At 50.9% G+C, this 136,000-nt stretch overlaps 10 protein-coding genes across 22 annotated transcripts; 5 read left to right on the top strand and 5 right to left on the bottom strand.

Moving 5' to 3' along the window:
• The first annotated feature begins 11,667 nt into the window (after window positions 1-11,667).
• SDHAF1 (succinate dehydrogenase complex assembly factor 1) lies at window positions 11,668-12,773 on the top strand. Its single transcript, XM_080828475.1, has 2 exons — window positions 11,668-12,209; window positions 12,358-12,773. The coding sequence occupies exon 1, from the start codon at window positions 11,767-11,769 to the stop codon at window positions 12,121-12,123; it is 357 nt and encodes a 118-aa protein (XP_080684601.1). The 5' UTR covers window positions 11,668-11,766; the 3' UTR covers window positions 12,124-12,209; window positions 12,358-12,773.
• A 3,738-nt stretch (window positions 12,774-16,511) lies between these two features.
• SYNE4 (spectrin repeat containing nuclear envelope family member 4) lies at window positions 16,512-20,878 on the bottom strand. 3 transcript variants are annotated; one of them, XM_080828768.1, is made up of 9 exons: window positions 20,573-20,878; window positions 20,346-20,480; window positions 19,999-20,149; window positions 19,409-19,552; window positions 19,007-19,090; window positions 18,686-18,934; window positions 17,689-17,802; window positions 16,914-16,969; window positions 16,512-16,820 (listed from the first exon to the last, which is right to left on the bottom strand). In XM_080828768.1, exons 2-9 carry the CDS (start codon window positions 20,468-20,470, stop codon window positions 16,643-16,645), a joined length of 1,101 nt encoding a protein of 366 aa, XP_080684894.1. In that variant the 5' UTR covers window positions 20,471-20,480; window positions 20,573-20,878; the 3' UTR covers window positions 16,512-16,642. The 3 variants fall into 3 exon arrangements, with proteins under 3 accessions (XP_080684894.1, XP_080684892.1, XP_080684893.1); XM_080828766.1 differs by having other exon boundaries at window positions 19,007-19,201; window positions 20,573-20,697; XM_080828767.1 differs by having other exon boundaries at window positions 18,686-19,090; window positions 20,573-20,697.
• A 28-nt stretch (window positions 20,879-20,906) lies between these two features.
• On the bottom strand, window positions 20,907-26,098 carry ALKBH6 (alkB homolog 6). Of its 5 annotated transcripts, none has more exons than XM_080828835.1 (7): window positions 26,033-26,098; window positions 25,162-25,240; window positions 24,778-24,846; window positions 23,218-23,278; window positions 22,724-22,875; window positions 22,400-22,516; window positions 20,907-21,358 (listed from the first exon to the last, which is right to left on the bottom strand). In XM_080828835.1, the coding sequence occupies exons 2-7, from the start codon at window positions 25,228-25,230 to the stop codon at window positions 21,095-21,097; spliced, it is 732 nt and encodes a 243-aa protein (XP_080684961.1). In that variant the 5' UTR covers window positions 25,231-25,240; window positions 26,033-26,098; the 3' UTR covers window positions 20,907-21,094. The 5 variants fall into 5 exon arrangements, with proteins under 5 accessions (XP_080684961.1, XP_080684960.1, XP_080684958.1 ...); XM_080828834.1 differs by having other exon boundaries at window positions 20,907-21,370; window positions 26,033-26,093; XM_080828832.1 differs by having other exon boundaries at window positions 26,008-26,082.
• A 413-nt stretch (window positions 26,099-26,511) lies between these two features.
• CLIP3 (CAP-Gly domain containing linker protein 3) lies at window positions 26,512-38,177 on the bottom strand. Its single transcript, XM_080829051.1, has 13 exons — window positions 38,000-38,177; window positions 34,836-34,975; window positions 34,658-34,751; window positions 34,285-34,446; window positions 33,744-33,862; window positions 33,012-33,248; window positions 30,466-30,601; window positions 30,190-30,318; window positions 29,394-29,537; window positions 29,197-29,320; window positions 28,929-28,993; window positions 28,461-28,533; window positions 26,512-28,059 (listed from the first exon to the last, which is right to left on the bottom strand). Exons 1-13 carry the CDS (start codon window positions 38,160-38,162, stop codon window positions 28,005-28,007), a joined length of 1,641 nt encoding a protein of 546 aa, XP_080685177.1. The 5' UTR covers window positions 38,163-38,177; the 3' UTR covers window positions 26,512-28,004.
• Window positions 38,178-42,216: 4,039 nt separating this feature from the next.
• Window positions 42,217-52,347, bottom strand: THAP8 (THAP domain containing 8). The gene is made up of 3 exons (XM_080829089.1): window positions 52,163-52,347; window positions 43,840-44,032; window positions 42,217-43,614 (listed from the first exon to the last, which is right to left on the bottom strand). The coding sequence occupies exons 1-3, from the start codon at window positions 52,243-52,245 to the stop codon at window positions 43,213-43,215; spliced, it is 678 nt and encodes a 225-aa protein (XP_080685215.1). The 5' UTR covers window positions 52,246-52,347; the 3' UTR covers window positions 42,217-43,212.
• A 639-nt stretch (window positions 52,348-52,986) lies between these two features.
• WDR62 (WD repeat domain 62) lies at window positions 52,987-99,241 on the top strand (the record flags this gene model as incomplete). Of its 5 annotated transcripts, none has more annotated exons than XM_080827911.1 (32): window positions 52,987-53,163; window positions 56,405-56,496; window positions 57,388-57,450; window positions 60,255-60,312; window positions 60,540-60,710; window positions 61,443-61,580; window positions 62,022-62,204; window positions 63,564-63,724; window positions 64,983-65,172; window positions 77,173-77,310; window positions 79,137-79,315; window positions 80,417-80,508; window positions 82,096-82,221; window positions 84,765-84,832; window positions 84,914-85,035; window positions 85,883-85,958; window positions 86,582-86,693; window positions 86,789-86,852; window positions 87,511-87,636; window positions 88,682-88,815; window positions 91,134-91,186; window positions 92,993-93,211; window positions 94,203-94,330; window positions 94,615-94,718; window positions 95,060-95,170; window positions 95,472-95,634; window positions 95,905-95,994; window positions 96,109-96,250; window positions 96,332-96,392; window positions 96,558-97,211; window positions 97,766-97,923; window positions 98,018-99,241. In XM_080827911.1, 32 exons carry the CDS (start codon window positions 52,987-52,989, stop codon window positions 98,276-98,278), a joined length of 4,614 nt encoding a protein of 1,537 aa, XP_080684037.1. In that variant the 3' UTR covers window positions 98,279-99,241. The 5 variants fall into 5 exon arrangements, with proteins under 5 accessions (XP_080684037.1, XP_080684036.1, XP_080684038.1 ...); XM_080827910.1 differs by having other exon boundaries at window positions 95,472-95,606; window positions 95,883-95,994; XM_080827912.1 differs by having other exon boundaries at window positions 64,998-65,172; window positions 95,472-95,606; window positions 95,883-95,994.
• Window positions 99,242-99,283: 42 nt separating this feature from the next.
• OVOL3 (ovo like zinc finger 3) lies at window positions 99,284-102,930 on the top strand. The gene is made up of 6 exons (XM_080827917.1): window positions 99,284-99,570; window positions 100,935-101,057; window positions 101,208-101,378; window positions 101,453-101,517; window positions 102,239-102,440; window positions 102,666-102,930. The coding sequence occupies exons 3-6, from the start codon at window positions 101,285-101,287 to the stop codon at window positions 102,872-102,874; spliced, it is 570 nt and encodes a 189-aa protein (XP_080684043.1). The 5' UTR covers window positions 99,284-99,570; window positions 100,935-101,057; window positions 101,208-101,284; the 3' UTR covers window positions 102,875-102,930.
• On the bottom strand, window positions 102,922-104,217 carry POLR2I (RNA polymerase II subunit I). The gene is made up of 6 exons (XM_080827922.1): window positions 104,052-104,217; window positions 103,919-103,973; window positions 103,538-103,611; window positions 103,376-103,450; window positions 103,227-103,278; window positions 102,922-103,029 (listed from the first exon to the last, which is right to left on the bottom strand). Exons 1-6 carry the CDS (start codon window positions 104,108-104,110, stop codon window positions 102,967-102,969), a joined length of 378 nt encoding a protein of 125 aa, XP_080684048.1. The 5' UTR covers window positions 104,111-104,217; the 3' UTR covers window positions 102,922-102,966.
• TBCB (tubulin folding cofactor B) lies at window positions 104,204-114,713 on the top strand. Of its 2 annotated transcripts, none has more exons than XM_080827915.1 (6): window positions 104,204-104,891; window positions 105,407-105,550; window positions 109,804-109,900; window positions 110,546-110,737; window positions 114,211-114,283; window positions 114,444-114,713. In XM_080827915.1, exons 1-6 carry the CDS (start codon window positions 104,778-104,780, stop codon window positions 114,556-114,558), a joined length of 735 nt encoding a protein of 244 aa, XP_080684041.1. In that variant the 5' UTR covers window positions 104,204-104,777; the 3' UTR covers window positions 114,559-114,713. The 2 variants fall into 2 exon arrangements, with proteins under 2 accessions (XP_080684041.1, XP_080684042.1); XM_080827916.1 differs by lacking the exon at window positions 104,204-104,891 and adding an exon at window positions 104,936-105,128.
• Window positions 114,714-126,638: 11,925 nt separating this feature from the next.
• Window positions 126,639-135,909, top strand: CAPNS1 (calpain small subunit 1). 2 transcript variants are annotated; one of them, XM_080827982.1, is made up of 11 exons: window positions 126,639-126,878; window positions 127,758-127,975; window positions 128,942-128,975; window positions 129,238-129,327; window positions 129,482-129,539; window positions 129,637-129,701; window positions 132,527-132,595; window positions 132,689-132,767; window positions 132,921-133,037; window positions 135,115-135,173; window positions 135,355-135,909. In XM_080827982.1, exons 2-11 carry the CDS (start codon window positions 127,776-127,778, stop codon window positions 135,379-135,381), a joined length of 798 nt encoding a protein of 265 aa, XP_080684108.1. In that variant the 5' UTR covers window positions 126,639-126,878; window positions 127,758-127,775; the 3' UTR covers window positions 135,382-135,909. The 2 variants fall into 2 exon arrangements, with proteins under 2 accessions (XP_080684108.1, XP_080684109.1); XM_080827983.1 differs by having other exon boundaries at window positions 126,639-126,866.
• The last annotated feature ends 91 nt before the right edge of the window (window positions 135,910-136,000 follow it).

A 136,000-nucleotide genomic window follows, 5' to 3' on the forward strand; every position in this document is an offset into this window, starting at 1 on the left:
CACACATTTGGAGGAACCCACTATGAATTCCCTGGCTCTTGTGTCTACCGCCTGGCGGGTCTCTGTGGCACAGCCCATGCCAACCTTGAGCCCTTCAGTCTGGATTTGACCCCATTGCTGCGGCCACGTGGCTGGACCAAGGCCCTGACCCTCTCAGCCTGTGGCCTGAGGCTGGACATGAGTCCAAAAGATCTCAACCACATCCGGGTGAGTTTTCAAAGGCTCCAGATCAACCTACTATCCCTCACCATTCTTACTACCCACAGGTAACCCGTAGTGACCCCTCTTCATTGACTTTCATGGGTCCCCAAAGATGTCCTCCAATTTCCTCGTGGTCCATTGACTTGCCTGTTGACCCCTTCCCACAGACCCTCTATTTGAGATTCCTATTACCCTTGAGTCTCTTATTACCTTCCCATTAACCCTCCACTGAGTCCTCAGTTGACTCCCCTTTAACCAAAGACAGCCTTGATCTCCCATTGACCTTCCTTTTCTCCCCCGTTTAATATCCCACAAACCCTTCACTACCCCTCCCGAAATGATCCTACTACTGTTACATTGACTTGTGTATTAACCCTGTCCTCTTAACCTCACCCCACACCCCACAGGTATGTACTCCTGTCTTCGTGGGTTTTTTTAAGATTTTACTTATTTTATATGACAGAGCTCACAAGTAGGCAGAGAGCAAGAGGGGAAAGCAGGCTCCCTGCTGAGCAGAGAGCCTGATGGGGGGCTCGATCCCAGGACCCCCTGATCATGACCAGAGCCGAAGGCAGAGGCTTAACCACTGAGCCACCCCGGCACCCCCTCCCATTGTGCCTGTCTTTGATTCTTAGTCTCACCGTTTGAGTCTTCCTTAGACTGTCCCATTAAAATTCATTGGCTCCACACCCTTTTACCCACTGAGTCTCCCCATTGCCACCCAAAGCCACATAAGCATTCTCTTGATCCTCAGTACCCTTTGTATTTGTCTATCCACTTTCTTCATTATCCCTCTTCTTATCCTCCCGTTGATCCCTTACTGACTCCTCCCTACTGACTTTCTAATTATTCTTTTTACCCTTTGTTGATATCCCACGGATCCCTCATTAACTTTTAATTAATCATTCCACCATTGACCCCCACCACCACACACATACACACATGGAATCCTTTACTGACCCTGCATTTAGCCTTCACGGATGGTCCATTGAATCTCCCTATGATTCCTAATGACTATCCCTGTTAACCAATGTTTCCCCCTGATCCTTCTCTGATCCTTTATTGACATTCCCAAGAATTTCTGCTGACAGCCACTATATCCCTCCCCCGCTGTTCTTGCCACCTGCATGTCCTCCCTGTAGGTGGATGGAATTCTGGAATCACTGCCCTTCTTTCACGGCCACTGCCTCCGTGCCTACTACCAAGGCCACCAGCTCTGCGTAGACACGGACTTTGGCCTCTCCCTGACTTATGATTGGGACAGCCTGGCACGTGTAACGCTGCCGAGGCTCTATGGACCCTACCTGTGTGGGCTGTGTGGCCAACACAGTCCGCGCAGCCCCACCGTGCAGGTGCCTGACACCTGGAAGGTGGCAGAAGTGCCTGGTTGTGGCCCATTCTGCGGGCCCCTCTGTCCTGGCCCCTGCCCAGAAGCCAAGCGCACTGGATTCGCTGGAGACGCCTACTGTGGGCTGCTGACGGCGGCCGAGGGTCCCTTCGGGTCATGCTACGCTGCAGTGGACCCGCTCCCGTTCATGGACAACTGCCTGGACGACGTGTGTCGCCACTACGGTGCTCGTCACATCGTCTGCCGAGCCCTGACAGCCTACACTGTCGCCTGTCAGGCACTGGGCGTGCGCCTGCGGCCCTGGAGGACGCCTGACTTCTGTCGTGAGTGCGCAGAGCTTGGCAGAGATAGTGGGTGAATCTCGGAGGAGCTAGCCTTTGGGACACCAGGGGAAGAACGCAGGAGGACCAATGGAGAAGTTCAAGTCTGGGTGGGTGGAGCCAGGTGCAGAAGGGTGGGACTTGGAGAGGAGTTAGACCTGGAGGGACAGCAGTTTATTAACGAGCTCTTTCTTCCTGTTTTGTTTTGTTTTGTTTTGTTTTGTTTTGGTGCCTGTCTCATTCTCACCGTCTCTCTGTCTCCTCGGTGCTTCTCTGTGCTCCCTGTCTCTACCTCGCCTTCCCATTCTCTGTTCTTCGTTCTCTCACCCCACCGTGTTGCTCTCCACGCTCCCCCCGCCGCCCTGGCCCCCCACCCTCCGTCTCCGTCTTCCCGTCTGTTCCTCCCTCCTGCCTTACCCGTTTCTCCCACCCTCGCTATTTCTTCCCCGCGTCTCTCCATCTCTTTCCCCTCGCTCGGCCCCCACAACCACCCCCCGCCGCGGCCCTCCCCAGCCTTGCGGTGTCCGCCGCACTCGCACTACGAGCTGTGCGGCCCGTGCTGCCCCGCCACGTGCGCGGGCCCAGAGAGCTGCTCGGGCCGCGCTGCCAGCGGCAGCCGCTGCTGTGAGGGCTGCGTGTGCGACGCGGGCTTCGTGCTGAGCGGCGCCGCCTGCGTGCCTGCGGCCAAGTGCGGCTGCCTCCGCGCCGGCCGCTACCGAGCTCCGGGCGCCGCGTGGTACCCCGGGCCCGGCTGCGCACGTCGCTGCCATTGCGGCCCGGGGGGCGCGGTGACGTGCGGGCCGCGGCCGTGCCGGCGTGGGCGAGTGTGCGGCCTGCGCGGAGGCGAGCGCCGGTGCTTGCCCGAAGGACAAGGCAGCTGCGCCCTCGCCGGGCCCGCGCACGTGCTCGCCTTCGATGGCCGCGTGCTCACGCTGCCCCCGCCCACGCCCTTCCCTTCTGGGCCCTGCTTCCACCTGCTGGCCCGCAGCGGAGGCCAGGGGCCCTGTCGCTTCAGCCTAGACGCGGCCCGCGATGGGGCCGGGCTGCTCAGCCTGCACCTCAACATCTCCGGGCACCACCTGCAGCTACACCGCTCCCTTGTCGGCGTCATCACGGTATGTGCCCGCTCGACTGCGCCCACGCCCCGCCCTCTCCCTCCTGGAAGTGCCTCAGTTTCCCCCACCATATGTAAAATGGCCGTGTCTGTCCCTCAAGGCTTACGAGATGGTGCGAGTATGTGACAAGGTAGGAGCATTGCCTGGAATGCAGTAATGGCTCAGGAAAGCATAGCTGTTATATATGCATTGTCATCTCTTACCCAGGACTGGAGAAAATCAGTCCTTGAGGATTATTTCAGTAAACTGGAGAGTCTCTCTGTGGTCCAGGAATGCCCTGAAGGATTTGATGGGCAGCAAGTCCTGGGAGAGCTCACATCCTCTAGGGAAATACATATAAGTAAATAAATAAGTAAAATAAGTAGTACATCCGATCATGGGTATAAGAACTACAAAGATAAATAAAACAAGGGAGAGAAAGAGTACAAGAACAGAGTAAAGAGGTTTAACATTTAAATAAGGTGATGGGGAAGACCCCACTGAGAAAGTAACATTTGAGTCAAGATCTGAAGGAAGGGAGCGGAGGGGGTCCATGTGGACATCTGGGAAGCAGCAAATCAGGCAGAGGGAATGCAAAGTGCAAAGGTCAGGGAAGTGGCATGGGAGCAGGCTCAGACTTCACAGCCCGGATCCTGACCCCTTTCCTCCACAGGTGGATGGTGAGCACTGCCGGCTGCCCTGGGTATTGGCAGAGGGCAGGGCCTGGGCCACTTTGGAGGGCCGCCATGTAGTGGTGTACACGGCCTGTGGGCTACATCTCATGTATGACTGGGACAGCCAGATGCGCCTGACTGTACCTTCCACCTTCCATGGCCAGCTGGTGGGGATCTGTGGGGCCTTTGGTGGCAAAGTTGGCCCCCTTGACCTACCTCTAGACAAAAGGTCCTGGCCCAAGGGCCTGGTCACTAACCCCTGCCCGCTGCCCCAGCCCAATCTTGACTTCAGCATCAGCTGCCCCACGCAACGTGCCCAGATCGTCAATGCTCCTGAACTATGTAGACTTCTACAGGCACCTGATGGTCCCTTTGGCCGCTGCCTGGACCATATCAGCCCCAAGCCTTTCCTCAGGATTTGTCTCCAAGACATATGTCATACCCAAGGCCAGCACCTTGGTCTCTGTGATGCCCTCACAGCCTATACCGCAGCCTGTCAGGAAGCTGGCATCCCTGTGACACTCTGGAGGGGCCCCGAGCTTTGCCGTGAGTGCTCTGGGTGGGTCTGGAATGCATCTGGGGCAGGTTGCAGGCAGCAGGAGGAACTCCTTCTGATGGGGATCAGAGAAGCCAGGACATAGATGGAATAAGTAGAGTGTGGTGGGAAGGGCACCTGAGGGAAAGAGAACTGAAATTGCAAAGGTGTGAAGGTTAGAAAATATCAGTGGGAAGCTAGCAACAGGAAGAGGCAACAGGATTGGAAAGGGAAACTTGAATCCTAAGCATGGGCCTTTGCCATCTGCCTGCAGCCATGGCTTGTCCACCCAGAAGCCACTACAGCATCTGCGCACGGACCTGTGATGGGGGCTGTGTCGAGCCTACCAGCCCTGCGCACTGTTCTACCCAATGTTACGAGGGCTGCGAGTGTGACCCTGGACTCATTTTTGATGGCACAGACTGTGTGTCTCAGGACCACTGCGGCTGTTTTCACAGTGGACGCTACATCCCTGTAAGAGAGGTCCCCAGGCATGGGTGGGTGGATGCAGAGTTTCCCATACCTCATCATAAAATGTTCCTTGGACCACGCTATATCAGTCAGCATTTGCAGTTGTAATTGCTAGAAAATGACACCAAATATCTTAAATACAAGGATATATCTACCTTTAATTGTTTAAATTTGAGGCCTTCAGGCATGGCTGGATTCAGGGGCTCAAATGATGTCACTAGGACTCAAGTTTCTTTCTGTCTTCCATCCCTGCCTTTTCTTTTTTCCATATTGGCTTCCATATGAAGTAGGCTCTAGGTCCAAATGCTATAACAGAGGCTCAAAATTGCAGTGGCTTAAACTCAGTAGAAGCTTATTTCTCTCTCATGTATAGTCCAAGAATAACCAGTTTGGTTCCTCCGAGTCAGAAACACAGGCTCCTTCTATCATGTGGTTCTGCCTATTCTGTAGTATTGCAATCATTTGCTCCCAACCGCATCTACAGTCATGCAAGTTGGCCAAGAAAAAAGAGGGTCAGGCCTCCTCTCATTAAGGGCATAACCCAGAAGTAGGACATACCACTTCTGTTCACATCCCATTGGCCAGAACTTCACAGAAGGGCCCCATCTGGCTGCAGAGGAGGCTGGAAGATGTCTTTCGCTGGTGGCCCTTAGTCCAGCTATAAATATTAATTCTGGGGAAGAAATGGAGAATGGATATTTGAGGACATGCATAGCCTCATTCTCCAACCACTTCTGAATGTAGGGTATGGTGGTCTCCTCCTGCTCCAAGTTTATGATGTACATTTAGCCATCTCAGTGGAAAGACAGGCTTCTCTCTCAGTAGTTACAGGAGAAGTCCCAGTGCTGACTCCTGTTGTCCCAGTGTAGGTCATTTGCCTATTCCTAAGCCGATCACAGAAGCAGAGAGATGGGGTACTCTGATCTGTCTCTGACTGGCCAGGCCTGGGACATGTGCCCAGAGCTGAAGCCAGAGCATAGGTATATCATCTAGGAAAACCCCCAGACTGAAAGTGGGGCTAGTTCCCCAAAGAAAGTGGAAGGCTGTTACCAGAAGACCTTGGATGGACCCCCAGCAAGCAAAGCATTCCCTTCAAGGTTTTGCAGCTCTTAAGAGTCCATTCAGAAGAAAGGACCCCCAGGATGGCTGAGATAGTTGTCTGGAGATTAGGGGTTACTGGATAGGAAAAAACATGAAGGTTTAAACCCCAGACCACCCTGGAAATGAAGAGATGCCCACACCGAGAGGAACAAGGCAACAAGGCATAAAGGCTGATAGATCTGCCATTGTGTTTCCACTCCACACTGGCACTGACACCAGCCACACATCAGCATTTGCAGGGAGCTCTTAAGGCTTTTCACACACCAATGAAAAGCGGAGGTGGGGGGTCGTCCTAGATTAAAAGAGACTTAAAAACCACCATGGTCAAATGCAGTACACAATTATGATTAGATCCTAATTCAAAAAATGTCATTAATAGATATTTAGAGAGACAGTTTGCAGAAATTCATCAAACTTTTTTTTATTTTTGCCCATCTCGTAGAGAAAAAATCTCAATGGATTTTTTAGTTTGTATTTGTCTTATTAGGAGGTTGAGCATCTTTTCAAATGCCTAGGAAACATTTGTATTTCCTTTTCTGAAGGAAAAGACTTTCTGAATAGCCTCTGCCCATGTTTTTAGACTGACTTACTGTTTTTTTTTATTTCTAGGAACTCTTTATATATGAGAGAACTTAGTCCTTCATGATGTATGTTTTACACATATGCTTTATTTGTTGATATCCCTAATGGTTTTTTGAATCCGACTTTGAGTCTGTCTGTGTCTGCAGGTTGGGGAAGCTCTGGTCCTACCTGGCTGCCAGGAACGCTGTACGTGCTTGCGTGGTCAAGGCCTCCAGTGCCAGCCCTTTTCCTGCCCACAGGGCACAGGCTGCATCCTGGATGGGGGTGTGCGGTCCTGTGAAACTGGGGAGGGTGCTACATGCCACCTCGGGCCGGGGGGCCACTTCACCACCTTTGATGGCTTTAGTGGGCTCACACCTATGCCTGTTACATCCTGTGCCTATGAGCTAGCCACAGTGGTGGGTTCCAGAACTGAGGATCCTGACTGGTTCCATGTCATTGCTGACTTCCTGCCCTGTCCTGGCTGCACTACTCGCAAACCACGAGTGATCATCAGCTTCAGGGATGGCTGTGCAGCTGTGGGAACCAATCAAGAAATATGGGTAAGAGACTTCCTCAATTCTAGCCAAGACTCTTTTGTAACCTGGCACTGATCCCTGGGGCCTTTTGATCCTTCAGTGGCCTTCCGTAGCCTTTTGACATAGAACTGTCCCATCACCCTGATCTCACATTGACCTCCATTGGCTAAATGTCTTTGTCCTGATCTCCCATGACCCTCTAGACCCCACATAAACTTCACCTTGGACTTCTCAGGACCCACTGACTCCCCCTTGACCCTCTAGATCCCACATAAACATCACCTTGGACTTCTCAGGATCCACTGGCACCCCCTTAACTCAAGTCCTGCTGAACTCCTGGCAACCACTGACTGAGAGATCAGAGCTCTAATGGGGGAAGCCCAGGCAGAATGATCAGGGCTGGAATGGGAAAACCACAGGGAAACAGTAGAATCCCAGAGGAGGCACCCTCAGTTTAGGAGACCAGTGGAGGAAAGTGACAAATGAGCTGAGACCTGATGTTAGGCTGGGGAAGAGAGCAGAAAGGCGTATTACAGAACAAGGCCAGGGAAAAGGAGGGACCATATTTGGGGAGTAGTGGTAAAAATCAACTATTGAGTTTAAAATAGCCCACTAAATGTCCATGGACTTGGGACCAAGGAGGTCGTTAGCGACTTAAGAAGTCGTGGCAGAGGGATGTCTGGATGACTCAGGTCATGATCCCGGGGTCCTGGGATCCCACATCGGGATCCCTGCTCTGCAGGGAGGCTGCTTCTCCCTCTGCCTCTGCATCTACCTCTCATGAATAAATAAAATCTTAAAAAAGAAATCACAGCAGGGGGGTAGCTCCTGGTTTGCAGGTTTGAGGAATAGCAGGCACAGACACCTCTCTTGACAAGTTGCAAACTCCCCTTGTCAAACAGATGAGAATAGAGCTAAGCCAGGAAGAGGCAGAGGGCAAGGGTACCTTAGAACTGATTTACTGCTAGGATTTTGTGATGGGAGAAACTCAGGGATGTTTAAATGCTGATGGGAAGAAGCCAGACAAGGAGAGGTTGGAAATCCAGCAGAGAGAGATGCCAGGGAGGAGGACACCTGGCTCTCCTAAGGAACACGGAAGCAAGGGAGCAGTAGAATTGGAACTGGGCAGGCAAAATGGATAGTACTTATAAGAGGAAAAGGAACCTGAAACCCCATGCTGAGAAGCAGAACACAGCTGTGCAGTGGAGGCTAATTGTAAATGGGAAGAGGGTCCAGCAAGAGAACAGCTGGGGTATCTGCCACAAGCTGGCGAGTAAGCTAAGCCAGAGCCTTTGGTTAAAGGATCGAGACTCTGACTGTGTGTCTCCTGACCTTCTAATGTAACCATGGGTGAGTGAGTGACTCAACATCTCGATACCTCAGTTTGCTCAACCACAAAAAAACAGTACTCATCACATAGCGTAGCCGTGAGGATTCCTGCAAAGTACGTGGCATATACTAAGGGCTCAGTAAGTAGAAGCTGTAACTGCTCTTTGGGGCACCTGGCTGGCTCAGTCTGAAGAGCTTGAAACTCTTGATCTTGGGGTCATGAGTTCGAGCCCCACGTTGGGTGTAGACATTACTTAAAAGTAAACAAACTTAGGGGCACCTGGGTGACTCAGTTGGTTAAGCAGCTGCCTTTGGCTCAGGTCATGATCTCAGGGACCTGGGATCGAGCCCCAGGTCAGGCTCCCTGCTTTTCCTTCTCCATCTACCCCTCCCCCTGCTTGTGCTTGCACTCTCTCTCTCTCAAATAAATCAAATCTTTTAAAAAAAACAAATAAACTTAAAAAAACTTTTTTTAAAGCTATAATTGCTCTTGCAACCACTTTTATATTATTTTTTTTAAAGATTTTATTTATTTATTTGACAGAGGTCACAAGTAGGCAGAGAGGCAGACAGAGAAGAGGAAGCAGGCTCCCTGCTGAGCAGAGAGCCCGATTCGGGGCTCGATCCCAGGACCCTGGGATCATGACCTGAGCCGAAGGCAGAGGCTTTAACCCACTGAGCCACCCAGGCGCCCCCTTTTTTTTTTTTAAAGATTTTATTTATTTATTTATTTTTTTAAGATTTTATTTATTTATTTGACAGACAGAGATCACAAGTAGGCAGCGAGGCAGGCAGAGAGAGGAGGAAGCAGGCTCCCTGCTGAGCAGAGAGCCCGACGCGGGGCTCGATCCCAGGAACCTGAGATCATGACCTGAGCCGAAAGCAGAGGCTTTAACCCACTGAGCCACCCAGGCGCCCCTTTATTTATTTATTTGACAGACAGAGATCACAGGTAGGCAGAGAGGCAGGCAGAGAGAGAGGGGAAGGGAAGCAGGCCCCCTGCTGAGCAGAGAGCCAGCTGCAGGCTGGATCCCAGGACGCGGGGATCATGACCTGAGCCGAAGGCAGAGAGGCAGACAGAGAACCACTTTTATATTATTAATGGAGAGACGGTACATATAGCTGGATGGTTAAGAACACAGGTTATGAGGGGCGCCTGGGTGGCTCAGTTGGGAAGCCTGCCTCTCCCTCTCCCACTCCCCATGCTTGTGTTCCCGCTCTCGCTGTGTCTCTCAGTCAAATAAATAAATTCTTTTTTTTTTTTTAAGATTTTATTTATTTATTTGACAGACAGAGATCACAGGTAGGCAGAGAGGCAGGCAGAGAGAGAGGGGAAGGGAAGCAGGCCCCCTGCTGAGCAGAGAGCCAGCTGCAGGCTAGATCCCAGGACGCGGGGATCATGACCTGAGCCGAAGGCAGAAGCTTTAACCCACTGAGCCACCCAGGCACCCCTCAAATAAATAAATTCTTTAAAAAAAAAAGAACACAGGTCATGAAATCAGACCCCTTTGGTTCAAAACTGTTCTGCCACTTACCAGCTATGTGAGCCTGGGCAAGCTGTGTTAATTCTCTGGGCCTCAGGTTTCTGATCAGTAAAAGACAAGAGGCATATAGGCATACAGTAGTGATCTACCTTGTCAGAGTGTTAGTGAGGATTTAATATCAGTTAAATGCTTTAATATTGGGTGCCTGGGTGGCTCCTTGGGTTGGGTGTCTGTGATCAGCTCAGGTCATGATCCCGGGACTCCCCTATCTGGCTCCCTGCTGTGTGGGGGGGGGTCTGCTTCTCCCTCTGACACTCCCCTGTCTCTAGGGCTTTCTCTCTCCCAAATAAATAAAATCCTTCAAAAAATACTTTAGGGATGCCTGGGTGGCTCCGTCAGTTAAGCGGGTGCCTTCGGCTTAGGTCATGATCCCGGGGTCCTGGGATCGAGTCCCACGGCTCCTTGCTCAGCGGGGAGCCTGTTTCTCCCTCTTCCCCTCCCCTGGCTCACGTGCGGCTCTCTTCCTCTCTCTCTCTGTCAAGTAAATAAATAAAATCTTTTAAAAATGAATAAACAAATAAATACTTTGATATCATTAGTTACATAAAATATAAATTAGGTGGCAATATATTTAAATATCAATTGTATCATATAGTGCAATATACTGTCTTACATTATCTTACAAAATAAATATTAGAGCACTTAGAATAATGCCTGGCACAGAGTATGCGTAAACAGTTATTAGATTATGAAAACACAGGTGAGAGAGATCCGACAGCTTCCAAAGGCTTCTTGTTCTCTAAAACTCCGTTTTAGGAAAGAGTTTATTATGGAAAATTTCAAGCATCACAGGAGAAGAGAGAGTGGTGTTAGAAAACCCTGTTACAGTTACAAATATTTTGCCATTCTTGCTTTCATCTTTTCCTCCCACTCTTTTTGCTTTGTTCGTGCTGGAGGATTTTTAAAGGAAATCCCAGACCTTATTCCTCTAGCGAAGACCTGGATATGCATTTCTGATAGAGACACGCGGCAGGATTCATCGTGGTTTCTGAGCCGCACCTTGGGATTCAAATCCTAATCCCCGCCCCTGACCCGCCTCCCCAATCTACAGGTGAACGGACAACCTGCGCGGCTCCCAGCCCAAGTGTGCAGGGGCGTGGTCGCACGCTGGGCTGAGGGCTCCCAGGTTGTCATCGAGAGGTCCCCCACGCTGCGGGTGCTGGTGGGGCCGGAAGGGGCCGTGGCCCTACGAGCCTCCCCCGCGCTCCAAGGACGCCTCCGAGCAGCCTGCGGGGACTACAACGGAATTGCAGCCGACGACCTGATACTCCCAGGAGGACTCCGGGGGGCCAGCCTAACCGACGTGTTCCAGGCTTGCCGGGCTTGGGGCTTCAACAACTGGTGAGGACTTGCCCTTCTCCTCCCCTGGTACTTGACTCACATCGGCAGAGGGCGCGATCAGCGCAACTCCCTGCGCCCTGGGCAGCCTTTGGGCACTTGGAGCTCACACCTGTTTCTGTCATCCCACAGCACGGAGAAGCTTGTTACTCCAGCCGTGGCACAACACTTCGCCTGACGCCGTCCCTCTGTGTGTCCCCATGGCTGGGACCTCCTGACACACACCTGCCCTTGGGATGGGAACCCACAGACCTCCCCGAGATTGTTTTAATAAATAACTTGACCAAATCTGCTTGTGCCTATATCTTCTTCCCAGTGCCCCCGCGCCCTGGGGGACACAAAGATTCCAACCTCTAGTTTCCCAGTTTCCCAGGACCCCAAGAGTAAGGTCGGGATCCTGTCTCCTCCCGACTCAAAATCTGAGTTGGAGCCCCTGACAACCCCCACCTTCGTGTTCCCAAACCCGCAATCCTCTCAAGGGCACAGATTCCTTGCAGGGCAGGCCTATGAACCAGCAACTCCGCCCCTGAGCCGCAACATTATGACGTAACTGCATCGACAGCCAATGGGAGAGCAAAGCAGGAGGCGGAAGTTTTTGGAGTGCGCGGATCGGAAGTTTCCGTTGCCCGGTACAGCCGCTTTTCCGAAAGGTACCGCTGCGCGGCTGTTTGTGGTGCGTTGCCTGCGTGCGCCCTCATTCCATCTGCTGCCATGAGCCGCCCCAGCCGGCTGCAGAGGCAAGTTTTGAGCTTGTACCGCGAGCTGCTGCGCGCCGGGCGCGGGAAGCCGGGCGTCGAGGCGCGAGTGCGGGCCGAGTTCCGGCAGCACGCCTGCTTGCCGCGCTCCGACGTGCTGCGTATCGAGTATCTGTACCGCCGCGGGCGGCGCCAGCTGCAGCTGCTACGCTCCGGCCACGCCACGGCCATGGGTGCCTTCGTGCGCCTGCGGGGTCCAACCGAGGAGTCCAGCGGCGCGGGGGCCCCAGGGACCCAGCCTGACAATGCTGGTGGTCCGAGGACTCCCCTCAACAGCACGGGGTCACCAGAGAACCCTCTCAATGGGCGGTGACAGGCCGAGCAGCTCACCCGGTAGCACAGGGGAACCGAGGACCCGCCTGACTGCGTGGGGGAACCGGGGAACCCGTCTGACGGAGGGTGAGATGTCTTGAGAAGACCAGCTGGGTGGATTGGGGGTGTCGGAGAGCCCTCCTAGCGACGTGGGCTCCTAGAAACCCCCATGATGGATGCTGAGAGATTCCCGACCTTGCCCGATCCATGATAACGGGTCGAACTTCCCCATTAGGGTTTGGGGCGGCTTGGTTGCCGGCTGTCTGAATTGTGACAAGCTGAGAGCTACTTACCTGAACGCTTGGGGAGCCAGGACGCCCGACGTCAGACATAAAGAAGAGACACCCTTCTCTTGACCCCGGGTTCCCCTCTCTTGTATGTAACTCTGAGAAGAGCAGACTTTTTGCTGAGAAGTTTGGGAAGATACCCTGATGGATGGTGAGAAGCCCCGAATCCCCGTTTGGAAAACTTTCTTCCCATTAATTGCAGCAGACTAGGACCTGGGAGGAAGGGGCTGGAGTATCTTACCCCCATCTGATCAACTAAAGACCCCTCAAGACCTATACTTGATGATTCTAAAGGCGAGCCCTGACTCCTGCGCCCTTCTGTCAGGACTGTTGAACCAAAACAATAAAATCGGGGTTGTGATTACTTTCCTGTTGGTGGTCTTAAAGATTTCACATGTTTGGAGATTTTTGAAAGGGCCCTCACCAAGAAGTGACCCTCTGGGAGGAATAGGTGTGGAGAGCTGTCTCTTCCTCTCTGGAGCCCTCTAGACTAGCAGATTGGTTGAAAGCAGCCTAGTTCTAGCACCTGGGCAGCTCCTTGAGACCCACCCTAATTTGACCCCAAAGAAACCCCAGTTGACTCCTTCATAGAAGGTAAGGAGGTAGGAGAGAAAATGGTGGCACTGGGGAGGCCTGGCTGGTAGCCCCTGAGGCAGTACTGGGAACCTCAAACGTGGCTAAAGAGTCCAGCCTCAGCTACAAGCGAGGATCTTTGTCAGTAAGTCCCCACGTGGGGGGGCAGGGTAGATGGACCCATAGACCCCAGGCAAACCTCCTCCATATCCCTGCATTAATCTTCCCTAGACATTCTCTGGGATACTGCATTTTGCGGCACTGAACTCTGTTTACACCCATGTCAGTTACATAAGTGGAAAGAGTGGAAAGCAGATGAATTCTTAGCAAATGCCGTTGGGAAGAGGAGGAGACCCTTAGGAAGGGAACCCACACTTCCGACTAAAGAGAGGATAGACAGAGGAGAAACATGACTCTGCTCTAATCCCCCTGAGGGTCACAGGGTGCGCAAAGAGTTATAAAGTGGAGTTGAAATTTGAAGAGTTATGAGGAGTTTCCCAGATGGTAGGGTTGGGCTTCTAAGTGGGAGGACCAGTGTGGGCAAAGTTCTGGAGGGGACAAAGGGCAGAAATGCAGGATTCCAGCTGGAGCTTGGAGTGCCCCAGAGCACAGGCTGTGTGGTTTGCACACATGGCTTCTGCTTCAGCGATCTCAGCCTGCTCATCTCTCTCCAGCCTCAGTTTTCTGTTTTTGTTTTTCAATCTGCGTGTTCTCGTTAATCCTGGCCTGACTCCATCTCAGTAAAAGCCCAATCCTTGAAAGTGGCTAATGGAGTCCTACTTATCCAGCCCCATAGCACTCCCTTCTCCCTCTTGCTTCCTCCTGACTCCAAGGATTTGAGTCCTAAGAAGCTCCAGGATGGGAGTTTCTGGCAGGCTGTATGCGGTGAACAAGTCCCCACTGGGGCTGGGTGACCTGGGTCAGGAGGAGAGACATTCTACCCAGGTGCTATAGATGAATAGAGTTTGTGTGGTAGAGAGAATGAGGGAGGGGAGTGCCTGATTGGAGGCAGGAGGTTGTAGGTCACTGGTGATTAAGAGCAGGGACCCTGGCACTGCAATGCCTGGGTTTGGATCCCAATCCCAGCATTCACTGATTTTACGATCCTGGGCCTGTGATTTAACTAACCTCTTTGTTGCTCAGTATTCTTATCTGTGAAAATGGGCATCATAATAGGGCCTCCCTCCTGTGGCTGTTAGGATACAGTGGATTAAACATGTGGTTGGCAGCAGGTGATATCCCAGCTTCGTGACCTCTTGCCTACTTGGGTCCACTTCGGGCTGAAGAAGTGGGTTCCCATGAGACGGCCAGCTTCCTGCCCTGAGCAGCTGTCCCAAGGGGCCAAGCCGGTGACCACATACGTACATGAGGTGAGCCAGTGGAGCCTTGGGGACATCTGGGAAAAGCACAGTACCTGAGGAGGAGCCACTAGCCACACCAGCAAGTTACACCACTCTTTTTTTTTTTTTTTAAGATTTTATTTTAAGTAATCTCTACACCCAGCGTGAGGCTCAAACTTACAACCCCAAGATCAAGAGTCACATGTTCTACTGAGCCAGCCAGGCACTCGATGTTACCAGCACTCTGGCTCAGCTCCCTCCCTCAGACAGCACTGGACCATCCTGGGTATGAATGATGTGGGGGAATGACTAGGATTTTCTTGACAGCATAAAAGTATTGTGATTTGATTTCGAAACAATCCTGATCTGGAGATGTTCCATGAATTCCTCACGAGTAAAAGGATATGAGGTCTAGGATTGGCTTCAAAGTAATCTAGGGAGAGGGGTGTGGGTGCCTGGGAGAATTAAAGAGGATTAGCTCTGAGTTGATAATGACTGGAGCTCTGCAATGAGTCCACGAAGACTTGTAATGCTGTCCCTTCTTCTTTGGTAGTTCAGAAAGTATCCGAATTGAAGCTGGGAAAACAAAACAAACTCTGTTGGTCCCCAGCCTAACTCAGATCAGAAGTCCTCACTGTGGTCCATAAGGCCTCACCTGTTCTGGCCCCATCACCTCTCACCTCACCTCCTTCCATGCTCCCCCTCTACCACTCATGCTCCAGCCACACTGTCCTTCTCCCTTGGCACATTTCTACCTCAGGGCCTTTGCACTTTCTCCCTCTACCTGGAACACTCTTCTGCCAGATCTGCACTGTCCAGTATAACAGAGAGCGACCTGAGATTTGAGTATTTGAAATGTAATTAAGGGCCGCCTGGCTAGCTCAGCTAAAAGAGCAGGTGACTCTGGATCTTGGGGTCCTGAGTTCAAGTCCCATGTTGGGTGTAGAGATAACTTAAATAAATAATCTTTAAAAATGTGATTAGGGGCTAAGGAATTGTGAAAAATTTTATAAGTGTTTTTTGACTGCCTCTCTCCCCCCTGAGAGCCTCAGTTTCCCATTCCGTTAAGTGGGGACACACCATTGGGTGGTCTTGAGCATTATAGAAGGAAGGTACATTTAGTGCACATCCAGGAGCCTGGCACAGGGTTCCTGTCTCTGTTCTTGAGTCTAGTCCTGTTCCTCTTGTCCTGACTGCATAAACTCGGAGGAGAGGATGAGCTTAGACACCTGAGGCTGAGGACTGGACTCCAGGACTGAGCCCTGGCAATTCAGCTTGGTGTTGTCAAGACCCCGGAGAAGGGAATTGTTACGGTCCTACACCAGGGAGGGCCCAGCCTGGGAGCCTGCCATGTAGCAGAGTACCTGTATGGATGCCAGACAGGGGCTGTAGCAGGTGTCGGCAGCTGGCCCACATCACCTGCATCCTTCCCGTACACACCTTGAGCTTCCAGGGGCAGGCACCTGTGCCTCTTTGCCTGGGGAGCCTTGACAGGCAGGAGAGGTGGGATGTGCTGGGGAGTTCGCATCTCCAGAACAGTCCCTAGCCAATGAGACACGGAAGCTGGTACATAAATGCCACAACTTCTTCACCCTTTGGGTGGAACTGCTCTGAGTGTGTTCCAGACTCTCCCAGGGGCCCCTAGTGGGACGGAGCCCAAGATGCCCAGCAACCAGCTCATTAACTGCCTTTCGTGGCTCCCTCCCCACTCCCCTATCAATCTGCCTATGGGGGTCACCCCTCCAATAAACTACTTATACTTGAATCTTTGTCTCAGGGGCTGGGGGATCCCCATTAAGATGGGGTGATTCATTCTGTGTTGTACACTCAAAGCGAAGGAATCTGCTGAGGGGGCCGTCCAGACATCAGAGCTGTATCCCAAATTCTGAACTCAAACACTCAATATCCTTGCACGTTCTGCTATGGTCTGAATGACTGTGTCCCCTCAAAATTCGTATGCTGAGATCCTAACCCCCAATGTGATAGTATTAGGAGGTGAGGCCTTCAGGAAGGGATTAGGTCATGATGGTGGAGCCCTCATGGAAGGGTCTTTTAGAGCCTTTAGGAAAGAGAGCTCCCTGCCCCTTCTGCCATGTGAGGAGACAGCGAGAAGGTAACCATCTGTAAAGCAAGTAGCAGCCCTCAGCAGATACCTAATCTGCTGGCACCTTGATCTCGGACTTCTCAGCCTCCAGAATGGTGAGAAACAAGCTTCTATTGTTTATAAGCCATCCAGCCTGTGATTTTGTTACAGCAGACCACGCGGACTAAGACACATCTTTGACAGTGACTGTTTATTACACGTATCTGGGCTATGTACTCAGATTGGAGGAGGACCATTGACATAGCTGAGCACCAGGTAAGGTGTCCCGGCCAGTCGGGCAGAAGAGCAGCAGGACCCCCCTGATGGTGGCAGGAGCAATGTGGCACCCACCAGGAGAAGGAAGAGGAGGAGGAGGAGGAAGGTCATCGAGTGCCCGGAGGCAGGAGGAGGGGCTCTGTGAAGGGAAATGCAATGTTAAGTGCATGGTGCGCTGCCACCATGAGCCCTGTGCCCCCACACCCCCAGAACCATCTCCCAGGCATCTCACCCAGGGTCTACCTCCAACATCATGCCCTGGAGATTGGGAGATGCTCGCTTCTTGTCCTAAGAGGGGAGAGCAGCCAGCAGCAGAATGGATGGAAGTAACACTTAGTCTGGACTCTTCCTTCCTACTACAGAGCTACAGAGCTGAGCTTTTTTTCCCTCCTGGCACCCCCTGAACCCTCAGGACCCAACCCTCATGGGCTTGGAATATCTCCAAGTGGGGTTGTTATCTGTGCCTGCCCTCCATCCAATCTTCCTTTTCCTGATAATGGTGGCTCAATGTACAGGGGATGGAGGACATCCTGTCTCCCCACCCTCAGGCCTTCAGGGTCTGGAGTAGCTGACTCCACACAACTCCCACTTCCATGACTGGGCATGTGAGCCCGATCTGGCCAATGAGAGCACTCCATTGGCTTGGCCACTGTGATTGCTTCCGGGTACAGGTCATGACCCAAGCTGGCCAAGTGGGATTCAGCCCTGGGACTTTGCTGCCAGTAGGTCAGTGGCAGTCTGCTTCTCCTTGGGTGGGTGAACCAGTGGGACGTGAGTGTTTAGCTGCTGGGGCCGCCATAAGCTGAGAAGACAAGCACCTTGGAGAAGAGCCCAAGAGAGGGAAGGACTGAGCCCTAATAGCATTCAGATCTTTTCAGCAGCACGTGGACTTTTCACTTACATGAAAAAATAGCATCCCTTTCTCTTGTGTAATTCAATTTGGGTTAGGTTTCTGTCACTTGCCATCAAGATACCCGACAGATAGCCCTGGCTGAGGACCCACTCACCTGAGACTTCCGGAGCAGGGAATGTTTTCGTTGACCTGTCAAGTGTTTCCAGTGGCTGAAGCCTGACATGCGCATGTCTTGTGGGGAAACTGAGGTGTGGGGTCCTTGGGAGAACTAGGGACAGACACAAAGTTGTGCAAGAGCCAAGATAGGCTTGTCACAGATGAGATTCTGGGGGATGAAAAAGATCTTGAGAAGCAAGGAAGAGAGGAGCAGAGCCGAAGAAATCAAGAGAAAAGAGACATTACTTATTCATTCATTCAACAAATATTTAATGAGTATCTATTACATGCCAGGCACTGTTCTAGAATCTGTACACAGGCAAAGTCCTAGCGTCCATGGAGCTTATTCCAGCAGAGAGAGACGACACATTAAGAAATAAATGTACAATGTCAAGATGTGGTAACTGCTGTTAGGAAATAAAGAGGTTAAGCACTGATCATGTATGGAAGTCAGGGCAGGCCTCTCTGAAGAGGTGACATTTGGGAGGGGTGCCTAGCTGGCTCTGTTGGTAGATCACGTGACTCTTGATCTCAGGGTTGCGAGTTCGAGACCCACGTTGGGCATAAAGCTCAGTTAAAAAAAATTTTTGTTTTAAATAAAAAAAGGTGACATTTGGGGAGTGACTGGAATGAAATGAGGAGATGAGGGGGGCATGAGTCCGGGGGCTTTTGAGATAGGAGTGAATTTGGAATGTTTGAAGAACCAGGAGACTAACGTGGCTGCAGAGGGGAGAGTGAGGGAGAGCGGAGGAAATGAAGAAGTGCAGATAGAGACCACAAGAGGAAACACAGGTAAAGAAGACACAGAGACAAAGAGAGGCAGGGGAGGGAGGGAGGGAGGACAACATTGAAACAGCAACAGAGAGACACTGAGAACGACTGAGGGAGAGACAGAGCCACAAAGACCCCCTTGAAAGGGAAGTACCCTAATAAGAGACACACAGAGGTGTCCCAAAGGTGCCTGTGGGGGAGGGGTATCCCCCACCTGCTCTCACCTCAAGGCCTTGTCCCCTGCCCTGGGGGCCTCTGTGACCACACAGCTCACAGGGAGCTCCTGGTGTCCAGGCTGTCTTTTGCCACAAGGGCCTGAGGCCTCCAACATCCCCTGCCGGGTCCCACTCCAACTCTGCGGGAGTGGGGTAGCTACTGGGTGCCCAGGGCCCCCAGACCCCACCAGGTCCTGGCCCGTCCAAGTCCCCCTCGACTTCCAAGTCCTGATCCAGTGGACTGGACTCCTCAAATACCTGGTCAGAAGAGAGAGTTATGGGGGGTGTGGAATCGGTACCTGGGGCGGGGGCTGCCAGGGCGGGCCATACCAGGCTAGAGCTGACCAGCTGGGCCTGCAGCCACCACAGTCGCCGAAAGATGCTGCCTCGGTGGGCTCTGAGGGCTCTCAGGACCTGCTCCAGGGATGCCCGGGCCTGAGGTTCACTCCGCTGTGCCAGCCCCTCACCAAATGCCAGGAGGGCATCTATGCGCTCAGCTGCCCCACACAAGTCTGCCTGGAGGGCCTGGGGACACAAGGTTAGACACCACCCCCCACCCGTATCCCCACACACCAGGAGCACCAGAGATCTGGGACCTGGAGTTACGTCCCTTCTCGCCTTTCCTACCCAGGCATCTGGAATGCGGAATAAACCCATTTCCCACCCCAGGAAGTTGGCACCCGTTCCTGAGGCCCTGCCCACCCTCCCACATCTTGGCCTCCCACTGCCCACCTGCAGCTGGCCCATCCTGCTCTGGGCTGATGCCCAGGGCCCCAGGCCTCGCTCTAGGTCCCGCAGCCGGAGGCCCAGCCCCAACAGGCATAGGGCTAGGCTGTCCTGCTCAGCCTCCAATACCTCCTGGCCAGAGCTGAGGTGCTGGGGAATACAGGAGACTGGGTTAGGGCCAGGGGCTAACCAAGACCTTGCCCCTGCTCCCAACGCCACCCCTCTGCCGTCATCCCATCCAGTGTCCATCTCTGGGTCTGCACCAGAGCAGCTCCCTCCCTGGTGGAACCAGGCCTGAAGACCTCTAAGTTCAAAGCCTCCAGGTTTCCAAGGCTCCTAAAACTGTGGACATTTGGGGCCTGGGGGCCTGGACAGGGAGGGGTGATGGTGCTGGATATCCCCACAAGGAATGGGACTGCTCCTGGGTCAATGATGAAACCATTCTCTCCCAGTTGGTAAAATCATGAAAATCATTTTCTAGAGCATCCCTCCCCCCTCACAGATGCCCAATGTGTTTCCAGAATCATCTCAACCCCAGATTCTGGGGGAGAGGAAATGGGGGGCTGGCACAAGGGGCCTGGATCACCTCAGCTTACCTCACAGTGTTTGCCCCCCACTGCGTCCTCACTGGAAGTGGGTGTTGGCAATCTGAGGGGACCAGCAGCAGGCTCAGTGCCCCCCAACCCACCCTGGAGGTGTTGGGGAGGGTCCAAGGAGTCTTGCCCCAGTTTCTGGGCCTGGTCTGGTCTGGGAGGTATGAAACATTGACAGGCCTCTGGGTGAGTCTAGGTGCCCGTTATCCACCCCACCCTAACCCCGGGCCGCAGCTCCCTCTGCCACATCCCTAGGTGATCGTAGCCACAGTACCTCGTAGCCTCAGAATGCTTCTGCTTTTCTGCCCCCACCCTTTTGGGACCCCAGTTGCAAAAACCCCAGCCCCTACCTGAGTCTCTCCTCAGAAGCGGGGCAGAGGGTGAATCCAGCAATGTCCAGTTCCCTGGGGGCTCCAGGGGGGTGGCTGAGGGGCTCTGAGGGGGGTCTAGGGCCCAGAGGTGGAGGCAGGGCCATAGCTGGGAGCCTGGGGATAGAGTCAGTGAGGATCCCCAGTGAAAGCCCTTTTCCTGGCCAGGGGTCTCCCCCCTACCCCCAGGCCTCCTCAGTAGGACTTACCAGGTCTGAGACAGCCAGAGGCTCAGGGGCAGGCTCACCTCCACCTCCTAACCAGCAGAACCTGAACGGGCTGGTAATCTGAGGCGTAGCTCAGGTGACAGCAGCAACGTTTAACTCCTTCCTCCCCAGCCGCCAGTTAGCTGAACCTCCCAGGCTTGCCCCATTCAACGCACCCAAGGGGTTTCCAGATAGAACCCTGACCCCTCCAGAGCCGTGGATTCTGCCCCACTCAGGGACCATATATCTGACCCCAGGACCCACACCATCCAAGGCTCCCGACACAGTGTCCCTCAGGAACCCACGCATCTGTCCCCCGCCCCAATCCAAAGCCAGAGAGATTTTTGTTGGTTTATTTGAAATAGGACCTCTTCCTGTAGTTCCCACAAAGTTACTGGGGGGGGGGGGGGAGATAACTCCGGGGGAGGGGTGGAAGCCGCCTCTGCCCCAGGGTTCCAAGGTCACAGGGTGGACGCTGTCAGGCCCAGGCGGAGAGCCCGGGAATGCAAGCGGGACGGGCGCCTGTCACTTGCTCAGTAGAAGGCCGGTGCGCAGCACGCGGGGCACGCGGCGGATGGTCAGCGAGACGCGCGTGCCGCGGACCAGGCTGGCTCCCGGCTGCGCGGACGGGCAGGCGGCGGCGTTGGGCGGCAGAGAGGCGGCGTCCAGCGCGTCTACGCGGGCAGCTGCGATGCCGTGGAGGAGGCGCGTATAGGCGGTGCCACGGAGCACCAGCAGGCTGCGCGGTTCCAGCAGCAGCGAGGTGGCTGGCCGGGGCGGGGACCGGGGCTGCGGGGCGGGCTGCGGGTCAGCGCGTCCCCGGAAGTCAGGGGGCTAGCGTGGTTAGCGGACTTGCAAGGTTGGGCGGGGGGCAGTCAGTGAGTTCCCACGGACCAAGGCTGAGGGGCGATTAGTGGGTTCCCAGGGAGAAGCTCTGGAGTGGAAATCCTATGGGACTCGGTTAGTGGGCTCGAATGAGTGGCAAGGACCAGCAAGCAGTCCCTGGGAAGGGGGCAGGAAATTGGCTGCAGCTTGGACCCAGGGATCAGCAGGCCTAGGACTCGGATGGAACTGGACTAAGGGCTTGCCTGAAGGCAGGAAGGTGGGGTTTGGGATGGGGTAACAGTGAGGCGGGGAGGAGCCAAGGTGCAGTCTGGGCCTGTCTGCAGACATCAGGATGTTTGAGGACACCCACACAGTAGAAAGGGGGTGTCAGCCTACCCAGGAGCACCTAGGGGTACAAAGGAACAGCTGGGCTCGGGGTGCCCAGGGGAGTTTCTGTGAACCCTGAGGTATGGGAAATGCATTACTCAGAGAAAGGTCAGGAAGCTGCTGTCACCCGCAGCCCTCACAGAAGGGGGTCAGTATATCTGGGGGGCCTTGAGCAGCGAGTCATGGGTTGAGGCCCCAGGGGGAATCTGAAGGTGTCCTACGAGGCAGATCTACACTATTGGAGTGGCTGAGAGGTCTGTGTTGGGGTATCTGAGGGTATCAGTGTGTGCTGGAGTACTCGGGAGGCCTGCATAGGGTATATGGACCCTGGGCTATTGGGAGCACTCTGAATGTGTGGGGCCAGGGGATCTGTAGGGCACTGGGGCATCCATTTAGCAGGTAAGGGTACTGGGTTGTCTTCGGATATCATTTATAGGGCACCCTGCAAATGGATGGGGCCGGAGTCTGGGAGGATGAGGGTGCATTCCATGAAGGGACAGAAAAAGGTGTCTGGGAGGATATCAGGGGTACCCTGCAGGCAGGAGAGACTGGGGCCTACTGGAGGATGTAGGGTGTCGGAATGCCCACGAGTGGCTGGGGCAGTGTCTCAGGGCCCACCTGCTCTGCAAGATCGTCATCCTTTGGCTGCCGCGGCTCGTAGAGGTCCAGCATGGTGTGGGAGCCCAGGCTGATGGTGCTGACGGTCGGGTAGTAGAGTGGCCCGTCCTCGTGGGGCTAGGGAGTGGGCACCAGGGCTGGACAGGGCAGGAGTCCACACCCCCCACCCTCTGGGGCTCAAGGAGGGCGCCCCTGCTTGGGATGGGGGGGACTGAATGCCTGGTTGGGGTATGTGGCTTCTTAATGAGTAGAGGTGGGTCACCATGACGCCCTGCCCCATGGTGGATCAGAGGTCTGGGGGTCGGGGTGAAGGCGTGTGGTTACCATGATGCCCTCCCCAGGCAGATACTGGTTCACAAGGACGTGGTTGGCTGGGAGACCCCCAAAAAGGCTGAGGTCAGATACTTTGTCCACGTAGCGCTGGAGCCACAGAGGCAGCCGCTCAGGAACCATCCCCCGGGGATGGGGGAGCCCACCTGGGAGAGGGCAATGGGGTCCTGAGGACACCCAACCGAGGAGCCCTGGCACCTGGAGTCCCCATTAGGAATATCCCAGGGGTTGGGAGCACTCTGACTCTGGGGAACCTCTGACTCTAGAGATCACTACCCACTGCTAACTTCAAACCCCTGGACACTTGGAGATACCCCCGACTCATCAGGAAATCCCTAGTCTATCAGAACCTCCGCTCACCCCCTCAGAATCCTCCTGGCCCTTGGAACCCCCTGAACCCTCAAGGATCCACCCAGTGTCACCAACCTGAGCCACCTGCCCGAGCCTGCATCCCCAAACTGCCCATGCCCCCAGGCAGGGACACTTACCCCAGTTCTGTAACTTCCTCCCAGAGAGCTGGGTCCACTTTGGTTTTGGGGCATTGAAGACCTAGGAGGTGGGGAGGGGTCAGTCCTTTTTCAGGACCACTCTGATTCTCCCACCCAGAACAACATAGGGCCCTCTACCTGGGCTGGGTGGGGGGGATGGGACATCTCAAAAGTCTGTGGGATTCTTCTCTGAGACAGTGTTCCCAGGATTGTGTTGTTTGCTCTTGACCCTATGTCTACTAGGATCAAGGAAAAGAAACCAGAGCTACACAATTGTGGTCTGAATCTACTCAGAGATCTGGGCTGGATGGGGGCTCTTTTAACCCAGCAAATAGTGTGCATGTCGTAATTTCCTGAATCCCAGGCTATCTCAGCACAGCCTGACTTCTGGAACCTCTTCGTTCCTATCCTCTGGGGGAGGAAATGTGCTAGGCTGGGCTATCTCAGTGTAGCAAAGAGAGTACTCGAAAATTCTCCACTGCCAAGATCCCAAGGGTCTAGAATGGGCAATCTCCAAGATAATGTACTTGATAACCTTGTCATTCCTTTCACAGTTATGGCGCTGGAATGGGCTACTGCAGCACAAGAGTCTGTGTTCTGTGGGGCGCCTGGGTGGCTCAGTCGGTTAAGCATCTGACTCCTGATTTGGGCTCAGATCATGATCTCAGGGTCCTGAGTCAGGTTCCACGCTCAGCAGGGAGTCTGCTTGAGATTGTCTCTCTCCCTCTCTCCCTCCTGCCCTGCATGTGTGTGCACACATTCACTCTCAAATAAATAAATAATTTTAAAAAAAAAGTGTCTGTGTTCTTGTAGCTAACTTATTCCTGGGACTCACACTAGACAAGACTACTTGGGATAGCACAAGGAAGACCTGTGCTCTAACTCAGGCTTTGAGGCTGCAAAAGCTCTGAGCTTTGTAAATTCTTTTTTCCCCAAACCTTAAGAATAGATGCAGAATACTGGGCCATCTCAGCACAAGTGATCTGTGCTTGGTGACCTTGTTCCCAAGACTCTGGGTCTACGCTGAGCTATCTAAGCAGAGCGAAGAGTTTACTCTGTAACATTCTGATGCCTGGGTTATGTCAGCACAGAAATCTGAAACTGCAAATTCTTAATTCCCCCAACCTCAATGGCCCAAACTGGGCAGTCACAACCTATGTTTATAACCCCCTTTTCTCCATGATAGCAGGGTTGGGCTATCTCAGCAAAGAGGGCATGAGGTTTTTAACTTCCTTGTTTCTAGCATAAGCAATCTGTTTCTAGCCATTTCCTCTGGTTTGGAGGCTGGACTGGGCTACTCCAGCACAGGGAGTCTGAGCTGCATAACTACCTTGCTAAGAATCAGTTTGGTTTCCCCTAAATCTTCTGGGAAAGGTTCTTTCTGATAGGCCCCAGCAGGTCCTGCAAGAGGAATAGGGAAGCAGAGGGATGAGTGCTGGGTGGCACTCTCCATCCTGCCAGGATCATCACTGTAGCCTTAGGGGCTCTCACACAGAACCTGGAGATTGGGGAAGGACCTGGGAGGGAGGGAAAAACAAACCAGAAGGGTGTTGTGATTACCTGTCGAAGCAAATACTCTTCCTCTTCCTTGGAGATGAAGTCAGGGACATAGTAGATTACAGGTGGTGCCTAGGATAGAGAGCCCCCTGAAGGTGCAGCCCTGAGACCCACACAGGAGCCCTAATATCACTGAGCAGTCCTTCCCTCTGAAGAGTGGGTCAAGACACTCCCAGACAGGCCAGGGCCTGACCTCAAAGGACTAATGCCCATTTTGGGGGGTGGGAAGTGGGGGTAAGGGTAGAGATATATCCTGAGGGTAAGAATCAATGTGGAGGGAGGGAGCAGTCCCAGCCCACAAACCCAGGACTCAGCCTACCTCTCCCCACTCTTATCTTCCACCCGCTAGTCCCCACCTTCACCCTCTGCACCCCCAGTCCTGACAACCTGCTCCACCCTGAATGGTTCCAGGGCTGGGACCCTGGCGTCCTCATCCTCCATCGACACCAACTCCATGCACCCAGTCCTGTGGGGGAGGGGAGGACACTCTGAAGTCACCAAGCCTCCCACCCTCAGGCTATGATCCCATTTTCTGCTTTACCAAGGGCGGGGGCCTCCCCTCAGCCCTACAGGGAAACTCACTTGGTTTCTAAAACCCGAATTCTCAGCATCTCAAAAGCCACCCGGACACAGTAAGCGCTCAGAAGGCTGCCCCGCTGCCCCAAACTCCATCCACAACGGCCTCTCAAACTACACACATTTTTGCCTTCTTAAGCTTCTCACAGAGAACATCCTCTGACCTCACTGGGAGCCATTCTCAAAAGCTCCACGACTTCCAGGGCCGCACCCCCAAAATCCCTTCAAACAGTTTGAAACCCCATCCTAACAACTTCAGACTTGAAACCATGAGTCTGGCTCTCTAACAATATTCAAAGTCACAATGCACCCACCCTCCTCCCACCTCAAACCCTTTCAGGTGCCCCACTCTCAACACCCACGTGCCCTCGTCTCCTAAGAAAGGTCCATCCTCAGTCTCCTCGGATCTCCCCATTCTGGACCCCTTCACACTTCTCCTCCCGAGCGCCCCTTCCCTGCAGCAACCTTGGGCCTTTAGTCCGGAGCCTAACTCCTCTCCAACCTTCTTCCCTACCCGAACCCCTTAGACTCCCCACCCCGAGTCTTCCAGAATTCCATACTCTGAGCTTCCCTGGACTCCCATCTGGGCTTCCCCAGGTCCCCGTTCTCAGCCCTCTCACACCCCCATCTCCGTCCCCAGCCACCCCCAAAACTGACCGTCCACCACTGTCCCCTCCAATACCCGAATTAAACACCCCCATTCCCTTCCCAGCCACTTCCGCCCCACGTTCCTGACGCAGGTTTCCTCAGACCAACGGGAACTCTCAAAGGTCCTAAGGGTCCGCCTCCCACCCAATCGGCGCTCTCACCCAACTTGCCCCGCCCCCTCACCCTCAGTGATAGGCTGCACCTCCTGGCCCCTGAGCCACTGGGGATCCTTCGGGGACGGGTCTTCTGGCACCGACCAATCAGGCTCCAGGAGCCTACCAGTTGCGCTGCGGAGTGGCCGCAGATGGGAGCGGTAGCCTTGGAAGGGGCAAGATCGGTAGGGAAGCCGCACGAAGGAGGCAGGACTGTTAGAACGACTTCCCGCAGGGTAAATCATTCCGTTCCCATTCCGCAGGGAGGATTGATTGAGGGAAGGACTTCCTCTCTCGTCCTACCCCAGCAAGGGTCCAAGGGCAGGCCTACAACTCCCCAAATACTGACCTGACGCAGACAAGCCATAGAAACATTTTTATTGAAGGGAATAGGGGTCATGCTGAGTTCGGGGACATGCAGTGAAGGGGCAGTCGTGAGCTGTCCTTGGTGGTCAGGGCCCCAGGTCCACCCTAGACCCCCTGGGCCTTTAGGTTCTCCCTCAGGCTGTTGGTCTGACCCGGGTGCTGTGAGGTCCTTTGGGGCCAGTGACTCAGATTCGGTGTTTTGGACCTGTGACCAGAACGTAGATTGAAATAGGGGTTCCAGGATTTGGGATCCCCTCAAGGCCTTGGGGCCCTTCATATATTAGAGATGGAGGCTTTAGGATTTGGGGTTCCCTGGGGGTGGGGCTCTTTACATTGGGTGTCTTGAGATCCATCGACTCAGGGCATTGAAGTGCTCCGGTTTCCAGGGATGAGAATTCCTGTTTGGGGTCTCCTGGTGCCTATGAACAGGGCTTGAGGTGCTCTGGGAGCCCGGGATGCATATCCTGACTGCAGTCTCCTCCATCCCAGGCACAAGGACCTCCGTGATTGGGGTTTCCTAGGGGCTTGGGATTGAATTTTAAAATTTGGGATTCCCTGGGGATTTGGGGATTCCATGATTTGGGAGTTAGGGCCTTGAGGTCCTTTAGGAGCTATAGGACTTGGGGGCACAGGGGAATTTGGGACATGTACTCTGGGGTCTGGGATCCCCAGAGTCCCAGAATGGGGCCTCCAAATTTTGGGGTCCCCCAAAGGGGGAAATCGTTACTTAAAAAATAGAGAATTTTCTGGGAGCCTGGCCAGCACAGGGGCTGTGGGCCGTGTGGGGTGGGCTTCATACAAGGCACTGGGGGCTTCTTCAGGGCGCAGAGGGTAGGAAGACTTAGGGGTCCTGTAATTAGCACTTCCAGGACTGTTTTGGTGTCTGTAAATTGGGGGTGAGAGTGGGTTGGTTAATGTGGGTCTCTTCTTGAGGGGTAAGAGCGAGGATTTGTTAATGTAGGGTGTCTCTGATTGCAGTGTAAGTTTTTGGGGTGACCATGGTGGTCACAACATCTTGAGGGAACTGATGTTAAATGTAGTTGTTACTCTGTTGCTCTGGAGGTATGACCTGTGTTTATTTCAAAGGGACTTGATGGAGGGGGGTGTCTTTGTTAATGGGGGAGGGTTCTGATCCAGTGATGAATGACTCAGGAATGTTCTGCTCTGGAGCCATTATGTAGAGGTCACCATCCTTTGAGGTGATGTGGAAACATGTTATTGGGGGGTCTGCTCTGAGGGGTTGGGGACAGGGACTAGCCTGAAGGTGCTACACTCAGGGAATCTCTTTCTGGGTACCATGGGGTCTGTATTTGGGGGTTATCATGAGGGAATCTGTTAATAATGGGGCCTCAGTGATCGAGGGCTGGCTAATGGGGTCTCTATTCTGGATGTGTTACTGGGAATCTCTATCTCAGGGTGACTCAGGGGCTCCTTGTGTCAGGAGATGCTAGAGGGGACTCTTTGACTCTCTGTCAGGTATCCAGGCCTCTAAGACTGCATCTCCGCCCTCAGCATCCAGGGAAACCAGCAGCAGAAGAGCAACCTGGAATGGAGAATCACGTCCATCCGTCATACCTTGATGCAGAATACAAGAACATCTGGATTCATCACCACCCTCCTCCCCCGACCCCTACCCTTCCCCAAGTGACTAGGGTTTGGCCTTTCTGGATTCTGCCTCTACCTGTCTGGCAATGCCTTCTCAGGCTCTTGTGAAGTGGAAGGTGTTCTGCCTCCTCTACCTGCCCCTTAAGAGTGGAAGCCACCAGAATTCAATGTGGGACCTCACCCCCTAAAAAACATTTCTGGGTCAGCTGACTAGTCACAAGTTTTGCTAACCTCTATTTACAGCCCCAACCAGAAGTCTGGATCCCTGTGTCCAATGGCCATTTGTGCAACCCCTCCCTGAACATCCCCCTGGAGATGGGCCAAGGGTGGGCTACCCACCTGGAGATGGAGTTCTCTGATGCGATGTCCTTTGGGGTCCGGACTGTCGTGAAAGTGCGCTTGGGTTGTGTCACTGAAGGGAAGGGCAAGGTCTCAGGTAAGGGGATGAGAGACCCTCAATACCCAACCAGACTCCTTGTCATTGATACTTATCCATGTCCCCAATACCCACCTGGACCCCACATTCCAATACCCATCTGGATCTCTTGTTAGTAACATTCCTTGTATCCCCCATACCTACCAATGTCCCCAGTGCCTGCCCAGAGCCTTGTTGTTAACATTCCCAATACCCTACCCCATAGCACTTATCCTCTTTGGGATCCTGTCTCATCATTTTCCTGGGCCCTGTATCCCCCTGTTAAGTCCTGGAAATTCTGTCACCAGCATATACTTGAGAACCCAAGACCCTTCCTCCCATCCCCAAACCCTCACCCCTCCTCTACCTCCTATATCCCAATCCCAACTCACTTGTCACTTGATGCACTTTTTTAGCTCCGATACTGTCCCCAGGGGGGTCAGTGGATCCACCAATCCTGGGGAGACATAAGAAGAGTGGGAGGAGTCAGAATCACAAGAAGCCAGGAAAGAAGCTGAACCCACAGGGTTCAGGAAGAGCTAGGGTATGGAGGGGGGTATCCACACTGCCCTGCTGGTCTGAGAGGAAGATATGCCTGAGAAGCATGGGGAATCAGGGTTCTGGGAGGTGCCCTGGGTTGGGGTTGGCGTTTGGGCTCACCTCTGAATTCGGGATGCTGGCGCAAAGACTCCATGACGTGGGGGGCAGGTGAAGTACCGGACACCGAAGACAGAGCCATCATGCTTGCCAGTGGGCTGGTCTAGCTCAATGCCATACCAGTAACCTGCAGCAGTGGGGTGTCAGGATGCCTCAAGGTCTTACCTGCCCAACCCCGAACCCCAGATCACTGTCCTCACCAGGGGCAAAGTCTGTCTTCCCATAGAAGCGCACAGTCCCTTGCTTCTGACCCGCGACAAGGACTTGGTCTCCAACCTCAGCCTTGGCTCCTTCCCGCTGCTGCAGGCTGCCCAGAGACGGGGATGATGGGGGCTTCTTCTTGCCTGGGGTAAAGGGTACAGTGGGAAGGAGTGGGGTCCCCAGATGCCAGCCCTGGGGACTCCATGCCACCCAGAAAGACCCAAGGTAGAAACTCTGTCCTGACTCCAGTCAGAAACTCTAGAGCCTTCTCCAGAAACAGGGTTTGGGACTTGAAAGGAAACAATCTCAACTGCCAGAAAATTGGGCAGGGGGTGGGGGGATGGGGGCTAGGCCTGAGGGGAAACTGAGTCAAGAACCTGGAGAACCCCAAAATCCTTTCTCAAAACTGAGATTATCTGGGCCCAAAGGAAAAACTGAGTCACAGAAGTCAGAAGCCCAGAAGTTATCCTTTTAAAATGAAGGAAGGAGTTGGGTATAAAGATAAATAAAGTCATTAAAGGCAGGAACCCCATAGATTCTTCCCTAAAACTGGGGGAAAACCCTTGCCCTGAGGAGAAACTAAGTAACAGAAGGCAGAGAACCCACAGATCCTTTGAAGAACTGGGTGGGGGACCAGTACTATGTCAAAGGAGAAACAGAGTCATAAAAGTGAATTCAGAGATTGTCCTCTAACACAGGAGTTTGGGCCTGAGGAGAAACTGAGTCACCAAAGCCGGGCTCCCCATAGAATATCCTCAGATTGGCTCTCCTCACCCAGAAGGCTCCCCCTCTGACCTTTGTGTTCCCTGCGGCCTTTGCCAGTGACACGGGAAAAGTCCATCCGAGGAGTCCGAGGTGTGGAGGTGACCGATGAAGGCGGTGCGTCCACTACCTTGGAGATCTTGGACACAGAGGCAAAGAGACCTGGCAAGGACAGAGCCTGTGCTGGGAGTGGTCCAAGCCTCTGCCCTCTGCCCGGCCATCATCTCCCCACCCCATCACCAGTCAGCAGCATGAGAACTACTGAGTGGACCCCACTGCCACCCTTTTTGAGCCCCAGGTGGGACTGACCCTGCTTCGGAGGGCAGATGAAGTAACGGACACCCCCAACACTGCCATCATTCTTGCCCTCGGGTTCATCCAGCTCCACGCCCACCCACTGGCCACTGGCGAACTCCGTGGTCCCGCAGAACCGAAGTGTGCCCGTCTGAGGAAACAAGGGAGGATAAGGTTTTGGAGGGGGTCCTTGAGAGGCCATGATAGATCACGGGCACACAGGCAGCATGGAGAGTGGATGAGGGAACCCTGAGCTCCAATCTGGACACCCCCATTTACTGTCTGTATGACTGAACAGCACTGAGCCTCTCTGTCCTCATCTATGATATGGGAACAGAAATCACACCCACCTTATAGCATGGTTATAGAACTGCCCGGTTCAGTGCAGTAAACAGCCATAAGCCACAGATAACAATTTAAGTGAACTGAAATTAAATATAAATTTAATTGCCCTGGTTGCACTCACCACATTTCAAGTGTTCAATTGCCACATGTGGCTTATGGTTATTATTATCTTTTTATTTATTTATTTGACAGACAGAGATCACAAGTAGGCAGAGAGGCAGACAGAGAGAGAGGGGGAAGCAGGCTCCCTGCTGAGCAGAGAGCCCCATGTGGGGCTCGATCCCAGGACCCCGGGATCATGACCTGAGCCGAAGGCAGAGGCTTTAACCCACTGAGCCACCCAGGTGCCCCGGCCAATGGCTATTTTATTGGGTAATACAGACACAGAATATTTCCATCCTCACAGATGGAAAGGTCCATTAGACAGAGCTGGCACGGCCTCAGAACAGGGCCTGGTGCTGAGTGAGGGATCAGTGAATGTTGACTATTATTATCTTGCAACTTTGGTCAAATGACCTCTGAGGCCTCAGTTTCCCCTGTAAAATGGAGATAGCAAAGCACTTCATAGGCTAGCTGGCTAGTTGAAACACTTGCAATATATGCAAATTCAGTTAGTTGCCGTGAGCCTTCAGTGGGTATGGCTATGATCACCATGTGAGGCCGCTTCATTCTCTAAGCTCCAGTTCCTCGTCTATAAAATGGGTGAATTGATAGTGCCTACTCTGGAGAATTGGTGTGGGGATCAGAAGACTGCCTGGCATACAGAGAACGCTTGGGATGCACCAAACCCTATTCTAAGGGCTTTCCGGATTTTAATTAATTTAAGCCTCATACAACCACCTAAGGTAGGTACTATTATTAGTTCCATTTTAGAGATGAAGAAACTGATATCTGGAGAGGGGAATCAGCGGCCCCAAGCCCCACAGCTGGAAAGCAGCAAAACTGAGATTTGCCTGAGTGCGTAACCACTGTGCTATGCTGTTTCTCTAAGAGGCAGACTATTATTATTGTTCTTATCTTCAAACAAAGGCTTCAGCTCTCTGAGCCTCTTACAGTCTTCTGGGTTGTAAAATGGGGAGAGTCAAACCATTTTGCTTTCAGAATTGTCACATGGATTTGATTAGCTCAGGTACAGAAGGTGTTACAGATGGGGCTGATGCATGCAAAACCCTTGATAGGGAAACACAATGTGACTTTCAAAATTCCTCACTGTACAAGCAACGAAATTCAAATTCCTTCCAGTGGCCTGCAGGTCTGGTGTGATCCAGCCGCTGCTGGTCTTTCCATGTCTCCCTCCAGTCCCACTACCCCTTCCCTCCTCTTGGCCTCTGGACCTGCTGATTCCTCTGCCTCAGGCATCAGCTCCTCATAGAAGCCTTTGGAGCATCCCAGCTAAAACTGACTACATATGCCCTCAGCCAGGGGCAATTTACTAAATCCAAACTTTTTTTTAACCTAAAAAAAATTTTTTTAAAGAAATCTCAACATCCAACTCAAATTCATGACCTTGAGATCAAGACTTACATGCTCTACTGACTGAGCCAGCCAGGCAACCCTAAATCCAAGCATTTAATGGTTTTCAAAACCCTTGATGCTACCAGAAATTATCTTAAACTATGGGTTTCCTTGATTGGACATTTCTCCTTCATTAGAAAAAAATTTCCATGAGAGTGGATCTGGGCTCATATAGCCCTTAATTCCCAAGGACCAGCTGGGTCCAGCATGGAGACACCAGAAAAAGAAATCAAAGCTGGAGGAATCAAGATTCTCTCTGCCTTCTGGGCATTTGTACCTGCTCCCCCTAAGTGGGACCCCCCTTTTCCTTTTCTTCTCCTGGCTCATCCCTCTCTATCAAGGAGGTGCATCCGTCCCATCACACCCCTGATTGTTCTGACCTGTCCTTTTTCTCCCTAAGTACTGACCACTCTGGGAGCAGAGGTGGGCCCTGCCTAGGGCCTACAAGGCCCAGGGGAACTCACAGGTGCAGAGCTGCACTGATCACTCTGCTTCCTCTTGACACCCACGACTGTTCTGGGCTGACGCTGTCAGGTGATAGATCTGTCTTCCCTCCCTGCACTGAGAGCTCAGCCCAGGGTGGGGCACAAAGGAAGCACTCACAGAACAACTGTGGGAATGAAGAGAGGGACTACACTCTGTCCAAGGACCCAGCTCTGAGTCATGAGGGCCGCCCTCCCCACCCTTCCCCAGTCTCTGACCTTCTGGCCATCCAGCAGCACGCGGTCTCCCAGGCGCAGGCCCAGTGCACTGAGCATGAGATTGCCCGGGACGTTGTCATAGTTGGGTAGTGTGACCTTGGGGAGGGCACAGGAGAGCGGCACGGCCTCCTCCAGCAGTGTTCGCAGCTCCTTGGCCACCAGTGCCGCCTCTGCCTTGTCCAGGGACATGTCCATGGGGTCTGGGACCACCTCCGCTGGTACCTGTCCCTTTCGGTTCTGGGGACCAGTGGGAAGAAAGGAAGTGAGGAGTCAGGGGCACAGGATGTAACTCCACTGAGCTCATGCTCCTAGAGAACCCCAGTCTAGGTAAAGTCAAGGTAGAGCTAGGTCATACCCTAGGCCAACATGGGAATACAAAGGGGTGAGGCACTGAGGTACAGACCACCTCCCGGGGAAGTCCACCCCCAACCTCAGGCTGGGGATTTCAAGTAATTGAGGGTGGAACTAGGGGTGAAGCCAAGGGAATGAAGGTCACACTTCAGTCTCTGGGGCATGATCTAAGGGAAGCCATGCCCCGGGAGAGCCCAAGCCTGGAATGGGACCATGTGATGGTAAATACCAGCTACCACCTCATCTGTTGAATGTACAAATGATTTTTCTAAGGAGCTTCCAGAAATGCAAGTGGTCCTGGCCCCCTTCCCCCTCTGCTGGCCGGGCAAGGGTGGGGAAGGAAGAAGGAAGCTACTGGGGGCTGGGCCAGGGGTGCAGTACCCGTAGCGCTGGGTTGGCACCATGCTCCAGCAAACATTTGGCCGCACCCAGGCACAGGTTGGAGGCAGCGATGTGCAGGGCTGAGCCATGGTTGAAGTCACTGCACGTGGAGTTCACCACTGGGTTGTGGGCGAGAGGAGGGTTCCAGGTGGGTGGTCTTGGCACCCTGCCCTGTCCCCCAACACCACCTTACAGCCTCCCCATGCCCATCTCTTAAGCCACACGCCTCAGTGCAGCTTTTCGCATGCAGAGCCCCTCCCCACCCCCCACCCCCCTACCCAGGTCCTCCTCAGGCCCTGCCCCTCCAACCAGTTCCTCCCCCCCAACCAGTTCCAGCTCAGCCTTGGCCATAGGTCACGGATGTCTGGGCCCCATCTCCCGCATCTCTTGCCTCCAACCTACTCCTATCTCCTCAGATCCCGGTCCCCTCGACCCTCAGCTGCCCCCTCCCCCAAACACATCCGGGCCACCCTCCCCCGGCTTCCAGCCTCCTTCTTAGGCCTGGGTCCCATCTCATTCCAGCCGGGTCCCTCCTGCTCACCTCTTGGCCTTGCGCCCTTCAGCAGCACGCGCACCAGGTCGGGAACATCGAAGTAGGCAGCGTAGTGAAGCGCGTTCATGTTGGTCCAGCGGCTGCGCAGTGTTACATCAGCGCCCAATGCCAGCAGCTGCTGCGAAAGGCGCACAGCCGCAGCGGGGTCCCCTGCGCAACAGCCCAGGTCAACTTGCATCCCCTCCTCCAAAGCCTGGGTCCAAGGCACTGGGAAGGCCCTGAGCCTCAGGGACCGTGCTTTAGCATGTTGGGCTGAGGATTCAGGGTGGGGGTCTGAGGGGCAGGATTCTGAGTGGTTCTGAAGGTGTCTGGTCTGGGGTCCTACGGGTTGGGGCTCAAGCTTTGGGGGTTTGGACCTTACCAACTCCATGGGCCCCAGCTTTGCACGCATAGTGGAGCAGTGTCATGTCGGTCAGCCCATCACGATCATTCACGTGACAGCCTCGACGCAGAATCTGGGAGAACCACGGGACCAGGGAGGTTTACCCAAACATGTGAGGGACCCTGTCCTCTCACTTCCTGGCTTCCCAAGTATTTACCTCATTGCCGATGACGTCGATCTTGTGTTGGACTTGGGGCACCCACTGGCGCACAATGGCAAACAGTTCAGGGATGGTGGTCTGGGGGTCAAAGAGAATCTCCTGGCATGCCGGGTCATTGGGATCGAAGAATGTGAAGGCTAGGGCAGTAAGAGGTCCAAAGTCACCCCAGGCAAGCTGACTCCCTCTTTCCATCCTGAAGCAGGACAGCTCTAGGCTTTTGCCTTTAAGATCTTCTAATGCGCGGTCTCAAACCATATTGCACACGGGCCGCAGACATTTTCTGTGTGGCCAGCATGCGGCTTCAAGATCAGAAAATTTCACACCGAACTCTGGACACCCCTGTGTGTCTTGCCAAGTTGGAAAAATCTAGCAATCCTACAGAGCAGCAAACTCCACTCCTTGAAACTAAAGAGTGTGGAAGGAGTGCGGTACCTTGAGTCTGCATGTGTCCCCCCAGGGTTGGGGGGTGGTTAGGGGATGAGGGGGGGCGGCTATTGCTCTAGCACACTGCTGCCCTGGCAGAGAATGGGCACAATTTGGCTAAATCTCAAGTTAAGACAAAACAAAACCCAGAAAACCAGGTTTTTAAGAAAAAAAATCTCAATTTTTCAAATACTGTGCAGTAACATTAAAAGGTACCCAGGTGCAGGAGGTAGCTGCGGCCAGCCAGGGTGAGGGCCTAGAGGAACCTGCATTTCCCCCCCAGGCTCTGATGGCTGGTGCTCCCTGTAGCATTATCAACACTCAGCACAGGACCTGGAGCACGTTAGGAGCCCCGCGCGTACTGAATGAATGAGGAAATGAACACCCGGATGTCACACAGCCCAGGAAAGCGCCACAGACACAGCGTCTCCAGGAATCAGCCTGTGGGCTCCTTTTAAAACCCCAGTCACGTCACAACCCTCCTTGGCTCAGAACCTGGCCCAGGCTCCCCCCGACACTCGAATTACTGACCACCGTCCTCCCCGCAGCCCACAAGTCCTGCACAAACTGGCCTCATCTGTTCTTTGCCCTCTCTCCCTCACTCATCTGACCCAGCCACACTGGCTCCCTCTGTCCTCCCAACACGCCTGGCACATTCCTGTCTTAGTGGCTTGGCACTTGCTGTTTTGCTTGCCTGGGACAGTGTCTCCACACCCCCACCCCCACCCCGAAGCCTTCTCAGGGCTTGGCAGGCTTTACCCAAATGTCGCTTCTTCAGGGAGGCCTCCCCAGACCACCCCATGTAAATCAGCACCTGTGCCCTTCTCCATCCCGGGCCCTTTTTTTCCTTCTTTAATCACAGCCTATCCCACTACTTAACATTAACTTGTTTACTCCTTCTTCCTTCCCTTTCTCCCTCCTTCTTTTCCTTTGTTTTTCTTCTTTCCTCACTTTTCCTCTTTTCCTCTCTCACGTGTCTCCCTCACTAGGATGTAAGCACTACATTTCAGTGCTCTCTGTTCGCTCCCTTTTCCCTAAGGCCCAGAACCGCAGCTGGCATGCAGTGGGTGCTCAATCAATGTCCTGCTAAATTAACTGCACACAATTTCATTCACGAATACACAAGTTCTTCACCGAATCCACCTCGGCCCCCACCCTCTCTCCTAGACCCCATTTCCAGATTCCTTCATGTTCTATGACCAAAACCCTCCTTGTTCTACGAGCAAGAGTCTGAGGGAGGCAGGGGTGGGGCACAGGGAACAGCCTACGCCCTCTGGCCTCCCACCAGGCCACAGGCCCCAGCCATGTCTAGCTACATTTCCAAACGAGGTTTTCCATTTTCCTGGCGTGGGTTCCTTGCACTGGACACCCAGATAATGTTCTCATTTTTCTATCAGACTGAGCTCAACTTGGAGCCTCTGTGACCTGCCTCTAGCAGGTGACACGGTCACAGATGCCATCCCTAGCGACCCCTACTCTTTGAACCTGGTGTCTAGTTTCTGAACTTACAGCTGCCGGGAACTTCCAGCCAACATCTTCTAAAAGCCCCCTCCACCTTCTGTATCCAGTAGCCAGAAGGAACTTTTAAAAATATAAATCAGATCCACCACTCCTGCTGGTTTTAAATATCTCCCCACCAAGTGCCCTCCCTTAATCACACTCATTCAAAGTCCTCACAGTAGCCCCTAAGGCCCTCCCAGATGTAATCATTACCAAACGCTCACCTTGATTCCCATCACTCCCTAACTACAGCTTCAGGACGGTCTTCTGTTCCTGCCCAGGGATTTTGCACTAGCTCCTCGCAACCGGGAACTATTTTTCTCCAGCTCTCCTATGGCTGATTCCTCCTCATGCTCTGGGCTTTAGTCTAAATCCCACCTCAATCAGAAAGACCCACTCTGACCACTCCGTCTCAAGGTGTTGCCCCCAGGCCCCCCTATTATATGTCCCTTCTTTATTTCTTCCATAGCATTCACTCCATCTGACTTGCCTGGTTTAACTATTACTTGCTCCCTCCTGAGAACAGGGATCATGCTTGGATCGCTCAACATTAAATCTCTATCACCCAGAATAAAGCTTGTCACAGAGTAGTAGCAATGGCTAAACATGCTTGGTAAATGATTAGACACCTTCAGCTTCTCCAAAAAGGCCACCCTCTCTGCTCCACAACTTCTGAACTCAGAGCCTTTACTCCTGTAATAATCTCTCTGGGTACTCCCTTCCCCTGGCCCTTTCTCTTGTTAAACCCCACTCATCCTTGGGTCTTCCTCAAATGCTACCTCCTCATGGAAACCATGTCTTAAAAAGCTCCTGCAGCATCCAGTTCTTGGCAAACACAATTCTCATCATGTCTTGTAATTATACCTTTATATTATATTACATTGTTATCAGTGTAGGTTGTCACTGAGGCCCATAAGTTCTCTCAGGGCGAAGACTGGGTCTGTGTGGCTCCATGCTTTGCGCCAAGCTCCTAGCATAGAGCCAGGTCCATGACAGGCTTTCAGTAAATGTTTGTTGAATGACTAAATGATTGAATGATGTGTCATAAAACAAAGATTAGGATTATTCCAATTCTGTTCTCCAACGGGTGAATGAATTAATTAATGAAGGGGGGAGTCCAAGGGCCAAGACTCCCCTGGGCCACTTTCAAATCCCCCAGAATCACCAGCAGAGCTCAGCCCAACCTCCCTGGCCACCCATGGCTCCAGACCAAATTGCAGGGTGGGGAAGGTGGTTACCATAGTCCTTGGGGAGGGGGGCAGGTGCCGAGGGGTGCACAACAGGCTTCTGCCGGCGCTCCTGGGTGGGGCTGGGGGCCTCGGGGACCAGCTCATCCTCCTCCTCTTCTTCTTCCTCCCCCCGGAGTGGAGGGGCCATCGGAGCGGGATCTGTCTTAGTCATGGTCTTCAGTGACCCTCCGGGGGGCGCGTGTAGAGTTGGGGGTGGCTTTCAGGCAAATCCTGGAGACGGCGGTCAGTTATAGAGAGCGCCCCACAGGGTCCAGTGTGTGAGCCCCCAGAAGCTCCCCGAAGCTCCAAGGCCCTCAGTGGCTCCCACGCCCCCAGCTCTGGATTTTGGGCAATCATAGCGACGACCATTACCCCTCAGAGGACCGTGGTATGCGGGCCCAGCGCCCAGTACTTCCCCCAGGTCCAGCCCCCCATTCTCCTCCCACGTCAGGCCCCTCGGTTTAGGCCGCCCCCTCCCCTGGTTTGTTTATCTCGGGATGCAGGATGCTTCGCCCCTCCCCTTCTCCGCGGGCCTCCCCTCTACCCATCTTACCTTGGGCGGATGGGTCTGGAGACCAAAGCTGAGACTGAGGAGACTGGAGTAATGGGGTGTCAGTGTCGGGGGAAGTGATGGGGGAGGAGAGGGAGACAGAAGGGGACGAGGCCCAGACGCCGACAGGGGATGGGGGTGGAGAGGGAGGGGCGCTGACAGCGCATGCGCAATGTTACCCCCCCACCAGGCGCGGGGGCGGAGATACTGGGAGGCTCCTCGCTTTGATGAAAAGACTTGAGGCAGCGTTGAGAAAAGGATAGGCGCGGAGGATGGAGAAAGAAGAGATGGCCACGAAAAAAAGATGTGAGACATCAAAACAGAGAGAGAGGAAGCAGAGACAAGGGCAAAAGGAGAGGGATGGGAAAGCGGGCACAGTTCTTTTTTGGGCATACGCCAGGGATATAGCCTTCCCGCTGGCCTGCAAACCAGGCCAGTTAGGGCAGGGGTCTTAGTGTAGTGGTGATTATGAATATTTTCTCTCTCTCTGAGGTCTCAGACCTAACTCCTCTATGCTTGCCGCATATAAAGGGTGTCTTAGAGGGATGATTTTGTAGACCCCTTTCATCCTCTTCCATCATCAGTCATGTCGATATCATCACAGAGTGCTCAAGAGCACTTACCAGACTCCGAAAGGTTAAGCCACTAGCCCAAGGGCACACGGCAAATAGGTGATGGAGCTGACTTGAAACCAGACAGGCTGGCTGGAGAGTCTGGGCTTTTAATCACCATGCTACACGGCTGTAGCAGTGTGTAGGGTACAAAGCTGCCAATGAACCCCTCCAACCCTCTCCAAACCTGTATGTCTCCCAAGAAGACCTGGAGCCAGCCCAGGGTCCAGGCCTTACTGGTTCCATCATCCTGGTTTGTCTGTCATGCCTGCATGGCTGTGGGCTGCACTGCCCACAACCCCAGCCCAAAGATGACTGGGTGACTTTGCCTTCCACCCTTCATCCTTCTAATGGTCAGGGCCGGCAATTCCATTTCCAAAATATTCCCAGATTTTGACCCCTCACCTCCTTTCCCCCCATCCAGGCCCTCTCCCGGGTCCTTCCTTTATCCTCTCACACCTGGACTATGGCTGCAGCCTCTTCCCTGTTTTCCCTCCTCCTCCCTTACCCCACAACTTGCTCCCTATAATGCAGCCACGGGACATAACACATCCCACATCAGGACCCTCCTCGACTCAGAGACATCTGCTTGCTGTACCTCATTCTAGATAAAAAAACCCCCAATGTTCTCAACCGCAGCCCACAAGGCCCTGGGTGAACTTTCCCCCATCACCTCTCCAGCCTCTCCTCTCACTCTCCCCTGGATCCACTGCCCTACACTGGCTTCCTTGCTCCTCCTCAGTGCAGGACCTTTGCACTGGCTCTTCCTTCTGCCCAGAACACTCCTCCCCCAGATACTCAGTTCCCTCTCTCCCTTGTTTAGGATTTTACTTACTGGTGCCTTTTCAGAGAGACCTTCTCTGCTTTATCTAAAATGGCACCCCTACACACACACACACACACACACACACACACTACTTTCCCTTTTTTTTTTTTTTTAAGATTATTTATTTGACAGAAAGAGACAAAACACAAGCAGGGGGAGTGGGAGAGGGAGAAGCAAGCTTCCTGCTAAGCAGGGAGCCTGATGTGGGACTTGATCCCAGGACCCTGGGATCATGACCTGAGCTGAAGGCAGACATTTAATGACTGAGCCACCCAGGGGCCCCACCCTGCTTGTTTTTGCCATAGCAACACTGCCTTTCTCCAGCTGACACCCTGGATGTTGGGCATTTCTAGGGGCTGTTCTCCCTGGAGCATCCAGCCCATATGCCTTCCATACCAGGTGCTCTCATCCAAGTGTTCAAACACTGTGTCCTTAGAGAGCCCTCTTCATCCATCCATCTGCCACCCCCACCCCATTACATTTTCATTTGGTCTTTACAGCACTTATCATCTGAAATTACCTTGTTTATTAGTTTACTAGTTTGTCTTCCACTCAAGCAGAACAGAAGCACCATGCGGGCAGGATTTTATTGGCTGTGTTCACTGCTGTATACCCAGCTCAGCACCATACTTGGCAAAGGGTATGAGGGGCTCTTTAGAACTCGATACAATTCTCCCCAAATAAACAATCCTTGTTCTGCTCTGGACTGTTTTACCGGCTGCAAAGGTTCAAGCTGGGGGCAGCAGGGACCTGGCACCAAGGAAAATAAGGATTGATGGGGCTTGGGCCCAAGTCAGCCCCAAGGTTCCAGAGGTCCATAGGAGGTGCTTGGAGCCAGGCTCTTGAGGGAGGTGCTACAATGGCCCAGTTGTGGGTGGTGGGGCGAGAAAGGCCCATGTATGTGGAGTATCTCTTCCTGTTTTCTGTCATCTGTCCCACAACATCATCTGTCCTGGAGCTGTGGCTTGGCATCCAGTGTGGGAGATGCAGGACTCTGGGCAATGACCACAGCTTTGTCGGCCACTCCACAGATGATGGGATTCCTCGGGTCCAGTGAGCTGGGCAGTCCCAGACAAAGAAGTAATAGAGATGAAGAACACAGGGCAAAGAGGGGTGGGAAGGAGAGAGGGAAGAGAGGAGGGGGGAAGAAATGGTGAGGAATAGGGAGGCCAAGGTGGGAGGGGGATGTCAAGGAACAGAGAGAGATGTGGGCAGAGACGCTTGTGGGGAGATAAGGGAAGAGATGTGAGGCCAGAGAGACATTCATTGGGGAAATAAAGAAGTATGGGTAGGGGCGCCCAGGTGGCTCAGTCGTTAAGCGACTGCCCTCGGCTCAGGTCATGATCCCAGGGTCCTGGGATCGAGCCCCACACCGGGCTCCCTGCTCAGCAGAGAGCCTGCTTTTCCCTCTCCCTCTGCTGCTCCCCTGCTTATTCACGCTCGCTCTTTGTCTCTGTCAAATAAATAAATAAATAACTCCTTAAAAAAAAAAGGTATGGGGAAACAGGAAAATGTGGGGGACGTGGAGAGAAAAATATGGAGATAGGCCAGACACAGATAGGGACAGTGATATGAGGGACACAGAAAGATGGAGGTGAAGAGAGATGTGGAGGAAACGGGGAGACAGACAGGAGGGCAGAGAGATGGGGCAGAGAAACAAAAAGATAAATGTGGGAAGAGAGGAGAACATGGGAAAACAGGGATTGAATGAGGGCAGCAGAGGCAGAGAGAGAGAGAGACACTGTCAGCCCTGGGGCCCTGGCAGGCTTCATGAAGAGTACCAGGCCCAAGTTGGAGCTCTGTCCCTGCTCTTCTGTGTGTCCCCCTTGTGCCCCAGCATGGTCTGGTCACAGTCGGCCGGGGCAGCCACACTGCAGTTCCAGCTGACTGCTACTGGCTGTCAATACGAACCCAGTGCTGCTACACCTGTTGAGCCTTCAGGAAAGACCAAAAATTATTTTAAAACACTGTTGTTGAGGAAATTTTTACTTATTTTTTTTAAATATTTATGTGTGAGAGAGAGAGAGACAGAGTGAGAGAGAGCATGAGAGGGGAGGTCAGAGGGAGAAGCAGATTCCCCTTGGAGCTGGGAGCCTGATGTGGGACTCAATCCCAGGACTCCAGGATCCTGATCTGAGCCGAAGGCAATTGTTTAACCAACTGAGCCACCCAGGCACCCCTCCTTTTTTATAAAGACTCTTTTCTTTTTTTTTTTTTTTAGATTTTTATTTATTTATTTGATAGAGAGATCACAAGTAGGCAGAGAGGCAGGCAGAGAGAGAGGAGGAAGCAGACTCCCTGCTGAGCAGAGAACCCGATGTGGGGCTCGATCCCAGGACCCTGGGATCATGACCTGAGCTGAAGGCAGAGGCTTTAACCCACTGAGCCACCCAGGCGCCCTAAGACTCTTTTCTTTTTTAAGATTTTATTTATTTGAGAGAGAGGCAGAGAGAGAGAGAGAGAACATGAGTGGGGTGAGGGGCAAAGGGAGAAGCAGGGTCTCTGCTGAGCAGGGAGCCCAGTGAGGGGCTCAATCCTGGGACTCCAGGATCATGACCTGAGCCGAAGGCAGATGCTTAACCCACTGAGCCACCCAGGCGCCCCGGGGCGGGGGTTCCTTTCTGAAACCCCTTCTCGTTTCTCTTGTCCAGCCAGGGCTGAGAGCCCTGGAACCTCCAACTTGGCCCTGGGTTTTTAGCAGGGAAAAGGCCTGGTCAAACTGATTCTTCAAAGAGAGGATACCCTCCTCCAATACTCAGTAGTAAAAGCAGGAACATAAAGGCCTTTAGATGGGGCCGGGGCGACTCTGGTAGAAAGGCTGCAAACTCAAACTCAAGCTCTGTTAGGGGCCCAGCAGGGAGCTCTCCAATACGAGGGCACTGGCCTGCTGTGGAGTCAGACCCCTGGCTTGAATCCTGGTTGTGCATCTTCGTGGCTGCCTGACTTCAGGCAAGTTACTGTAGCGTCCTGGTACCTGTTTTTCCATCTGAAAAATGGGGACCACAGCCGCATGAAGGTCATAGTGAGTTTTCAGTAAGTTACTAACAATGTCTGGCAGACAGAAAGGGCTCTTTAAATATTATTAAGAAACAGAGCAGTCATTACCCTGCTCTGACCAACAGTTGGTAGGCGTTACCAGATTGACTTTTCTCAAGAAAAGCCAGACACCTGGAAACATGAGTGAAATGTTCTGACTTTTAAATACCGGACTCTGGTTTAAAAGAAAAGACACAGGCTACGGGGGCCGGGTGGCCACACTCACGGGGCTCGGGGGGCCCTCCTGGCACAGCTGCTGCGCCAGCTGTTCTAGGGCCCGCAGCCGCAGCTCGTGCTGCTCCTGGCGCCTCTGCAGGCTCCGCACCCGCCGCCGCAGCGCTCCCAGGACAGCGTCCAGCCTGGCCAGCGGGTGCTGGGCCCGGACTCCAGGCTGCGGCCCCACAGGAGCAGGAGGAGGGGGCAGGGGGGTCAGGAACACGGTGGTTGCGGCCTCAGGGCCTCCGGATGCTGACCCCAGTACCACAAGGGGAACAGGGCTTGGGGCCGAGACAGAGACAGCAGGACAAGGGGACAGGGGCGTGCCGTCTGGTCGGGAGGGAGGCACGACTGGCTTCTCAGTGTTGCAGGAACTCTGTTGCCTCTGGAAGACAAGGCATGGGATGGGGGGCATCAGGGCCAGACTCCAAGGGGTACTGCCCTTGGGTGAGGCCAGACCCCAAGTAGGAACTTCCCTCGGGGCTGAGGATCAGGCGGCAGGGCGGAGTCAAGAGGCTCAGGAGAGGAGGGCTGGGACCAGACTCCACGGATTAGTTCCAGGTGGGGAAGATGTGCTCAGACCCCAGCAGTGGGACCTCCTTTCACTCACCTTAGCAGGAGGTGCCGGGGAGAAAATGGATGGCACTGCATCGGGCCGCAGGTAGCGCACTCCCCAGCGCCACTGGAAGCAGGAAGGCGTGAAATGCTCACTGCACAGGTGCTGGTGGCAGCTGGGCTCCCAGTCTTCATGGCCCATGTGCCGCAGCCAGGCCTGCAGCCGGGGGCCATCCTTCAGTGGGAACCTGCCAAGGACCATGGGGTCAGAGGGTCAGCTGTATCAGGTGCAGTCCCAGCCCTCTCTGAGGACATGCACACCCAGAGACCCCTGGGCTCCACACCTCGGTCTCCCTAGGCTGGCAGCTGGCCCTGCCTCCTACCCAGGCTTGCTCTACCACCCACCCGCATCCCCTTCTTCAACTCCACCTTTGCAACACTCAACATCAGCCCACCTCTCCCACCTCTGCTGCCCCTCCCTTCCAGCCTCCATCCTCTCCTGGCTGGAGTTTTGCAGCGGCCTCCTTCCTGATCTCCCCATCTGTAGCCACAATCTGTTCCTCTACATAAGCCTGAGAGAGCAGTTTCCGAAACTGGACAAATCTAGAATGTGTCTATATTCATGCGGGTGGGGTGGGGTGAGAGATGAAGAGAGATTTAAGAAACATCCATTTGCAGGCTGTGGACCTCATTTGCAACAAATCATTCCATAAAAAGACATTTTAACACAGTTGGGGAAAATTGAGCATGAATTGGGTATTTGATAGTGCTAAGAAATTAATTTTGCTAGGTATGATAATTGCATTGGTTTATGCTTCTAAAATGGTCCTCTGTTGGAAAAACATTCTGAAATACTTATAGGTAAAAGAACTAACATCTGGGACTTATTTTAAAATCATGCATTAAAGGTTTAAATGGGTGAGGGTAGATGGAAAAGATTAGCAAAATGTTGACAACTGGTAAATCTGAGTGACAGATGCATGAGAATCCGTCATATAACTCTATTTTTTGTGTATGCTTGAAAACACCTGTTAAAAGGTTTTTAAACAACCCAACAACAAAAATTAACCCTTTAAAAATGGGCAAAGGACTTGAACAGATAGCTCTCCAAAGAAAATATACAGATGGCCAACAAGCATATGAAAAGATGCTCAATATCACTAATCATTAGGGAAATACAAATCAAAACCATCAGATGGCACCTCATAACCATTAGAACGGCTATTACAAAATGCAAAACAGGGGTGCCTTGGTGGCTCAGTCAGTTAAGCATCTTCAGCTCGGATTATGATCTCGAGGTCCTGAGCTCAAGCCTGGCATCAGGCTCCATACTCAGTGGGGAGTCTGCTTGTCCCTCTAACTCTCTCGTGCTTACATCCTTGTGCACGCGTGCTCTCTCTCTCTCTAATAAATAAATAAATACATAAATAAAACCTTTAAAAAAATAAAAATTGAGGGGCCGCTGAGTGGCGTAGTGGATTAAGTGTCTGACTCTAGGTCTCTGCTCAGGTCATGATCTCAGGGTCTTGAGGTCAAGCCCCATGTCAGGCTCTGAGCTCAGCGAGGAGTCAGCTGAAAGCTCTCTCCCTCTCCCTCTGTCCCTCCCTGCACCTGTGCATGTGTGCGCATGCTCGCTCTAAAATAAATAAATAAATCTTTAAAGAGTTTAAAAAATGAAAATTAAAACAAAACAAGTGTTGGTGAGGATGTGCAGAAACTGGAACCTTGTGCGCTGCTGGTGGGAAATATAACATGGAGCAGCCATTGCGGAAAACAGTACGGCACCTCCTCGAGAACATCAAAAATAGAATTACCGTATGAGCCAGCAATTCTCTTTCTAGGTACAGACCTAAAAGAATCGTTAAGTGGGGTCTCAAAGAGATATCTGCACACTCATGTTCATAACAGCATTATTCACAATAGCCAAAAGCTAGAAGAAACCCAATATCCATCCGTGGATGAATGGATAAAGAAAACGCAATATATGCATACAACAGAGTATTACTGAGTCTCAAAAGGAAATTCTAACACATGCTATAGTATGGTGAACCTTGAGGACATAATGGTAAGTGAAATAAGCCAGTCAAACACAAAAAATACATGCGGTAGCTAGAGTAGTCCAGTTCACTGGTTTCCAGGGGCTGGGGCGGGGCGCAGGAAATCGAGACTTGTCTCTGAATGGGTATGGAGTTTCAGTTTTGCAAGATGACAAAGTTCTGAAGACTGGTTGCACAATAATGTGAACATCCTTTTTTTTTTTTTTAAGATTTTATTTATTTGACAGAGAGAGACAGTAAGAGATGGAACACAAGCAAGCAGAGTGTGAGAGGGAGAAGCAGGCTTTCTGCTCAGCAGGGAGCCTCATGTGGGGCTCGATCCCAGGACCCCAGGATCATGCACTGAGCCAAAGGCAGACGCTTAACGACTGAGCCACCCAGGCGCCCCAATAATGTGAATATCCTTAATATTATTGAACTGTATATTCAAAAATGGTTAAGATGGTAGATTTTATACGTATTTTATAATTTTTTAAAAAATTTAAAAATTAAAGTATTTAAAAAATGAGCTAAAGAAAAGCTTTCCCTGTGAGAATAGATGGGGACTGTCTGAGACTCAAGACTGTCCACAATGAAGATCTCATTTTTCAGCTTCATCTGCAGCCAGGAGTGGCCACATAACTGAGTTCTGGCAGTTGTCAGAACCTGTGACACATTAAATGTTTATTTTAAGCAGTTAAATTTTGAGACAGTTTGTTAAGTGGCATTAGATAACTAATATAGTTGGTCATCCACATTCCATCTGCACTATACCTTCTACATCTGTCACATCATTTACTTAATACTTTTCTTAAAATTGACCAACTTTAAAAATGAAACAAAGACGGGGCGCGCCTGGGTGGTTCAGTGGGTTATAAAGCCTCTGCCTTCGGCTCAGGTCGTGATCCCGGGGTCCTGGGATGGAGCCCCACATCAGGCTCTCTGCTCCGTGGAAAGCCTGCTTTCTCCTCTCTCTCTGCCTGCCTCCCTGCCTACTTGTGATCTCTGTCTGTCAAATAAATAAATAAAATCTTTAAAAAGAAAAAAAAGATGAAACAAAGACACCTCAAAGAGAAACTATACCACAACTGAAATTGGAAGAACAAGTATCAATTCCATGAACAGAAGCTGACCAGTAAGACAGCTGGATACCGTCATCTGCCTGGACACCACACAGCCCTAAAACAGAGTGTGGAGGTATTCTATGCCCTGACATGCTAGGCAGCCATAGACATTTCAGGAAAAAACCGAAGTTCCAAACAGAGTATATCCACTTTTAGTAATTGTGGGAGGCTCAGTAACAGCCCTCAAAAGATATGCATGTCCTAATCCCTGGAACCTGTGACTACTAGGTTGCAGGACAAAACACGTGATTCAGTAAAGGATTCTGAAATGAGGAAGTCATCCTAGATCGTTCCCTGGGCCCTACATGCAATCGCAAGGATCCTTTTAAGGGGGTGGGTGGTGAGCGGATGTTAACAACAGGTGAAAGAGGAGAAGGTGATGTGACCACAAAGGCAGAGGTTGGAGTGACGTGACCAGAAATCAGAAGAGGCAAGAAATGGACTCTCCCCTACAGCCGGCATCTCTGAAAGTGCCACCCTGCAAACACCTTGATTGTGGCCCAGTAAAACTAACTTGCACTTCTGATCTCCAGAAGTGTGAGAGGATAATTTCTGCTGTTTTAAGCCATCAAGTTTGTTTCAGTATCCACAGGAAACAATACAGTAATAAGGGGGAAATTAGAACATGTATTCATGTTGCTTGTATTTGCGTAAGGAAACTGGAAAAGACACACGAGAAAGGAGGTGGGCAGGATAACAGAGATGGGCCTGGGAGCAAGACTTCCCAGCCAAAAGGCCAAGGGACAGGGCGGGTGGGGGTGGGGTACAGCTGGTCAAAGAGGACAGAAGGGCTGACTCAGAATCTGAGCTATGGCACCCAAAGAGTAGACCCCAGGGCACCCAGCCAGGAACTCTGGCTGCCGCAGTCCCTTTTGCCTCTGTTTGAGATCCAAATCCTCCCATCAACCCCATTCTGCCTGAACACACACAAGAAATCTCTTGCAGCAGCATTCCCCACCCCCTCCTCTTTGGCAGAGACTGACAAGTGACTACTCCACACCTCCTTTTCTTCTTCCTTACTAACAAAAAACTCCAACTTTAGTTGAGGTCAGCTTGTGCTGTACAGAAAGACTACGTTTCCCAGATTCCTTTGTGTAGGTGGGGCCATGTAACCAAGTTCTGGCTAGTGAATGCTTTCGTGTTGTGTGAGAAATCTGTGATGGTACCTTAAATGTGAAGGGGTTCTCAAATGGATCAGGGCAGCTCAAAGGGCAAAGGAGGAGAGTATCATGAAAACCCTCTTCCTCACTTGGTCTTTTTCTTATTCTCCTTTGTTCCTCTGGATGGCAACACTTTTATAATGGGTTCTCTAAAAATCTCCTTTAGGGGCACCTGGGTGGCTTAGTCAGTTAAGCGTCTGCCTTCAGCTCAGGGCATGATCCCAGAGTCCTGGGATTGAGCCCCTCATCGGGCTCCCTGCTCAGTGGGGAATCTGCTTCTCCCTCTCCCTTTGCTGCTCCCCCTGCCTGTGCTCTCTTGCTCTGTCAAATAAATAAATAAAATCTTTTTAAAAAATAAAAATTAGGGGCACCTGGGTGGCTCAGTGGGTTAAAGCCTCTGCCTTCGGCTCAGGTCATGATCCCAGGGTCCTGGGATCGAGCCCTGCATCAGGCTCTCTGCTCGGCAGGGAGCCTGCCTCCCCCTCTCTCTGCCTACCTCTCTGCCTACTTGTGATTTCTGTCAAATAAATAAATAAAATCTTTTAAAAAAAAGTATTTGCTGCCCTTCCCCACACGAAGATTATGTATCTCTACCGCACTGACCTGAGGCTTGCCATAGACTTGCTTTGGCCAAGGACTGAAAGTGACATGGGCCACTTCTAAATACAGCATTTATGAGGAGCCATTGGATGAGTCTTCCTACTTTCTCTTTCCCTCCTCCTACAAGACCAGCAATATTCCATGTAGGGGAGGTTCCTTTGGCCTGAGTCCCAGGTTAGGATATTATACAGTAGGTCCACACATGGTCTGCAAAGGACAGAGTATGAATGAGAAATAAAGCTCTGTTGTAGTAAGAAATTTTGTGTCTGTTATTGTGTCTGTATAACTTAACCATGCTGTATCCTATAACCTCCGTAATTTTTTTAAGCCAATACTATTTCAGGACTTTCTTACTGTCACCCAAATGCAATTCCTAACTCACAGGTTTCCCACTAGATAGGGCTCTCATATGTCCCAAAAGGGCTGAAGACAGAACTAACGAATGGTTCCTCTGGCCACCTGCCAGGTTCCTATGTTATTCTCTGGCAGCCACTTTCCTCGATAGGTTTCACCTTGTTCCTTCCTGCCATCCACGGCTTCTCCTGAATTTCCTTTGGTAGCAGCTCATCAATCTCTTATTGACCATGTGGCTTCTGCAAGACTAATTCGGGGGTGAGCCTTGAGGCGGAAATGGGTTAGCCTGTGTGAGGGACAGCCTGGCAGCCACAGGTGGGATTTAAACACAGACATGAACTGATTTTTATAAAGTCATCTGGCTGCTCTGTACAACTGTCATTGTTCTCCTCGTTACTGTATGTGAAGCACTTATAACAGTGCCTGGCATACAATAGGTGATCTCTAAGTAAGCTGTTATTGGTGTCCTTGTAAGGGATGCAGAAGTGTAGCCAAGGAGGCAAGAAGCAGCTATCAACACCATGTCTCATTAACAGAGGACGGTGCCTTGAACAATATTGTGAGAGCAGAGGTAATGAGAAGGGGTCAGGCTGGAAATGCAGGGGTTTTCTGTTATTTCCTAACAGTTTACTTAGGATTTTCCCATTTGCATTTATAACTGTGTTGACACAGCGTGAGGGGTTTTGCTGTGATTGTTGCAGGGGATGTGTTTGGAGGGTAAAGTCCAAGGATGGGTTGATGGACTGGATGGGGACAACATGCTGAAGAAAGGATCAGGAGTGACTCCCAGGTTGTGTGTCCAGTTCTTTAATGTTCCTTCACTTATCCACGAGCTCTGCCCAGACAGAAACAAGATCTGTCAGGGTCCTCTGGGTCCTCTGGGTCCAGCAGGGGCTTCCTTACTCCAGGAGATACTCAGAGTTGCTGAATTAATAAAGAGTGCCAGAGGTGACCTATGTAAAAAAGCAAATCTGGACACACTGATCTGAGTTTAAAGACTCCTCTGCATCACTCCTACTCTGCATCAAGGTCCCTCAAGGGACATGGGTTGCTGGGGTTCCTGGGAGGGGCCATCTGGAAGGCATTAATGAAATTCATCCAACAAATATTTACTGAGCACCCACTATGTGCCAGGCCCTGTTTGAGGGCTGGGGAAATAACAGAGAACAAGACGGAAAAAAATCTCTGCCTTCATGGAGCTGACATTCTAGTGGGGGGGGGGTGGAGAATAAATGAATACATCAAATATGTGATATGCCAGATAATGATAAGCATTAAAAAGAAAAATAAAGTGGGAAAGGGTTATCATTTTACACAGAGTGGTGACCATAAAGGTAAGACCGTTTCACGTAGAGGGAAAAGCACAATGTCCCTGAGGCAACAATGTGTCTGGCATGTTAGGGGTACATGGAGTTGCCAGTGACACTAGAGCATAGGGGTAAGGTGTAGGAGGAAGGAAATGAGGTCATACAGATATTGGGGATCCAGCTCCTGTAGGGCTTTGTAGGGCTTTCTGTCTGCTTCAGTCTCATCTTTTTGTCTCTTATAGAGTGAAGTGGGACCCAGGGGAGGATCTGTTGGGTTTTTTGTTTGTTTGTTTTTTAATTTACTTGACAGAGAGAGAGAGATCACAAGTAAGCACAGAGGCAGGCAGAGGGGGGAGGGAAGCAGGCTCCCTGCTGAGCAGAGAGCCTGATGTGGGGCTAGATCCCAGGACCCTGAGACCATGTCCTGAGACAAAGGCAGAGGCTTAAACCACTGAGCCACCCAGGCACCCCATCCAGGGGAGGATGTGAACAGAGGGGGACTCTGATTTGACTCAGGGATACACAGGTTCCCTGTGACTGCATGTGGGGATGAGAGTGTGGGAGTGGGTTGACCAATGAGGAGGCTACTAAAATAGTGCAGTCAGGGGTAGTGGTAAGGGCCAGAACCAGAATGCAGGCAGAGAAGAGGGTCAAAAGTGGTCAATTCCTGATGTATTTTAAAGGGAGAGCCAGCAGGATCTGCTGATGGTCTGGATGAGGAATGGGTTCTGGCACATTTAGACTAAGGCCACAGGGACAAACCTGTAGTCCAACAGAGTCAGGTTTATTTACCATGATGAGGGAAACTGCACACCAGAAGTACAAGAAGTCTCACTCAACAAAGGAAAAGACAGGGTTATTATTTGGATTTGAGAGAAAGGTGAATTTTAGGTGAAATGTAAATGAAACTGGATAGGCTTAAAGCAAAGGAGAACTGTGTGGATAGATACTTGGTCGGGATTGTGAAGTGAGTCCAGAGTCCTGCCTCCTTGAGAGCAATAAAGTTTAGGTAGATGTGGAAAACTGTGTCCAGAAATGCCTTTCCTGAAGCTCTGCACCTGGATGGAAGCAACTGACGTTGCTTCTCAGTGTCAAAGTGACAACTCCTCCAGGCATTGAGATGTTTCATTTTTACTGATCTAATCCCAAATGGCGAAGTTTAAGGCAGCCTATGATTTTAGAGAACAAATTTTCCTACTAAAAAAGCAGCAGTCACTCAAAGAAGGGGAATTTTTTTCACTTACATCCGCATGTCCCTGAGAAAAATACAGAAATGTTTTTCCTATTCAGCCGGATTTTCCCGTGTTTTTTTATTCTAGCCAGGGAATAAGAAATGGGAAGACAGATTTTTTTTTCTTTTTTTACAGTTCAAGCTAATTTTTACTTTCTCGAGTGTGAGGAAAGAAAGGAGGTAGGGATGATTCTAAGGTTGCCAGCCTGAACAACAGGAAAGATGGAGTAAGCTCTTAACTAAGAAAGGTTGTGGAAGGTTTGGGAGGGAGACAAGATCAGGAGCTCAGTTTCAGATGTTTTGCGTTGGAGATACCTCAAATTCGCGGAGATTACGAGCGGGAAGTTTTAGGCTCCCTCCACAGTCCTACTTCTCACGCTCGCACCTGTAATTAATAGTTTATCCCTGCGCTTTAATACATCCGCACCCTTGTATGTGCTCTGTTTAGTGCTGAGAATACCGACTCTTCACTTTGCTACTAGCCCATCTTCTAGACACCTGCAAGATGGACCAGCACCCTGCACAGCCGCAGTTACCCTCGGGCCCCGCCCCGCGCTTGCGCTCACTTGTAGAAGCTCACAGGACGGTTGTCAGCGCCCAGTCGGCCCGCAGTGTTGGAGCAGTTCGGAGCCCGGCAGTACTTGGGCATGGCTACTCGACCCGGTTAAGTCCTGCCCAGGCTGCAGTCGTGCTTTGGTCCTCTCCGGGTGCCGCCGAACCCCGCCCAGCCCGCTCTCCGCCTGCCTCACGTGACGGCCCCAGGTGCCACGTCACGTGCAGAGGATGGACTAGAGCGCCTGCGCGCTACGCGCCCAGCCCTGTTACCACAGTTACGCTCTGGTCACGTGGCAGCTGGGGGCGAGGCGAGGCCTTCAGCGCAAAGCCAGCTCTTAAGCACCAGGCCGTTACCACATGTTGAGGGAGAGGTGGAGTCACGGCTTTTTTGAGCCTGCGCCAAGGGGTCGGTTTCTTTCAGCTCCACCCCTACGCCTACATCCGGGCGACTGCCCCTGTATGGGTAGTTGCTTGGGGATGGGGAGTGTAGCAAAAAGCAAACTGGAGGCGTTGGTTTTAGCTACGTAAAAGTTAAAACCTAAATGTTTGTTAATGATGAAAACACCGCATAAAAAACGCCACTGCTCTTGATCAGGCATCCTGTAAACTAGCTATGGTTCCACCCGGCCATATACTTTGCTCCACCTCTCAGCCCTCATTGGTCAAAACCGCCGCCCGGCCGCCCTGACATTGGCCAGACCCGGGCCTGCCGCGTCCAATGGGCGGCGGCGCCGGCTTTCCCGCGGCCGTTTGCTCTTCGAGTGGGTCGTGGAGGCGGCGGCAGCGGCGGTTGAGGGGTTGAAGAGCGTAACCGTCGCCCGGCTCCGTTAAAACGATGGCGGCCTTGGGGCCCGGAGGCTACGCGCGGAATGATGCAGTCGAGAAGCTGCCATCCGTGGCGGTCGGAGTTCCGGCGAGGAGGGGCCAGTGCTCTCCACCACCCGCTCCGCCGCTCTGTCTCCGGCGGCGGACACGACTCTCGGCGGCGCCGGAGGACACGGTGCAGAGTCGGGTGAGGAGCTATTTGTCCTGCCCACCCCAGTTCCAGGGTCCAGGGGCCTCCCCTGATCCCGCCCTTAGATCGTTGGCCCCGCCCTATCAGCCCTCGGCTCGTCCCCTCGGGCTCCTCTCCTGCCTGCTTCATCTCCTAGGTCCCGCCCCGTTAGCCAGGGCTCCTCCCACTCTCCGGTCTCCTCCTCTCCCCGGTACTGCCCACCCACCCTAGCCCATTTCTCCCTTCCTCCGGAGTGTATTTTAGTTCTAATCACCATCTACTCCCTCCTCCCTGCGTATCCCTTCAGTCACCTTTAGATGTCTCTCTGGGCCCTTCCATTTTTGTTGACCTCGCCCTTCGCTGGATCTCTAGTGTCCCTACCATTGTTTAGTCCAGATACCTACCTACCTCGTCTGTCACTCAGCTGACTCCACCTGCTCTCCCCACCTGCCTTCTCTTTCCTTTTCCTTTTCCAGTGTGGAATTTTTATTACACATTGCCACCCCAAATTATGGAGACCCATGTGAGTAATTGCAAAATCTCACCAGCGGCTCCCTGTTGCGGTGGGGGGGGGGTGGTGGTGGCGTACAGAACAGTTCCCTAAGTCCTTAGAGAAACAAAGATTTTAGAGTAGGTAGAAGGAATGCCATTAGCACAGCAGGGATTTAAAAAATTGTTCTCCAACTTTCTGAGCTACAAAGTCTGTTTTTATAAAATTGAAGTAACAGTAACCATACCATGGAGTTGCAGGGAGCAGCAATGAAATTGCGACTATGACCTGCTTGGCAGAGTCCAGGTAGAGGATGGAAACATGGTAGATGCTGGTGGGTCTTGTTCCTGCCACAAGGATTTTTGCTGCACTGTGGTTATATCACCCAATACTGGCTGCAAGGCCTGGGCACGTGGCCCCTGCCCACCTCTCTGGCCATACCTCCACTGTCCTCCCTTTTATCAACATTCGGTCACCCTAGCCTGCTTTCTGTTTTCCTAAGGCTCCAAGCTCTTTACCACCTCCGAAGCATTTGCTGAGTCCTCTGGGTTTTTTGCAGCAGTCCACCTGGCTGGCTCCTCATCCCTCAAGTCTCAGCCTGAATATCCCTACCCTGAGAGACCTTCTTGAACCCCAGCCTAAGATAGACACCTACTTTAGTCTTTTACCTAGCATCCTGTATTTCATAACCCTTATCTCGTATGTTCCTGAACGTGCCTCGTGAGCTCTAAACTGTGTACAAAATAGAGGAATAGCAATAGCAGTTTCAGAGAGGCGGTAAGTGATGTGGTTAAGCAGCCTCTGGACCCAGACTGCCTGGGCTTGAACCTTAATTATATTCTTTTTTATTTTCTTAAGATTTTATTTGTTTATTTTGAGAGAGAGAGAGCGCGAGCATGAGTGGGGGGCAGAGGGGTTCTGGGATCAAGCCCTGTCTGCTTGAAGTGAAGCCTGCTTCTCCCTCTCCCTCTGCCTGCCACTCTGCCTACTTATGATCCCTCTCTCTTTCTCTGTCAAATAAATATATAAAATTTTCTTTAAAAATGACCATTATAGGGGCGCCTTGGTGGCTCAGTTGATTAAGTGGCTGCCTTTGGCTCAGGTCATGATCCCACGGTCCTAGGATTGAGCCCCTCGTTGGGCTCCTTCCTCACTGGGGAAACTGCTTCTCCCTCTCCCTCTGTCTGCTGCTCTGCCTGCTTGTGCTCTCTCTCTACCTCTGTCAAATAAATAAATAAATGAAATAAAAATAAATTTAAAAATTTAAAATGACCATTATATTTTATTACTATCCAGTAATGCTGATTGACAGATATAAAAACGATGTGAGTGTCATTGCCTGATTGCTTGGGTTAGAGTCCTGGTGCTGCTCCTTCCTGGATGGGTTACCTCTCTGAGCCCCTTTGTATCCTCATCTGTAAGATGGAGATGATGATAACGACCACATCACAGGGTTATAAGTCAGTACAGCTGTAGGTATTTAAACAGTTCCTGGTTCCTGGTAAATGCTCAAGAAGCGTGAGCTCTTATTATCCTCTGTTTGCCTCATTATTTTTTTTTTTTTAAGATTTTACTTATTTGACAGAGACAAAGCGAGAGAGGAAACACAAGCAGGGGGAGTGGGAGAGGGAGAAGCAGGCTTCCTGCTGAGCAGGGAGCCCCATACAGGGCTCGATTCCAGGACCCTGGGATCATGACCTGAGCCGAAGGTAGATGCTTAACAACTGAGCCACCCAGGTGCCCAGTTTGCCTCTCATTTCTGAGGCCAAGGACTTAGTTGAGAATGTTTTACTTTGTAAAAATTGGAAGCTAGTGTATTCAGGATATGAAAATACCATAATTCTAATAGTCCGTATATAAATAGTTCTAATCAACCATGTTGGAGACTCGCCCATTTAAATTACTTTGCTTAGAGAATTTTTAAATTTTAAATGTGACTCTTCACTTGTTTCTTTACTTATTGAACCTGTATACTGTGAATTTGTTGAGGGAACAGATGGTGTCCACTCTTTTTTTTTTTTTTAAAGGCTATTTTTTTGTTTGACAGAGAGGCAGAGAGCACAAGTAGGCAGAGCAGCAGGCAGAGGGAGAGGGAGGAGCAGTCTCCACTGAGCAGGGAGCCCGATGCGGGACTTGATCCCAGGACCCTGGGATCATGACCTGAGCCGAAGGTAGATGCTTAACTGACTAAGCCACCCAGGCGCCAATGGCGTCCACTCTTGTTCACTGCTGTCTCTCCTGCAGGGCCCAGGATACTGACTTTGTAGCCAGAGACTAGCTGGGTTTGTAGTCCAACCTTGCCACTCCACAGGTGTGGGATTTGGAGTCTCAGTGACCTCATCTGTGGAAATTGTGCCTTCTTCCTTGGGTTGTTGTGGGGTTTCAAATCTTTCATCCATATAAAATACTGAGAAACTTATTCAGAGGTCATCTTTTCAGTGAGGTCTTCTCTCCTTCCCTGCTTTATTTTTCTCTTTGCTCCTATCATCACCTGACATCTATTTTACATATTTGTTCTGTTTTTTTATGTCCTCCATCCCATCACCACAAGAATGTGAGTTCCAGGAGGGCAGGGATTTTGTCTGTCTTCCTCACCATTCTATGTCCTTCAAAGACATGTTGAGAAGAACAAATGTTAGCTGATGGTAGCCTGACTGTAGAAGCTCAGTTAGTGTTGGAGGTCACAGGGACTAAATGGGTGGCTGAGGCACTGGTGCCATGAAGGACCTTCTGGGACAGGTCGTCATGACTTGGACTTTTTTCCCACAGGTGTCACTTGAGAAGGTACTTGGCATCACAGCCCAGAACAGCAGTGGCCTAACCTGTGATCCCAGCACTGGCCACGTGGCCTACCTAGCAGGGTGAGTGAATGGGTGGGCTTTGGCTTTGCCATCTGTAGACTGCAGATAAGCTGCCTACCCCTGAGGGCTGTGGAGAGGATCCCATGGGCCCATCGGTGTCTAGAGCGGTACCTGGCATGTGGTGAGCACGATGAAAGCCTTATTGTGACTGCAGGTGGGAGGTGGCAGCAATTCTGGGAAAGACCCAAGCCGGGGGCTCAGCAACCTGGATTTGTGTCCCAGCTCCACCACGTGCTTTTCTGTGCTTTTCCTTTCATCTGCAAAACAGACCTAGTGACATCCTCCTCTTGGGTAGTAGAGAGGACTGAAAGATATCCTCCTAACTGTTCATTCCACAAATACTGATCTAGCCTGGCCCTGTTCTAGGCACCAAAGGGACCCCTCCATGCCTATAGGGCAGGCCAGACCTGTAGTCATTCCTAAGGAACTATACCTGTTATTCAGTCTTTGGGATGCTGTCCAGGGGTGGGCTCTTGAATCTGACAGTATGTGGATTCATATCCCCACTGTGTCCCTGACCTGCTGGGTGGCCCTGGACAAAGGATTTTCCCCCTTTGGGCCTCAAGTTTCCTCATCTCTGAAAGGGGACTAGGATGTCCAACTTCCCCTGGCAGTTGTGAGGATTTAAAGAGATTGTGCACATAGGTCTTTATTAGCCCAGGGTCTGACAGAATAGTTACCACAGAGAAAGTGTTGGTTTCTGTTTCCGAATGTGTCATTTAATAATGTGCAGCACCCTTGCATTCTCAGCATGCATATGTGGAGGGGGAAGAGAGACTCTTCTGTTCAGAGGGAGCCTTATTTATGTATGGGCTCTTCCACCGGGAATGGAATCATCCCTGGACCCTAGCACTTCCTTTAGTTAAGGCACATTTCCCTCTTTCTCCCCAGCTGTGTGGTGGTGATTTTGAATCCCAAGGAGAACAAGCAGCAGCACATTTTTAACACTGCCAGGTAGGCTGGGCCCTGGGCATTGGGTAGGGATGGGTCCGGGGTCCTGGCACCTACCCACTTCCCCACACTGCTTGGAAGCTCGTGGGTGGACGACTAACTCATTCGCTCACCCGTCGGTTCGGCTACATTCTGCTGCTTTGTGCAAGGTAGTGTTCCGGGTGCTGAGGACAGTGAGAATCTCGGCTCTTGCAGAGCTGACAGCTCAGCAGGGGAGACACTATACCAGTGGGCAAATTACTAGCCAACTCTGACCATTGCTGTGGAGGAAAGAACGAGGATATATTAGGGCAGGTGTGCAGATGGAGAACGGTGGGGGAGAGGGAAACCATACCAGCAGGCCCAGGTTGGGCCTCCGGGAGGCTGAGACCTGAGAAAAATAACGGGGTGATCCTGTGAAAGTGTGAGGAGCGTGTTCCAGGTAGAGGGAGCAGCAAGCACAAAGGCCTGGCCGTGGTTAAGAATCTTGGGGTTTTTTGAGGAGCAGCTGGGTGGTCCTGTGCCTGGAATGAAGGAGTGAGTGAGGGGGAGATGAGGCGGAGACAGAAGCCACTTCTGGATTTTGGTAATTTTTTAACTTTTTATATTGAAAAAATTTTAGTTGTTAAAGAACAGTAGAAAGATTGCCTGTATACCTTTCACCCATTTTTCCCAAATGTTTACCTTTTACCACATTTGCTTTATTATTCTTGGTCTGTATACATGGTAACTTTTTTTTTCGGAACCATTTGAGAGTAAGCTGCCAAAATGATTTCCTCGTACTGCTGACTCTTTCAGAGGGTGTTTCTGAGCGGGGGTGGGGTGGGATGGGGGAGAGCATTATCCTTCAAAACCACAGTATGATCAGCAAAGGCAGGAAATTGAAATTGGTACATCACTACCACCTAAGCCTCTTTCAAGTTTCACCATTTATCCCAAGAATGTTGTTTTGTTTTTTCCCAAGAATGTTCTTTATAGCAAAAGGATTCTGTCCCGTATGAAACGTGGCATTTAGTTGTCTCTTCAGGCTTTTTCAGTCTGAAGCAGTTTCTTCATCTGTTCTTGACTTTGATGACCTTGACACTTGAGGATTACAGGCCAGGTATTTTGTAGAATGCCCCAGCCTTCGGTCTTGTCTGATGTTCCCTCATAGACTGAGGTTCTGTATCAGAAGGAGGCTAGATGGTGATCTCTTCTATGACTGGTGGTGTTCACTTGGGCCCTTGGTGAAGGTGGTGTCTGCCAGGCTTTCCCCCTGTGAAGCCTCTTTCCCTCTGGTGATTAGTGAGTATCTCATGGGGAGCGTCTCTGAAACAGCAGATATTACTCTGTTCCTCACCAAACTTTCATTCACGAGTCCTAGCGTAGCTTTGATGTTTTTCAAAGGCTCTGCAGGGAATTCCGATGTGCGGCCAGGGCTCTGCCCAGTCGGATTAGGTAACGTGGGGAGGATTCCCTCATGTAGAGGTCTCCTCATTTCCAAACTGGCTGAGAGTCCTGACTTCCCAGAGGGCGCTTGAGGAATGAGGGCTATGATGCCCATATAGCATTTGCAGAGAGCCGGGCATGAGTTCAAGGCGGGCGACAGGTCAGGGGTGGCTGCAGACAACAGAACCCCATAGCAAGCATGGCTTCAAATGCAAGAACATACTTTCTTGCACGAATGAAGTCTGGAGGCAGGCACCCAGGCGGCCGGTGTGTCTGCAAGTATCAGGAACCCCCGTCTGTCTGCATGTCTGTTCTGTCGTGCCTTCTGTGAGGCTCCTGTTCTTGAGGTTGCCTCACGGTCCAAGATGGAGTTCTGTCTGTTGTGTCCTTGATTCAGAAGGGGAATGACTGGGGATGAGGGCAAAGAGTTCCCTTGGAGAAGCTTTTCAGGAAATGGCACAGAGCATTTCAGTGTACCTGTGGTTGGCCGGAAGAAATTGTGTAGCTGTGTCTGTGCAGCTGCAAGAAAGGTGAGGAGATGCACTCGCGCTGGGTACGCTGCCTTCCTAATTAAAACTCGGATTCTGTCGGTGAGGAAGGAGGGGCAGGTGGCCATCGGATGGGCAGTTTGCCTCATCTGCTGCTGTAGGAGCGATGAGAAGCCTCCAGAGTTGAAGCGATGATGATGATAAGTGTTCTGTGAGGTCATCAAAAGTCAGCATTTACTTATTATTTACACACCAAGTAACTCACGTGTGGGGGACACTTACCAGACTATTAAGGAACACAGATAGAAGAGGGAGGGGAAAAGAAAACGGTGTGGTCTGGAAACCATGAAAATTGCTACCCAAAAAGTGTGTAAGCTAGTCTGGTCATTCAGTCCTTGCACAGGCCAGAGAGAAACATGCTGATTGCTCATGGGTTTTTCCAGAACACCTTGCATGATTAAGAGTGAAGCACATACTGCAGACTGTCTCGTATACTGCCAGGATCCTCCCTTCAGCCCCACCCCCAGAGTTAGGCCGGATTGGTACCATTTCCTGCACCTGAATTTCTCAGGGTTACAGGGTGGGTGGGGTCGTAGGGAGCCCCACCACTCCTGAGGGAGAGGAAAGGAAGGTCCCTGTCCAGTGACCGTCCTGTCTGGGTTTGGGGCCTTTGCTTTTACCCCCATTTCCCTGGACCACTGACACCCTTCTGGCAGCAGAGAATGCAAGGGACACACAGTGTGCTGTTCTGGGCACATAGGCAGCACTGGCTCCATGGGAGCAGCTGGCGCTTGCCTCTCCTCTTAAGGCTTGGAAGCGGAGAGTTGGCAGAGTTCTGTGAGCACAGCCAGACAGGGGTCTGACTGCCTACCCGCCTTGGAACCAGTGACCAGCCCCTTTCCTTACTCCCAGGAAGTCTCTGAGTGCTCTGGCCTTCTCTCCTGATGGGAAGTACATAGTGACGGGGGAGGTGAGTTGTGACAGTGATTGAGTGGTTGGGGAGGGATTCCCTTCTACCCTTCAGGAGGCCTGGGACGACCCTAGAATAGCTTATACCCAGGCCAGAAAGCACCATGGCAGATGGGGGAGGCAGCTTTTGGATACATCCTGGGGCAATGCCAGTTTCAGCCCTAATAGCTCTTCTAGCCCCCTGCCTGGTGCAGAACCTATCAGCAGTCATGGCCCCACCTTCCCCAGAACGGGCACAGGCCTGCTGTGCGCATCTGGGACGTGGATGAGAAGAGTCAGGTGGCAGAGATGCTGGGCCACAAGTACGGCGTGGCCTGTGTGGCCTTCTCCCCCAATATGAAGCACATTGTGTCCATGGGCTACCAGCACGACATGGTACTCAACGTCTGGGACTGGAAGGTGAGACAACTGGTGGGTATGTGGGCTGCCAGAGCACCCCGAGGCTTAGGCACTGAGCAAACTAAATGGGATAATTTGGTGAAGTGTTCATTTATCCAGAAAATATTTATTGAGCACATACTGAATGCTGATCCCTGTTATAGACACTTATTGTAAGGCTTATGACAAGCTCTCAACTCGTGGAATTACATAATTATTTTCATATCGACCAGCTATGACCTTGAGCAAGTGACTTGACTTCTCTGTAAGTCTCTTTCCTCACCTGTAAGATGGATATGCTGGCATCTATCTCATTGAGTTGTGAAAATTCAGTGAGCTGTTATGTGCTGGAAGGCTGGACTTTGGAACAGCTAGGGGAGGACTTGGAGGTAGCAGACGTGGGTACCAAATCCTGGCTCTGTTCATTACCTGCTGTGTGACCTTAAGCACATAACACCACCTCTCTGAGCCTGGCGGAGGTGGGGAGAAGCACCTTCCACATAGGACTTTCGAGATGATTTCATGCTCTGAAGGCTCAGCCATGTGTGAGCTGTAGAGCTTGGACTCTTGGGGAGAGCTCTGGAGCTTACACATGGAAACCTTTCCAAGCCTCAAGTCTCCTCTGTCACTGGAGGGCCCAAACAAAACTGACTTGGAGCAGGAGAGGGTAAGGAGATGCAGGGCTGAGGGCAAAGGCACAAATGGTCCAATGGACGGGTGCTGGCATGAACTTGTCTGCATTGATTTTTCCAGAAGGACATTGTGGTGGCTTCCAACAAGGTATCGTGCAGGGTCATCGCCCTCTCCTTCTCGGAGGACAGCAGCTATTTTGTCACCGTAGGGAACCGGCACGTGAGGTTCTGGTTCTTGGAAGTCTCCACAGAAGCAAAGGTAGGTTTCTGCCCCTGCTCCCTTAGCCAGGCCTGGGAAGTAACCATTAAAGGCAGTATGGACTCCTGTTTCTACTTGAGATTTGAAGGCGATAACCTCAAAAGTTGTCTGGCCTCTGGTTCAACTTCTGCTTCCGGGCCTGCTCTTTAGGTGCTGTCAGGCCCTGCTGGGAAATCCACCACCCCCCACCCTCTCACCCCACTACCCCCGACCCCCAGCACTGGCCCTGGGGCCAGACCTCTTTCCTGGACTGCTGCCTCCCAGAGTCTCTGCCTGGAAGTGTGTGCTCTGTTTTTCTCTTCCCTTCTCCATTTGGAGGAATGTCTTAGAGTCTTTTGTTTAGGTATGTGTCATAGTCTCTGGTCAGGAGAGTCCCATTGCGACCTTGCTGGGATCTAGGCCATGTGGACAGTGTCTTCCTGTGCCCTGCTGTGCCTCCAGGTGACAGGCACAGTGCCCCTTGTGGGGCGCTCAGGGATCCTGGGTGAGCTGCACAACAACATCTTCTGTGGCGTGGCTTGTGGCCGGGGCCGGATGGCAGGCAATACCTTCTGTGTGTCCTACTCGGGCCTCCTTTGCCAGTTCAACGAGAAGAGGGTGCTGGAGAAGTGGATCAACCTGAAGGTACCCCACCCTCCCTCCCTCCCTGCCGTCAGTGGGGAAAACATTCTTCCCAGGACACGTGTCTCCAGGGACACTCAGTAATATCCCTGCCTCATAGTTGATCCCGCTGGGTCTGGGTTTGACTCCTCAGAGGTTCTGCTCGTGAGACTTTGGGTGAGTGACTCTCCCTCTCCGAGCCTCGGTTTTCTCATCTGTAAAATGGAAATCCTGCTGCCCACCTCACAGACTTGATCAGGGAGTCCCATGAAGTAAAACATAGAAGGCACGCAGCATGGTGCCTGGTACCCTGTGATGGGCTCACAGTTACAATCGCTCTCCCATCACTGATGAGCACTCTTGGCTGGTGGGAGGACTACATCTTTTTTTTTTTTTTCCCTAACCTAAGGTATTACTGACTTCATTTTTTAGTCAAGAAAGGGCTGTATTAAAATACATAACATTTTACATTAAAGGATGATATAGCTATAAATTGCAGAACCACTTTTCTTCAGGATCTGAGGGTTTGAATCCAAACCGTTTTCTTGTTCTGAGACTGGATGGCAGGAACATCATGATTTTCCCTCCTTTTTCCTACCCCTGCTCTTGTGGCTCCCCTCCAGAGCTCACCTTTAGGGCTAAAGGCGTAGTGTCAGGCTTCTAGAATTCTAGAAGAATTCAGAGTTTCATCTGTTTTTCCTAGTTGGTTAAACATCATTATTTTTCCCTCATTTGAATCCTCTTTCTAGAACTTTAGCTGCTTAAGCAAGTCCAAAGCTTTTGACAGATGGATGGTTAGCCCCTGACCAGTTGTCTTATGCTCAACTGCTCAACAGCAGTTGTCATGCTTAATGACTTATAAATTAAGTCCCTCTCGATCTGGAAAAGCTCCTCCAATCTGCATCCAGGGGTCTGGCCCTTGCTGCCCCTTCCATCTGTGTATCCTGGTAGGATAGATCGCCCAAGAGTCTTTCCTGTAAACGGTCTCATTTTTCTGTGTTGCTCTGAAGTCTGAGCTCTATGAAATTGTTTTTAAACAATAGAGAATTAACTGTAAGCGTCCGATCCCACCCTGGAGCTGTAGACTCCCTCTCCGAAGTCCCAGCCGGCTGCACAGATGATCCCCCACACACAGCTGAGTTCCTCTGTAGACACCAGTGATAGTTCTGTCACCGTTTGTGCCTCTGCCTGCTGGCACGTTTCCTTCAGTAGTGACAGCTATATCCTGATTCCAAAAGTTTAAAATTTGCTGAAATGGACTTCTTAGGCCCAGGGAACTCTTAAGGCTTCTCTGGAGGCTGACGTCTGCTCTGTTAGTCCCTATGTCTCTGCACTGGGCCACATGGAGCACCACGTCCACTTGGGTCTCCTTTGCCCCCACAGGTCTCCTTATCCTCCTGCCTCTGTGTCAGCCAGGAGCTCATCTTCTGTGGTTGCACAGATGGGATCGTCCGCATCTTCCAGGCCCACAACCTGCAATATGTCTCGAACCTGCCCAAACCACATTACCTGGGGGTGGACGTGGCTCAGGGCCTGGAGCCCAGGTACTGCCCGGCAGAGGGTGGGGGTGGGGCTTCCAGCTTCTTGTACCCACCCAGCCAGCCCTGGGCTGGAAGGATAGAGCCAGAACAAGGCAGTAAAATCTCTGCCACCATGAAGTCTGTGGTCTGGTAAGGGAGCTTGATGCTGAACAATTATACAAAATACAAACAAGGTCATTTAAGAGTCCTAAGTGCTTCGGTGACATAAACCAGGAAGGAAAGTGCCTGGCGGTGGGGCTGTGTGGACTGGGGCCAGAGGAAGTCTCTGGTGAGGGGAAGCCACCTATGTGGGGAGGTGCGTCTTGAGAGCAAGTATAAAGACCGAAGGGCGAAAGGCCCTGGGTTTGGCATGTGGCAGGAACAGCCATGGGCTGTATGGCTGGAGTCTAGTGTGCCAAGGGAGGATGTTAGGAGACAGGTCTGAACATTGATGGAGGCTGGCGGGGGGAGGTTATAGTCCCTTCTGAGGTCAGTGGGCGGCCCCCGGAGATTTCAGGCATTGGAGTTAGTTGTATGGTCAGCCATAAGCATTAGATCCCTCTGGCTGCCATGTTGAGAGCGGGTGGAAGGGCTAAGCTGTGGTGTATCTTTGTTGTAAGGCTGTTGCGGGGAGCGGCTACCTAACCAGGGGGTGCTGGGTGCCTGGGGCTGCCTCTTTGTAGGCTGCCGGACACTACTTCCTGGGTACCTTTTCCAAGTGACCCACAGTGTTGTTTCACAGTGGCCAGGCCGCCCAGCTTTGCCACCTTTGCTGTGTGTGTTTTCATTTCCTCATCTGTGAGCTTTAGTACTGACCTTTCCTGGAGACTGGGAACTCAGTGTAGCTAAAGCTCTCAGATCGGCCCATAGTAAGATCTCCGTAAACTGTAGCCTTTGCAGGGAGGCCCCAGGCCAGGGGACAGCTCCCCAGCCCCCTGGCATAGGGATGTTTGGTCATGTGTTGGTGGGGCTAATGAGAGAGAACTAAGGTATGTACCCATTATCCTTCCCTGCTCAGAGAGAGGTGAGTGAGAGAGGGTGGGCGAAATGAGCGGAGGTGAAAATTCAGATGTTCTCAGGGGCCAGGCAGAAGCTTCCAGTTTACAACCTCTGTACTAGAAGCAAAAGCAAAGGAAGCAGGGAGGGAGGAGAGAGACGTAGAGTTGGAACGGAGATGAACCACCCCAATTAACATAAGAGATGACATTGCCAGGGAAGAGGCAGCTCAGAGCATCACTACTCACACTGACATTGTGACTGATGACCCATGTGGTCTTGTTAGCTTCCTCTTCCGCAGGAAGGCAGAAGCAGTCTACCCAGATACAGTGGCACTGACCTTCGACCCCATCCATCAGTGGCTGTCTTGCGTGTATAAGGACCACAGCATCTACGTCTGGGATGTCAAAGACATCAACAAAGTAGGCAAGATGTGGTCAGAGCTCTTCCACAGCTCCTACGTCTGGAACGTGGAGGTGAGCCCCTCTTTTCGGACCTCTGCCCCTGCTCAGCTCCCATCTGGGGCTTAGCTGGGGAAAGCTTCTGCAGTTCGGGGAACCCATTCAGCCCTTCCTTCACAAGATAGCCATGGCCCCCAGATTGGTACCAGATGCTGTTCGAGGTGCTGGGGACACAGCTGGGAAGGAAACTGACAACAGTCCTTCCCTGCTGGAGCTCATATTTGGGCAGGAAAGTAAACTCACACGTCATCGGTAATAGCCAAGCGGCACTACCTCTCCAAAGACGAAGAAAACAGTGTAAGGACAAGGGACCAAGGGTGCTATTCTAGAGAGGAGACTGATGGGGAAGGCCTGTCTGAGGACGTGACATTCAAGCAGAGACCTGCAGGAGGCGAGGGGCAGAGGCAGGCAGCCATGCAGGAGAAGGGCGGCAGGAGCCTGTGGACCTCGGGGAGCGCGCTGTGGAGGGCCATTTGTGTAGCTTAGTGCTTTTTCAAGTGCTGAAGTTTTCTGAGAGTGAGTCTTTGGGGTGTTTTCATTCTCTAAAGCTGTTCTAAGTTTTCCCTGCGAATAAGACAACTGGTGGGGAAATAATTGTATTCTACCTCCCCCCGCCCCTGAAAATTTCTTACGGCGATTGGAGCATTTGTCCTGGAGAAGTTATGTTTTCAGTGGCCCAAGTCAGAAGGGGGAGCAATAACTTGATCCTTTTGAATAAGCATCATTCAGCCCTTTGCCTGCGACTCCTTGAATCCCGTCTGCCTTCATGGATCTGACGTTTCTGCTGACAGCACTTTTCTCACTTAACAAGAATGTTTTTTAAAGAACTTTAAAATTCTATATATAAAATATTCTCCTTGGGAAAAAAAGGTGAAATATTACAAAGCTAAAGTCTATCTTGATCACCTCCCCACCCCACAAACCCTCACCTTTGTTATTTATTATGTGTTCTTTCAGTTCATTTCCTTGCATCTGCCTGTTATTTGTATGTATCTGTTTCCTCAACAGAAATATCTGTGGGTGCATCTTTTTATCAGTTCTGGAAAGAATAGCCAGGACAGATTTAAAAATTACCTCTACCCCATTCTTTCTCTTCTTCTGCAACTCCTAATGTCCTACCTCTCTATCCTTCATATTTGTTTAAAATAACCCAGATCTAGAAATCCACACGAAGGAAATGTACAATTTATTGATTATTGTTAGCAGCTGTTGATTGCTCAATGCCTAGATCCATTTACTCCTTGGGGGTTGCAATATGGTGATATTCTAATTCTATCATTTCTTTTTATTAGTTGGACTACTTATATGAAGAAACACTTCCCCTCATCTACCATTTGGTCACCCAGTGGTACACTTCATATAGGAAAGGCAGGATAAATGCTTGATTCTTTCCCTTTATTTACCAGTTTTCAAGATAATGAATTGGTTCCCTGTTCTCTAAAGGTAACTAGTTGTTTTTATTTAATATCATTATAGACTCATATATGTAAATATATTGGAATATATTTTAATCCATTACAATTATTAACATTATTGAAGCTCAGATTGTCCCATCTTTGACCAGTGGGAGCCTCTTCAAGTTGGCTCCTGAGTCCTTTGGACATGACCCCAACAGTCTTTCTTTGGGAGCTACCTTGCTATTTGAGATGACAAGATGTTCCAGCCTCATCTTGTACATTTCCTATCCCAGACCTAGAATCAACCATTTCTTAAAGAAGCCCTATGTTTTGTTTTCCATTTGACTTGTTATTTCAAATTCACAGTCTTGAGTGCTGGCGATGCTCATAGGTATTGGATTGATGCTTCCAGAATGCTAAAGACATGGGGGATGATGGAATTAGAATATCCCCGTTAATCATTTACTTTTTCCCACATTATAGGTACAACAGTCTAAGAATGGCAATTACTCAATTTTGAAAAGAGTTAAAACAATTTTTTTGCATATGTTCTCTCCATTCTCCCCCAGTTTTTAAAAATATACTACATCTATGTGATCTGATCATGTAGCCATTATATACCATATTCTCTCCCTTATGACCCCATTTTTTTAGGGGGGTGTAAGTGTATGTATTATGGTGAAATACACATAGCATAAAATTCGCCATTTAAACCGTTTAATTTTTTTTTGAGAGAGAGAAAGCGTGTGCACGCATGCATGCATGCACAGGTTGAGGAAAAGGGGCAGAGGGGGAGGAAAAGAGAATCTTAAGCAGACTCCAAGCTCAGTGCAGAGCCCGACTCAGGGCTTGATCTCTCCACTCTGAGATCATGACATGAGCCCAAATCAAGAGTCAGACACTTAACTGACTGAGCCACCCAGGTGCCCCTAAATCATGTTAAAATGTACAATTCAGTGGCATTTAGTACATTCATTGATGTTGTGCAACCATCCCTACTATCTAGTTCTGGAACATTTTCATCACCCCAAAAGGAAACACTGTACCCGTTAAGCAATCACTCCCTCTTCCCACTCTCCCAGCCCTAATCTGCTTTCTATTGCTATGGATTTGCTTGTTCTGAATATTTCGTACAAATGGAATAATCGAATATGTGAACTTTGTGTCTGGCTTCTTTCGCTTTGTGTGTTTTCAAGGTTTATCCATGTTATAATATGTTTCAGCGCTTCATTCCTTTTTAAGGTTGAATAATATTACATTGTGTGGATATACCACATTTTGTTCATCTGTTCATCACTTGATGGACATTTGTGTTGTTTCCACCTTTTGGCTATTATGAATAGTGCTGCTCTGGACATTCATGTACAAGCTTTGTTTGATTATCTGCTTTCAGTTCTTTTGGGTCTATACCCATGAGCAGAACTGCTGGATCATAATGGTAATTCCGTGTAGCCTTTTTTAAATTTTTTTTTTTTTTTAAGATTATTTATTTATTTGACAGACAGAGATCACAAGTAGGCAGAGAGGCAGGCAGAGAGAGAGGAGGAAGCAGGCTCCCTGCTGAGCAGAGAGCCCGACGCGGGGCTCGATCCCAGGACCCTGGGATCATGACCCGAGCCGAAGGCAGAGGCTTTAACCCACTGAGCCACCCAGGCGCCCCTCCGTGTAGCCTTTTGAGGAACCACTAAACTTTTCCATGGCTGCACCATTTTTAGATTCCTTCTCCTCTTTTTTTTAAGCAATTTCACGTGCGGCTTGAGCTCACAACCTTGAGATCAAGGGTTGCAAACTTCCAACTGAGCCACCCAGGGGCTCCTCACCATTCCCAGCAGTGATGTATGAGGATTCCAGTTTCTCTGCATCCTTACCAACATTAGTTTTTTGGGTTTTGCTTTTAAATTATAGCGATCTTAGTGTTTGTGCAGAGGTACTATGTTGTGGTTTTGACTTGCATTTCCCTAATGGTTAATGATGTTGTTGAGCATCTTTTCATGTACCAGTTGCTAATTTGTATATCCTTGGAGAAATAGATTTTCAAATTTTTTGCCTATTTTTTACTTGGATTGTTTGTATTTTTGCTGTTGAATTGTAAGAATTCTTTATATATTCTGGATACTAGACCCTCATTAGATACATGCTTTGCAGATATTTTCTCTCATTCTTTGTTATCTTTTCACTTATTTTTTTTTAAGATTTTATTTATTTATTTGACAGAGAGAGATCACAAGTAGGCAGAGAGGCAGGCAGAGAGAGAGGGGGAAGCAGGCTCCCTGCTGAGTGGAGAGCCTGATGCAGGGCTCGATCCCAGGACCCTAAGACCATGACCTGAGCCGAAGGCAGAGGCTCAACCCACTGAGCCACCCAGGCGCCCCATCTTTTCACTTTTTTGATGGTATCCTTTGATGTACAAAGGTTTTTAATTTTGATAAAGTCTGAGTTATCTGTTTTTTTCTTTTGCTGCTTCTATCTTTGGTGTCATAGCTAACAAACCGTTGCCAAATCCATGATCATGAAGATTTCCTTTTCTTTAAAGACTTTTAAAAGTTTTATTATTTTAGGGGTGCCTGGGTGGCTCAGTCGGTTAAGTGTGTCCAACTCTTTTTTTTTAAAAATATTTTATTTATTTATTTGACAGATGGAGATGAAAAGTAGGCAGAGAAGCAGGCAGAGAGAGAGGAGAAAGCAGGCTCCCTGCTGAGCAGAGAGCCCGATGCGGGGCTCGATCCCAGGACCCCAGGATCATGACCTGAGCTGAAGGCAGAGGCTTTAACCCACTGAGCCATCCAGGTGCCCCAAGTGTGTCCTTGATCTCAGCACAAGTCTTGATCTCAGGGTCATGAGTTCAGGCCCTGTGTTGGGCTCCACACTGGGTGTGGAGCCTACCTAAAACATTTTATTGTTTTAGCTCTTTCAATTAGGTCTTTGATCTCTTTTGAGTTAATTTTTGTGTATACTTGAAGCAGGGGTCCAACATCATTATTTTGCATGTGGATATATAGTTCAAGCACCATTTATTGAACAGACTATTCTTTTCCCATTGGATAATCTTGGCACACTGGTTGAAAAGCAATGGACAGTAGGTGTATGGGTTTAATTTTGTACTCTCAATTATATTCCACTGATGTAGGTCTATCTTTATGCCAGGAGTAAAAATTTTTTTACATTATTGTAGCTTTGTAGTAAGTTCTGAAATGAGGAAGTATGTTTCCAACAACTTTGTTCTTCTTTATCAATATTCATTTGACTGTTTGGGGGCCCTTACAATTCCATATGAATTTTAGAATCTTTTCCATTTCTGGGGAGGGAAAAAAAGACTTTATCTCCATTGTAATCTTTATTTTCTTCTTCCTGCCAACTTTTGGTTTAGTTGCTTTTGTTTTTCTAGTTCCTTAGGTGAGACTTTATTGATTTGAGATTTTTTTTAAGATTTGTTATTTTTATTTTGAGAGAAGTTTGTGTGGTGGGGGAGGTGGCGGGCAGAGGGAGAGAGAATCCCAAGTAAACTATGCTGATTGCAGAGCTCACCGTGGGGCCCTATCCCATGACCCCGAGATCACAACCTGAGCCAAATCCTAGAGTTGGACACTTAACCAACTGAGCCACACAAGCGCTCCTAAGATTTTTTTTTTTTTTAATTTATTTTGGGGAGAGAGAGAGAGAGAGCACGAGCAGGGGAAGAGGCAGAGAGAGAAACAGACTCCCTGCTGACCAGGGAGCTTGACTTGGGGCTCCATCCCAGCACCCTGTGATCATGACCTGAGCCAAAGCTAGACACTTAACAAACTGAGCACCCAGGCACCCCAGTCATCTTTTTTAATGTAGGCATTTACAGCTATAAATTTCCCTCTGAGCATTGCTTTTGCGGCATGCCATAATTTTGGTATATTGTGTTTTCATTTTCATTTGTCTCAGAGTGTTTTCTAATTTCTCCTTGATTTCTTCCTTGACCCATTGATTGTTTAAGAGTGCATGGTTTAATATTAATGTATTTATTAATTCTCCACATTTCCTTGTTATTTGTAATTTCATTCCAATTGTGGTTGGAGAAGACTGTATGATAACAGTCTTTTAAAATATATTGACTTGTGGGGCGCCTGGGTGGCTCAGTGGGTTAAAGCCTCTGCCTTCGGCATGGGGGTATAGCTCAGTGGTAGAGCATTTGACTAAAGCCTCTGCCTTCGGCTCGGGTCATGATCCCAGAGTCCTGGGATCAAGCCCCCCATCGGGCTCTCTGCTCAGCGGGGAGCCTGCTTCCTCCTCGCTCTCTCTCTGCGTGCCTCTCTGCCTACTTGTGATCTCTGTCTGTCAAATAAATAAATAAAATCTTTAAAAAAATAAAATATATTGACTAGTTTTGTTACCTAATGTGTGGTCGATTCTGGAGAATGCTCCATTTTCACTTGAGAAGAATGTGGATTTTGCTGTAATTGGGTAGAATATTCTTTATCTGTTGGTCTATTTGGTTTATAGTGTTTTTCAGGCTTCTGTTTCCTTGTTGATAATCTCTTTAGACCTGTCTCCAACTGTTAGAAAACTATGTATTACCTATTCTATGAGTTTTTGTTTCATGTATTTTGGTTCTTTGTTGTTATGTATGTATGTTTATATTTGTTATATATTCTTTTTTTAAAAAGATTTGATTTATTTATTTGACAGAGAGAGAGCACAAGCAGGGGGAGGGGCAGAGGCAGAGGGAGAAGCAGAAACCCTGCTGAGCAGGGAGCCTAATGCAGGACTCAGTCCCAGGACCCTAGGATCATGACCTGAGCCAAAGGCAGACACTTAACCGACTGAGCCACCCAGGTGCCCTTTGTTATATATTCTGGGTGATTGACCCCTTTATCAATACATAATCCCCTTCTGTGTCACATGTAACATTTTGACTTAAAGTCTATTTTGTCTGATAGTACGCTGCTGTATAGTATACATACAGTGTTCTCTTCTAGTTACTATTTGTGTAGAATATCTTTTTCTGTACCTTCACTTTCACTCTGTATGTGTCTGGATATAAAGTAGCCACAACAGATAGTGGATTTTTTTTCTTAAGATTTTTTTTTTTAAATATTTTATTTATTTATTTATATGACAGAGAGACAGTGAGAGAGGGAACACAAGCAAGGAGAGTGGGAGAGGGAGAAGCAGGCTTCCTGCTGAGCAGGGAGCCTGATGTGGGACTCTATCCCAGGACTCTGGGATCATGACCTGAGCCAGAGGCAGACACTTAACCAACTGAGCCACCCAGGTGTCCCTTTTTTTCTTAAGATTTTATTTATTTGTTTGTTTGTTTAGGAAGAGGGTGCAAGTAGGGGGAGAGGAGACAGAGAATCTCAAGCAGATTCCGTGCTACACACAGAGCCTGCTGTAGGGCTTGATCTCATAATCTTGAGATCATGACCTGAGCCAAAATCAAGAGTGGGACACTCAACTGACTGAGCCACCCATGCACCCCATAGGGAATCTTTTTTATACATTCTGTCAGTAATTTTCTTTGGATTAGAGAGTTTAATCCATTTACATTTAAAATAGTTACTCATAAGATAGGATTTACTTTTGCCATTTTACTATTGGCTTCCTATACATCCTATGTCTTTTAATTTACCTAATAATTCTTTTACTGCTTTCTTCTGTGTTTGTTTGGATTTTTTCTTTTTTTTTTTTAATAGTATTCCATTTTTATTTCCTCTTCTGTATATTTTAAAGTTTTCTTGGGCCACCTAGGTGGCTCAGTTGGTTAAGTGGCTGCCTTTGGCTCAGGTCATGATCTCAGGGTCCTGGGATCGAGCCCCGCATCAGGTTCCCTGCTCAGTGTGGAGTCTACATCTCCCTCTGCCCCATTGTCCCCCTTCTCAAATAAATAAATAAAATCTTAAAAAAAAAATAAAATTGTTTTCTTACTGGAGAATTACAAGTGACATCTTAAATATATAACAAACTGATTTGAAGTAATACCAATTTAACTTCAGTAGTATACAAACACACTTCTTATGTAATTTTGTCTCTTCTCTATGTTTTTATCACAAGTTGTATCTTTATACATTGTATACCTATTAACTTTTTTTTTTTTTAAGATTTTATTTATTTATTTGAAAGACAGATCACAAGTAGGCAGAGAAGCAGGCAGAGAGTGAGGAAGGAAAGCAGGCTTCCGGCTGAGCAGAGAGCCCGATGCGGGGCTCAATCCCAGGACCCTGGGATCATGACCTGAGCTGAAGGCAGAGGCTTTAACCCACTGAGCCACTCAGGCGCCCCAATATACCTATTAACTTTGATTTATAATTGTTTTATGCTTTTGTCTACTAAATCATATAGGAAAAGAAAGATGAGTTACAAAACAAAAAATAAAATAATACTGGCTTTTTTTTTTTAAGATTTATTTATTTATTTACTTATTTGGCAGAGAGATCACAAGTAGGCAGAGAGGCAGGCGGGCGGGGGGGGGAGCAGGCTCCCTGCTGAGCAGAGAGGCCGATGCAGGGCTCGATCCCAGGACCCTGAGATCATGACCTGAGCCGAAGGCAGAGGCTTAACCCACTGAGCCACCCAGGCGCCCCAATACTGGCTTTTATATATGCCCATATAGTTAACCTTTACCAGTGTTCATTATTTCTTCATATGACTTTGAGTTATTGTTTCATATCCTTTCACTTAAGCGTGAAAGACTCCCTTTGACATGTTTTGTTGGTTGTTTTTTTTTTTTTTTTTTTTAGATTTTATTTATTTATTTGACAGAGAGGGAGAGATCACAAGTAGGCAGAGAGGCATGCAGAGAGAGAGGGGGAAGCAGGCTCCCAGCTCAGCAGAGAGCCCAATGCAGGGCTCGATCCCAGGACCCTGAGATCATGACCTGAGCTGAAGGCAGAGGCTTAACCCACTGAGCCACCCAGGCACCCCTCCCTTTGACATGTTTTGTAGGGCAGGTCTATTAGCAACAATTTTCCTCATCATTTGTTATCTGTGTCATCTTAATTTCTCCTTCATTTTTGACAATAGTTTTGCTGGCTATAGAATTCTTGTTAAACAACTTTTTCTCTGCAGTACTTTATTTTTTTAAAAAGATTTTATTTATGTATTTGACAGAGATCACAAGTAGGCAGAGAGGCAGGCAGAGAGAGAGGAGGAAGCAGACTCCCTGCTGAGCAGAGAGCCGGATGTGGGCTCGATCCCAGGACCCTGAGATCATGACCTGAGCTGAAGGCAGAGGCCTTAACCCACTGAGCCACCCAGGCACCCCTGCAGTACTTTAAATATGTTGTCCCACTGCCTTCTGGTTTCTATGATTTCTGATGAGACACCAGCTGTTAGTTTTATTGAAGATACTTTGTATGGAGCAAGTCATCTATCTTTTGTTGCTTTCAAGATTTTCTCTGGCTTTGGCTTTCAGTAATTTGTGGTGTGTCTTGATGTGGATCTCTTTTAGTTTATCCTGCTTGGAGTTTTTATTTTTAGCTTCATTCTTTTGCTCATTAAATTTGCTGTTGAATCCTATTGAATCTTTCTTTTAGTTATTATAGTTTTCAGCTCTAGATTTCTATTTGGTTCCTTTTTATGATTTCTTTCTCTTTATCGATATTCCCTATTTGGTGAGTTTCTGCTGGTTTCCTTAGGTCCTTTGGCCACAATTTCCTTGATCTCTTTCAGTATATTTAAGACAGTTGATTTAAGTTCTTTGCTTAGTAAGTCCATTCTGGGCTTCCTCACGCACAGTTTCTGTTAATTTCTGTTTTTCTATGAACGGACTGTACTTTCTTCTTTTCTTATCTATCTCATAGGGGTTTTTTTGTTGCAAACTGGGTATTTTGACTATCATAATGTGATGACTCTGGAAATCAAATTCTCCCCCTCCCTGCAAGAGTTTGTTGTGTGGGTTGTAATTGTCTAGTGATTTTTCTGAGCTACTTTTGTAAAGATTGTACTCTTTTTCATGGATGGTCACTGAACTCTCTCTTCCATTATCTGAATGGTCAGCATGATTTGACAGTAATTTCCTTAAATGTCAAAATTCAGCAGCTTCTTTCTTTTCTAAGCTGCTCCTCATTATTGAAAGTTAGATTCCAGAGTCCTAAAAAAGTTAATTCTGGGGCGCCTGGGTGGCTCAGTGGGTTGAGACCTCTGCCTTGGCTCAGGTCATGATCCCAGGGTCCTGGTATCGAGCCCCGCATCGGGCTCTCTGCTCAGCGGGGAGCCTGCTTCCTCCTCTCTCTCCGCCTGCCTCTCTGCCTACTTGTGACCTCTCTATCAAATAAATAAATAAAACTTTTTTTTAAAAAATGGGGCACCTGGGTGGCTCAGTGGGTTAGAGCCTCTGCCTTTGGCTCAGGTCATGATCCCAGGGTCCTGGGATGGAGCCCTGCGTCGGGCTCTCTGCTCCGCGGGGAGTCTGCTTTCTCCTCTCTGCCTGCCTCTCTGCCTACTTGTGATTTCTGTCAAATAAATAAATAAAAATCTTTAAAAAAAAAAGTTACAGTTTTGATTTGTTTTGTGAAAATAGGTTTCTTATGTGCTTTCTTTTATTTTAAAGGGTAACTTTGTTTGGAACTTGAGTATTGTCCTTTTTTTTGTTTTCATTTTTATGTAATATTAGCTTTTCTGAATTTTTAGAAATTCATAGGGCAGTTCACAGGGGCACCTGGCACGAGAATCTTGATCTGGGGCTTGTGAGTTTGAGGCCCATCTTGGATATAGAGATTCCTTAAAAAAGAAAAATAAGGGGCGCCTGGGTGGCTCAGTGGGTTAAAGTCTCTGCCTTCGGCTCGGGTCATGATTCCAGGGTCCCGGGATCGAGCCCTGCATTGGGCTCTCTGCTCAGCGGGGAGCCTGCTTCCTCCTCTCTCTCTGCCTGCCTCTCTGCCTACTTGTGATCTCTGTCTGTCAACTAAATAAATAACAAAAAAAAAAAAAAAAGAAAAAGAAAAACAGATGTTGGTGTAGTTCAGAACAGGTTTTCTAACTTCCCAAGAAAGAATTCCATCTTTTATGATTTTTATACTGTTAAAAAAAATGTATGGCAGCTGGCTTTCTGATATTTCCTTGTTATGTTCCTATTTGTGTGTTGTGCCCCTCCTTTTTTCTAAGCTTCCCCTTTACTCTGGCTCTCCTGTCTCTATCTCTATCCTGATCAGTTTTGTTCCTACTCGCAATAGTTTCCCCTCAGGGTAGGGCTTTGTCCTGGAAGAGAGCCCTGGCTGATTAGTTGTGAGAATTCACAGGGCCTTTCAGTGCTCCAGGTTCCTCAGACCCAACTGCCAAACCTTGCCCTCAACCACTGCTGGAGTAGATGAAACCCTCCCAATTTGAACTGCTGTTTAGTTTGGCCCATTGTACCTTCCCATGACTACCTATTGGCTACTTCGGGGTTATCCTTTGTTGGGTCTCTGAGGTGCCTCATTGCTTCCCTCTACTTTCTCTCATACACAGGTTAATGATGTATAGATCTTATTACTGGAGGTAGTTTGTCTCTACCTGCTTGTATTTTGGGAGTTAAGAGAATATCTCATCCCCTCGTTTTGCTGTAAATGGTGCTCTTGGGATTTTGGTTTTGATACCTGGTTGTTCATTTTTGTATGGGTTTTTTGGGGGGTTTTTTTGTTTTGTTTTTTTTTAAGATTTCATTCATTTAGGGGTGCCTGGGTGGCTCAGTGGGTTAAAGCCTCTGCCTTCGACTCAGGTCGTGATCCCGGGGTCCTGGGATCGAGCCCCGAGTCAGGCTCTCTGCTCGGTGGGGAGCCTGCTTCCCTTCTTCTTCTCTCTCTTTCTGCCTGCCTCTCTGCCTGCTTGTGATTTCTGTCTGTCAAATAAATAAATAAAATCTTTTTAAAAGATTTTATTCGTTTAGAGAGAGAGAGCGCACCAGTGTGTGCAAGCAGAGAGAGGAGCAGAGAGAGAGAGAATCTTCAAGCAGACTCAGCACTGAGCGCAGAGCCCAAGGCAGGTCTTGACCCCACGATCCTGAGATCACTGTCTAAGGCAAAACCAAGAGTCAGATGCTTAACCAATTCAGCCACCTAGGCGCCTCTATGTGGGGATTTTAGATTAAAAATCTATGCTGCTGCTATTATTATCTTCTCAGAACCCAGTATTCTGTATTTTGAAATCCCTTTATATGTTATCTCTTTGACTCTCTGAGATGCATTTTGTTTCTAGAAATAGTTCAATTTATTCTTTTTGAGCTTCGCTTGGTTATTCTTTATAGCTTATGGTTGCCTAATTATACTTTTACTTTTGTCAAAGTTCTTCTATTGCTTTAAGCATATTAAACAGGGTTGTTTTATATTCTGTCTGATAATTCCAACATCTGAAGCTGGACTGTTGTTTCTGCTGCTTTTTGCTCAAGGTACTTTGTTTCCTTTGGTTCTTAGTGATTTTTGACTGAGCTGAAACATTTGCCTTGGAAATTTATGTTTGGGGATGTTTCACGACCTGGGCTGAAGATGGTGCATGGACAATATATAGTAGCATTTAGTGTCCTATTTTCTTGTTTATTTTTAACATAGAAGCCATTGCATTATGCCTGTTTATCTGCAACATAATTTTTTTCACTAAAATGCAATAGACTATCACAGTGCTGTCACTGAAATGGTTGTAATGAATTGCCCTCTGCCTTATTCTCTGGGAACTGTAGGTGTATCCTGAGTTTGAAGACCAGAGAGCTTGTCTGCCATCAGGATCTTTTCTTACTTGTTCCTCAGACAACACCATCCGCTTTTGGAACATGGATAGCAGCCCTGACTCTCACTGGCAGAAAAACATCTTCAGTAATGTGAGTGGCTTAATTGTGAACCATATTTTAGGAGGAACAGAGACCTACTTTAATATAGGATATAGGGGCACGAGAGAGTCTTGTGGACCTTGGTATTAAGCTCCAGTGGGGGCAGGAGCCACGAAGCACTCTGTGTCTTCCTCTTCCTTGTTTCTCTCTGAGGTAGCATGGTCTGTCCTCCCTGCTTCTCTCTGCCAGTCAGCTCCTGATCTCTGGGTGTGTCAGCAGAGCTATTCCAGGCAACCTGACATATTCAAAAGAAATTGTTCCCTAGCTCTTGAGTCAGAGCTCCCTGGAATAGCACCTGATGGACCAAACCAGGGAGAGGCTTCCCTGGTCTAGTGCACTGTGAGGTCTTGGGTGAGGATGCGGGCGGGACCCAAAGGGAGCCACGATGGGAGGGTAGGGAGAAAACACTTTGCCGAAGAAAATGGTTGCTATTGCTAAGCCAGTGAGGGAGGTTCTCCAAAGAGTTAAGATGTGAATCATGTATTCATTTCATCTGCAGATGCTTAGTAAGATCCCTGCTAGGTGCTGTGCTGCCTGCTGGAGACACACCAATGCCCAAGAGAGACCCTCCTCCTGCTCTTGTGGCTCCCACACTCCAGCAGGGAGAGGCAGACAGTGAACCATTAACTGTACAGATTACGATATAATCGTTTTAAAGATTTTATTTATTTATTTGGGGGAGAGAGAGAGAGAGAACAGGCGGGGGCGGGGCAGAGGGAGAAACTGACTCTCTGCTGAGCAGGGAGCCCGACACAGGGCTCCATCCTGGGACACTGGGACCCCGGAATCATGACCTGAGCTGAAGGCCGACGCTTAACCGGCTGAACCACCCAGGTGCCCCATAAATAATCATTTTTTTTTAAAGATTTATGTATGTATTTGAGAGAGTGAGTGGGGAGAGGGAATGAGTTTGGAGCCCAGTGCAGGGACAGACCCTAAGATCATGACCTGAGCTGAAATCAAGAATTGGACTCTTAACCAACTGAGCCACCCTGGCACCCCTATGATAGAGTCGTAAGCATGATAAGCACCATGAAAGAAAATTATGAAGTGCTGGTAGGATATATAACAGTGTCATCTGATTTTATCTATGGTGTCAGGGGCAGCTTCCTAGAGGAAGAGAAAACTGAGCTGACGTATGGAAGATTAGAATGAGTAAAGAGGGGAGGGAAGAGTGTCCTATGCCAAGGCAATAGCCTGTGCAAAGGCCCTGAGGTAGGAAAGAGTTCGGTGAGTTGGAAAACCTGAGCGGTCAGTGTGGCTAGAACAAAAAAGGCCCTTAATGCAGGGTGTGTATAGCAGGTGCCCCTTTACCCCCCATACCTCCCCAACCCAGTACTACCATTTTCTCTTCCACACCCGTGATATACATGTTATATTTGGCTGCATACAATAGAAAACCCAAAATAAGAGGTGAAAGTTTGGTTATTTGACCCATAAAAATAGTCTGGGGGTAACCAGTCCAAGCTGTCTTGGCAGCTGCAGGAGGCCCTTAGAGAGCCTTCAGCTCTCCACTCTGCCCCTTTGGAGTAGCCCTTGTCCTTGTCCTCCAGTATGGCTGCTGGAGCTCCAGGTAACAGGACAAACGAAAAGGGAGTAGAAGGGTTCTCGCTTGTTTTACATCTCATTGACCAGAATTTATTCACAGAGCCTGGTCTAGCTGCAAGGGAGGCTGGGAAACAGTTATTCCGAGTCAGAAGGTTAAATGTGGAGTTCCGTTACTGATGAGGAACAGGAGATGGGCCGCTGGGAGACAGAATCACAGAGGTGCTTCAGACCTCCCGAGAGCACTGACCTCAGCCCTCTCCTTCCCACAGACCCTGCTGAAGGTAGTGTACGTAGAGAATGACATCCAGCACCTGCAGGACATGTCCCACTTCCCCGACCGGGGGAGTGAGAATGGGACACCTGTGGACGTGAAGGCTGGCGTGCGAGTCATGCAGGTCAGTCCTGATGGCCAGCACTTGGCTTCAGGCGACCGAAGTGGAAATCTGAGGCAAGTGAGCCCTGGAGGGGACTGGTGTACGCTTCCCAGCTCGGGCTTTGGTCCTGAGGTTGAAGGGAAGGAGCCTTGGCCTCAGCACCTCTGCTTCCCCATTGGGAATGAGGGACTGTGAATGGCAGTCTGGAAACCAGCCATCCCTGAGACCCTAAGCTGAGAGGTATCTTCCAGAAGGCTGAAATAGGGTAGCTCCCAGCACCTCAACAGCTGGGCTTGCGAACGGTGCCTGTGTGGTAGACAGGCAAGCTTGCATTGTAGGGTAAGGTGACACTTTTACCAGCCACGTGACACCAGTGCTGAACAGTCAGAGAGGATGCCAGCTGGAGCATGGAGGGCCCTGGTGGCACCGGGAGGGAGTCGGGAGGATGGGACATTTGAGGGCTCAGGCTGTTTACCCACATTACGGACTTTTTTAAAAGATGTTTCCAGCCCAGTAGGTGCTGACAGAATGTGAGTGCTCTCATGGGGACCAGGCTTAAGTTGAGGAATGGCAGCTGTGACCACCTGGGTGCTGAGGCCAGTGAAGAAGTGGGGGGTGTCATGTGCTCCATCTTAAAGGGGCAGCCCCCACGCAGGAAAGGCCAGTGGTTAAGCTAAGATTACACAGGAAGAGTGGAGGACCTGGGATGACTGTGTCTTATATCATCCTAGATGATATAGATGATCATCATAGATATAGATATCATCCTAGATGGCCTATTGGTTGGTTTTTTTCATTTGGAGAGAGCATTTCAGGAAAGTTTAGATTTGAGAGTCTTTAAGAATGAGAGATTGGAATCAAGTATTCCCTACCCATAGGTCCAATCCTTGAGTGTGACCTCTGACCCTTGGCCCCATCCCCACCCAGAGGATTGTCCTAGACCTGGTGCATGGACCCATAAGGGCGGGGTGCCCACTTAGGTGCCCCAGGCTTGGCACTGCCGCCTTTAAGATAGCAGGTTTCTAGACAAGAAGAATGGTTGGGTGTCTCTAGACTGGTTGGCCAGGGCAGGGAGTTCCCCATGTTGCGGGGCTGGAGCTCTGACCTTTCCGAGCAGTGGCAGAGCACCTGTGGGGACTCTGGGCAGGGTACAGTGGACAGTGTGTGTCTCCCAGGATCCACGAGCTGCACTTCATGGATGAACTGGTCAAGGTGGAGGCCCATGATGCCGAGGTGCTGTGTCTGGAGTACTCCAAGCCTGAGACTGGTAAACCTCTGTGGGTGGCGGGGGAAGGTAGGGGAGCAGCCCCCCAGCAGGGCCACAGAGACGGCTAGTTGATGTCTGGTGGGGCTGGGGGTGAGAGTAAGCGCCCCTGCCACTGGGCCCTGTGACCGGGGTAGCTGGGACTCCAGGATTCGAGACTCTGGCAGGCAGGACTGGGCTGGAGCTGCTTGCCCTGGTTCCCAGTGTCCTGAACAGCGCTCAGGTTAAAGAGGTGAACATCGAATGAGAGACTGTATGGCTAGATCAACAGTTATAGATCACATTAGATATCAAATAATATCAAACATATTATTTAGAAAAAGATGGATGCCTACAGAAAAATTGCAAGAGAATTAGAATAAATACCCATGTTCTCTTCACCCAGATTCCTCAGGTTATTTTTCTTCTAAATTCCGTCTGATTCGTGTGATTGTGTGCATGCCTTTATCTGCTTCCCCATCTCCATTTCTTTCTCCATGTTTGTGCACGCGTGTATACGTACTCTCACATTAGTGAAATACTAGCATATACATTCCTTTTGCTGACTTGTTAGTAAGTTGAAGGCTTGACCTTTCACTCTTCAGTGGGTCGGTGAAGACATCCATTTATATGACCACGTGCTCCTATCAAATGTGGGCGTTTCACTCTATCTTCTACTGTCCTCTCTTTTCTGGTCCTTATTCCCATTTTGCTGGTTGTCCCGGTATTATCCTGGATCGCACCTTTGTTTCTCCTGTCTGGGTTCACACTTTAGTTTTCATAGCTCTTTTATCACTTTTTTCTGGAACATTTCCACAGCCTTTGTCTTTATGACTTGGCTTTCTGCAGACTATAGACCAGTCATTTTGTAGAATCTCCTTCCATTTGAGTTTTTCTGTTTTCCTCATGATTTTTCATTCTGCTGATACATTTTTGACAGGAACAGAACTTAGGCAGAGTCATGTCCTGATCAGTTAGCAATCTTTCCCATGCTCTTTCTTCCTTCTTCGTTTCCCTGCACCCTCTGTCCCACCAATTTCTCTTGAGGTCTCTCTTCACTCAGTACGTCCTTCCTGAGCTCCCCTCTGCCTCAGGTCATGTGCTCGCACTCAGATGTGCCAGGCGACCAGGGTAAGTGCTGTCTGAGGGGGCGCTCTGGCAGAAGGAGGTGTGGCAGTGGGCTGTCAGTAGGATCAGGTCAAGACCCTTGTAGCCAGAGTGCAGAGAGGGAGGGAAAAGCGTTCTGGGGAGACTGAGAAGTTGGCAGGGCTTCACATGGCATGCCCAAGATTTGGACTTGGCAGGAAGGAGTGCTGGGCTCTGTGACGATGTCTGCTGTGGGCACGGGTGACAGAGTGTCCGTGGGTACCTCAAGATTCATCCCCCAACTGGTGGCAGTAGGTGTGAAATGCCAGGATTTGGGGGGGCTCTGGGGAACACTACAGAGAGCTGAGGGAATAGCCCCTTTTTGGGTTTGGGGGCAAGTTGGCTGCAGGTATAGAACCAGAGCCCCCTTCTTCAGGGCCAGGAAAGCCAGTCATGCTGCTGTCTAGGAGGCTAGGGGCATCAAGCGGCCGCCTGGGAACCCAGGGATACCCTGTCCACTCACAGGGCTGACCTTGCTGGCCTCAGCCAGTCGGGACCGACTGATCCACGTGCTGAATGTGGAGAAGAACTACAACCTGGAGCAGACCCTGGATGACCACTCCTCCTCCATCACGGCCATCAAGTTTGCTGGTGAGCCCCTTCCTCCCTGCTTCCTCCGCCTTGTTTGGTGCGCTCCTTTGGCTACAAGTAACAGCAAAACTCTCTTTAGTTTAAACAAAAAAGGGAAAAGGAAGCTCGATTCACACCCAGCTGGATTCAAAGGTTGCTTTTTTGTTTTGTTTTGTTTTGTTTCTCCTTATCAAGACTGTCAGCTGCGCCTTTCTGCAGTGGGCAGCATCTGGGTTATCTCTGTACCACTGGAAGGAGACTTCCCCTCTTTCTGTCAGTTTTGGCAGAAATCTGGCGCTGACTTCTGTTGTGCTGGCTTGAGGCACCTGCGCTTTTCAGAACAGTTTCCAGTGTCAGGGCTTTGGGGTGTTTTCTTGGGGCAGGTGTGACTCAAGTGCTCCCCAGCCCACACCTGCCTCTGCCTCTGATCCAGGAGGACTGGAATTAGGTGAATGTTGTTGCCCCAAAGGAAATCAGGATGCCAATCCTGTGAGAGGGCAACATGGACACTGGTGACCTTGGCAGGAAAATAGGTGACCGTGAAAATTACTGGAAGCTAATTCTGTGCTGGCGAGGATCCTTGTACCGCACTTAGCCCCTTCCTTACCCCGCGCACAGCTGGAGTCACACAGCCAAGAGGTGCAGGCTTAGATCTTGCCTAAGGCTGTCCTTTAAAGCCCACACTCAATTAGGAGATCAAAGGGATTTCCTCTAGACTGGAAAGATTCAGCATGGAGGTCCTTGGCTCTAATGGATTCCGAGGGGAGAGGAGGCCCGTCCTGTAGGGTTTAACTGATCAGAACCCAAGAGCATATTCAAAACTATATTCCAGAAGAATCTGTTCATGGAGAGAATATATCCATGTACTCACTCTAAGTTCTTGACTCTGAAGAATTTTTTTACATGTAATCTTGCGGCTGAGAAGGTATTAATGACCCTTGGTCCTCCCCACTTCCTGCCCTACCTCTCTGTAGCTAAAACAAGTTAACAATGGACAAAAGTTAACAGTGTTTGACGTGTCTTGTTGAAGATAGCCAAAATTTCTCAGACATCTTTAAAAACCTATTCATTCCGTGGGATAGAGTTAGTTAGAATAAATCAGTAAGCCTAACAGTTTGGCCACCAGTGACCTCAGCTTTCATGAATGGATCTAAGAGCGGTGATGACAGTCCAAGGGGTAGCCCAGGAATTGGTCCTTAAGGCCACCTTCTGCGGGGTGTGGGTTTTCATCAGAGCCCCCAGCTAGTCTGACAAGACATAAGTCCTAGACCCAGCTCCTGAGTGCCCTGTTCCAGCTGGGCTTTTCTCAAAACATGGACAATTTTCGTATAAACTGGGCTCCAGCCAGTCGAAACCTAACAGCAGCTGCCTTGCTAAAAAAGGATTCAGACTTTAACAGTTTTATCTGAAACATATCCAAACAAATGAATACAATATGTGTAGTTTATGGAATAATACAATGAACTTCCCGTCAAGGTTCATAATCAGTGAGTATGCACCAGAACAGACACACGTATTGTTTATAACCAGTGACTGTTCTGATCTCTGTGTTCTAACACTGCTAAGTGCTTGGGCTCCCCACCCCACAGAAACAGAACATTACCAGTAACTTGCAGGCCTCTCTGGGGCCCTCCCAGGTCACACTTGCTCGCCCACACAGGACTCACTCCCTTCTGGGGGCCAGTGACTCCTACCAGAGTGACAGCTTGTGTGTCAGGCCTGCGCCCACTCAGATGTCCTGCCGTGAAAGAGCGGGTCTGTGGTGCCAGGTTGTTAAAATTTATCTCAGTGTTTTACATCTGTTCGGTCCTCACATCCTCACCACGACTCTGAGGTATTTGTGCTGTTAGTATTCTAATCTATAAAGAAAGAAGAAAGTCAAGAATATGTAGAGTGCTTACCAGGAGGCAGCCACACGTCCACAGGCTTCACAAAACTCCATGGGCTGGGAGCTGTCATAGGCCCATTGTACAGACAGGAAACTGAGGCATGGAAAGAAAGCCTGGGCTCAGAGCACAGTGTTTAGCCAGAAAATGCCTGCGTCTAATCTTGGCCCTGTCCTGACTCTCTGTGTGCCCTGGGGCAGGACTGTGTGACTCTCAGCCCCAGGTTCACACCTGTACAGTGGAATGGCCGGTGAGCAGTCAGGAGGGGAGACCCGTGTAGCATGGGCCCTGACCTGAGGTGCTCAGGATGGCCTGGATCTCCCACTGGTCTGCCTGTCACCACTTGCTCCCTGCTTTGGTCCTGCCTCCCCTCAGTTGCCCAAATCACCTTTTCAAATCCCAGATCATACCTGGTGCCCTTTCTGTGTCCCTGGCCTGTTTCCCTATCTGCCCTTGCTCTGCAGAGATCTGCCAAGCCACTGCTCTGTCTGTCCCACCTCACACAGCTCACATCTTAGAATACCACCTGCACCCAGCACCCATTCACCACCTCCAGGAATCCCTCCCTGACCTGCAGCAGAGTTCCCCAGCAGTGAGCTCCCTAGCTAGGATGCCTGCCCCCAGTCAGGCTCGGCAGTGGCCCAGTCTTGCCTAATGCACCCCTTCCTTCTCCTCCAGGCAATAGAGACATCCAGATGATCAGCTGTGGGGCTGACAAGAGCATCTACTTTCGCAGTGCCCAGCAGGTAGAGTGGGTTGGCCTCCTTGAGGGCTGGGGTGGGCAGCTTGTCGGGGGCATCCTCTGAAGGCCCCGCCTGCCCTGCCAGACCTCGGATGGACTACACTTTGTCCGCACCCACCACGTGGCAGAGAAGACCACCTTGTATGACATGGACATTGACATCACCCAAAAGTATGTGGCTGTGGCCTGCCAGGACCGCAATGTGAGGTAAGGAGCTTCCCTGGGCTCTGAGTCGGCCCGGACTGGTTTCTGAGTAGAGCCTGGTTGGGTCTGTTTTCTTCCCCCTGCTCATCTGGTCCCTCAGGAGCTAGGCTCTGTGGAGGGACCCAGCGGCTGTTTCTTAGGAGCTGGGCTCACCCAGGCCTAGCCTCCAGGTCAGCAAAGGGGTTCCTTCTGGGTCTCCAGAGTTCTGTGTGGGCTGACTCAGAGGTGCTGATGTGGCTCAGTTCATTCACTCACCTACATTCCCTGAGCTCCCAAGCTGGGACAGACGGTGCAAGAGATGCAGCAGCGAGCAGGGCAGCCTCGGGCCCTGCCTTCACAGAACACCCAGTCCAAGCGAGGCAAGATGGACACCTTGCTAGACGGTGACAGCATGGAGCAGTCAGGGCTGGGAGAGCCCAGGGGACTTGGGGGGGGGTGTCCAGACACCTGATCCCACCTGGGGATCAAGCAGGGCTTGATGGAAGGAGCATCTGAGCTGAGACTGGGAAGGATGTGGAGGAATGAGCCGGGGGAGGGGAGAGCTTGTGCCAAGAGGTTCTCCATCTCTTGCGTCTGCTCATTCAAACGGAGGGCCAGGCACCCTGCTTGCTCTGTAGCGGGGAAGACAGACATTAGCTCAACGGACACGGACTCCGTGGGTACCCCAGTACATAACCTCCATGACCTCAGCCTGAGATGGCATCTCATTCTCCAGGGATCAGACGGGGGCTGAGGGGGGCGCAAGGGACTTCCAGGGGTGAGGAAGACGGTTGGTAAGGCTGGAACCAGAATGCAAGAGGGGGCAAGTGGGCAGGGCCATGTTGGCCACGTTGTGCCCCCACCTCCCCAGAGTCTACAACACCGTGAATGGGAAGCAGAAGAAGTGCTACAAGGGCTCACAGGGTGACGAAGGGTCCCTGCTCAAGGTGAGTAGCTGGGGCCCCGGGTGGAAAGCGCGCACATCCCCCCATCTGCCTGCTGCCCTGACGGGCCACCTGAGACCTGTGGCCTCCTGAGCACCTGACCAAAGGGTCACAAGCTGGCCAGCACCCACTGCGGCCTGGCTGACCAAGGTTGCTTGGGAGCTTGGGGGGTGGTATCCCCGACTAGTTTACCTTTATTTACTGAGCCATTTCCCAAACCAGGACATTTAAGTGGTTTCTGTTTTGAGTGGCCACGGTGTGGTGAGAACAACCCAAGAGGCCTGGGGGACCTTCTCAGAGCCTCTGGAGGAGGGGAGTTATGAGTTCAGGCTTCAAGGTCAGACTCTCGCAGCTCTGTCTCGGGCTATGACCTTGGGCAAGCATCGTCCTCTGAAGCCTGTTTCATCACCTGTAAAATGCAGATAGAAAGAACCTCCATCACAGGGTTTTTCTCTGGGAGAAATCAGTCTGCACATGTACAGTGCTTGACCCAGGGCCTGGCTGGTCGTTTTTTCACCTGTGAAATGGAAGCAGGAGTTCCATCCTCACCAGGGAGGCTGTGACCCGGCCTCGCCATAGGGAAGAAGCAGCCAGCCCCGCTGTCACAGGGGTCCTCTTCTTCCCAGGTCCACGTGGACCCCTCAGGCACCTTCCTGGCCACCAGCTGCTCTGACAAAAGCATCTCGGTGATTGACTTTTACTCGGGCGAGTGCGTTGCCAAGATGTTTGGTCACTCAGGTGGGTGTGCCTCCCTGTGTGGGACACCTCCTCGCACGCCCCCACACAGCCTTCTGACTCAGAAGGGCAGCACAGCTTCTCTGCTCTGCTTTCAGAAATCGTTACCGGCATGAAGTTCACCTACGACTGTCGTCATTTGATCACAGTATCCGGAGACAGGTGGGAAAACTCTGCAAGCTGCCTCTAGCTGGCCTCCCCCTGGGAGTGGGCAAGACCGTTGCTGTGGGGAGCGCAGGGGCTCAGACAGCGGGAACACCACGCTCCCGGACTGCCCTGCCCATGCAGAGAGCTCTGCCGAGGGCGCCACCTTACAGCTCTCTCCTTTGACGGTATGGACCTTGGTGTCACACGCAGCCAGGAGATCACACATCTGCCACTTATGTGGCATCTTGAGCAGGTTATTTCCCATCTCTAAGCCTCAGTTTGCTCATCTGTAAAAGATGATCCCAGCATCCTGGACAATTATGCAGTGAGAATCAAATGAGGTGGCATATAAAGTCCTTAGCATGTGGTTGGTGCCCAAAGAAGTCTCTCTTGTTGCTCCCTTTGGTTTATTACAGTCCTTCCCCAGCCCCTTTCCTTGAGCTTTGAGGACTTCAGAACAGGTCCTGGTTGGCTGGGAGGCTTTGAACCCCGCCCAGGGTGTAGACCCCATGTGGCCTGGAACCCCTGCCCCGACCCCAAATGGAAGGCGGGTGTTTTCTGGGAGGGGCCAGGGAATGGGGTCTTGGCTGTGGTAACCCAGGGGGCTCCAGGGTCTGACGGCTTCTGTGTCTCCTGTTGCTCTCCCTTCCGCATCTCTCTCTGGCCTCTGCAGCTGCGTGTTCATCTGGCACCTGGGCCCGGAGATCACGAACTGCATGAAGCAGCACTTGCTGGAGATCGACCACCGAGAGCAGCAGCAGCAGCACATGAAGGACGGGAAGTGGAGCAGCCAGCCCAGGTCCTGGCAGTGACCTAGCCCTCCACCATTTGTCTGTCTGCCAGAGCAGTGTCTTCCTGCCCTGGGCCCCCTGAGGAGTGACACCAAAGGCAGCCATGGCCAGGACGGCCCTAGGCCCTGCTTGTGTGCAGCCGTGGCCTTGATGAGGAAACAGATTTTGAGTACAAGTTTTTGAAAGTATATGGGAGAAGGGTTTTGAAGTGGAAAAGCAAAATGGAGAGCCTGTGAGCACTGTGATGGGGGAAGGAGCTCCAGGGAACTGTGGGGACCGGAGGAGGCCCCCGACCCAGTGTGCAGTGAGAAGGGAAGGCTCTGGCAGAGGGTCCTTACTCTTCAACGTTTTTATGCTGCAAGACCAGTTTTATTTGGAGTGGAGTCGTATTCTAATTTTTGGTTAGGGATTTTAGTTTGGAGGTCTCACTCGAGTGGAAGATTTCGGGGCTTATCCTCTCTCCTGCCTCTGGAGCTGTCCTTGCCTTTCTCTGCCTTGAGGCTTTGCCGTTGCCTCCCCGCAGGGACCAGACCTGCACATGAGCCTCCCGTCCTGCATAGTATTGGAGGTCTTGCCCATCTAGGTACCAAGGACATGGGGAACTCCTCTCAGCTCCTGGTTTTGAGGCTTCCACATTGCCCCAGGTGCCCTCCAGTGCCCACCTTGTGTCAGGCGTGTTTTAGGGTCCTGTACTCCAAAAGAGATAAAACCTTATTGCTACCCCCCCATACACACTCCCCAGAATGAAGTACACTTAGTACTAGTACTAGTACTAAAGCCCCCACTATCTGCTTTGCTTTCTGTCCCCTGGCTATGGCCCTTAGAGAGTTTGTCTTATTTTTTGAGCGCAGTCTTTGTAATATCTCATTTATTATGGTGATATTTCCAGCAGAGCAGGTGTGACAGGGAGATCTCCCAGCACCATCCTGACCAGATCAGTAATATGTGCATATGGAAGCTAGCACAGGGCCCAGCCCTAGACACCTCCCTGTCCCTCCCACCACTACCCCTTTTACCTATTTCTCTCCTTGCCGTTCTCATTCCTGGCCTCAGACAGGAGACCTATACATCTGCGCCCAGTGAGATTTGCTCCTTGAGCCCTGGAGAGCAGACAGAGGATGAGCAGGAGGAAGAGTGTGAACCGGAAGAGTTGCTGAAGACACCATCCAAAGAGAGCTTGGACCCAGGTTGGGAAAGGGGTCCATCCGAAGGGGCCCTATTTGAACTCTTGGTGTAGGGATCGTTGCTGGGTTTCGCCCACCCCGTGGAAATGAAGCTCAATAACCATATCAGTCAGGACTTCCTCAGCATAATAGCAGCCAGATTCCCAGTGGCTTCAGCTGGAAAGAGAATTTATTGGTCCGTATGCCTGAAAATCACGTTATTGGCTTCAGGCAATAGCTGGACCCCTGTCGTCAGGTGATGTTAAAGGAATTTATTTTTCTCCACCTTTTGGCATTGCTTTTCTCCACATTGGCTTTGCTCTCAGGCAGACTTTCTCTTTCCTGGTGGCAGAGTCCCCCCAGCAGCTCTAGGTGAAAAAACTCTAGAGAAGAGAGCATCTCTTTCCCTGTAGCTCAAGCAAAAGCCTGGGGTTGTGACTCACATTTCCAGTGTGAGTCATGGTGGCCATTTCTGAGCCTGTAGCTCTGATTGGCCAGGCCTAAGTCATGTGGTCATCCCTGAAGGGCACTGGAGCCATGTGACCCAAGAGGGTGGGTAGGGGTGTAGGGGATGTCCCAGGGGAAAAACAAGGTGCTGTTAACCAGAAGACAACATATTCTGTTTGTTCAGGCAGAAGGGAGAACTGTAGCTCAATGACTTTATAGCAGGCCAGGCTTTCTCTAAATTTCTGCCCTTCTGCATGTTGCCTTGGCTTAGGCCCTCATGGGTGCAAGATGGCTGCTGGTTGCATAGAACAGTCCCTCTTCCAACCTCCTTTGGAGAGGACACTTGCCCAGAAGCTCCCCGCAGGCTTCTCTCAGGTTCCATCGGCCATGGTTGCTCCAGCTAAGAGAGGCTGGGGGCTTTCAGTGTGGGGCAGGGTCCTCTGCCAACAGGGGCTAACTAGACAGTAGTTAACAGTAACGTAAGAATTCAGCCTTGGAAAAAAATCAGAGTAAGCAAATTTTCTTTGTTGCCACCCTCACACCCAATCCCATGTTCTCTCCAGGGTAGCCGCTTCTGTCAGTTTCTTATGAGTCCTTATAGGCCTTTTCCTGAACGTTAATATGCATATGTACACAGCCATTAGAACATGTCATATTTATGTACATAAATTGTATTCTACTATAGATATCATTCAGTAGCTTTTTCCTCTCAGAAGTATCTTTTCAGGGTGCCTGGGTCGCTCAGTCAGTCTGACTCTTGGTTTCAGCTCAGGTTGTGATCTCGGGGTCATGAGATCAAGCCCTACATCAGGCTCTCTGCTCAGTGTGGAGTCTGCCTATGATTCCTTTCCTCTTCCTTCCCCTCCCCTTCTGCTCCTCATGCTTGCGCGCATGCTCTCTCTCAAATAAACAAAATCTTTTTAAGATTTTATTTATTTATTTAACAGAGTGAAATCACAAGCAGGCAGGCAGAGAGAGGGAGAAGCAGGCTCCCCACTGAGCAGAGAGCCTGATGCGGGGCTCAATCCCAGGACGCTGAGATCATGACCTGAGCCAAAGGCAGAGCTTAACCCACTGAGCCACCCAGGTGCCCCTAAATAAAATCTTTTTTGAAAAAGAGAAGAAATATCAATCTCTCTCAAATGAATAACCTCTTTAAAAAAGAAAACAGGAAGTAATATTCACCTATTGATGGATACAAAGCAGGACTCCCTCTTTTTTAAGGATTGTATGTATTTAGAGAGATGATGAGTGGTGGGGGTGGGGGTGGGTAGAGGGAGAGGGAGAGAGTCTCAAGCAGACGCCACGCTGAGTGGGGAATCGGGCACAGGACTGGATCTCAGCATCCTGAGATCATGACCGGAGCCTGAGCCAAAATTGAGTCAGATGCTCAACCGAAAGAGCCACCTAGATGCCCCACAGGCCTCCCTCTTTTAACCAGCAGCATAGTAGGATATTTTAAGGTATTTGCCTCTGGAAGGACATTTAGGGTTTTCTAACTGTGCACCTTTGTGATAAGGCCATGCTGACCACTCCTAGGTCTCTCCAGGCACATGTGAGAGTTTCTCCAGGATGGAGGTGAGGGCTGGCGTTTAGTACACTTTTTATTTCAAAAGAGACCCCCAGGGTCCCCACATCATGTTACTGCCCCACCTAGCAGTCAGCTTAAGCCCTCCGCTCTCCCATGCTTCTGCCAACACTTGATAATATAAAGCATTTTAATTTTGGTCCGTTGTGTAAATTTGCATTTTCCTGTCAATTAATAAGGTTGAGCATCTTTTGGTCTTTCTGTCTGTTCCTTGTATTGTCTCTTTGGAGAATTGCCGATTTATGCACGTTGCCTGTTTGTCTGTTGGGTTGTTTATTCTCTCTTCATGGATTCTGTGTCTCTCCAGATCCTCGTTGTCTGCTGACCAATGGCAAACTGCCCCTCTGGGCAAAGCGGCTGGTGAGTCTGCCTGGAGACCGGGGCACCTATGGCTGGCAAAGTAGGGGTGCTCTCCCTCATGCTCTTCTTTCTTCTGGAAGCCCGTTTCCCTCCCTGCATCTCTCCTTCCCCTGGAGAACCCCATCATCCTTCCAGTCTCTGCTTAGACAGTCCTTCATTCATGTAACACACAGAGCGAACACCTCCCCTGGGCCAGCCTTGTTCTGAGCATTCCTTACGGCAGGGAGCGAGGCAGGCCTTCACAGGCTCATTTTCTAGGGTGGGACGTGGACAGTATCCACATCAGTGAGTTGTATAGTATTTTGGGAGCTGATAAGTGCTGTGGAGGAAGAAAATTGAGAAGGAAAATAACAAGCAATGGGGAAAGGGGACAACGATTTTAGGATAAACAGAAAAAGCCTCTCTGGGAGGGTAATATTTGAACAGAGTTGAAACAAGGGAGAAGAGCAGTTCCTGGGAAAGAATGTTCCTGGAAAAGAGCAGTATGCAAGACAGAGACCATGAGACAGGATTGTGCCTATTAGCATGTTCAAAGAGGTACAGGGAGGCCCAGCTGCCTGGTTTGAGGGTGAATGAGGGACAGGATTGGGGAGAGAGGGGTCGGAGGCCAGATGGTATGGCACCGTGTGGACTGTGGTGCGTTCCCTAAACACTCCTCATTGTCCACCCCACTTATTTTTGCCCCTGGCACCGAGTGAGATGGAGGCAAGGGAGGGCTCTGAGCTGAGGAAGGTCATGGTGTAGCATCAAGTGTGAACATCAGGGGCAAGCAGGGGGCCTGGGAGGAGACTGTTGGGATCATGCAGGCAAGAGAGGTGGGAGACTGGATAGATTTTGAAGGTGGAACCAAATGACTGGATGTGAGAGAAAGAAGATGATATTAGGATCGAATGATTGATTGTTACTTAGCGGAGGGGCAGGCTAGGAGCCAGTGGGTTAGAAGCTAGTGCAGAATTCTACACCCGAGGTTGGATGATTTATTTCAGTAACAGTGTCAGTCCTCAGATCAGACTCTGTCAGCTCCTCAGGGAAATCCTCCCTGCTGTCCCCTCCCCTGCAGACCAGGCCTCTCAAGACCCCAAGCTTCCCCTTATCCGTGAATGCTACAGGTGGGATTCCTTTCAACAAATACACACAGCACACAGAGTCATAGGCTCTCTTCCAAGTATTTTATATGTATTATCTCACTTAATCCCCAGTGAGATGTAGGAGCTTTTCATATCCTTATTTCACACATGGAGAAGCTGAGGCCCAGAGAAGTTAAGTAACTTGTCGGGGTCACACAGCTAGGAATTCAAAGACATGGGCTGCTCCAGAGCCGAGATCTTAAGCACACACCCTCCACTGTCTCTCAAGCCATAGTCTTAACGTGGAGGCAACACTGGGCAGGACCAGGATTAGAGAAGTGGCCATATCTTGGATGTGTTTGGATGGCAGAGGTGAGGGAATTTGCTGAAGAAATGCGATGTGGAGTCTGAGGGACAGTATAAGAATGAAGGACAACCTCAAGGTTTTGGGGCCTGAGCAACAGGCGAGAATAAGGCTTTAGGAGGAGCCGATCTGTGGGGATCAGGAGTACTTTCAACATGTTCGCTTTCAAATATCACTAAGGATCTGTATAGTGTAGAGTAGTTGCAGATGCGTGTCTGGAATTTAACAGATTCGGGCTGGAGATGTTTCTCTGGAGGCTGTTGCTGAGTGGTGTTTAAAGCCAAGAGACTGGATGGAGTCCATGTAGAGTCCCTGGCTCCCATCAGAGTTGGTGAGCTCTTGGCTAGCTGCCTGACCATCCCCTGTCACCCTCAGCTAGGCGACGATGACGTGGCAGATGGCTCAGCCTTCCATGCCAAGCGCAGCTACCAGCCACATGGCCGCTGGGCGGAGCGGGCTGACCAGGAGCCCCTCAAGACCATCCTGGATGCCCGCGACCTAGATTGCTACTTCACCCCCATGAAGCCCGAGAGCCTGGAGGACTCGATTCTGGATACAGTGGAGCCCCAGAGCCTGGCGGCCATACTGAGTGAGGTACGGGCCACCCCAGCCCAGCCCACAGTCCCCGCACTGTGACTGCCCGCCCAGGACTTGGGGCCTCGGCAGTCTCATTTTGGAAATCGAGCTGAGTGTTTCACTCTAGGGGTGCGAGATAATTACATGACATGGTGGAGGGAAGGAGGGTGAGGCCCTGCCTCTGGTGCAGGTGAGACTTCCCAGGAGGCTGGGAGCCGGGTCCCTTGGTGACTGGCTGGGAGGACAGGGAGGGACATTTGAGCAGGTAGAGCCGGGGTCCTAACCCTTCTCTGCTGTGTGAGACTTGCCACAAGACTTGCTTCTCTAGGCTTCTGCTTTCAGAAAAGAAATGGTCATTAAAAAAAAGAAAACCCTGGGGGGGGTGGAATTTCTAAAAAATGGGCATAAAAAGAAAGCCCTCGGAGGGCTTTGACAGGAATCCAGCACTAAGAATGGGGCCTGGGCCCTCAGAAGTCCTGAGGCAACTTCAGCTCTTGTTCTGTTATTGTCCAAACAAAATTATTTTTTATTCTATTGTATAAACTATCCTTTTTATTGTGAAATACACACATACACTTGTGTGTACCAATCGTAGGTATACAGCTTGACAATTACCTCTGTATACACCTATGTATCCTCCACCCAGGCCAAAATATCGAGTATTTTCTATCTTCTGGAAGACCCCCTTGAGCCCCTCCTAATCAGTACTCCCACCTGAGGTAACCAGCCTTCTGGCCTCTCGCCAAGGATTCATTTGTCTGTTCTTGAATGTCATACAAATCGACTCTTGGAGGGTCAGAGCCTTACCCGTAAGGGGCTGGTTGATGGTCATGACGGAGGAGCGCAGAATGAGCTCCGGATGAGCACGTCACTTGGCCGAGGCCCTGGCTCACAGTGAGGGCCCAGCCCGTCTTTCCTGTTACCGTGGGTGTCGGTGCCACAGCTGGCAGCTTGCAGGGGGCCCTGGCTGCCAGGCCGCCTCCGATGGCAGTGCCCCCTCACCCCACAGTCGGAGAGTCCCCAGGAGGTTGGCTGTGGGCATCCATCCTTCCTGCCCCTACAGAGGGAGTCCTCCGAAGACAGCGAGCTCATCATTTACTCCCTGGAGGCAGAGGTGACGGTCACAGGGGCAGACAGGTGGGTGTCCTCTGCACCAGGGGAAGCCTTAAGGCATTGGAAAAACTGCCATGGGCCTGCAGAAGTGGGAGGAGCAGTAAGGCGGGTGGCACGGGAGCCTGGCCCTGCAGCCTCAGTTTCCCTGGTTCCAGGTGGAGGTGCAGGGAGCCCTTGCAGGAGGGAGGCGAGGCGAGGCAGTGCTCAGCAGGACCAGAGCACACATGTCTAGGGCCTCGGGGTGCAGGCCAGCTGCTTACTACCTAGCATGTTCTCATTCCCTCACCCCACCCTCCCTGGCACTGCAGTGAGTACAGCACGGAGGACATCGAGGGGGAGCCCAGAGACCACCAAGGTGACTCCTACCTCAGAGTCTCCTCCATCGGCCCGAAGGATCAGAGCCCACCTGAGGGTGAGTGGCAGCACGCAGAGACCCCGCAGTAGTCTGTTTGTCCAGCCAAAGCCCCTTTCTGGGTTTTAATAGTGACCCTGACTCAGTCTCCCTAAAGCTCAGAGTCTATCACAGAGGCAGACATGGCCCCTGCTGTGACCTGAGGGTTCTCAAGCCCAGCTGCCCTACTGGCAGGAGCCCAGCTCTGCCACTTCCTCGAAGTGTAAACTTGCTGGTCCATAAAAATGGAGAGTGGGTATCATTACCCCCATTCTCCAGATTGGAAAACTGAAGCCCTGCCTACCTGACTCCCCCAGTGAGAGTCTGGCTTTCGGCTCCTGACTCCCGCTCTGCCCCTCCAGACTCGGGAGAATCCGAGGCCGACTTGGAGTGCAGCTTCACCACTACCCAGTCCCCCCCACCACGGCCAGCCCCGGGCCCTCGGTTTGACATGGTGATGCCCCCCACATCGGGTGAGCAGGGCCCAGATGTGGGGAAGATGGTGGATGGGACTCGCTAGGGGATGGATGGTCGTGCTAGATAATCACTTTCCCCACATCAGCCCCGCACTTAATGCCCACTAAGCCTCCATTTCCTTGCCCAGAAGGTGGAGCCATTACTTTCTCCTCGGTCTAGTGGTAACAGGGTGTGTGATGGGCGAGTCCAGTTTTCTCCATTGTTAAGTGTCTGGCGTCTTTGTCTGGGCGTCTGCTGTGACTCACGGTGTTGACAATTCTCTCCTCGCCCCCTTCGCCTCCCTTCGCCTCTCCCCAGGATGCCCAGGTACCGCAGAAGAGTTATCCCAGCCCGAGGTGCCAGGCATACCCAACGGCTCCCTGCCCCAGACCCCTGAGCAGGAGAAGTTCCTCCGCCACCACTTCGAGACGCTCACCGACGCTCACCCCGAGGGTAGGGCCCTGCCAGGGCAGGCCATCCAGTGCTGGGCACGGTGTGGGTGTCTCGGGTAGGGCTTCCTTGCAGGGCTGGCAAGGGTAGTAGGAAGGCTTTGCATTTTCTCATAAGGACTGAGCCTCGCAGGCTCCTCTCCCTACTGTGTTTGCTCCCCAGGCATGTGTGTGGTCTATTGACGGTGTTTCTGGGGATCCACCTGCTGGTCTGCGGGCCTTCCTGGGCCCAGGGCTGGGTGGCTGGAGGGATTCTGAGGGCTCCCTGGGTATCTTCTAGAGCTCTTCCATGGATCCCTGAGAGACTTGGAGGCCTCGGAGACTGAGGACTTGTTCAATCCCCGGCTGAGCATCTCGGCCCAGTTCCTTTCACGCCTCCAGAAGACATCCAGGTAAGAGCCGGTGAACCCTCACCCCACCCCCATCTCTCTCTATCCCCCAGGGTGGGGCTGCATCCCCTCAGGGACCCCCAGGAAAGCAATGACTGCCTGGTTTCCTTCCCACAGGTTCACCCACAGCTTCCCTCCCCAGCTGCCCCTGCACCTGGTAAAGTCTCCAGAGGTCAAGTTCACAGAGCTTGGGGGCAGCCAGTCCAGAGCAGAGCCTCTGAGAGCAGGCACTGGCAACACCTCCCCAGGCAGGACCAACGTGAGTACTGGGACCACCTCCCTCAGGACTTGGGGTTGGGAGCCCAGAGGCTTTGTCCTCACCTCATGGCTGTGCATGCAGGTCCTCGCTGGGAAGAAGGCTGAGGAGCCCCTTGAGACCCTGGAGGCCTGGCACCCACTGAGTGAGTGCCCCCCACTGGCAGACAAATGGCCCTGGATGCCCATCAGAACCATGGGGCAGCAGGGATGGGCAGGGTCCCCTCAGACCCCGAAGCCACGTGGGGAGGGCCCCCGTATATCAGCTCTGTGGCTGGGCTGTGAGAGTGAGCTGGCCACTTCCTTTACAGCCCCCTGCCTCCCAGGCCGGGCACCCTGTGCCCCCTCCTCCTCAGCGCTGCCCACTGACGGGAAGCCTTCGACGCCCACAGCACTACCCACTCCGGGCCTGGCTCAGGGTGTCCACGGCCCCTCCACCCACCCCTACATGGAGGCCACAGCTAGCTCCCGTGCCAAGATGCCACGCAGCATCTCCCTTGAGGACAATGAGGGCCCTGTCCTGGCTGAGCTGGCCAGGCCACTCCACAGGCCCTCCTCCATGGGGGACCTGGCGTCCCTGGGTCGGGAGCTCCAGGCCATCCCCACCATGGCAGCGCCCAGTTCTAACAGCGAGTGCCGAGAACCTGCCTTGTCGTCCTGGGGCAACCACGAGGCCCGGGCCAGCCTGAGGCTGACCCTGTCAAGCATCTGTGACAAGCTCTTGCTGCCCTCTCCCCCACTGGAATCTGCGGCCACCCAGCCCAGTGTCACCGTCACAACAGCCACCTTCCCAGTCCCCAGCCCCATGGACGCAAGCTCCCTGAAGCTCCACAATTCCACCTTTCTCCCAAGGCTCCTGGTCCCTGGGCCCCTCAACACCCCTGCCCACCCCAATAGCACCCCACTTCCAGAGGCCAGGCCTGGGGTCCCTGGCAGCGTCAACTCCTTCCTGGAGCCCACCTCTGGTAAGTACCACTCTTGGGGCAAGGGACTGTCCCCCAGGCTCTTCCCATGTACAGCTGGCTTAGATCCAAAGGTGGCCACTTGACCCGGTCACAGGGGTTGCTCCATTCATTTATTTGTTCGTAGGTTCATTTAGATATTTAGTGAGCACTTCATATGTGTTGGGCTTTGTTGTAGACCCTGGGCACATGGGGCATGGTCGTCAACAAGACTACGAAGAGTGGACACCTTCAGTGGGGAGATGGCCAGACTGAATGGAAAGCAAAGGGTTAAGAGTATCCCAAAGGCGTATGTGCTAAGGACAGAAATAAGAGAAAGGGTTTAGGGAGTGAGAAGGTGGGGGGGTGCAGTGGTTACAGTTTTAAGCAGGAAAATGAGAAAAGGCTTCAAGGAGTAAGGGGCATTTGAGCAGAGTGGAAATGAAGCGAGCCTTAGCGGACCGAGGGGAGCCTTCCAGGCAGAAGGACAGCCGTTGGGATCAGCCGGGCCACCCTAGCTCTCTCAGATCAGCTAAAAAGTGGAAGTGTCTTTCTCATTCCCTCCCCTCTAGCCCCAGATGCCCTCAGTCTGGTCCAGGGCAGCCCTGGACACTGGGAGGAGCCTGGGGTGCCAGCCAGGGTCCTGCCCCCAGCTCCCCTTGAGCTGAGCAGCGTGAGCACCGTCGTGCACAGACTGCAGACTGCCTTCCAAGAAGCCCTGGACCTTTACCACCTGGTGAGTGCAGCCCTGGGGCCAGAGGAGAGGGCTGGGCGGCTCCCCGGGGCTGCTGGGGCTGGGTGGCCCCTGACAAATTTGGTACCCTCTGCAGGTGGTCTCCAGTGACCCTGTGAGCACTGACCAGCAGCAGCAGGCACGGGCCGAGCTGACCTCTACCTTTCTTTGGATCCGTAACCAGTTAGAGGCCAGTGACTGGCTGGTTGGGACTGACGTGGCCCAGGCCCAGCGCAGCCCGGGTGCCCTCTCCCCAACGACACTGTGCCCCCTGGCCAGCCCAGACTTGCACGCCCTGCTGGAACACTACTCGGAGCTGCTGGTGCAGGCCGTGCGGAGGAAGGCACGGGGAGACTGAGGGCCGGCAGCCCCCTCTCCACGACAGCCCTGCTGCTTCGGAAGAACTAGGTGTCTTAAGCAAATAAACTGACAGCTTAGAGGAATGATTCCTGGTGCCTTTCGGGGTGCCTGCACAGAGCCCCCTCACGTGGATGCTGGGGAAGGAGGGTGGACAGCAGTGTTGTGTCAGGCCAGCCTGGGGAACGTGGGTCGATGAACTTCGGAAGGGATGACATTTGTATGCAGCAGGTGATGGCCACCTAATGTTGTGCCCTCACCTGCTCTTCCTCTTCCTGTCTCACCTGGGGGACATCAGCCCCAGCGCCCTGTCTTGTTCAGGACTCCCTCAGTGGGACCAACATTCCCAAGAAATTTGGGAACTGCAATAATGACGATCCCAACACCTGGATCCCATGTCATCCATCCCCACGGAGCTGCTCTGGAGTCAGCTGGGGTCCTTACCCAGGGGGGGCCCAGCTATTTTCCCAAGGAGGGGCCAGCCCTTCCTCCCTGTCCCCTTACTGGTGCCCAAGAACCCACTAGAGCCACTGCCATCACCATGTGCCAGACCCTGGCTCCCAGGACACACACTGCCACCCCACTGGTTTGTGGCCCCCAGGCCAAGCCCAGGTTGGATCCTATGAGGTCCAGACTTTTGTCCCCGCCTGCAGCAGTGGAAATAGAGGAGAACCCAGCAAGCTCACTGGGTAATCGGGCAACATGCCCAGACCATCCAGCAGCTGGGACAAGGAATTCTTTCCCCAGCAGGACTCTATCCAGATTCAATCCATGAGCTCCCAGCTGTGGTACCAGCTTCCCCAGGCAGCAGGCATCTAGCCGTGTGGTATGTCTGCCAAGAACTGTGACCACTCTTGTGACCACAAAAGCCCCCACTGTCCCAATTCTCTCTAAAAAGGAAGCCGGCAAGGGAGGGCCCTCTGCTGTCTCTAGAAACATTGACACACATCACAACCAATCGTGCTGTTTGAAAAATCCTGCTGGGCACCTGTTTGTCGTACGTGCCAGGGGTAGGGAGAGGAACAAGACAAACAAAAGCATCTGCCCTCATGGTATTAGCCTTCTAGAAAGCAAAACGGGAATTAAAACAGTATCTGTAGGTAAGCTGAGGGAGTTCACTGTGCTGGTTGGATGAGCCAGGGGAAGGTCTTTGTGGGGTGACATTTGAGCTGAGGCCTGACAGAAGGCACAGGTCATGTGGACATCTCGGGAAGGTATCCGAGCAGAAAGAACAGCCAGTGCAAGCACCGCACTGGGGGATTAAACGTGGAAGGAATGGAGTGAGGAGAAAGGGTAAGTGAGGAAATGGGAGGAAGAATGGGGTTCAAGGGGCAGGGCCCTTTTGCTTCATGACATTTAAATCCAAGAACTATTCACAACACAATTTTTCCCCCTAAATAAGATGCCTGACCTTGGTATTTGAGGCGACGCCCAGTATTGTTTATTTCTCAGAGTCCCTCCCCCTGCCCCGCCCTACAGGTGACATATCCCTGGGGAACCGCTCTCTTTGTCCCTGCCTTGCCTGGCCACAGTCACCACAGATCTCTGCACCAAGGCTTGCCATCCAGGCCCCTGAACACCCAGAGGACCATCTTGAGCCTTTCCCTTGTGGACTGTACCCCTCCTCCCACCCTGTATCATAATGAAGCCTTCAAAGCTCAAGTAGCCAACGGCTGGCTCATGGGGGCCAACGCTGCAGGGACGTGTGTTACTCTTGATTATGTTCCTGCTCTGCTACCCTCTGAGGCTGAGCTCCACCCTCCAGCTCAGGCCCTCAGAGCTGCAACACAGCTGCCATTCCAGCACTCGGCAGCACGCCCTTACCCAACTGGGAGCAAAGGCTCGAAGAAGGGCAGCGGCCAGGGTAGTAAGAAAGGTGCTAATAAGCCTTCGTAAATGCTTCCCCTTTCAGAGCATTTGCAGGCAAGAAGAATGGAGATTTCTTTGATTCGCTTAGACCAACCGTCTCTCCTGGCCATATCGCTGTTCCAACAAATTGGGTTCTGGGTACTAGAGGAGGGCGGGCTGGTAGAGAGGACCCAGTGTGTCTGCCTTGGTCATTCTGTGCCCGTCACTGGTATCTTAGCCTGTGGGCTAAGTTATGTGTTCATTTTTAATGCTGAGCTAGGCCCGGCCCATTGCTGGAGCTCAAGAAGTCGCTGACTGGATAAGTGAGAGGAAGTAACTGCACAGAGAATGTTCCAAATCCTTAACTACCGGTTAAGAGGTCAGACAATGACCAATCTAGAACACAGACTCACTTGAATGGTGGGGTTCTGGGAGCCTCTGGCGGTGTCAGGTGACCCTCTTCGGCTCCTGGGACTGGAAGAGTGGGGAAGTGGTGTCCCAGGCAATCACTAGGAGCTGGACTATGAACACACCAGCATTTTAATACCTGCTACACCCAAACAGTGTGGCCGAATGTCAGCTCTAGGCATCTGAAAATCAAGAGAGGTAGAGCTTCCTGTTGGAAGATGCATAGCCTATATTCACCCCCTTGTCCACTCCTGCACCCTGCTGTCCCTCCACCCTCCGGAGCAAGCAATCACAGCCACTCATCACCCTCGCTACCTCAGACAACTGCTGTGATTTGAATAACCAAGCAGGCTGGTGGATGTCCGGCTGGTAACTGATTTGCCTGGCAAACAAACCCTCAGGTCCTTGGCCCTGCTGCTACTGAGAAGACAGCCTCCCTGCACTTCCAGGAGCTGTCTAGGTTCCAGTCTTGCCCTTGCTTAAGGTTCTTGTGGGTCCTAGTGCTTGGCCAGCCCTGGTGTCCGGTAAGTGTCCTCAGGAACCTGGTGTAGGGGAAGGGGGAGGAATGGCGGTCCCATGGCAGAGTAACTGGAGCCAACTAAGTCGGCTCCCTGGGCTGGTCACAATATTTGCATGGAGAGAATGACTCCTGCAGGGCTCCCTCCTCCCTCTAGTCATCCAGGGCTGAGGTGTGACTGCAGGTGGAAGAGGCAGTCGTCTGCGGGGGGCCATCTCACCATTCCTGGAGGTGATGCCCCGTGCCTTCCTGGTCAGGAGTCGGCGTCCACAGCCGCCCAACTGGGACCACCTGCCTGATCAGCTCCGGGGAGATGCCTATGTCCCAGGTGGGCCCCTCACTGGGCCTGGAGGTGAGGGGTAGGTGAGACACAAAGCATCACCGGCTGGCTTCTCTCCTCAGACTGCAGCAACCAGCGGGGCCCACAAGCAGACCAGTCTTCTGGCCTCGGGGACTCTTGGGTAGCGGTGAGTCTGCAGCTGGACCACAAGACCCTGCTCAGTTTCACCCCTGCCCGCTCTCAGCCTCAACAGAACCTCACTGCCCCCTACTTCCTGAGCCCATTGCACATGCCCCTCCAACCTCAGGACCTTCCCACGTATTGTTCTCTCTGCCTTTCCTTTCTTAGTAGAGCACCCTGTAGGCTTCATCCCAGGCCCCATTTCCCTAGGGTGGGCAGTCACTGTTCCTATCCCGAGATCCCTCCATCTAGTGGAGCAGAACAAAATTCAAGTCAAGTAGATGGTGATATGCTTTATGGCAAGTCAGAAAAGGTGACAGGAGCAGCATGGGGAAAGACAGGGGTTTCTCAGAAGGGATGTTCAGCTGTGCATGCCCTGAAGGGAAGTACCAGCCCGGATATAAATGTGACTGGGATTACTTCAGTACTTGTTGAAAGCCAGGAAGTGTTCTAGGCAATGAATATTTACCAGGACAAAAACTCCATCCTTCCTGGAGCTTTTAATCTGGTAGAGGCTACAGGGATAGACAATAAAATTAGAAAAATCTATGCTACGTTGGAAGATGTGCCATGGAGAAATAGAAATCAAGGTCAAGGCAATGGGGGTCAGGGAAGGCCTTTGCACACGTGAATAGCAGTCTCTGGCCCTCCCGGACCTCCTGGGTTCCCAGTTCCGGGGATTGCATTTGCTCCAACTGGGGAGTCTAACTCCCATGTCCCTCCCACAGCCCATGCAGGACAGTCTGGCCTCCATTCCCAGGGGCCCGGGGACCCTTGGCTGCCCACTCTGCCCCAAGGCCTTCCCCCTGCAGCGCATGCTGACACGGCACCTCAAGTGCCACAGCCCTGCGCGCCGCCACGTGTGCCGCTGTTGTGGCAAGGGTTTTCACGATGCCTTCGACCTCAAGCGCCATATGAGGACGCACACCGGTAAGGAGGGGCAGGGCAGGGCAGCTGGGCCCCAGCAGGGTCTGGAATAAAATGGGAAAGAGGTGCCCGGGCTGTGGAGTTTCCAGTGTTTGTGTTTAAGGGACACAGGCGGAGTCCGGACAACTTAGAGCAGGAATGTGGGAATGCTCCTGGAGGGCAAGGTGGAGAGGCTCTGGTTTGGAGGCCATTGCCCTGTCTGTCCTCCCCCTCTGCCCTTCTGCACAGGGATCCGGCCATTCCGCTGTGGAGCTTGCGGGAAAGCATTTACACAGCGCTGTTCCCTAGAAGCTCATCTTGCCAAGGTGCACGGGCAGCCGGCCAGCTACGCTTACCGGGAGCGCCGAGAGAAGCTGCATGTGTGTGAGGATTGTGGCTTCACCTGCTCCAGGCCTGAGGCGTACCTGCAGCACCGGGCCCTACATCACGCTCCTTGACAATGGGCATCCCACACAACCCACGAGAGGCAAATAAACGCAGGAAATGCACGCACAGAATGCAGTATTTATTACACTCGGGAGAGGATAGTTCACTCGGTCCAGCGGTGGCCACAGTGTGGGGCCGTGCACACATAGTACAAGCGCATGGCGTCCTGGCAGAAAGGGCGCGCAGTTAGGAAGGTACCATGAAATGGCGTAACACCAGAACCTCCATCCAGCAGACCCGCACCCCAAGATAACAGGCAGAGGGGCCTTCCCCACTGGCAAGCCCCCCCCCCCATATTGGTATCCCTGCCCCCAGGGAGGACCAACCCTGGGACCCACAAAAAGCCTTCCTCCAACCACTCACCTCGGCCCGGGCACTATGTGACTGGAAGAACACCGCCTCCTTGTGGCCACACCTGGGAGGACAGACAGCCATTCAGCCAATCATACCCCTCCCTCCCTTCACCCAGTGAGGACGAGCCACTCCCTCCCCAGTACCAACAGCACGCTCACTTTTGGCACGGGTGGTCCTCGGTCCGCGGCAACGTGGGGTCCTGGGATACGTCAGCGATGATCTGGGTCAGTTCGCTGAGGGAACAGAAGGTGAATAATTATGCCCAGTCCAAGCCTGCCAACCCAAAAACCCCATCCCCAGGCTCTAGTGCCGCCACTCACTCCACTTCGTGCGTGATCTTGTTGACGTAGATGCAGCTGTTGTCGGCTTCCTGCTGGTAATCACAATTCCGGCACTACGAGAGGGCGAGTGTGGCGGGAAGGGGGTCATGGAGAGATCAGGAAAGGGACTGGAGGGGAAGGCTGGGTCTTCCCTGGAGGGAATGACTAGAGCACGGAGTCTCGTTGGGAAAATGGGGTATATTGCGAATCACTTCGGGGATGGGCAAGACAAGAGACTGGGTTCACTCGGGGGATAGGAGGCGAGATCAAAAGGCGTAGGAGGCGTGAAAGGAGTAACGGTCACGTGGAGTAGGTTGGGGTCACACTAGGAACAGATGGCCGTTCTGGGAAGCACCGGAGGCTCCGCAAGCTCGTGCTCACCGCGTAGAGCAGAATGCGGTTCTCCTTGTCCTCCTTGGGATAAAGCATGTTGTTACTGTGGGGAGGGGGAAGTCAGAGGTCAGTCCTGGGGCCATTACTTGCTTCCCCTACACACTCGCAGGCCCAGCCTCACCATTCCTGGCAGAATCGAATACCCACGAAACCCGGCTCGTAGGTCCCGTCTGGTTCCATAGCTACGCACGGCCCCGCCAAGCACGCCTTCCGCACTTGCTCCGCCGCGCGACCGGTCGCGAGAAGGGTCAAGTCTAGTGGCTTCGCCAAAGCGGGGCGGAGCTACGCACTTGTACCGTCTCCCAGGCTTTGTGCTCGGCTCTCTGCACTGAGGTTCGATTAATTAACTTGCTTCAATTTTTTGATATCCTGCGGTAATTGTTTACAACTTCTGAGCCTCGCTTTCCCCGTTCATCGAACAGCAAGGTTCGAGAGCCAGGAATACGATGCTTTACGTAATATGCAAGGCGCAGAGCGTAAACGAAGCCATTGCTTCTGGCAGGCTGAAGGCCAGTGCACATGCGCGAACGAGGGTGCTCTCGCCAGTCCTTCCCCAGGGCTTCAGCCCTCGCCCGCCCGGGCCGTTTCCCGGGCGGCTATTGGAAGAATTGTGCACGATGGAAGACCTCTCAGGATTGGCTGGGCCTACCCAAGACTACGGGAGAGCCCTCTTCCTGGCGTGGGAAAGAGACGGCGGCGATTGGAGGACCCTGCTAGCGGGAGAGCATGGATTGGCTAAGTCGGGAGCAGGGGGAGGGGCTGATATCCCAGAAGCGGCGGCGGCGACGGCTGCGGAGCCGGTGTGAGGCGATTGACCGGGCTGCGGACCCCGGCACGGCGCGGCGAGATGGAGGTGACGGGCTTGTCGGCGCCCACAGTGACCGTTTTCATCAGCAGCTCTCTCAACAGCTTCCGCTCTGAAAAGCGGTACAGTCGCAGCCTCACCATCGCTGAGTTCAAGGTGTGGCCGTGGGGGCGGGGTCCGGAGGGCGGGGCGTAGGGTTTGAGGGGGCGGGGCAAAGAAGAAATGGAGGGGCTTCGCGAACGCAGGGAGGGGCCAGAGGATCTACCGAGGTTGAACTGAGTGGGGGAACTGGGCCCCGGCGGGGTGGGGCCAGAGGGAACCTGAGATTCCAGAAATTGGGGGCGAAGCAAGGGAAAATCAGAGGTTGCATAGGGCGTGGCCAGGGGTAACCAGGTGGGTCCTAAATGGTGGGTTTCTTGGAGAAACAAGGATGGGGTGATGGTTGTTATAAGGGCGGAGCTTAGGGGCACCTGGTTGACTCAGCTGGTAGAGCTGGAGATTCTTGATCTGGGTTCGTGAGTTGGAGCCCTGCGTTGGGCGTACGGTTTAGTTTAAAACATATAAAATAAATTTGCAAGTACGTACCTTAAAAAAAAAAACACGCAAGGAGTGGACCCTCAGGGCAGAGGATGGGGCCGCTGACAGCCTTCCACCGACTCCTCCCCTCGCAGTGTAAACTAGAGCTGGTGGTGGGCAGTCCTGCTTCTTGCATGGAACTGGAGCTGTATGGACCTGACGACAAGTTCTACAGCAAGCTGGATCAGGAGGACGCACTGCTGGGCTCCTACCCGGTGGACGACGGCTGCCGCATCCACGTGAGACCTCCCCTCCATTCATTTATGTGTTGAACAAATACTTGCTGTAGGTTGCTCTGTGTGATAACCAAAATAGGCCCTCCTCTCATGGAGCCCCCAGCCCAGCATGGAGAGAGAGAGAGCCATCACTGGACAGTGACAGCTAGAGTAGTCCAAACCGGGCTGGGAAAAGCCCAGGGAACTGGGGGCCCCCAGAGAGGTACCTGACTCCTCCTGGCAGTATCAGAAAGGGCTTCCTGAGGGGCAGGATGCCTGAGCTGAGACCTGCGGATGAGGAAAGGGCAACTTAGGATAGGGGTGGGAGGGCCATGCCAGGTGGAGGCAACAGAGTACGGAGGCATATTGTGAGGTGGGTCAGGGTGAGTGATGAGACTGGATGCATTGGGAGAAGTTGGAACACGGAGGACCTCTGCATGCATCAACTCACATCCTCTCTGTGCTCTCCTTACTCCTCAGACAACCCAGCATCCCAGGTGACCTCCACCTCAGGGCCTTTGCAAGTGCTATATATCCTGAGCCTGCATGGTTCTTTTTTATAGGGAGCCTTGCTCCTCCCTTCCTCACACGTGGAGGGTGTGAAGCCATCCCTGATCTCAATATAAAATTTAAATCTCCTCTCTTTTCCACTTTACTTGGTTTTTGTCTTTAGCTCCTGGCACCCTGGGACATACTGTGCATTTCCCCCAGCACCTGGAATAATGCCTAGTCCAGAGAAGGTGCTCAGTGAATCACTGTTGGATACTGAGTTGAATTCATAAGACTTGGAAGATGGTGTGATTAACCCCATTTTGCAAAAGACAAAACTTAGCTTCAGGATGGAATTTACTTTCCTAAGGATGAACTACAGTTAGAATTTTCACCTCAGTCTGCATGACTCTGGAGGTCATTGTGCTCAGAGAACTGGTTCTTTTTTTACCTCTTAAGTGTTCATTGAGCATCCGTGTTATACCAGGGGTATAGCTATGAGCCGTGTCTGAAGAGGTCTCTGTTTTAGTTCGGTCCAGTGTGTGAGGTAGATGTTAGCTAAATACTTATAGGAACAAATATGAAACAGAGACACGAGGGCCATATAAGGAAGAGATCACAGAGCTGGGAGAGCCGATACTGGGGGAACGTGACCTAACATTAAGGTCCTGGAGGACTTCCTGGAAGAGGCAATACCTGAGCAGAGACATGGAGAATAGGAAGAGTTAACTGAGGAAGGGAAAACAGTACTCCAGGAAAAGGGCACAGCATATGCAAACACTGAGGTGGAGGGGAGCACAGGTAAGTACAGGGACTGAAGAGTGGCCTATCCTCTGGCAGAGGGAAGTGAGAGTCAGGGGAGGGCTCTGAACCAGGGGAGTCCAGGTCTGACTCAGGTGTTCACAGGCTCCCTTTGACTGTGTGTGGGGAGCAGACTGCAGAAGACAGGAGGAGCAGGGAGACTGGGGAGGGGGCTGCTTCCAGAGTCCAGGTGGTGTGATGGGGCCTAGATCATAGTGGGAGAGGGTCAGGGTAGTGCTGGGCCCACAGGACTGAGACTTTGGGCTTACCCAAAGTCTACCTGGGCAGCCTCAGCCTGCAGATGTTGATGGGTCAGGCACGAGTCATGGTATCCTCAAATAGGAGGTTTTCACACATGGATTCAGGTGTAGACAGGCTACCTTCTGAGGTCATTTGAGGAAGGTTTCCTAGAGGTAGGGCCTCTGGGGAATTTGTATTTGTTTTAAATTATTTTTCTGTTTATAAATATTACCTGTGTTTGAAGTGCCTCACTGGCTCAGTCGGTAGAACATGTGACTCTTGATTTCAGAGTCATGAGTTCAAGCCCCATGTTAGGCACAGAGATTATTTAAAAACAGGTTTTTTTAAGTCTATATATAAAGTATATTACCTGTATTCGTTGCTTAAAATAATAGCCACCTCAAATTTACAAGATCCTTAATACAGAAAGTAGAAATTCTTAGTGATCCTGACCAGAGAAAAGAGCCATATCTTTTTTATTTTTTTTTAATTTTTAATTTTTATTTTTTTATAAATATATAATGTGTTATTAGCCCCAGGGGTACAGGTACCCTCCCCAATGTCCATAACCCCACCACCCTCTCCCTAGCCCCCTCCCCCTGGCAACCCCCAGTTTGTTTTGTGAGATTAAAAGTCTCTCATGGTTTGTCTCCCTCCTTCCTACCCCCCAAACCCCCCACGTTGCATCTCCACTTTCCCATATCAGGGAGATCATATGATAGTTGTCTTTCTCCGATTGACTTATTTCGCTAAGCATAATACCCTCTAGTTCCATCCACATCGTCGCAAATGGCAAGATTTCATTTCTTTTGATGGCTGCATAGTGTTCCATTGTATATATATACCACATCTTCTTTATCCATTCATCTGTTGATGGACATCTGGGTTCTTTCCATAGTTTGGCTATTGTAGACATTGCTGCTAGAAACATTCGGGTGCACGTGCCCCTTCGGATCACTACTTTTTTTTTTTTTTTTTTAAGATTTTATTTTTTTGTTTGACAGACAGAAATCACAAGTAGGCAGAGAGGCAAGCAGAGAGAGGAGGAAGCACGCTCCCCGCTGAGCAGAGAGCCCGATGTGGGGCTCTATCCCAGGACCCTGGGATCATGACCTGAACCGAAGGCAGAGGCTTTAACCCACCAAGCCATTCAGGCGCCCCAGATCACGTTTGTATCTTTAGGGTAAATACCCAATAGTGCAATTGCTGGGTCATAGGGCAGCTCTATTTTCAACTTTTTGAGGAACCTCCATGCTGTTTTCCAGAGTGGTTGTGCCAACTTGCATTCCCATCAACAGTGTAGGAGGGTTCCCCTCTCTCCGCATCCTCACCAGCATCTGTCATTTCCTGACTTGTTAATTTTAGCCATTCTGACTGGTGTGAGGTGGTATCTCATTGTGGTTTTGATTTGTATTTCCCTGATGCCGAGTGATGTGGATGGAGCACTTTTTCATGTGTCTGTTGGCCATCTGGATGTCTTCTTTGCAGAAACGTCTGTTCATGTCCTCTGCCCATTTCTTGATTGGATTATTTGTTCTTTGGGTGTTGAGTTTGCTAAGCTCTTTATAGATTTTGGATAGTAGCCAAAAGGGCCATTTCTATTCGCTGCGTTAGCCCAGTGGCTCAGGCCTAACACCTTACAGTCTCTGCTCGCCCCTCTCTTTCCCTCACACCTGTATCCAGTCTGTCAGCAAACCCTGTGGACTCCACCTCCAGAATCTGTCTGCAGTCTACACTCTCCTCCCCAGATGCACCTGCCCTGGCCCAGCCTCCATCCTCTCACTCCTGGACCCCACAGCAGCCCTTCCCGGCGGGGGTGGGGAGGGCTGCAGTCTACTCCCCACCTGCAGCCAGAAGGCACCAGTGAGGCCCTGAGTCAGGGTCAGGGCGCTCCCAGCTCAGCCTCCCTGGCTGCATCTCAGTCTGGTAAAAGCCAAAGTCTGCGGTGATCTGTTGTGTCTCCCACCTTCCCCTGGCTCTCCACCCCAGCCACAATCCCTGCTGTTCCTGAAAAGGGCTAAGGACATTTCTGCACCCACGACGTGGTTCCTTTTGTTCCTTCTCAGCCTTTAGGCCTTGGCTCAGACACCCCCTCCTTTCAGAAACCTTCTCTGACCACCCTCTCATGCTCCTAAGCCTCGTTGTTTATCTACGTAGAACCTTGTCATCATCAGTGTTGAATAGATGCCTGTGTTTGTTGAGGGTCAGGCTCCCAGCAGAAGAAGCACTCCTTGGGTCCCCAGCACCCAGCAGAGAGCCCAGCTGGGGGCCAAGAGCATAGCAACAATGAGTGAATGCATACTGGAGGTGGGACAGGAAGAGATGCTTCCAGTGTGGAGGTTGGGGCCAGGTTAGGCGCATCCCAGAGGCCCAGAGAGGGCAGATGGGCTGCCCAGAAGTCTCGTGAGCAAGACCTGAGCTCGGCTCGTTAGTTCCAGTGACTTGGGAACCATCAGTGGGGATGGTGGCAGCATGGGGGGATTGTCTGGGAATGATCCAGCCTCTGAGGGCTTGGATGGGGTTGAAGAAGGGGAGATGGCCAGTGTGGCCACCTGTTCTCATCCCTTCTGCTAGGCTCAGGAGAGAAGAGAAGGCCTGGGTGAAGGTGAGGCTAGAGGACTGTGGTCTTTCCCAGATGGAGAGACTTAAACCCAGGGAATGCTGCAGCATGCAGCCCCCTGCCCCCAGCATCCCAAGCCTCCCAGGTCAGGTCCCGCTCCCCACTGACCTCCCTCCCCTCACTACAGGTCATTGACCACAGTGGTGCTCGCCTTGGGGAGTACGAGGATGTGTCCAAGGTGGAGAAATACCAGATCTCACAAGAAGCCTATGACCAGAGGCAAGGTACAGGCACAGAGGGATGGATGGGGGTTTCTGGGGGCCAGAAGGGGTCTGTGTGGGTGGACAGAGGTCGGGGGCAGACAGGGACACTGTGGAGAGGTCGGTGGTGTGGGCAGTGGGGACAGACAGACATGGCAAGTAGAGGACGTGGGATGCACTTGGTGTGTGGACAGATAGGACTTGGAGGGGTACAGGGGGTGGGTGTGAATGGGGGCTGGGAGGTGTGAGGGAGTGTGGGCCAGCAGATGGGGGCACGAGAGGGAAGTTTGGGGTAGAGGGGTCCCACATGGGGGGCATAGTCAGTGTCCCATGGAGGCATGAGCAAAACGAATCAGAATGTGTAGTGGGTAAGACGAGGAGAGGCCGGATGGAGGGACTATGATGCCGAAGGGGCATGGGAAGATGGCGTAATGGGAAGACTGGAGGCAGGCACCTTCCTTTTAGTTTCTGGATTGTGGGTCAGCGCCAGGAGTCTGGGGGAGAAGCCAGGGCTATAGTGGGAGACTCGGGGCTTGGGCGGCAGCCCTCTGACACCCAGAAGATTTTCCCTCTGAATGTCGGCCCTGTGTGGCTGGAAGGTGATCCCGTTAGGCCAGAGGCCACACCGGGAAAACCATGTCTAAGCCTTGTCCCCCACCCCGCCCGCAGACTCAATCCGCTCCTTCCTGAAGCGCAGCAAGCTAGGCCGGTACAACGAAGAGGAGCGGGCACAGCAAGAGGCCGAGGCCACTCAGCGCCTGAACGAGGAGAAGACCCAGGCCAGCGCCATCCCCGTGGGCAGCCGCTGTGAGGTGCGGGCACCTGGGCAGCCCCCTCGCCGGGGGACCGTCATGTATGTAGGTACGTGCCCCATGGAAGACTTCTGCTCGGCCCTGAGGTGGGCCGTGCTGGTGACCCGGCCCTCAGGGGGATCCCAGTCCAGCAGGGGAGACAGACCCAGCGATGACAGTGACAGCGCGGAGTGTTCATGTCAGGGCAGCGGGATGCAGAGGCAGGACAGCGTGCGTTGTGATGGAGGAGGCCAGAGGGGTCGGTTCTGAGGTGAAGGCACAGGGTGCACTGTCAGAGCTGAGATGGGGAAGGCAGGGGCCTGAGGTGATGAGCGGGGGAGGAGGGAAGCTTGGTGGGGCTGTGTGAGTGGAGAGGCAGCACCAGACCCGCCCTGGAGAGTGATCCCAGAGGCTTCCTAGGGGAAGGAAAGTGGGAAGGAAAGGGTGCTCCAGCCAGAAGGCACGGGGAGTGCAAAGGCCTAGAGCAAGAACAGGTTGGGCCTGTCTGAGGCAGGAAAGAAAGCAGCTCTTGGGGAGGCAATGAGGGGAGAGGGAAGAGGTGAGGTCAGGGCAGGAGTGAGGCCAGACCATGCAGGGCCTAGAAGACAGTGGAGAGTAGTTGAGAGTTTTTTAAAATTTTTTTGATAAAGATTTCCTTTTTTTTTTTTTAAGATTTTATTTATTTATTTGACAGACAGAGGTCACAAGTAGGCAGAGAGACAGGCAGAGAGAGAGGAAGGGAAGCAGGCTCCCTGCCGAGCAGAGTGCCCTATGCGGGCGGGGCTCGATCCCAGGACCCTGGGATCCTGACCTGAGCCAAAGGCAGAGGCTTTAACCCACCGAGCCACCGAGGTGCCCCGGTAAAGATTTTATTTACTAGAGAGCACGAGCAAGCATGAGCAGCGGAGAAGGGCAGAGGGAGAAGCAGACTTCCCGCTGAGCAGGGAATCAGACCTGGACCTGAGCTGAAGGCAGCCCCTTAACCAACTGAGCCACCCAGGCACCCTGGATTTGTTTTTTTTTTTTTTTAATAACAGCTTTATTGAGATATAATTCATATACCATAAAACTTAAAGCATACAGTTCCTTGGTTTTAAGTACGTTCACAGAATTTGCCGCCATCACCACAATCAATTTTAGAACATTTTCATCTCCCCAGAAAGAAACTCCATAAGCATTAGCAGCCACTCCCCACTTCTGCAACCTCGACTGCCCCAGTCCTGGGCAGCCACTAGTCAATATCGTCTCTGTAGATCTGCCTGTTCTAGACATTTTATATAAATGGAGTCCTGTGAGACATGGTCTTTCATGACTGGTTTCTTTCACTGAGTTCTCAAGGTTCATTTGTGTCAGTGCTTTGTTTCTCTTTATAGCCAACCCATGCCGGGTTGATTGAATATACCATTACATATTCGTTCCTCAGTTGATGGATGTGTGGGTCCTTCCAACGTCTTGTTTATGACGGATAATACTGCTGTGGACATTCTTGGATAAGCTTTTGCGTGGACACGGATTTTCATTGGCACTGCTGGGTCACATGGTCACTCTGTGTAACACTCTGCAGAGCTGCACCATGTCATTGTCGCACCAGCCATGTATGAGGGCCCCGGCTTCCGCACACCCTCGCCAGAATGCTTATTGTCTGTCTTTTTAATAATAGCCATTTTAGGGGCGCCTGGGTGGCTCAGTTGGTTAAGCGACTGCCTTGGGCTCAGGTCATGATCCCAGGGTCCTGGGATCGAGCCCCGCATCAGGCTCCCTGCTCGGCGGGGCACCTGCTTCTCCCTCTCCCACTCCTGCTGCTCCCACTCCCACTCCCCTCCCATGTGTCTCTGTCAAATAAACAGAGAAAATCTTAAAAAATAATAATAATAAAATAATAGCCATTTTAGTGGGTACGACCTGGGACCGCAGGTGGGTTTGTATTCCTTTGATGGCTAATGAGATCGACCATCCTTGTGGGAGCCATTCCTATATCTTACTTAGAGAACTTTCTATTCAGATCTTTCCCCCATTTTTTTAACTGGGTCATTTAGTTTTTGTTATTGAGTTGTGTATTAGTTTCGGAGGCCGCCATAACCAAGGGACCACACACTGGATGGCTTAAATGACAAAAATGTGTTTCTCTCAGTTCTGGAGGCTGACAGTCCCAAGATCAAGGCCTTGGTAGGTTTGGTTTCTTCTGAGACCTCTCTCCTTGGCTTGAGATGCTGCCTTCTTGCGAGGGGTTGGGGTTGCGTCACGTGGTCTTCCCTCTGTGTGCGGGCACATCCCCGGGGTCTCTTTGTGTGTCCAAATTTCCTCCTCTTATAAAGACACCAGTCGGATCAGATTATATCCACCAATGGCTTCATTTTAACCTAATCACCTTTTTGAAGACCCTGTCTCCAAATACAGTCACATTCCAAGGTACTGAGGGTTAAGAGATCACCATGTGAATTTTAGCAGATGCAGTGCAGCCCATAAGTTGTAAGAATTCTTTATATATTCTAGATACAATTCCCTTATCTAATACATGATTTACAAATATTTTCTCCCATTTTTTTTCCTCCCATTCTGTAGGGTGGTTATCTTTTTTTTTTTAATTTTTTATTTTTTATTAACATATAATGTATTATTAGCCCCAGGGTACAGGTCTATGAATTGCCAGGTTTACACAGTTGGGTGGTTGTCTTTTTACTTTCTTGATAGTGTCCTTTGAAGCAGAACATTTTAAAGTTTTTATGAGATCCAATTTATTATTTTCTTTGTTGCCTACGCTTTGGGTATTATATCTAAGAAACCAGTGCTTAATATAAGGGTTTACTCCTATATTTTCTTCTAGGAATTTTATAGCATTATGTTTTGTATATGAGTCTTAGACGTATTTTTGAGTTAGTTTGTATGTGTGACATGAGTTAGGAGTCCAAGTTTCTTCTCTTGAGTGTGGATATCTAGTTGTCGCAGAACTATCTGTTGAAAAGACTATTCTTTTTTTTTTTTTTTAGATTTTTTTTCTTTATTTTTTTGCCAGAGAGAGAGATCACAAGTAGGCAAAGAGGCAGGCAGATGGGGGGGTGGGAAGCAGGCTCCCTGCTGAGCAGAGATCCCGATGCGGGCCTCGATCCCAGGACCCTGAAATCATGACCTGAGCCAAAGGCAGATGCTTAACCCACTGAGCCACTCAGGCACCCTGAAAAGACTATTCTTAACTCATTGAATAGTCTCAGCACCCTTGTCAAGAAATCATTTGGTCATAAGCAGTGTGGATTTTATGCCGAATGGGATGGGTGGCCTTTGAGGAATTTGGGGCAAGGTATCGGTGCTACTTACTTTAAATTTTTACAAAGACTCCTCTGACTGGGTTGTTGAGTAAATAGGGGAGCCAGGTTAGGAACAGTGAGACCAGTAAAGGGGGCTACCGTATTCGTCTGGGCAGGAGATGGAGGTGGCCCTGGGTGGTACCAAGGAGAGGTTTTTGCCAGGATAGGCTTTAAACTCGGTGGGGATGAATTTGGGGTGAGCTGTATCCAGGGGTTTCATTGGGCTTTCCTCTTTGGGCAGGACTCACAGATTTCAAGCCTGGCTATTGGATTGGTGTCCGCTATGATGAGCCACTAGGGAAAAACGATGGCAGGTAATAAGCGATCCCATTCGGGCACCTGTGTGTGTGTCTGTGCCCGTGTCTGTGTGTGCATATGTGTGCTTATACATATAAGGGCATGTGGGTGAGCATCTGGGGTGGGAGCCATGTTGGGGCCCTTTCTGACCACTGCCTCCCCCATCATGCCCTGCAGTGTGAATGGGAAACGCTACTTCGAATGCCAAGCCAAGTACGGCGCCTTCGTCAAGCCATCGGTTGTGATAGTGGGGGACTTTCCTGAGGAAGACTACGGGTTGGATGAGATGTGACACCCAAGGAAAGGCATCCCCCTGCTCCAACTAATTCACCTACTCATTGCCTCTCCCTGTGTGTGCCCATGGCCCTCCTCCCTGAGCCCATTTTTATTTTATTCACCTTGCCATTGACTTTTGAGACTCATGCATTAAATTTGCTGGAAACCTGGGAGGTGTTGGAGGACTTGATGATTATAGGAAGGGTCGGGGGGTGGCTGGGTAGGTGAGGATGAAGTAGGCTGCTGGATAAAGAAGAGGTTGGGCAGGGTGAGGCTTTATTGCTTAGCTGATAGCTGGGGCCCATGAGACTGCTCTTTGTCTTTTGTTAGTTACTGTAATGTTTTGCTGCTATAACAAAAGGGACAAAAAAAATAGTGGCTTAAACAGGGTGGTTTATTTCTCATGTAAAGTCTCATGTAATCACTGAGAGCTGGTATGGTGATCCCTCTGTGTCAGAGGTCAGTCTCCATACATATATCTTGCTGCTCTCCCTTCTCCTTCTCATGATTTCCACATCATCAGCTCCAGGCACCAAGGAGAGGGGAAGGGCAAGGATACCTCTTGCCTTTAAGGAATATGTGCAACTCAAAATTTGTTTGTATTTCATTGGCCAGAATTTTGTCTCATGGCCACTTATAGTTGTAAAGTAGACTGGGAAATGTAGTTTTTATTCTGGGCAGCCATGTTCCTAGCCAAATATCAGAAGTTCCTATACCATAGAAGCTGGTCGGAGGAAGGATAGTGGGGGTCAATGAGCAGTTCCATGACAGATCCTGTGGGTGGGAGACCTTACCTGGCTCACTTAATAATACTTTTAAAAAGAAAGAAATCAAAAGACTAGAAGGAGCTTGAAGCCCCTCATAGCATTGTTGAGCTGGGCAAAGTACATTGTGCCTTCCGGTATGTGACTTCTTCCCATGCGGTCCCTGCATTCTGGGGAACTTCGGTCACACTGTGTGTGAGTCCGCATGTGCTGAAGTCCCTCTTTAGCTCCTTGAAGTTTTTTCTGGGGCGACACAGATTGTCTCTCACACACAGAACACAGATGTGTCACATCAGACACCCACCAGGGATAGATACGCACCTGTACATACACACGCATTATTGAAATTGTCGAGGTACAAAAACAAACAAAAAAACACCTGATCACTTTAGAAAAAGATCCCAAGGCTTAGGCTCCTACCGTGTCAGGGAGTTGTCAGAGCGAGGAGCCTTAGAGGGGATGTCCCCCAACTTCTCAACCAGCACCTACCAATTTAAGTACACCCAGAGTCCGTGAACACTGATTTCATAAGTCTTCATGTCATTGCAGATGGAAGACAGTTAATATCCAACACTCCACAGTTTTTGAGCTTCTCAGTGTATGTCAGGCCTCATACTGGGGATATGTTCATAAAGTGGACACAGTCCTTGCTTGGGATATAAAGGCAGACAAACAGATTGTCTCTTTCTTTCCCTCTTTTTTTTTTTTTTCTTTACTGTGATAATAATAAATAAGGTGGCCAGCAGTGGGGGAAGGAGAACAAATCACTAAATCTGCCAGTGCTGCTGGTATGACAGAAGAAATGGGGATAGAGATGTGAATAGGAATCACCTGAACAAAAAGGGACAGGGCTTTGTAGGCCCAAAATAATCCCTTTGGTGATTCATGCCCATCAGAAACTCGATCCCCGTGCTAAATACAAACTTAGGCTGAATGGGACCTTTGTCTTGTTGCTGAGCTAAATCAGTAACTGAACATGCTTAATGGCTTGCTGGAGTTGATTCATGTACCAATTACAGACTTGAGACTATTCAGTAGGTTAAGAGAGGCGGTATAACCTTACTGAGGAAAAGCACAGACTCCGAAACCAGGTAACCTGGGTTCAAATCCCAGCTCTGTCATGCAGCCCCTGGGGGACTGAACAAGTATTCCTTCTCTCTGGGTTTCAGCTTCATTCCTATAAACCGGGGGCGATGACAGCACTTCCCCCGAACGACTGTTGTGAGCATTAAATGAGCTAATACATAGCGTTATATCAGCTCCGCGCACATAGGTAAATACCTTACTCAGTGAAGACTAGCGACAGGTGTAAGAACGACTACATACGGCCAACATCAGTGATGCTGGCTTTATTTAATTCTCTCAGCGGGACCTGCCGCCTAATTTTTTCACCTTAATTTCTTAACTCACCCCACCTTTGCACATCTGGGGTCAGCCCCCCACCCGGAGGAGACTCCCAGAGTTTTCCAGGTCAACGTTAGTTTCCCAAGTCCCAGCAACCTCAGGCATCCCAGACGCGTGCAATAACCATCAGCTGCCACGTGGGGGCAACAGCGCACTGCTCCGCGAACACCGCGCAGTGCCTCCTGAAGCGCGGAGTCTCGCCGGCGTTGGGCGGTGGCTCCAGCCCGGCACGCGAACTGCATTTCCCAGAAAACCATGAGGCAATATCAGCCTCATTATCCTCAACGGAAGGTCGCGCGGAATTGTGGGATGAAGGGATTTGGGCTCCTCCCCGGAGGGCGGTGTTGCGCAAGCGTGGACCGCTTCCTGGCCGTCAGAGTTTAATCAGAGGGTGGTAACCGACGTCCTGGCAGGGGTGGAGGGCCGAGCTGACTTTCTGGTCTCTTGGAAGAACCCAGACGAGGTCACTCTGTGGCCTGGAGCTGGCTGGGCCGCCTTCCCTCCTTTGCGCTTTCCTGCATCTGGACTGGTCATTCACGCTCTAGGCTTGTCGGCAATCAAGCCGGGTGAAGGCATTTACATCTTAAATGAAAAATATCCCCTTTTTCCTCTTTTCTCTCTTCTAAACAGTTAAATCTTTTTTTTTTTCTAACATATTAAGAGAATTTTAAATTCGAATAGCTAAGGCTTTCCCAAGTACCCATCACCCAGCTTCTCTAGTTGTCAAACATATGGCCAGTCATGTTTTATTTATTTTGCTTCCTCTTCTCTTCTCCCATTATTTTAAAGCAAATCTCAGGCAATGTATCATCTCATTTGGAAATGTTTCTGTCAACGTTTCCTATCTCTAAAGATAGGAGTCTCAATCACATCTAAAAAAATGCAATAATTCTTTTTTTAAATAATTCTTTAATGTCTAATATAGATCAGTATTCAGAAGTCCCCGGCCTTTAAGATTTTATGTGTTTATTTATTAAAGATTTTAATTTATTTGACAGAGACAACGAGAGAGGGAACACAAGCAGGGGGAGTGGGAGAGGGAAAAGCAGGCTTCCCTCCAACCAGGGAGCTGAATGTGGGGATCCCAAGCTGGGATCAGGGCCTGAGCAGAAGGCAGATGCTTACCCAACTGAGTGACCCAGGCACCCCTTTTTAAAAGATTTTCATTTATCTGTCAGAGAGTGAGAGAGAGCTCAAGCAGGCAGAGTGGCAGGCAAAGGCAGGGAGAGAAGCAGGCTCCCCACTGAGCAAGGAGCCTGATGTGGGACTGGATCTCAGGACCCTGGGATCACCACCTGAGCCGAAGGCAGCGGATTAACCGATTAACCGATTAACCAACTGAGCCACCCAGGCATCCCTAAAGCATGGTTTTTAGTGTAAGAACAATCTACTGGATAATGTAACAGAATGGTTGGCCAGACTAGAGAACATAAGAATTTATAAGATAGAAGCCATCCAGCAGTTGGATTGATCTCTCATTTTATATGGAGAAAAATATCAGTTTGGAATCCCATCTTACATGATATAACAAAATAAATTCCAGTTGGATTTTAATAATATGTGGGGGGGGGAATCGCACAGTGAAAATCTAATGGAGGTTTTTTCCAACAAATATTGCATAACTTCTGTATGGGAAAAGACACTGAACTTCAAGATAGTAGGGGGAACAAACCATCAAGGTAAAGACTGATGAATTAGGCTGTACAAAGAGCTGAGTCTTCTCTTTTTTAAAGATTTTATTTATGAGAGAAAGCATGAGTGGGGGGAGGAGCAGAAGGAGAGGGAGAAGACTCCTTGCTGAGCAGGGAAACCCAATGTGGAGCTCAATCCCAGGACCCTGGGATCATAAGCAGAGCCAAAGGCAGATGCTTAACTGACTGAGCCACCCAGGCACCTCGGAGCTGAATATTTTATATGTCCAAAAAGGGCGTAGGCAAAATTGAAGTTAATATGCATTAGAGAAGTATATTTGCAACAAAAATGATAGCCGACTGGTTAACCCTCAATGAATGAAGATATTAACAACATAATGTGAAATTAACATGAAAAGCCAACAAATAAAAATGGGCATAGAATATAAAAAAAAATTTTTTTGTAGAAGAAATATCAAAGGCCAAAAAATCCCACGAAAGCACATTCACCCAACAATGTTACTTAAAATACTGGGACACCTCCTTTTGTCTGTCAAATCAGCAAAGATCTTAAAACTATGGTTCCCTAAGTCTGAGGACAGTTCAGGGCAATGAGCGACTCCATCCACCACTGTTGGGATGTAAATAGCAATGACTTTCTGGAGAATGACTGTGTAGCCTGAGTCCAAAGCCTGAAAATATGCCCATATATTGATCCATCACTGACATTTCTAGGAATTTAGCCCCTGGAAATAATCAGGGAAGTGGGTAAATCTGAAAGGATTTTCATGGGACCATTTTTTTAATTATAAAAAAAGGAAGGAAAAAAGGAAGGAAGGAAAGAAGGAAGGGACAAATGCAGAAACAACGTTTCAGGAAGTGTTAAGAATACTCAAAAGATTAAAAGGTTTCTTGATAAATGTGGATTTTGCTGGCTTAAACAGAATCAGATGAGCTGCTTTATCATAGGAATTTTCATTAATATGCTAGATTCCATGATAACTATACAAAAAGGAATCTCCAATGCATTTTTTTTTTAAGATTTTATTTATTTATTTGACAGAGATCACAAGTAGGCAGAGAGGCAGGCAGAGAGAGGGGAAGGGAAGCAGTCTCCCTGCTGAGCAGAGAGCCGGACTCGGGGCTCCATCCCAGGACCCTGGGATCATGACCTGAGCCGAAGGCAGAGGCTTTAACCCACTGAGCCACCCAGGTGTCCCTCCAATACATTATTTTCTGAAGAAAGACCTGATGTCTAATAGAGAAGTCAGGTCACAGGTGAGCAGTCGAAGGGAACAGAGCTGCTCGTTCCAGGTTAATAGAAGTTGTTTACAAGTTGATGGGCAGGATGTAAATTGCATATGCAAATTTTATATAATTAGAAATACATGAAATTATTCCCAGGAAACAAATCAAGCAGGTAATATAACTAAATAGAGGTTGTCTTTGAAAATTGGGTGAATTTTTCCTTTTAATTTTTCTCTTGCTATATGTTATACATTTTCTACAATGAGCAGGCATTAGCAGGTTTCTTTTTTTCAGATTTTATTTATTTATTTGACAGAGAGAGACCCTGCAAGAGAGGAAACACAAGCAGGGGGAGTGGGAGAGGGCCAAGCAGGCTTCCCGCTGAGCAGGGAGCCCAATGAGGGCCTCAATCCTGGGACCCTGAGATCATGACCTGAGCCAAAGAGCAGACGCTCACGACTGAGCCACCCACGCACTCCACATTAGCAGGGATTTTAAACATTTTAAATCATGAAATATAGCGCACCTACAGAAAGACAAAAGTGAACACCCAGGCATCAGAGTGATGAGGTTGGGATACGGGAGCCCAGAAGGCTGTGGGATGCCAGACAAGTTCCCTGATTTACCTGGAGTAGGAGGCAGGAGGGAATTAGGGAGGGGAGCCATCTGAGCCATGGTTTGGAAGGATGACGAAGGTCTGTTGTACAGTCATGAAAGCACATACTCTATTGACAGGTTTTCATTCTGATGAGGAAGTCTGAATTATATAAATAATCCCCCAAAGGATGATGATGATGAAGAAGATAATACCTAACTAAGAATTACTGACCATGCATCCCAGGTCTAGCCTTGGGCGGCATGATGCTGGGGACACAGTGGTTCCTGAGATAGCCGTGCCCACCAGCATAAGGTCCCCCAATCCAGTCCAGGAGGCAGACATTATAGATCATTACTGATTTTAATTTGTTATGATGTCTTGGGGAAGAAGTTTCCGGAATCCTAGGAGCCTATGACAGGGCAACCTGCTCTAGTCTGTGATGGGAGGTCAAGATAGACTTCCCTGATGAGAAGCAATCAGCAAATCACCTCCAAAGCAGAAAAGGTAGGAGAAATGTTCCTGCAAAGACACAGCCTATGCAAGAGCCTGGCACCAAGGGAGCCTGGGAAAGAGGAGTGGGGAAAGGGTGATGGTTACTTTTCTCGTGTCAAGCTGACTGGGATACATTGTTTCTGGGTGTGTCTGTGAGGGTGTTTCCAAGCAAGATTATCATGTGAATCTGCAGACTGGTTAAAAAGCTGACTGTCCTCCCCAGTGCAGAAGGTATCATGCAAAGGGTCTGAGTGGAGCCAAGTGGCTGAGGAAGGAATGATTTGAGTTCCGCCTGGCTCGGCGCTGGAACATTGGTCTTCTGCGCTCAGAATGGGACTTACACCATCGGTTGCCCTGGTTCTTGGACCAGGACTCAAACCACTGCCTTTGTGGGCCTCCAGCTTGCAGACAGCAGAATATGGGACTTCTCAGCTTCTGTCATGGTGTGCTAATTCCTTATAATAAATCTCTTTCTCTCACTCTATATGTCCTATTGGTTCTGTTTCTCTGGAGAACCCTGACTAATACACTGTTAAAGGGCAGTGGAGGGACACCTGGGTGGCTCAGTTGGTTGAGTGTCTGCCTTCAGCTCAGGTCGTGATTCCAGGGTCCTGGGATTGAGCCCGGTGTTGTCCGGGCTCCCTACTCAGCAGGGAATCTGCCTCTTCCTCTCCCTCTGATCTTCCTCCTCCCCCTTCATGTGCTCATTCTCTCTTTCTCTCAAATAAATAAATAATTTTTTTATCTTTTTTTTTCTTTTTATATTTTTTAAATAATTTTTTTAAAGTCTTTTAAAGAAAAACTTAGGGGTGCTTGGATGGCTCAGTTGGTTAAGCGTCTGCATTCGGCACAGGTCATGATTCCAGAGTCCTGAGACTGGGCCCTGCTCAGCTCCCTGCCTGGCGGGGAGCCTGCTTCTCCCTCTCCCCTCTGCTCCTGCTCTCTCAAATAAATAAATAAAATCTTTTAAAAATTTAAACAGGCGGGAACCTGGGTGACTCAGTGGGTTTCAGCCTCTGCTTTCGGCTCGGGTCATGATCCCAGGGTCCTGGGATCGAGTCCCGTATCGGGCTCTCTGCTCAACAGGGAGCCTGCTTCCTCCTCTCTCTCTGCCTGCCTCTCTGCCTACTTGTGGTCTCTGTCTGTCAAATAAATAAATAAAATCTTAAAAAAAAAAATTAAACAGGCTTTATGCCCAACATGGGGCTCAAACTCACAACCCTGAACTCAAGAGTCAAATTCTCTTCCAACTGAGCCAGACAGGCCCCTCACTGAGTTCAAATCTTGACTCAGGTACTTACCAGCTGCGTGATCTTGGACAAGTAATCCCATGTCTCTCCTCATTGGCATGATAGTAACAACTTCTACCTGCATCAGTCAGATTGGGCTAGGTTATGCTGCAGTAACAAATGAGCCCTAGACCTTAGTAGACTAACTCCTCAAATTTCATTTCTTGCTTATACTAACAGCCAGATGCCCTCCACGCCACAGCTCAGCGATCCAGCTAGCTTCCAGCATGTGGCACCTTTGTGCTTGCATGGCTCCCAGTGTGGCTTAGGTAGGGGATGGAAGCAGAGAACATCTTGTACTCACTTTTATTTTATTTTATTTTATTTTTTTTAAAGATTTTTATTTATTTATTTGTCAGAGAGAGTGAGCACAGGCAGACAGAGAGGCAGGCAGAGGCAGAGGGAGAAGCAGGCTCCCTGCTGAGCAAGGAGCCCGATGTGGGACTCGATCCCAGGACGCTGGGATCATGACCTGAGCCGAAGGCAGCCGCTTAACCAACTGAGCCACCCAGGCGTCCCTTGTACTCACTTTTAAATGCTACATTATGGGGCACCTGGGCGGCCCAGTTGGTTAAGCAACTGCCTTCAGCTCAGGTCATGACCCCGGAGTCCTGGGACTGAGTCCCACATCGGGCTCCCAGCCCCAAGGGGAGTCTGCTTGTCCATCTGAACTCCCTTCTCATGCTCTCTCGCACTCTCTCTCAAATATAAATAAAATCTTAAAAATAAATAAATAAATGCTACATTTAAAAATGATGCTGTGGGAGTACCTGGTCCGCTCAATCAGGTAAGCCTCTTCCTTGGGTTCAGGCCATGATCTCCAGGTCCTTCTCAGCGGGGAGTCTGCTTCTCCCTCTCCCCCACCCCCAGCTTGTTCTTTCTTAAATAAATAAATAAAATCTTTTTTTAAAAAAAAGTCACACTCTCACCAGCAACTGGCTGGCTTACTCTGTCAAGCATACAACGCTTGATCTCTGGTTCATGAGTACAAGCTCCACATTGGGCATAAAGATTACTTTTAAAAAAAATAAAATAAGGGGCACCCAGCTGGCTCAGTTGGTGTGGCATGCAACTCTTGATCTTGGGGTTGAAGTTTGAGCCCCACAATGGGTGCAGAGATTACTTAAAAATAAAAATCTTTTAAAAAGTAAATAATAAAACAAAATAAAAAATAAATAAAAGGGACACTCCCAATATTTCTGTTCACATTTTATTGGCCCAGTCACATAACCATGCCGGAGTTCAAAGGAATCCGGAAGATGGTGGGGGGACTTCAGTAACGCTTGCTGTACTCTCTCATCAATGGTGCTGAAATTCAATGAGAAAATCCACACAAAACCTTTTCCTTCATTCAACAAATATTCACAGAGTACCTAAGATATGTCAGGCACTGTTCCAGGAAGTAGGTACACAGCAGTGAACAAGACACAACAATCCCTTGAGCAGCTCATATTCTAGTGGGGGAGGAAAACAAGGAACTGGATAAATAAGTAAACTATACACTATGGTACAGGTGATAAATCATAAAGGCAGTGTGGGGGTGGGGTGGGGAGTGTGGGGGTGAAATCAGAGATCTGAAAGGATCTTCCAGAGACCACTAGATGTGCAGACTTGAGGCACTAAGAGGTGAGGCACTAAGGCGTGGCTAGGGAGGGCCTGGGTAATGGGGCAGCAGCCCTCAGGGGCACCTGGAGATGGGCTGTTTGGATATTGCTGCATTCCCAGAGTCTCCTTGTCTGTGTTCAGCTGGGAACATCCAGTAGGGTTTCTTCTCACTTTTTTTTTTAAATTTTTTTAAAGATTATTTATTTATTTGACAGACAGAGGTCACAAGTAGGCAGAGAGGCGGAAGCAGGCTCCCTGCTGAGCAGAGAGCTGACGCGGGGCTCGATCCCAGGACCCTGGGATCATGACCTGAGCCAAAGGCAGAGGCTTTAACCCAGAGCCACCCAGGCGCCCCATTTTCTCACTTTCTTAAGGGGGAGTGTCACCTGTCACTTTCAGACAGGTGACAGGATGGATTATGAGCTTGGCGACCATGGTAAGGACTTTTTTTTTTTTTTTTAAGATTTTTAAAAGTTTTTTATTGGGCAGACAGAGATCACAAGTAGGCAGAGAGGCAGGCAGAGAGAGAGAGGAGGAAGCAGGTTCCTTGCCCAGCAGAGAGCCCGATGTGGGGCTCGATCCCAGGACCCTGGGATCATGACCTCAGCTGAAGGCAGAGGCTTTAACCCACTGAGCCACCCAGACACCCCATGGTGAGGACTTTTGACTCTTACAAGGACAGAGGTACAGCCAGGGGAGGGCCCTGACTTGACTGGGGGTATCAAAGGCTCCCTCTGGCTGTGGGTGGGGAGCAGACTATGAGGGCAGGCAGGGGAGCAGGAAGCCCAGGGAGGAGCTGCTGTGGTGTCCAGGACCAGGAGGACGGAGGCTGGGCCAGTGCTGGTGGAGTCAACAAGGTTTCCTGTCAGGTTGGAATAGGTGTGGAAGAGAGGTCAGGGATGATCCTGGGCTCTCTGGTCTCTAGTCCCTGGAAGGATGGGGTGCCATCAACCTAGATGGGGAATGGGGGTAGGGAGCAGGTTTGGAAGGAAGTCAGAAGCTCAGTTTACGATGTGTGAAGTTTGAGACACTTCTAAGACCCCCCCATGAAGAAGGTGAGTAGAATGCGTTTGTAGAACTGCCTGGAAATGTCTGGGTGGAAGATGGAAATCTGGATGTTAACAGCCTAGGAATGGAATTTAAACCACATTATGTGGGGGAGATCTTCTATGGCATCCTCTATGGATACCGTAAGGCCTGAGGCTTGATACTGGCCAGGGTTAGGAGGTCAGGGAGACTGATCTCAGTGACAGTGGACAGTGAGTGGCATGAGATGGCAGTGTGTATTCTGAGAGAGTGTAAGTTATAAGCAAGAAGCTGCAAGCCTCACCCAGTCTCGGTTGGGGTGGAGACAGGGAGGGCTTCCTAGAAGAGGTGACTCCTGACCTGACACGAAAGCCTGAGTACCTACATCACCAGGTAAAAAAGTCAGGAGTGTTCCAAGTCGAGGGCACAGCCCACACAAAGGCCTGGCAGCAAGTGAGCCCTAGAAAGGGCAGACAGCGGAAGCTTTCCAGTGTGGCAGGGAAGGGCGTGGTGAGAAGGGAATGTGGATTAGTCATCACCCAAAGTTTTGGCATCAGCCATGCCCAGGTTCACACCTGGTTCTGCCATCCTCTGTGACCTCAGGCAAGTGACCCCGCCTCCATTTTCTCTCCTGTAAGTTCCTGCCTCATCGCCAAGGCTTGTGTAGTGATTCTTGGCCTGGCTGCTACCACAATTTTGTCTCTTGTGATCTTGTTGTCTAAGCTATTATCGTATTAATTATAGTATTTTTTTTAAGTTCACTGTTTTTAGTAATCTCTACACCCAACGTGGGGCTCGAACTCATGACCCCAAGATCAAGAGTCTCTTATCTTCCAACTCAGCTAGCCAGGTGCCCCCAATATTAATTATATTATTGAAGAGTCAATGCATTAGAGTAGTGGTTAAGGTTACAGGCTAGGGAGTTCACCCTCAGAGTCAGTTTGTTTATTTCTAAAATGGAAATACTGCATACATCCATTCCATAGGACTGTTATAAGGGCGTATGAGGTTATATGAAAAGTGCTCAGGAGAGTGCTTGGCAGTTATTTTTACCAGTATTATCTAAGGGTGAGTCAGTCAACCACCTAAGGAATCCAGGTGGGTTGCAGGAGGAGGAAACAGCATGGGTACAGGCACATGTAAATGATTCCTCTTTACTGAGCGTTTACCACTTAATTCTGAAGGGGAAGGGGAACCCTTGTTCTCATTTTACGGGTTGATAAATCCTTGCTTAAACAAACAAACTAAAACAAAAAACAGCCTTCCTCAGCGCCCAAGGGATCTCAGTTATTAAAAGGTAGAGCCAGGATTCAAACTCAAGCTAAGCCAGCCTCCAGGAGAGGTTCTATGGGCCAGACATCCAGAATGCCTGGGAACCAGATTTAACTCCCTCTGAGGAGCCCTGAAGTTTGGAGGTTGGAGCCCGAGAGCAAAAGGTCTCCAAAGGAGGTTTCAGGCGCCATTTTTCCTGCCAGCTTCTGCATTCCCCCCGCCCCCACTCCTCCACCCGATCTCGGGAACATCTAGTCTCAGAAACCAGGCAGTGGCCAGAGGGACTCTTCCCGTGCCCAGGCCCCTCTTTAGAGATGGGAAGAAGGAGGCGACACTTGGCGACCCTGACGCGGGGTAAAAAGGTGCGGGTGGAGGAGGCACAGGCAACTTTCGCAAGCGGCAAGGTTCTTCCCGCGGTTTGGCCGCCATCCGGGCTGCTGCAGGGTCCCGAGAAATCTAGTCTAGCCTTAGCGCTGCCCCAAATGCCGGTGCGTGTCCTCGGGCTGTGGGCCAGACAAAATTCGGGGTCTCCAGATGCTTTGTCGCGGCAAGAGTAGGATAGGGGGCCGCGTGCCAGGAGTCCCTTTTCCAGCGGACAGAAAACCGCACCCGTGGCCGCATGGAGAAGAATCCACACTGCAACACTAGGGGGTGATCTCGGGCGCGGCGACTGAACCTCCCTCCCTGGATTCATTCACCTGAGCTGAAAGGAACCGGGGAAGACCTCAGACCGCGGGAGGTTGGGCGGGGCCGAAACCCACAGTTCCGGAAACGAGAAGGGCGGAGCCGCGGCGGCCGCATCCCGTTACGTGAGGCGGGCCCGGCGCACGCAGGCGCTACTTCATGCCGGCTCTAGGACCCCGCGGACGCTTGGTGGGCCGCTCCGCAGTGCCTAACTGGGTCTAGGCCGCCTGAGTCACGGGCCCCGCCCTACGGAGCCGGACGCGGGCAGAGGCCCGGGAGCAGGACGGACGGACCGACCGACCGGAGGATCGGTGAGCGAGGCGGTGAGCGCCCGACCTGGATTACCCCTGTAGTCCGTAATCCCGGTCCTTGCGGCCCTCGTGTCCCACGAATCCCTTAAGTCCTGGTCTCAGGGGTCCCCCAGACTCATGACCTCAGATTTGAAGCCCCAGTCTGGCACCCAGTTATCCTGCCCCGAGGACTCTTCCACCCTCTGTCTCGGGATCTAAAATTCGAGCCCATGGATTTGAAAAGTACCCCATAAATTTCTGCCAGGTTCGAGTCCCCAGAACCACGATCCTTAGATCCGTTCTCCCAATTATAATGGGAACCCCGTTATCCTGGGCCCCGGGATTGGCACCCACAATCTTAGATCCGAACCTACAGAATCAGCGGTGACATTGTAATCCCGCTGCTGGAAGTAACGAAACCCTCAAGCTGGGATTTCTTAAACCCTGCCCCAGAGGCCTCCAGGTGGAGAATCTCTGATCCTGACCTGCCCACGACCCTACGTTCAGTTCTGGGGCTCGGTCTCAGATTCGAGTGTTCAGACGCGTCAAAGATGCCTTACCAACTTGGGCCCCCCCATCATGAGAACCCCACCAGACCGGGACCCTTACTCTTAATGATGCCTATGCATAGACTCAGTCCAGGGTCCCTTAAGCTAGACCATGAGATCCTTTGGACACAGAGGGGATTTCAAACCCGAGCCCCCGTCCCTTTCCCACCCATCCTAGAAGTATCCTCCTCCAGAAGCCCCGACCCCATTCCAAATGGACTCTCAAGCTCCAGCCGGAGAATAGGTCCCCGCCCGGAGGCCTCATATTACTCCCCCAAGTCCAGCTGCCAGAAATGCGTATTTTTGTGTGGAGGGAGCGGGTTCAATGGCGATGCGGACTTGTGACCCCTTTTTCCCCCCTCAGGAATCTTAATTTGCAGCCATGTTCCTGGTTAACTCGTTCTTGAAGGGAGGCGGCGGCGGAGGAGGCGGGGGCCTGGGCGGGGGCCTGGGGAATGTGATCGGAGGCCTGATCAGCGGAGCCGGAGGTGGAGGAGGAGGCGGTGGCGGCGGTGGCGGCGGCGGCGGAGGCGGTGGCGGAACTGCCATGCGCATCCTGGGCGGGGTCATTAGTGCCATCAGGTAAGGCGGGGCCCGAAGAGGGGAGGGGCCTGTCGGAGGAGCATGTCCCACCAGCTTAGATTGAGGTAACCTGGCGACTGACCTGCAGTCTTAATTAGGCTGGGCTGGGCCTGGGCTGCGGGATCCGCCTCGAGAGGGCGGACCGTAAGGAGGCTGATGGCCGCTCAGGAGGCGGGGCTTGACATGGGCGGAGTCTGACTGTTGAGGGAACGATCTGATGGGGCGCGGCTGGGAGAGGTGGAACTTAATGGGGCTGGGCGCGGCCTGCTTCCCGCTACCCGGGAGACGAACGTTAGGGGGCGGAGCCAATGAGGCTTGGAGTCTCATCATGGGGGCAAGACTTGGCTTATGGGCACGGCGGCGTGGCGGTCGAAGTCGGTCAGTGAGGGGGTGGACCCAGAAGAGGCCGAGGCCTAATGGCATAGGGGAAATGATCTTGAAGGGGCTAGGTCTGGCTGGGAACTGAGTTAAAATGGAAATACGACCTGGTAGATGTGGACCTGGTAGATGTCGTTGGGGTCCTAATTCATCATGGCCTCCCTTCAAAGGGGTGGGAACTCATGGAACTGGGGTGGGATGTTGGGAAGACACAGGCTTTTAGAAACCCATAGGATGGAGTAGGTTCCTAGACAGAGGGAACCTGAGGAGGGTGGAGCCCCAGGAAGCTGGGTCAGAGCTTCTATGAAGCGAGCTGTCAAAGGGGCTGAATCTGTTGAGGAATGTGCCATTGGGCAAGTGTGCCCTGCCAGGAGTGGGACCTACTGTGGGGGCAGGGCTGAGTTTCCTGCCAGGTGTAACCAGGGCAGCAAAGATAGGGACAGGTGAGGACAAGGACAGATAAGTCAAACAGAGGGAGAGGTAGGGAGGTAGTGGGCTGGGGTTTGCACAGTTGGGTTTCAGGGGCTGTTGCTGTCTTCGGAGGCCCGCCCACTGGTGCTAACCACTCCCTTACTTGTCTCCCCTCAGTGAGGCAGCTGCACAGTACAACCCAGAGCCTCCGGTAAGCCACCCTCAATAATCAGAGACCCTGCTTCTCACTCCAAGGCCTTTTCCAGCATCCATCATTGTCCCTTAGTCCCTCTTAGGAAATTCCTCTCATTAAGTCTCTCCCTTGCCATGTCCCCAAACTTAGTCATGTTCCCTGGACCATCTCTCATTCCTTTGATCACCCAGCCACCTAGCCCGCTCTGACTTTCCCACCTAGTGATGTCCTGGCCAGGGCACCCCTCCTTCACTTGCCCTGAGATCTTCTCCCTCTGCAGCCTCCACGCACCCATTACTCCAACATTGAGGCCAATGAGAGCGAGGAGGTCCGGCAGTTCCGGAGGCTCTTTGCCCAGCTGGCTGGAGATGTAAGTAACCCTGGGCCCCCATCCTTGTCCTGACTCTTCCTTGCCTTCCTGTGGGCTGCCCTTGCACATACACTCAGCAGTGGCAACCCCCAAAGAATCCCCAGTCTCTCTCGTGACACTCTTCCCTTTAACCATTCCTGACTTTTCCCCACAGGACATGGAAGTTAGCGCCACAGAACTCATGAACATTCTCAACAAGGTCGTAACCCGACGTGAGTTATTGGGCTCAACACATAGGGTGGGCTTAGAGTCATGGGCGCTGGGGTAGCTGTGACCTCTGACCTCTGGCTTTCAACCTGTCTCCCACAGACCCTGATCTGAAAACTGATGGCTTTGGCATTGACACGTGTCGCAGCATGGTGGCCGTGATGGATGTATCCTTCGGGGCAGTCTGACTGGAGCCCTGGGTGAAGAAGGAGTTTTGTGAGAGCACTGTTGGGACAGCCAGGATGTAGCTTGCATACCCACAAAAGTGGACATGCATATATTGGAACACATACCCAGGCTTGTGGCAATAAATAGTAACATCAGCTGTCACAGCTGGCACTTCACAGACATCATGTTAAACAGGCAGATTTTTTTTTTTTTTTGAAGATTTTATTTATTCGTCAGAGAGCAGGGGGCAGGCAGAGGGAGAAGCAGGCTCCTCGGCAAGCAAGGAGCCCAATGTGGGACTCGATCCCAGGACCCTAGGATCATGACCTGAGCTGAAGGCAGCAGCTTAACCAACTGAGCCCCCCAGGCGTCCCCAAGATCTCGTTTTTTGATGTCTGAGTAATATTCCATTGTGTGTGTGTATGTGTGTATACATATATATATGTATACATATACATATATATACACCACATCTTCTTTTTCCTTTCATCTGTCTATGAACTTTACATAGTTTGGGTATTGCACTGAAGGCAGATGCTTAACCATCTGAGCCACCCAGGCGTCCCAAACCAGCAGAATTGTTATAGTCCATTTTGTAGGTGATGAAACTGAGACTCAGAGAGAGGCAATCATTTGTCTAAAGGTATACAAAAAGAGGAAGTGGCAGGATAAGAATTTGGACTCAGGTCTTTTAGGCTTGAGAGCCTAAGCTTATTTTCTTTCTTTTTTTTTTAAGTAAGTAGTACCCAACATGGGGCTTGAACTGATGACCCAGAGATCAAGAGTCGCATGCTTTACTGACTGAGCCAACCAGGCGTCCCAAGAACCCAAGCTTATAACTGCTATAGGTGTGGCCATATACATGCACATATATACAAGGGCACACCATATAGGTGAAGATACGTGAAGGCATGTTCACAGGAATTCACATGCATGTTTGCACATGGGCTAATCATCAGCTCATCTTGAATACATGCATGCTTCACACATAGGGAGAATGTAGACACACGTGTATTGTCATGTGATCACACATGTTGCACTGAGTTCTACGAACTTGGCTGTGCTGCTTAGCAAGGTCTTTTGAGCCTCTCTGCCTCAATTTGCTGGTCTGTAGAATGAAATGAGTGATAAGGGTGAAACTGAATTGGAGCCATATGCGAAGGGTTTAGCGCAGTGCATAGCACAGTAAGTGGTCTGTATGCACTAGCTGCTACTATGATCCTAGGTAGATTTTCATCTCTGAATGGGTTTCTTCTCTGTCACTGGGAAATAATACTGGTGAGGCTGGTGTTTTAAGGATTCAGTGAGAAAAGTGATGTTCCTAAGAAGCTTAGCACTACCTGACATGTACTAGGTAACTTGATAAGTCTTGGCCGTCATTATTGAGAGTTTATGAAACATTAACCCCTGAGCTGAAGACTTTATCTCATTCTGCTTGTATCATAAACCCAGCAAGTGTGTACTGTCCTCATCTGATTTTCTATGATACCCTTGTTTCTCACATATCCTGACATTCATGAAATTGAATTGCTATTAAGAATTTTATAGGGGTGCCTGGGTGGCTCAGCTGGTGAATCGACTGCTTTTGGCCCGGGTCTTGATCTTAGGGTCCTGGGATCAAGTCTCCCATCAGGCTCCCTGCTCAGCGGGGAGTTTGCTGCTCCCTCTCCCCCTCGGCTCATGTATGTCTGTATGTCTGTCCTGTTCTCTCCCTCTCAAATAAATAAGTAAAAATTAAGAAAAAAAAATTTTATAAATGATGGGGCACCTGGGTGGCTTAGTTAGTTAAAGCGTCTGTCTTTGGCTCAGGTCATGATCCTGGAGTCCCAGGATAGAGCCCCACAGTAGTGGCATTGGGCTCCCTGCTCAGCAGGGAGTCTGCTTCTCCCTCTTCCTCTGCCCCTCCCCCTGCTCCTTCTCTCTCTTTCTCTCCCTCTCTCTCAAGTAAAAAAATTTTTTTAAAGATTTGTTTATTTATTTATTTGACAGAGAGAGAGAGTTAGTTCACAAGTAGGCAGCAGCAGGCAGAGAGAAGGAAGCAGGCTCCCTGCTGAGCCAAGAGCCTGATACAGGGCCCGATCCCAGGACCCTAAGATTATGACCTGAGCTGAAGGCAGGCTCCATCCACTGAGCCACCCAGGTGCCCTCTCAAATGAAATCTTTTAAAATAATGGATAGGGGTGCCTGGGTGGCTCAGTGGGTTAAAGCCTCTGTCTTTGGCTCAGGTCATGATCTCAGGGTCCTGGAATCGAGCCCCGCATCAGGCTCTCTGCTCAGCAGGGAGCCAGCTTCCCCCTCTCTCTCTGCCTGCCTCTCTGCCTACTAGTGATCTCTGTCTGTCAAATAAATAAAATCTTTAAAAAAATAAAGTAAAATAATGAATAAAAACACAAAAATGCTGGAACTTTAAAAAGAATTTTGTAAATGAGCTAGTTACTATTTTCAGGTGAGGAATTTATGGAGAAGCTCAATATAATTCCCCATGGTTATGGTTATGCTTATTAACTTAATTTTATTTTACTGAAAAATAAAATATATTTATTTATACAGTAATCTCTATACCCAATGTGGGGCTCAAGCTCATGACCCTGAGATCAGGAGTCACATGCTCTTCCAACTGGGCTAGCCAGGAGCCCCCAAAATGAAATAGGAACTAAATTCTCTATGGATAAAAAGAAAAGTCAAACCGGATCCAAGGTGGTGTGACAGGTGGGATGGGAGCTGGGGTTTTAGCCCAGGTTCCCCTGCTCCGTCGTGATCACAATGTGTAGTATGTGTGCACCTGGGTACAGTCATTACACTGTTCTTAACACCCTTCCACCAGAGTGACACCACCGGCAAGTTGGGCTTCCAAGAATTCAAGTACTTATGGAACAACATTAAAAAGTGGCAGGTGCGTGGTGACCTCAAACTCAAAGCCCCTCAAGCCAGGAAGATGCCACGCCCCACGATGTTCAGTTGAATCCTTCCCTCCCTGTCCCCACAGGCCATCTACAAACAGTTTGACGTTGACCGTTCAGGTACCATCTGCAGCAGTGAACTCCCAGGGGCCTTTGAGGCAGCAGGTATGGCTGGCAGTGAAATGGTCTGACGGGGGTGACATTGGTAAGGCAGCCCCATCCCCCCACTGTGAGCTGGTCTGAGCCTGAATCCTAGGGGGGGTGGGAGTGGGTCTGGCCTTGTGGCCCCAACACCTGAGAAAAGGAAACCATTCCTAGGGTTCCACCTGAATGAACATCTCTACAACATGATCATCCGACGCTACTCAGATGAAGGAGGGAACATGGATTTTGACAACTTCATCAGCTGCCTGGTCAGGCTGGACGCCATGTTCCGTGAGTGACACCCCAGGTCTCTTCCTGGGTGGGGATTTGTTCCACCTCTGGCCAAGGTCTCCTCTGAGCCTGACCCTGAGCCAAGCAACTCCAGGGACATCAACAGCCTCAGTTCTTGCCTGCCCTCACGTCACTCACAGTCCATTGGAGGAGAAGCAAATCACCAGACAGTAACCACTCAGAATGGTTACAGTTGGGATACAGGGAGCTCAGGGCTGTGATCAGGCCTGGGAGGAGAAGCTCAGGTCTGAGTGGGTTTAGATTTATGAGTGGGAAAGCCCAGTGAGCGGTCTGAACCTAGGAGGCACCTGATGCAGACTAAAGGGTCAAGAAGGGCTTCCGGGAGAAGGACAGGTGTGAATTGAGGGATGAGGAGGAGTGACCCAAGGAGAGAGCCAGGACAAGTGTTGGTGTGGGAACAGCCTGAGTGAAGGGAAAGAGAAGGTGGTGCTTCTGGTGTTTTTTTGTTGAACTCAATTCTGAATGCTGGAGAGGGGTGAGGGATGCAGAGACTTAAGGCTGGGAGGGGTTGGTAGGGGCTGGATTATGAGAGCTCTTATGAACATGAATGCATTGAATCCTTAAGACCACTGAGAAGTGGGAATTATTGTCCCCATTTTCTGGAGGAGGAACCTAGGTTTCAAGGAAGCAAAACTGCTTGCTCCCAGCCACTCAGCTAGGAAGTTGCAAAGTCAGAATTTGAACTTGGATCTGAGAGAACTGAGGAAAAGGAAGCAGGAGCAATGGGCACAGTCAGGCCATGTGAGGCTGTGAGTGTCATGTTCAGGAGTGTTCAGACCATTACTGGGGGCAATGGAGAACCATAGCCGGTTCTAGGCAGAGGAGGGACGGGGTCAGGTTTGGCTTTAGGAAGATCTCTCAGCCTCCGGAAGAGCCCACAGAGGACAAAGCATTTAAACCATGGGTAGAGAAAAAGGGGCAGGTATGTCAGGGACATGAGGGAAAGGGGGAATGGACATAAGGGCAGATGATTCCCAAAGTCACTATGAGAAGGCCCAAGAAATGGCCACTGGGTTCACCAGCAAGGGGGCCAACAGGAACTGCACTAAGTGCAGTGTCCAGGACACCGTGTGCGTAGACACCTGAGGGGGGTAACCAAGTTGTTAGTGAGGGAGCAAAGACAGTGTAGACCTCGGTTTGCCTAGGTTTGGCTTTGGGTGGGGAACACAGAGGCAGGGTTCAGGACAGGAGTGGGGACTACACCAGATTGGGAGCAGGAAGTGCAGCCTGCAGAGCTTCCTTCCAGTAGCCTGTTTGGGCTGGAACTGGAGGGCTTGGCCCTGAGAGGTCTTTGGGAGGCTCGGGCTTAGGCAGAGGTGTGGCACAGGTGAGTATAAGGAGGGCATTACTCGGGGAGGGGGGGGTCAATCCTGATGTTCCTGGGGCACATCACTTCACTTCTCTGTGCCTTGTTTTAAAATGACACTTAATCTCAGAATTTGATTACATGAGTTAATAATACCTGGAAAGCACTTTATACGGTGCTTGGCACAGAGTAAGATCAATATAAGTGCTAGCCATTATTTTATTATATTTCAAAAGATTTTACTTATTCAAGAGGGAGAGAGAGCGAGAGCAAGAGAGAGAGAGAGAGAGAGAGAGAGGGCGGGGAGGGAGAGCCCAATGTGGGGCTTGATCCCAGGACCCTGGGATCACAACCTGAGCCAAAAGTAGACGCTTAACCTATTGAGCCACCCAGGTGCCCCTATTTTACCATATATATACATATATTTTTAAAATTAAATTAAGTAAACTTTATATGCAATGTGGGGCTTGAACTCATACATGACCTGGAGATCAAGAGTCGCATGCTATACCAGCTGAACATGACAGGTGGCCCAAGTGCTAGCCATTACTATCATCATACGTAGTATGTTAGTATATTTTTATCTTTTTTTTTTTAAGATTTTATTTTTAAGTAATTTCCACACCCGACATGGGGCTCAAACTTACAACACTGAAATCAAGAGTCACATGCCCTACAGACCAAGCCAGCCAGGTGCCCCTGTCTATTTTTATCCTACAAGCCAAATCCCCCAACCCTTTACTTCTCTAGGGGCCTTCAAATCTCTTGACAAGGATGGCACTGGACAAATTCAGGTGAACATCCAAGAGGTAAGAACTCCCGTTCTGGGATGTGGGTGCCCAGCAGGGGACTCTCCCCTCAGCTCCTTGTACCAGCTTGGAGCCTGGGCTCCCTCCCTGCCATTTTGCCAACAACCCTTGGGGGAGAGCAGAGAAAGGTGTCTGCTGTTCTTTGGTTCCCTGTTCTCACCCCGTGCCTTCCTCTCCCCAGTGGCTGCAGCTGACGATGTATTCCTGAATGGGAACCCCAGACTTGCTCCCTCATTGCCTCACTATGGGAGTCACCTTGGATTCCTCCGTCTCTCCCAGGGCTGAGCCAGGCTGCAGTCTCGTCTTCATGGATCTGCTGACCCGCAGGTCTTTTGGTTCCCCCAGCCCTTGGCACTCGGCTTCTCAGTCAACGGCCAGGGCCCAACATGCCCCAGCGTGCCATGCCCCGAGTTACCCGTGGCTCTGAGACTCTAACACACCCTATCCCGAGGGTCACCCCATCCCTGACACACCCATCCCACACCCACTCCATAACCCCTCTCATGCACCTGTGCCAAACCCAACCCTTACGTTGCTTCCACACCCTAGGGGCCCTTCTCTTGGTTCCGGGAGGGTCACTCTACACACTCTGGCACACCTGCTCAGAGTCACCACCCTGGCAGCCAAACTCTAGGCCGGAACAGGCCCGGGCGCCCCCGTGCCTTTATCTGTACTCTGCTCTCAGCCTTCCAGGCCCAGGAGGAAATAAAAGCATCCCGATTGCTGTTCTCTCTGAGATCTGCCTCCTGTTCTGAGTGTTGAGGGCTGGTTCTATCTCTTTCAGGGGCAGAGGGAAGTCTAGGTCCTAGAGGGTGGGGGTGGCTTGG

This window comes from Martes martes (assembly GCF_963455335.1).
Source record: "Martes martes genome assembly, chromosome: 17".
Taxonomy (NCBI): domain Eukaryota; kingdom Metazoa; phylum Chordata; class Mammalia; order Carnivora; family Mustelidae; genus Martes; species Martes martes.

Excerpts from the sequence above, each read along its gene's own strand:
- ALKBH6 (XM_080828831.1), bottom strand. The coding sequence starts at position 26,051 with ATGGGGGTGTTTAATTCGGGTATTGGAGGGGACAGTGGTGGACG. Across the intron at positions 25,241-26,007 it reads GGAGGGGACAGTGGTGGACG|GACTGGGTGCATGGAGTTGG; the intron begins GTCAGTTTTGGG and ends CCTCCCCCACAG. Across the intron at positions 22,876-23,217 it reads GAGGAAGTTACAGAACTGGG|GTGGGCTCCCCCATCCCCGG; the intron begins GTAAGTGTCCCT and ends GCCCTCTCCCAG.
- POLR2I (XM_080827922.1), bottom strand. The coding sequence starts at position 104,110 with ATGGAACCAGACGGGACCTACGAGCCGGGTTTCGTGGGTATTCGATTC. Across the intron at positions 103,612-103,918 it reads ACCGCATTCTGCTCTACGCG|TGCCGGAATTGTGATTACCA; the intron begins GTGAGCACGAGC and ends GCCCTCTCGTAG. Across the intron at positions 103,279-103,375 it reads GAGGACCACCCGTGCCAAAA|GTGTGGCCACAAGGAGGCGG; the intron begins GTGAGCGTGCTG and ends CTGTCCTCCCAG.
- SYNE4 (XM_080828766.1), bottom strand. The coding sequence starts at position 20,470 with ATGGCCCTGCCTCCACCTCTGGGCCCTAGACCCCCCTCAGAGCCCCTC. Across the intron at positions 19,202-19,408 it reads GCAGGATGGGCCAGCTGCAG|GCCCTCCAGGCAGACTTGTG; the intron begins GTGGGCAGTGGG and ends TTGTGTCCCCAG. Across the intron at positions 17,803-18,685 it reads GCAGGGGACAAGGCCTTGAG|TTCTCCCAAGGACCCCACAC; the intron begins GTGAGAGCAGGT and ends GTCTGTCCCTAG.
- TBCB (XM_080827915.1), top strand. The coding sequence starts at position 104,778 with ATGGAGGTGACGGGCTTGTCGGCGCCCACAGTGACCGTTTTCATCAGC. Across the intron at positions 104,892-105,406 it reads TCACCATCGCTGAGTTCAAG|TGTAAACTAGAGCTGGTGGT; the intron begins GTGTGGCCGTGG and ends CTCCCCTCGCAG. Across the intron at positions 105,551-109,803 it reads ACGACGGCTGCCGCATCCAC|GTCATTGACCACAGTGGTGC; the intron begins GTGAGACCTCCC and ends CCCTCACTACAG.
- OVOL3 (XM_080827917.1), top strand. The coding sequence starts at position 101,285 with ATGCCCCGTGCCTTCCTGGTCAGGAGTCGGCGTCCACAGCCGCCCAAC. Across the intron at positions 101,379-101,452 it reads GGGAGATGCCTATGTCCCAG|ACTGCAGCAACCAGCGGGGC; the intron begins GTGGGCCCCTCA and ends TTCTCTCCTCAG. Across the intron at positions 101,518-102,238 it reads TCGGGGACTCTTGGGTAGCG|CCCATGCAGGACAGTCTGGC; the intron begins GTGAGTCTGCAG and ends TCCCTCCCACAG.
- THAP8 (XM_080829089.1), bottom strand. The coding sequence starts at position 52,245 with ATGCCCAAGTACTGCCGGGCTCCGAACTGCTCCAACACTGCGGGCCGA. Across the intron at positions 44,033-52,162 it reads CGTCCTGTGAGCTTCTACAA|GTTCCCACTGAAGGATGGCC; the intron begins GTGAGCGCAAGC and ends GGTCCTTGGCAG. Across the intron at positions 43,615-43,839 it reads CCCCGGCACCTCCTGCTAAG|AGGCAACAGAGTTCCTGCAA; the intron begins GTGAGTGAAAGG and ends CTTGTCTTCCAG.
- SDHAF1 (XM_080828475.1), top strand. The coding sequence starts at position 11,767 with ATGAGCCGCCCCAGCCGGCTGCAGAGGCAAGTTTTGAGCTTGTACCGC.
- CAPNS1 (XM_080827982.1), top strand. The coding sequence starts at position 127,776 with ATGTTCCTGGTTAACTCGTTCTTGAAGGGAGGCGGCGGCGGAGGAGGC. Across the intron at positions 132,596-132,688 it reads ACAACATTAAAAAGTGGCAG|GCCATCTACAAACAGTTTGA; the intron begins GTGCGTGGTGAC and ends CTGTCCCCACAG. Across the intron at positions 133,038-135,114 it reads CAGGCTGGACGCCATGTTCC|GGGCCTTCAAATCTCTTGAC; the intron begins GTGAGTGACACC and ends TTACTTCTCTAG.
- CLIP3 (XM_080829051.1), bottom strand. The coding sequence starts at position 38,162 with ATGACTAAGACAGATCCCGCTCCGATGGCCCCTCCACTCCGGGGGGAG. Across the intron at positions 30,602-33,011 it reads TGCTGCTGGATGGCCAGAAG|ACGGGCACACTTCGGTTCTG; the intron begins GTCAGAGACTGG and ends TTGTTTCCTCAG. Across the intron at positions 29,538-30,189 it reads AGGCCGCAGGGAACACAAAG|GCAAGAAGAAGCCCCCATCA; the intron begins GTCAGAGGGGGA and ends CCTTTACCCCAG.